This window comes from Rissa tridactyla, chromosome 1 (assembly GCF_028500815.1).
Source record: "Rissa tridactyla isolate bRisTri1 chromosome 1, bRisTri1.patW.cur.20221130, whole genome shotgun sequence".
NCBI lineage: Eukaryota > Metazoa > Chordata > Aves > Charadriiformes > Laridae > Rissa > Rissa tridactyla.
In genome coordinates, this window is record NC_071466.1 from 143,189,754 (window position 1) to 143,317,272 (window position 127,519).

The window sequence follows — 127,519 nt, forward strand, 5'->3', positions numbered from 1 at the left end:
CAGAATGGTAGGGGCTGGAAAGGACCTCTGGAGATCATCTAGTCCAACCCCCCTGCCAGAGCAGTTTCACCTACAGCAGGTTGCACAGGAATGCGTCCAGGCGGGTTTTGAACACCTTCAGAGAAGGAGACTCCACCACCCCTCTGGGCAGCTTGTTCCAGTGCTCTGCCACCCTCAAAGTAAAGAAGTTTTTCCTCATGTTGAGATGGAATTTCCTGTGTTCCAGCTTGTGCCTGTTACCTCTTGTCCTGTTGCTGGGCACCACTGAAAAGAGTCTGATGCCATCCTCTTGACACCCACCCTTTAGATATTTATAAGCATTGATGAGGTCCCCTTTCAGTCTTCTCTTTTCCAGGCTGAACAGACCCAGGTCTTTCAGCCTTTCCTCATAAGAGAGGTGCTCCATTCCCTTCATCATCTTTGTAGACTTCCACTGGACTCTCTCCTGTAGGTCTTCGTCCTTCTTGAACTGGGGAGCCCAGAACTGGACACAGTACTCCCGATGTGGCCTCACCAGGGCAGAGTAGAGGGGGAGGATGACCTCCCTCGACCTGCTGGCCACTCTCTTTTTAATGCACCCCAGGAGACCATTGGCTTTCTTGGCCACAAGGGCACATTGCTGGGTCATGGTCAACTTGTTGTCCACCAGACTTCCATGTCTCTTTCTACAGAGCTGCTTTCCAGCAGGTCAGCCCCTAACCTGTACTGGTGCATGGGGTTATTCGTCCCCAGGTGCAGCACCCTACACTTGCCCTTGTTGAACTTCACTACGTTCCTCTTCGCCCATCTCTCCAGCCTGTCCAGGTCTCTCTGTATGGCGGCACAGCCTTCTGGTGTGTCAGCCACCCCTCCCTGTTTTGTATCATCAGCAAACTTGCAGAGGGTACACTCTGTCCTGTCATCCAGGTCGTTGATGAATGTATTGAACAAGACTGGACCCAGTACTGACCCCTGGGGAACACCGCTAGTTACAGGCCTCCAACTGGACTATGCACCGCTGATCACAACCCTCTGAGCTCTGCTGTTCAGCCAGTTCTCAATCCACCTCACTGTCCACTCATCTAAACCACACTTCCTAAGCTTACGTATGAGGATGTTATGGGAGACTGTGTCAAAAGCCTTGCTGAAGTCAAGGTAGGCAACGTCCGCTGCTCTCCCCTCGTGTACTCAGCCCGTCGCTCCATCATAGAAGGCTATCAGATTGGTCAAACGTGATTTCCCCTTGGTGAATCCATGTTGACCACTCCTGATAACCTTCTTTTCCTCTACATGCTTGGAGATGACATCCAGGATGAGCTGTTCCATCACCTTTCCAGGGATGAAGGTGGGGCTGACCGGCCTGCAGTTTCCTGGGTCCTCCTTCTTGCCCTTTTTGAAGACTGGAGTGACATTGGCTTTCCTCCAGCCCTCAGGCACCTCTCCTGTTCTCCATGACCTTTCAGAGATGATGGAGAGCGTCTTTGCAATAACATCTGCCAGCTCCCTCACCACTCATGGGTGCATCCCATCAGGACCCATGGACTTGTGGATATCCAGTTTACTTAATTGATCTCTAACCTGATCCTCCTCAATCAAGGGAGAGTCTTGCTTACTGCAGGCTCTCACTCTTACCTCCAGGGTCTGGGATTCCTGAGGGCCGGCCTTAGCAGTAAAGTCTGAAGCAAAGAAGGCATTCAGTAACTCCGCCTTCTCTGCCTCTTCCATCACCAGGGATTCTACCGCAGTCAGCAGCAGGCCCACATTTTCCCTAGTCTTCCTTTTACTACTGATGTATTTGAAGAAGCCCTTCTTATTGTCCTTGACATCCCTTGCCAGATTTAATTGCAAGTGGGCCCTAGCCTTCCTCATTGCATCCCTGCATGCTCTGACAACGTTCCTGTACTCTTCCCAAGTGACCGGTCCCTGTTTCCACATTCTGTAAAATTCCTTCTTCCACCTGAGTTTTTTTCAGAACCTCCTTGGTCATCCACGCAGGTTTCCTGCCACCTTTGTCTGATTTCTTGCTCCTAGGGATGCACCAATCTTGAGCTTGGAGGAAGTGGTACTTAAATATTAACCAGCTCTCTTGTATCCCCCTTCCTTCTAGAGCCTTAGCCCATGGGATTCCTCCCAAGTACTCCCTCCAAAGACCCAAGTAGGTCTTTGGAGACGCCAAAGTTAGCTTTCCTGAAATCCAGGGTTGTAATTCTACTTTTTGCCCTGCTTCTTCGATGCAGGATCCTGAACTCCACCATTTCATGGTCACTGCAGCCAAGGCTACCCCCAACCTTCACATCCCCAACTAGTTCTTCTTGGTTTGTTAGCACAAGGTCCAGCAGCGCATCTCTCCTTGTTGGTTCCTCCAACACCTGTGTCAAGAAGTTATCGCCAGTGCTGGGCAGAATTGTCCTGGACTGTGTGTGCCTGGCTGTGTTGTCTTTCCAGCAAAAGTCAGGGTAATTGAAGCCCTCCATGAGAACCAGGGTCTGTGATTGTGAGGCTATTTCCGGCTGTCTGTAGAAGGCCTCATCGACTTCCTCTTCCTGATTCGTTGGTCTGTAGTAAACACCCACAACAGTGTCTCCCATATTAGCCTGCCCCTTAATTATTACCCATAAGCTCTCAACACATTCTTCGTCCACCCCTAGGCAGAGCTCAATACACTCCAGTTGCTCTCGCGAATAGAGAGCAACTCCACCACCATGCCCCCGCTGGCCTGTCTTTCCAAAAAAGCACGTCGCCATCCGTGACAGCATTCCAGTCATGAGCTATCCCACCATGTCTCTGTAATTGCAATGAGATCATGGCCCTGGGACCGCACACAGATCTCCAGTTCTCCCTGTTTATTCCCCATGCTGCATGCATCGGTGTACAGCCATTCCTGAGAGGTAGTCGAGCGTGCGGGTGTCCCTAGAGGGGAGCAAGAGGATCCACCACAGCCATTCACACCCCTGAGGTGGTTAACCTTCTGGATCTCACCTTAGGAGTCAGCTAAGGAACATTCGTCACTGCTCTGGTTGGCTGCTAGAAGGCACTAGCTACTGGATTCACAGTACAGTGAGAGATTCTCAAGTGGCGTTTTAAAAAGTTCCCAGCCATCATGCTGGAGAGCAGAACTGAATTGCACCACTATGTCCAAAAATGAGAAGGCATTGTACTTGTTATTGCTTTAAAATTTACTTGCTTTTGCGCATATGGGAAGGGAGCTGCCTTCGGCTGGTCAGTATGGAGAACGCAGAGGGTCCAAAACCGTCAGAATGAAAAAGTGCTCATGGCTTTAAATCTAATTGGGATGGATCTAAGCAGTTTAACGATTTATTCGTGACATGTAATTAACTGACAAACCATGACCTGTATATCGAGGATCAGTATCAGCAGTCCAACAGATAAAGCACAATACCAGACACAAAACATTAATAAACACCTACAAATTTCTAAACACCTTTATGTAACTGATCCCCAAAAGCTCTAACTCCCAGATAGACACACATTCATGTGATTACTTGTGCAACACACGCTCACCACAGGCAGTGCAGGCTGCAAGAACACATCCCCTTTTCTGGTAGCAGGCGTTCCCCTATTCTCACACGCTTCCTGCTGGAGATGGAGGGTTCATGTGTAGCCACTTCCTACAGTCTGCTAACCCGCAGGCCGGTGGGAAAGCACAAGGTCACGTATGCACACTGCAGTTGTGGGTCTGTGCATGTTGGACCCCTTACTGCGAGGAACGCAGGCTAGCCACAGTATCCAACAGGAAGGATGCTCTGTTACAGACAGAGGTTGCAAAATTGCAAAGCAACTTCAAGCCAGGTTTTGACTGACACTTCCTTCCCACTTCTCCCTCTTCTCTCTGATAAAAATGTCCTGCTTCTTCTAAACGTTGTTTTCAGACTGACTCTGTCTCAAAAGCCTTTAATTCTCTGGTTACTGTTAAGCTGGTGGTCATGTTCTTCTTCAACAATAGCGGGTTTGGGGTAAATGCCCTCTCAGGTATTTTCGGGTATTCAATTCACACAACTGTTTACAGTCACATTCCTATTTTATCAGTTGTTGCTATCCAGGCCGTTTGACCAAGACGAAGGTCTGTGCAAGTACCCTCACATGCATTCACTTTGGTGTCTGCAGAGGGTCTAAAGCAGAGGGACAGCAAACAGCTTTCTTTTCAGCATTACAAACCAAGCCGCTCTTCCCAGCAAATCAATAGCTGACCGCACAACATTCAGGTGACTGACAGCCCTACCCCACTCCGGGATAAAGGGTCTCAAAGTGCTGACGGTAGCCAAACTCTGCTCTGGCCTGCACAGAAACTCTTGGTGCCAGGCAGCTGGGACCAATGACGGAAGAGGTTTCCTCCTCAGCGGAAGGCTCTGGAGCCATCACAAATATCTTGCATTTCCAAAATGGCAGGAACTTATTTCTCTTTCCTGCTCCATAAACACCAGCAGCATGCTTGGGGAGAGCATGTATCAATGACCTCAGTCTTCCTGTACGTCTTTCCACAGTTCTATCAGTAGAGATTCTCATCTGGTTTTTGCCTGCTGCACAGGTGACCTTCGGTTATTTCAATTCACCAATATATGTGTCAGATCGTTGTGCCGGGAGAACAGGGTGGCGCCCGGCAGTGCAGAATTGCTAGGGACTCCTGCCCCTGCATTACTGGAGACAGTGGTACTTGATTGTAGCAAGTGCATTCCTAGAAGAAGCACTGGAGAACCTTGAATCTACTTTCACAGACCTCTGCAGTATCAACAAGCATGGCATGGGTACAGACAAAATCAACAGGACATGAACTAAGGAAAATATTGCACTTAGTGTCTTGCAGGTCTAAGGTTGCAGGAGAAGACACAGAATACAATTTCCCTCAGTGGTACTCGGGATCTGAGAAGCTGAAAGTCGGAAGCTGGAAGATAAAACCTCATTATCTTTTCTGCAAAATTATACCCCACAAGAACTTAGTTGCAGCTCCTAATTAAGAGGTGGAAACGCAGCAAACCACATGTTGTGAGTGCCGAAGGTGCCTGGTTTTAGAAGCAACCAGCAACCTGCAGCAGGATGGAGAAGGAATGAGAGGGTTCCAAGCACCAACAAAGAACAGCAAGCGTGCTCATGTTCAGAAATGAACTTGTTGGATCTAGCTAACTCGTTCTCAGGGGTTGATGGCAGCTCCTCCACCAACTTGAATCCCCTGGGCAGTCCTGCTTTCCAGTTTTCTTGAATTCAGAATGATTTGAAAGGAAAGGTTTACCTGCAAGAGTCAAATAAAGGCAAGCAGTCTAGAAGGGAATGCTGACAAAGTGAAAGGCAAAAACACAGGGGAAGTGCTACCAGCTGTGACAATACCAGAAGAGAGAATTAATCCCACAGGAAGTTCTTCCCTATGTGCCTGTTTGTTTTGCACTTTCAAGGACGGAGGGCCAGGCCCATAGTCCTGAGCCCCAGCAGTACGCGTGAGAGTGCAGCTAACAGGGGCAGCCGACAGGCTTAGCAGTGTGTGCGGCAGTTTCTGAGCTTTGTTTTCAGCAAGAAAGTACAAGCAATCCAGGAGGTTTCTGGAGTGCCTTGATGACTACTTCCAGACACGGGTTGTGGAAGACCTGATGAGGAGACACAGCTTGTGGAAGACCTGATGAGGAGATGTGCTCTGCTGAATCTCACACTTACAAGTGAGGAAGAACTGGTTTGGGATGTAACGGCAGGCTTGGCTGCGGTAACTATGCGATGTTGGAGTTCAGGATCTTTTGAGGAGGGAGCAGGGCAAAACCCAGTATCACAGCCAGAGACTTCAGGAGAGCAGACACTGGCCAGCTTGAGGACCTGCCCGTAACACTTGCATGGGAAGTCTACTGCTTACCTGATTTTCTTCTGTATCTGTCACCACCACGGGGGAGCACAACCTTACGCTGGTGTCCCTGCTTTCATTCCAGGACACCCGTTCAGCCAATAGGTAGTAGCAGCATTTTTGAAAGCATCTCCGGCCCACTGTGCAGCACGTCTAGCCTTGCACTGGGCAGTGACAGGCGGCCACAGAATGAATGCTACCAAGAATACAGAAAGGGAGTATGGCCTGTTTTCTAGAGAGTCACCAAAGGCACGAGGAGAATGCTGGATTGTTCTCTGCAGGTTGTTACTCAGGCAGATGACCATACCGCTAACCATGTGTCCGAATAAGCTACAGGAAGAAGCCAAGCTCATTGCAAAGCCATTGTCTTTGAGAGTCTGCAATAGTCAAGAGAAGTTTCCTGTGCCTTGAAAAGGCAAATGGAGCATCTTTTAGAGCTTCTTTCGTATGAGGAGAGTCTGAGAGAGTTAGAACTGTTCAGCCTGGAGAAGGGAAGGTTGGTGCTCGCCAACCGCCTGACCATATCTCTTCCATTCCGTATTCCCACTCAGCAGAGTGAAGATGCAGGCTTCAGCATTCACACCCATCCCCAAAATCCTCCGTATTCTTGTCAGGTTACTTCTGGTCTATCGGTTTTACTCAGGATGAGGTTTCCTACATCAGACAGTTGATGCTGCAGCTTCAGAAATTTGAAGACAAGGGCTGTCACTCATGTGGAAGATTGTTCCAGGTCTGGTCTACTTCTGCATTCCGGTGGATTACAATACACATCGTTCACATCAGTCAGTTCCCCAGACCTCCAGAACCAGAGACATGTTACTCTCCAGCATGGCCTTGTCAAGCGTTGCAGGGAAAGGTCAGGTCCAGGACCTGGGGGTCCAGGGCTCAGATGGACATGGAGGTGGGCTTGTCCAGATGCTGATTCATCCAGGAACCCCAGGATGAATCGCCCCAGTCCTCCTACTCTGCTAATTCCACTGGCATCAGTCCTACATGGAAACCTGCCTTCTTCCTACAGCCAAGACAAGAGGGCCGTGTTCAGACCTGGCAGACGGTGCTGCTCATCTCAACCTACCCCAGGCTCTCCACACCCATCAGAGGGAACTGCCAGTCTCTGTGATTCAAGGGCTGTGAACCTTCAGCTAGCTTTACCAACACAGGCTTAACCTTCTCTCTGTTGGTTTGGCTCTTTACTGGAGGAGGGAAGAAAGGAAATCTGCTCCTTGTTATTCTTGCATGCTAAGAATTACCCCAGAGTGAGGGCTAAAGGGGAGCCCTGCACGGCCAAAGCCAGAAACTAGAGGGACCATTGCTAATGAGCCCAGACAAGGAAGTACCCTCCAGGCAAACCCAAGCCAAGGACCCTAGGATGCGGTTGAGAGGAGCTGTGCCACTACAGAGGATGCTTCCTAGCTTGCAGATGAAGAGGCCCTCGCTTGCAGGGCCAGGAGAGGGTACTGTCACACGTCACCCTTCTTGAAATGACGGCATGTAAACCCACGAAGGACTTGGATCTATAAGAGCTCATCTTCTGCATGTTTCAGGACGAAAGCCTCACCCCAGACTCCGTGCAAGAACAACTCTCAAGGAAGGTGGAGAGCCATTCTGTGAAGTGACAGAGTGACTGGGAAATGGTCACATCACCAAGGTGGACTGCCACTGGGTTTCTTTTGCTCCCTATCTAATTTTACAGGCTCTGTTAAAAGGGAGGCAAAGCGTGTGATATTTCATTCCACTAATGCAAACAAAACCCCAACCCTGCGAGGAGGAAAAAGTCAATAACCAGACAAAGAACAGGAATAGCTGTGAAAACTTGAAAAGGGACAAGCCGAGAGGCCAAGAAACAAGCTGGGATGATAAGTGATCTCGAAAGAGTAGAAATTAACTAAAAAGAGAGAAGATCAAATCCTTGGAAGACAGAGACCATTGCACCATGGAGGAGAAATCCAACAGGGAAATAAACCTTGGGACAAGCCATAATTTCACCTTAGTTCTTGATTTCTTTCCAGCTTTATTATCTCTTCACGTGTCTCTATTTTTAAAGTGATTTTTTTCCCTGTTCCTATTCTTCTTCTAATGATCTTAAGTAAAAAACTTTGCATAGCTGTAACAAGCGTAAGTCTGGAAGAGAGAACCTTTCAGAGACAAAGAAACAGAGGAAGAAACAAATGGGAAGCAGTTGTTTTGTTTCACAGACATGAAGACAGCACTCGTCATTGGCGCTTAGACCAAGAGAAAGTGCCATCACCCAGGAGAACAGGCAGACATGAAGTTAGATAAGAAGACAGGTCAGACTGCAGCGATCAGGCACAGGATGCGGCCAGACAAGCGTACTGACCAGCAACATGTTTACGTTGGCTGGTCCCTCTTATCCCCTTTTCCCCTTCTTTTCCCACACTCCTTCCTCTCCAAAACACCTTGGTCCTTCCCTTCCACGACATTTGGTTCTTCACCTCCCCATCCCATAAAAAGTCTCACACAATCCCAAAATGCTCTTCCCAGCATCTCCTAATGAGTCACATACCCCTGTAGGCAGCAAAAGCCCTCAGTCTGCCAGGTGGTGTGGGGAGTCTCCCCCATTGAGTCATCTTGATGGGTTTCACACCTGGTGCGTGGACTGACAGTTCTTCTGTGACAGCCTTGGGAGGAACCAGAGGAGCGTGCTCTGTTTCTCTGATTTGCTTACAGGGGTTCCCCTACCTGCCATCATTTTTCTGTGCTCCTCTGTGTTTTTTGGGAGAAGATCCTCTAACCACAGAACCAAAACCAGTCCTCAGATGTGGTGGATTCAAGGCTGGCTAATTTTAGGCACAGGTACCAAAAGCCCAGCGCCTTTGGAAGCAGGAGGCTACTCGTCAGAAAGGCATCTTGCTAGTTATCTTTAACAGGGGCCACAGAGGAAATCGCATGTTATACCAGGGGAGCTGCAGCTAGTGCAAGAGTTAGGATGTCGGTGGGCAAGACAATAAGTGAGAAAACTGAAACCTGCTGGTGCCTGTGACCTACAGGATCTCAAGCGCAAAGTGGCCGGTGTGATAATCATCACCACTCTGTGGCAGATACCGCGGGTGTCTGGTATCCTTAGGTGAATCAAGCCAAGAAGAGACTCGGGGACAAACCCTGGGACAAGTGTCTGCCCTGCAGGGGTGAGCTTGGCCCTCATGGCCTCCATAAACAGAGGAAAGAAAACGCCTTGTTCAACAGCAGGTCTCCAGGGGAGGCATATTAAGCCCAGGGCTAGACGTATGACACAGGGGGAAAGAGGTGAATTGTGCTCTTCTGCCCACAGCTAGAGCATTGGGCTTAGCCAGAGTCAAACAGGAATAGGGGGAGTCCGAGGCAAAGCAAGAAAAACAGCAAAAAGAAATCTGTTAAGTAGGACCTGTGAGGGGAGATGAGGCTTGGCACTGGGAAAAAGCAGTTGGAAGAGGGGAGGAGAGAAGCATCTTAGCCACAGGGACGCTGTGAAGAACACAGCGGTCGTGTTCCCACCAGGGGACACAGGAGGGAGGACGTTAACTCAAAGAGCTGGACAGAAGGATTACGTTCTACATGGGAGATACACCGCTACCCTGTGAAGCGGGAGAGGACTGGAGCACCGGGAAGGGGAAAGGTGGCTATCTCCAGCACTGCACTTCTCCCTTTCCCTGATACCACCGCAAGTGTCTGCCAACCACCACTTTCTGACAGCTGTCTCTGACACTGCTTCGCGTCGCCTTGCATTATTGACGGTATCCCGTGGAATTAAGTCAGCTCCCTGCAAGTGTCAATACTACACCGGTGAAAATACCCTCGTCAACAAGTGGGGATGGCTAGTTTCCGAAAAAAGGACTCCAGACTCTTCCCACCTGAGATTTCATGCTTGAACAACATCAGGCAGTTATAAACGCCAGGAACCTCAGCACTGAAAATGGAGCAGGCGCACAGGTGTCCAAGCCAGCTGCCGGGCAGACCTGGGCGGCCGAGGGGCAGCTACTGGGAAGACCAGAAGTCTTGACCTGCTACCAGAGAGACCTTTGTCTCTTTGTTTCTGGCATGAGAGAGACAACAGGGAAGAGGAAGACATGGGGATGTAGGGGCCAGCTGTGGGCTGACTGAATGACTAAGCCTCGCGACCGCAGGAGCCCATATGGCATATGTGTAAACGTATATTTTTTTCTGCTAGCAGGCTTTCATCCTGCTAGCAGCCAGAGGGGGGAACAGGATGAGGCTGCTCTGCTCGTGCTGTTTGTGTTTGTGTCAGTGCTCTCTGTCTGTGTTGACCTGTGTGGCTGCTTATGTGCACCTATTCTTTTTCTCCCATATGTATCTGTATCTGTCCCTATTGTACGTACACGCTCAGTCTCACTACCGGCTGGAGCTGGGGACCTGGAGGGGCAGCAGCCTTGCCTCTGCTGGGCTGTGCGATTGAGCAGCTGCTGCCGCCACCCACTGCCGTTCACAGAACTCCTCCTGTTGATCGGCTTAGGAAGCCAAATCTCCTGGTCACCGTGGCTCCAGTACAAATTCTCCTCTCTCTTTGGGACCCAGAGAGAGGATTCACTTCCATAGGTAGGACAGGGTCACACCGCCAGGAGATGCGCACCATTGCCGTGTGGGGAGCGGGCACTGTGTGGTTGGGAAAGCGTAGGCAGATGGTGTTTCCTGAAGCAAACAGAAGCGGGGGCACAGGGGCCAGGAAGCGGGAACGGGTGGAGCAAAGGTGCGATCCATGGGGGCATGTGGTCTGCAGCAGAACATGAAGGCAATTCACTAGGCAATGCGCTTCTGGTAGGCGCCTCCTGTGCAGCAGCAGCCCTGCCCCTTCCTGCCTCTTCTGCAGCATGGTCAGGTGTGCCCTGACAGGGACCACCAAGGCGTGGACTTCCCAGGAAGGCTGCTACATCAGGTGAGCCTGGGATCAGCTCTGTGTTGAGGGGAGTTGTTCTTCCTCAAAGTGGCACTGGGGGCCCCAGTCGTTTCGCCGCTGGCAACAGCTCCACACGCTTGGTCAACCTTGTGCAGTTCAGACTCCTGGCACAAGCTCCCGTTACCCTCCCGGGCAAGACTTTCAACCGTGGAAACAAATACCCATCATACCCCTAGAGCTGGTTCCCTGTGCCCAGTCCCCTCCAGAGCTTTGGCTGTGTGCAACAGGATTGTGTAGCTGCCTTGTCTCTGAGGTGGATGCAGCCTATGTTGCAGGAGTTGCGTAAGGCTCTATCCTGGCATAGCAACGTCTTCTGACCCTGCTAACACAAACATCTGCAAGCTAGAGACAGAAAGAGAGAAAAAGGGAGACATGCACACATGCACAGCACAGAGGCTTTTCCATTGGTCTAATATTGTATTTTCTCTTGTATAGGAAATCAGTATTTGTTCAGCAAAACCAGTGCAACTAGAGGACATTCCCTGTGAGCCCCAAGAAAAAGCAGATGCCTCTGCCCAAGGAGACAAAGGAAATGGCAGCTCTGAACATCTGTCTTCCATTCCCGTTTCTTCTTTCTGGAGAACTCAACCTCTTTTCACACGGTGGCTGCCAGACCCACTCAGAGAGAAGAGCACACAAGAGCCCAGGACCTGCTTTGATGACCCTGAGCCTTCATGTGTTCCCTGAGCCTTCATGTGTTCCCTGAGCCAATACATGCACTGGGGATGCTGGACACGGGGTAATATCACTTCCATTCACATCGTCCCACCCAGCAGAGTGAAAATGCAGGATTCAGGGCCCTCCTCCCCTCCCGACACAGCCCTCAGCTGTTTCCAGCTCACTGCTCATCTCCCAGTTGAACTCAGGATGAGGGTCGCGCCATCAGTTAGTGCTGCAGCTTCACAAATCCGATAATGACTCTCGCATCGGATATCATTCCAGTTATATATATCTGAACTCGTATGGATTACAGTGCAGTTCTCATAATCGATGTTAGTAGGTTCCCCTTTCCGCCAGAACCTGAGACAGAGACAGGCACGTTACTCCCCAGCATACCCTGTAGAGCACTGCTGGAACAGACCACAGCAGAATGCAAGGCTTGGAGGGGAGAGAGAAAAATTCCAGAGGCAGATTCACGGACAAAAGCAGTACTCTTCCTCCCGCTCTGCTATCCCACTGGCACCAGTCCTATGTGGAAAGCTGCCTTCTTCCTACAGCCAGCACAACAGGGCCCTGCTCAGTCCCAGTCAGGGGAGCGGCTCACCACCACTCACCCCATGCACCTCACACCCCCAAGACACATGTGTCTGCCTCCAGGGCAAACTTGTCCTCCCTGAGGAGACACAGCAAGGACAGCCTTGGTGATCTCTCCCATCTCTTCCACAGCACCCCAGCGCTCGCCAGGCCCGTGCATATACGTGCACCTATACATGGTGAGGGCCGTACGGAGGTGAGGCAAGGCTGGTCATCTCTGAAGGGTTCTTCCTGATGGCGAGAGGCAGCTTCATCTGTGCCTACAGCACTGATGGCCACGTCACCGGTAGTTAACTAACAACCACTAACCAGCATGGACGAGGCGATGTGAACCTGGTGTCCCCACACAGCCCTCTCCTGCTCCATCTGTGTCCTCTCACAGGGAGTTGTCTCACCCCTCTCTCACGCACCAATAGACACCCACACATCTCTCCTACTCCCTTGCACTGCCAGGAGTGGCACCAAACACTCTCCATCCAGGGGTACTCACGCTGCCTCCTCATTGAATGGAGTCTGGTCCACCCACTGCCACTTGCCCACCTCCTGTGCATACAGACCAATGTAGTAATTCGTTCCTTTTGGAAACTGTTGTAGCTCGATAGTGAGGAAACCCTGGAAATCAGGGAGAGTGCAATGTCCATGAGGTGCAGGACTGAGCAGAGGGAGGTGGCAGGAGTTCCTGTGGGGTGGGACTGGTGGCAGAGGGGAGCCGGTGCCGAAGGGGTGCAGAAAGGACATCCCCCCTCCCCTGCAGGAGCAAGGAGGGGATCTGGGTCCCCTCCAGGGCCTGTCACTGTGTGTCTGGCTGCCCTTCCCCTCCCTCCGCCCTGCACCTACCTGCTCTGCTTTGCTGTTGATCACCACCAGCTGGGAGCCCATCCCAGTGCAGTTCTGCACACTCTCAGCCCAGGACATTTCATCAGTCGACAGATAATAGCAGCTTTTTTGAAAGCGTTTCCAGCCATTTGGGCAGCAGATCCAGCCTTGCTCTGTGTAGGGAGAGACTGCAGATGTGAATGCCAATAACGAGAGAGATGGTGACTGTGAGAATCCCTGCTCTCCAGCAATGATGGTCAACCGTTCTCCCCAGGTCACTTCTGCAGGGTAGCAACCACTCTTATAGTTAGCTTCCTGCCCCAACAAGGACGGAGAAGTTAGATGTTGCTGGAGATCATGCTTAGTAACTCCCACACGCTGTTTCAGGGGCTGCTGACCAGTTATAGTCGTGCATCTCGTAACACGATCTCAGGTCTTGGCTTGACAAAATTATTTTGGTGATCTGGTTTGATTTCTTGTAAGCTCTCCTTTAGGCCTTTAGCCCCCGGGAACAGGGACTATTGCTTCTTTCCCTGACTAGAGCTGCAGTTTTATTATTTCTCCCCTGTTAACCTTCCCTGTGCCCCTGTAGACTGTCCCTTTTGTTTTATCGGTGTTCACAACCGCCCTGTCCTCCAGGACAGCTTAACATGGCCCTCTCCACCTAAGCTCTTAGCAGGAAATGCTTTGTCTTCCCACCTCTCTCCTCTGGAGTCCGCCTCTCCAGAGTCTGGTCCCGCTGCTGCTTGCTGTCAGAGCAGAGCACAGCATTCATTGTCCCCGTCCCAAAGATCTCCTGCATGCCTGCCAGCACTACTGACCTTTGCCTTGTAGCACCTCCAAGATGCACTGAAGCTCCGAGAATTTCTGCTGCAGGGCTGTGGGCTGGTCACCACTGTGAAAGAAGGGAGCGACTAGAAAGGGAGAGGAGAGGCAGCAGGATTACCCCTTCCTCACAGGTCCCACACACCATCTCTGGGCTTCACTCGTTTCCCCATTTCCCCACCAAGCACTGTCGCAGCATCGCCTCTCCTTGGGCTGTCTCTTTCCGTTTCGTAAGTGGTAACTGCCACCTTCTCAGTAAAGGGAACAGTCATTTCTGCTCCCAGCACCCCACAGCTGCCCACAAGGACTCCTCTGCCCACTGACTGACAAGATCTAGCCAGGATGACCTCCCCAACAAAGCTAGAGAAGCCTGCAATCCACTCAAGGAGTGCTTGGAGGCTGGAGCCAGCCTGTGGTTTGTCAGCAGAGTCTCCCCCGGCACTGAGCAGCTGACCTCAGGCGCCCTCGGGTGCTCTGGACCTGAAGGTGTGCAGTTAGTGTATCCCTGCTCCATGACTCTGAGAAAACTAGCCCAAATAAGGGGTATGGCTGCCATTCACAGGCAGAAAGAGACCATCTTCCATGTCAGAGAGCAGAAGGACCACTGGGAGGACATCACACTGAGGACATCTTCCTTCCACCCTCCCTTCAGGTATTTATAAAAATTGGTAAGGTCCCCCCAAGCCTTCTCTTCTCCAAGCTGAACAGTCCCAGCTCTCTCAGCCTCTCCTCAAAGTGCCTTCATCATCTTTGTGGCCCTTTGTTGGACTCTCTCCACTATGTCCATGTCTCTCTTGTACAGAGGAGCCTATCACTGGACATAGTACTCCAGGTGTGGTCTTCTACAGGCCAGTTAAATTATGGCTATTCTAGAATTAGTCATGTGGCCGCGTGGCCAATGCAAAGGATCTTGAGCATGTGGAGATTGAAGCAGCGCAGCGCAGCGCAGCACAGCACAGCACAGCGCAGCGCAGCAAGGGGGAGCCATGAGGCACTGCTAAATGAAGCCAGAGTGAATGATACTCTGATTAGGAGAGCTCCAGAAGTTTTCCCTTATTGACCATCTCGATTTGGATTTTTATTCCTCAGTCTTTCTCCCACCATCAGGAGGACAGGAAACATATTCTTTCTTCAATGGCAGCTTAGCTTTCTGTTTCCAAGTGTCAGTCACTGAGAGAAATCCCAAGCAGGAGTCTCATGGAATGACTGCAAGCAGATGGACAACTCACATGCCAACTCACTACCCACTGTGAAGAGGCAACAGCCTTTTCTCTTAACAGCTTATCACGGCAAGGGTGGCTCGGACCAGTCCCAGCTGGACCCTCAGGAAGGACAGCTCCAGGGACCATGCTATTCCCCTGGATGGTGCCGAGTCAGCTGGAATGAGATGGGGTCAGTAGGCCTTCCAAGTCCTGAGGCCACACAATGGAGTAGCAGAGCATTTGAGCAGCAAAGATTCTTTCTCACTTACAGACTAGGGCCAGCTGCCCCCCTGGAAGGCCAAAGCCTGCGTATCTAATGCAGGCCGTTTCCCATCTCACACTAGGGATGTTGTGGGGCAGGGATTCTTCCCATCCTAGTAGGGACCAGCTTAAACGCTTGTGCACAAGGATGAGCAGAGAGGCCGGTTGGCCACATGCAGTTGCCACCACACGAACCAGGAGTGTTTGTACAGCTGTGAACTGCTTAAGGGGGAAGGAGCTGAATCAGCTGTCACATCGTCAAGACAGTTTCCAAAAAGGCAATTGAAACTTCTCTAGTCACGTCTTCCACTCCCACCACTCCCATCTCCCCCAGTCCCTTCCATCTCCAGGAAAAATCAACAAACTCAAGAACCCACCGAGACAGATGGATATGAGACTTGCTTTGAGGACAACGGCAGAAATGAGCAGGACCCAAGAGCAAAGCTGTGGTCTATTTCTCTTCTCTGCTGGGGCTGCAAACAAAAGGCAAGAGCAGGAGTCACACGCTGCCCCAAGACAAGGACAGCATTGACCAGGAGACTCAGCAGCCATCACTGGACTGCTGGCCTCCTGCAGCACGGCATCCGGACACAAAGGTGTGGAGTCCCACACAGCCATTTGTAATCTGTGGGCACCGAAGGGGGCCGCAAGCCGTAACGTCTCTGCGTTACTGGAGCTCCTCTCTTTCCCCTTTTCCTCTGAGCACTTGTCCAACCCTTCACACCCTGGCTCCCTTCTACACCCTCTCTAGGCATTGCTCCTCTCTCTCGTGCTCTTCTTTCCCATGGTGGTAACAGCCCACGTCAGTTGCAGAGGGAGGGTCCCTTGCAGTCATGATAACCACCAGCCCTGGTTCCAACTAGGTGGGATGTGGGACTTGGACACTGCTCACCTAGCATTGCTCAGAAGCTCAAGAAAGTGGACACCTGTCCAGTCTCCCACAGCCTGTTCCCACAGCCTCATCCCTCCTTGTTCCCACCCTGCCTAGCCACGACAGTAAAGGCAATCCCCACCATCACCTGCAGTCTCAGTACTGGGGTTCCCTCCGGGGGTCATCGTCTCTGATGAACGGTTCCTTTTCTCTCTGCAGAGTCCCAGGAACAGAGGGTGCCGCCGGTACCCAGCTCGTATTGCAGAGAGAACTACACACAGCTGTTCTTCCCTCAGTACGGAAGTTCAATGACTTCTGACGCAATGTGGTGTCAGAGGCTTAGAACACAAAAAGAACAAACACCCTCTAGAGTAGAGATGCATACGATCACTTCATCTTCTGTGCCATTTCTCAGGCCACGGTCATGATAAAGCAAGCACTGAAAGCCATGAACCTCAAGCAGCAGCATTCTCATAGAAAGAGAGAGATAAGACGAGATAAGTGTGGGTTACTTTAGACTGGGGAGGTGTGGGGGGGCAGGGGAGGAAGGGGGACAGTTTTTCTTCTCTCTTGTTTTTTATTTAACGATCTACATACACTTTGTTACTGTCACTTTCTGGGAATTCTTCCGGATATTTCGTTTCCCAAAGCATCTCCAACACTCACCTCTAAAGCCTCCCTTAAAAATGTGCACAATAAACAACAATGTTCTGGCAGCAGTGAATTGCTTGGTTTTTATTGCACCAGCCCCACACATCTGTTCCTTCTGTATCAGCATTTTGTGGACAGTAACAAAAGAGATTCCCAAGTACAGGTGGAACATGGGAAGTTTAGGACTACAATGAACAAACGAGAAGATGTCTCCATCTGTGACATGCTAATCTTGGAGCAAGCATTGAATCCACCTCCTGTTCCACCTCTGGCTGACATATTACAGGACTGGAATTTTCCTGCCACTCATCTGCTTTCTCTCAGTAATGTAGTAAAATTTCTTCAGGCACCACTGAGCTGGGTTGCTCACTGTCAGGCTTCTGGGTCAATTCTTGTGTCTAGCTTTTCTGTTCCTTGATCTTGGAGAGAGTGGTTGCCTTCCTTCTTCAGTCCCCTAGCAGGAAAGAAGGGCAGACGTTATCCCATTTCTTGGGTGATTCTGAAACTAGATTCCAGCTTTGCCCAGCAGTCTTATTGTGTCTGGAAACACCACCACCTTGGCACCAAGTTTCATTTCCAAAAGGAAAACTGTCTCAAGGGAAAACCTCACCTAGGACTTCCCTATCTGCATGTGGAGAAATGGGGTGGTATTCCTCTACCTGCCTAGCAGGAAAGAACTCCTCCATCCAATCTCGGTAGGGAAAGTTACCGTTGGGCATCGGCAGACGGTGACTGGTGACTCCTCATAGCAAGGAGGGGAGGAGCTCCTGTGAGCTGGGGTCTCCGGGATTTAGAGGTGAGAGAGAAGGTAGCTGTTTGTAGTTGGTGGGCAGTTTCAGGCCTATGCTGGCAAACTCCAACCCAATTGTTCATGTATTCACCACCGCTCAGAGGCACTACAGCAGTGCAGTATACCCCGGGAAGAAGTTTGCAGCTCTTAGGAGAGCCCAGCAGAGACAGAGCACTGCAAGTCTTCTCAGCCTTGGCTACTGCAAGCACAGCAAGCATTACGCTCCAGACCCTGCACTGGCTTTCCTAAAAGAAGCAACTGACTTGTAGGCCTTGGATACCCCATACCTAGAGGATCTGAAAGATCAGATAAAGCTGTGGGCTCATGGCCATGATCAACGATGCATTGCTGCAACAGGAAACAGCTCTCTCAGGAGCCCGTCCCAGGCTGTCAGACAGATTCTCTGAGTCATCGTGAATGTTCTGCCCAGAGCGAAAGGCACAATTCATTACCTTCCTTTCCCCTTTTAATGTAAAGAAGCAGTGAGGAGTACCTAGCCATGCCTGAACACACCAATGGGTGTTACTGTTTTAAAATAAAACACCATACTCCTCAGACTCCATCCCAGGGGAGAAGCCAGGGAAACAGGGGCAGATCAGATGTCTGTTACGCTGATAATGCCAAGTTGGGGAAACCTGAAGGTATTCCTTAGCTCCAGGCCAGCATCTGAGAGCACAGGCAGATCCCTAAGTATATCTCCTGGAAGGGGTTCCATGCAGTTACTGCTGTTGGAGACATCTGAGGTAGGTTTCTTCCTCATTTCTGGAGTTTATCCCTCCAATGAATTCATAATCTCGGAACCTCTCCCAGGCTTTAATTTTTCAAGGCTTAAACAAACCATGTTTAACAAAACCGATCTTATGGATGGTTCCTCACTCCCCCCTCCCCATTATCTTCTGCATTTATTTCAGTTTCAGTATATGTTAAGCTATTCGGTGGCCCACGAATATGCCCAGATTTTTTCCTCTCTGCCATTATCCATTGATAAGCTCTTAGCTTAGAAAAGAAACCCTTGATGATGAATTCAAAATGGTTCCGCACTTTAAAATTTCACCCCATTTCCCGTACTTTACTCTTCAGTGACATCTGATTATTTTCAGATATAATTCAGACACTCTGAACCAACAATGCCCGTATATTTGTGGTATCAACAAGATTTATTAGCATGAGATCACGGCTAAATGAAATTAGTGCCTAGTACAATTCCTCATGATCTGCTGGTACGTTATGAAGGAAACACTTTCAACATCTTGGATATAATCGCCGAATCCTGGATATGTCAACAGAATGTTATCACATTGTGTATAAACACCATATGTGTATAAACAGATAGGAATCGTCAAAAAGCCTTTATTAAAGACACCACAAAACATGAGAGGCAAAAAGAGGTTGTACAGAAACATAAAATATCAGTGTCAAAGGTACCCAATTTGGAAGAATAGCCTCTACTGTAGAAAAGCGAGCAAGGTCAATTTTCTGTGATATTAAAACTAGCTTTGTGGAGATTTCTCAGATGTCAGGGCTGAGGAGATAATCATGCACCGTTAGGTTTTAATTCCTGAGAACGAAATTGTAAAGTCTTTAGCTCTATCTCAGCTTAGCATCCCCAAAACTTCAGAACAGAATAGTTGTAGGACTTTGTCAGAAGAAAAAAAGGGTGCATTTGAATATTTCGCTTCAAAGTATAGAATAAAGATTTTCACGTTCAGGATGGCTGAAGGATTTGGGCATCTTTCTAGATAGCATGTGCTATTGGATGTACACATAAATGATCTGCAGTATTATTAATGCAGGTCACTTCATTCACTTTGGATTATTTATAGGTTTGACGTATGTTTATCTGGGCACCGTGAAAAGAAATGCTTGATCCTTCTACCCCTTACTTCCCGGCTCTTTTGCTGAAGAAGATGCTCAGCTACGGCCCATGAGATCTGGAGTTGTTGCAGAAAGCGTCTCACTGCTGTCCCTTGACGTGCATGTCGTGGTCTTAACAGCAAGGTCAAGAACTCTGTAACATTTACTCTATGTCGTGGTTTTGGCCAAACTGGCCAATCAGAATGACAGATGGCCCTCCCCCTACTCTCTCCTCAGAGAGGAGAGGAAGAGATAAGGAGATTTACGAGTTTTGAAAAAGAACTAAACTACTTTAATGAAAATAATAATAAATAAGAAAATAGTAAATAATAATAGAATAATAAAAATTAAAGGAAAAAAAAAAGTATACAATATATACAAAACCGTATCCAGCTCCCAGGATGACGATCGTGTCACCAGCAGACACAGGGAAAGTCCCAGACTGGAGTCAGCGACAGACAGGAGCTGAATTCTGGAAGCAGAGTCAGGAGTGCTCGGATCGAGATCAAAGGCACACAAACAGACAGGGTCCTCCTCAGACGTCGGCCATTGAAGAAAAAACGAGACAGAGCCCCCTTGCCCCTTTGATCCCTCAGCTTTTATACTGAGTGTGATGCAGATGGGATGGAATACCCTGTTGGTCAGTTTTGGGTCACCTGTCCCGTCTGCTCCTCCCTGCAGGTGGGACCCCTCTATGCTTCTCTGCTTCCGACCCTCTGACGTGGCAAACAGCGAAGTTGGCTGACCTTGGATGTTATGACAATAAGTATAAGCAAGAGCCTCTGTGCGTACCACGCCTTGGTATAATCAGGTCTTATCACTCTGAGAGCGAGCATTTTCTGAACAATATGCTGTTAATTTCAGACTTCAGTCAGTTAGACGAGGCCCAGCTAAAAAGTAAAATTACAAATCAGAAAATTGGTTCTTTTTTACCTCAAACCAGGACAAAGTTACAGATGAAAATCAACAGCAGTTTCAATTCTAATTCTAATAAATTAGTTTTCTGCAGCTTACACCTTTGTGCTGAACCCTTCCCCATCTGACCATCAGCTAATGCTGAAGCTGTTTTGAAAAGTTTGAATTCTTAGTTATTTATGAGAGAACTGAGAAAATGCAAGGAAATTCCAAACTAAACTATCAAGATAATCCTGCCCCACCCTCACGTCATAAAAGTTAGTTCAGTTGGATAAACTTGATATCAAGGTGACCTTTCTGGTAACATTTTATTTAAAAAAAAACACAACAAACATTGGAAATTATGACTATTTCTGAAAAGGATGCAGGAGAGTCCCCCAAAGTGACTTGTGATTTTATATGTCCAACTAGAAAAATTCCATAACAGTGTGGGATTTTTTCTTTCCAGAGTAGCTCTCCTCAGGGAAGACAAAACACACAGTTCCATGCAATGACATCTTCAGGTGAAATGTCTTTGCACCTGAATTTGCATCTGAATTTGACGAAGAGCAGTAGTGGTACTTCACATCGACCAACAAGTTAATGCCTCCTCTGGAAGCATTTATGGACCATGTACCCGCACTGCTCCCTTATTGCATAACCAAAAATTCATTCATCATCTGACCAAAACTGTACCCAACAGAACATCAAATAATCAATATGCCACCATCCATCATAAGACCACGGTATTTCCGATTACATGCTAAGTGTGCAATGCCAGAAGAAAGCTGGGGCAGGAAGGAAGCAGAGAGAATTAGGCTATTATATTTATAGATTACTCTGGTCATCCTGATTCCATTCCACAGTTTGGGCGCTGCTGAGGAAGGAAATAGAAAAATAGCCCCTACCTTCATTTATTTCATCAACCTGAAACATTACAGTTGGGGATGTCATCATTTCTGGAAGATTTTGGTTGGGAGCCCATATTTGTTTTCGTACATCAGAGAATTTGTCATAGAACTCTGCAGCTATGTTGATCAAAACCATTTGCTCAGAGCTGCCTTTGATTGGGCTGTCAGCACTGACATCAGGAACCCCCTGGGAAAGCACTAGCTCAGCCATCTCCTCCTGAACAGAGCAGATAGCTAGGGAGGTCTGAGCTGGAATCCTTAGGAACGCTCTTGAGTCCTGCGCTAATTTCTTGAGCCAGGAGGAATATGGTGGCTTTAGAACTTCTTTTTTCTTGAGGTTTTGCTGAAATTGGAAGAGTGCCTTGCAGAAGTGGTACTGAGAGAAAATCTCGTTAGAATGTAAGACTGGATGACTTGATGCTAGTATGTTATCTCCTAAGATACCAACTCCAAACTTTTGCATTATTTTGTTCCCACGGAACTCAGCAATGGCATTCTCATCAGCATTCGCTGCAGCCCAGGACCTGCCCTCCAATCAGCAGACCCCCACCCCTTGAAACCTACTCATGAATCTTCTCCACCTCCTCACCACTGTAGGCTTTGCAGCAGTACACACTCAGGTTTTCCTTAAGATCTGTTATCTTGCAAGGAATCTTCTCCTGGCTTAGAAGAGTGAAAAAGTCCTGCAGATCACTGGCAATACCAACTTGTCCTCCCTTCCCAGCATCAAGCCAACCAATGGCATTGAAGATAAAGGTTTTCATTGCTGATGCTTGAAAGAAGTTTTCATGAGTGACTACCACAACACGACCCCTACCATAGTGTGCAGCTGCAAGGAATGCCTGGTGGTAGATGGGAGGGGACACAGACATCTTCTCTCTTGATTTTGGTCACTCCTTTCAAAAGAACTTCTGAATGTTTTTGGCATCCAATCCATGTCTGGAAAACCAAAAGAAATCCTCGGCATCCACATGTTGAAAGCCATACTTATCTTTGCCCCGTTAGTAGTGATACAGTCATGACTTCCTATAAACACTCCTTGTTTCAAGAAGATACCAAGACAAATATATTAATATCTATCAAAAGAGACTTGAAAGTTAACCCAATAGATATCACTGAAGTGGCAGCAATGTCAAAATTACAGGGTTCAGCAGCTTTCCTTAAGCATGGTAGAAATTGTATTCCAGGCAAGAATGGTGCTGTGTGCTCGTGCCTCATGTTGGACTTTTCTGCAATGGGCTAAGATGTCGCCACCCACAGATGGTGGCTCTATACTTCACAAGAAGAAGTTATTGTTCTCAGGGCACAGAATCCAGAAGAGATCAGGCAATCACTTCCTAGTCCTTTTCAGTGCAAAGGTAGACATGTACCTCAAAACATTTTTGGCAACGGCTTCAACTAATCCAAGTGATTTTGCTTTCAGGAAGTCTAGGGGCTCTGACACTTTCTTCTAACAGTCCAGCTTTAAGATGGTGACCTCCAGTCATGGAGAAAATGGAAACCGGGTAGTAAAATGTTAAAACTGTAATAGTTGTTTGCAAAGTTGCACAGTCATCTATCCTCTTGCTTGTCTCTTTACCACAAGCTTCAGTCTAAAGTTTAGCCTTTGTTGCCTACCTGCCATCCTGGGATACAAGGATAATTTTTTTTCCATCATAGTGGTGGTTAAACACTGAACAGGTGCCAAGACAGGTTGTAGGAATCTCTGTCCTTGGAGATATTCAGTACTTGACTAGACAAAGCCCTGAGCAACCTTCTCTAGTGGGCCCTGCTTTGAGCAGACATTGGAGCAACTGACCTCCCTTCCAACCTCAACTGTTCCATGATTCAGACTTCCATCAGCATGTTCCAAATGTACTGGCAGCGCAGCGCACCTGAAAAATTACTGTGAAGACAACGGCTTACTGCCTCAGCAGAGCCGCCTCTGGAGCAAGGCCAGAACTGAGTCTTGTTATCATGACATCGTCTATTATCCTTGTCTGAACATAACTCTGTGACAGAGATGAAGCCGTATATTCTTCCGTATGTAGTGCTATAAGGTCCAATTATAGAGCTTCAGATTCACACCTTATTTGTGATAAATTCCCTGAAGAATTATCATCACTTTCAGGGACTTGTGACAAGAAAGTGCCTTAACTCTAGTAGTCTGAGGTCACCCACCTAGTGAATGAGGGAAAGGCACTGGATGTAGTTTTTCTGTATTTTAGTAAGGCTTTTTATACTATTCCTCACAGCATCCTTCTGGACAAGTTGTCCAACTGTAAGATAAGCAGGTACATGGTGCGCTGTGTGAAGAACTGGCTGAAGGCCAGGGCTCAAAAGGTTGTAGTGAATGGGGCTACATCTGGTTGGTGGCCAGATGTTTTTATCAATGATCTGGATGCAGGAGTTGAACGCACCAGTAGCAAGTTTGCTGTTGATACTGAACTGGAAGGTGCTGTTGACACTCTGCAGGGACAAGAAGCCTTGCAGAGAGATCTAGATAGATTGGAGCAGTGAGCAATCATCCATAGCATGAAATTGAACAAGAAAAACGCCAGATTCTGCAGCCAGGACAGAGTAATGCAAGACACAAGTATAAACTGGGACAGGAGTGTCTGGAGAGCAGCGCTGCAGAAAGGGACCTGGGGGTGCTGGTCAACAGCAGGCTCACTAGGAGTCAGCAGTGTGTCCTGGCAGCCAAGAGAGCAAACTGCACCCTGGGGTGCATCAAACACAGCATAACCAGCCGGTCAAAAGAGGCGATTATCCTGCTGTATACAGTGTTGGTGCAGCCTCACCTTGAGTCTGCAGTTCTGGGCCTCACAGTTTAAAAAGGATGTTCAGGCCCTTGAATGCACCCAGAGGAGGGCAACAAAGGTGGTGAAAGAGCAGGAAAGCATGTGCTATGAGGAGCAGCTGAGGACTCTGAGATTGTCTAGTTTGTAGAAAAGGAGGCTGAGGTGTGACCTCATTGCTCCCTACAGCTTCCTGAAGAGGGGAAGTGGAGAGGGAGGTGCTGATCTTTTCTCCCTGGTATTCCTGGTATCCACGTGGGAATGGTTCAAAGCTGCATCAGAGGAGGTTTAGACTGGACATTTCTTTACTGAGAGGGTGGTCAAACACCAGAACAGGCTGCATAGAGAGGTGGTCAATGCCCCATCCCTGTCAGTATTTAGGAGGCATTTGGGCAATGACTTTAATACTTTGCTGTGACTTTTGGTCAGCCCTGAATTGGTCAGGCAGTTGGACTAGATGATCCCTTCCAACTGGAATTTATGCTATGCTATGCTATGCTATGCTATTCTATGCTGTGCTATGCTATGCTATGCTATGCTATTCTATCGCATTCTTTTCTATTCTTTTCTATTCTATTCTATTCTATTCTATTCTATTCTATTCTATTCTATTCTATTCGCCAGCACTGGGCAGGAAAGGATCACCTATGCTACTGAGTCTATTTGCCTCCACCAGGAGGCATCTGCACAATATACAATCTAGTGGAGAATGCACGGCTATTTCGTGGATCCTGTGATGACAATGTCCAAACCTCATGGATCCACACAGTATCTGCCCCGTGTTTCCCAGGGACTTTGAAGCGCACTCTGAAGTGCAGCAACACGCTATAACAAAGCTAAGAACTGTGTTAAAAATGCTTTAATATTTACACTGTGCCACAGGAGATTAGCGGGAAAGACAAAGGTCATCTTTTCTCTCCAAGGGCCTGCATCAGGAAGGATTTAAATACCTCAGGAAGTGGCCTCATAGCCGTGCTATTGACATAGTGGGGAAAAAAATGGCTAGATGTGCCGTAGCGCAGCAGATCAGACCCAACCAAAAGTTTTTTCCTGAACAGTCATCTGTTGAACATTTTAACATGGAGCACATGAGCCAAGCTTCCTGGTAGTTTCTCAATAACAGGTAGAAGCACCTTCAGCTCCTGCACATCCATCTCTCTTCATGGTCACTTCTTTTGGGGGACAGGGAGAAGAGATCTTTTTCATTCTAGCGGGCCAATAGCAGAAAACCCAAGGCAGTATAAATACTGTATACAATCTAAAGATAGCGCAAACAAATATTTAAATACTCACTGGGTGATCAGAGGCATCCTTGGCATTTCTTTGGACACTGAGAAAGTGCCAGTCTCTCCCTCGCTGCCTGTAATGTACACACCAGCCACGCTGGTCACCCGGTTCCCAGGAAATTCAAACAGAACCTTCTCCTTGCCGTGTTGACTCGCCCAGTGCCAGGCCTGGCCGCCAATGAGCAGCCCTCCACCCCTCTTTACAAAGCCGACCAAGTCTTTTGCCTGTGTGCTGTCATAGGCATCCATACAGTACACCCCCAGGGAGGAGCTGAGCTCTGCCCCAGCCTGTACTTTGGTGCCAGCCCCGAGCAGCAGCTGGGAGAGGGAGTCCAAATGAGGATGGACTCCAACCAGGGCCTCGGGGGAAGGCTTGAGCCACTCCGCAGCATTTCTAAGGAACTGGGAAAACTTGGAGTCCTTCAAGATTCCCTCATGGGAAACAACCACCATCCGGCCCTTCCCATAACAAGATGCTGCAGTTAGCACTTGCCCATTGGTGCTCACCAGCACTGGGAAAGCTTCATCTCCAATGAGCAACAGCTTACACGGATGATAATTTGTTGTGAACTCAAATGAATTTAAATCTCTCACCAGGGAGGCATAGGCTGCTTTGGAATCCATCTGATATACCTCTTGTTAAAGAGTACTGAAAGAGAAGGAAATGGAAGCAATTTTTAGATTAGAAGCTACATTTGAAATGTTTAACAGATACGAGCTATTGACATACGTACCAGCTATGCTGGTCTACAGTCTCAGGAGGAACCTGTATCCACGTGTGATGCACAAATATATAGCCCAGCAGTAAGTGAGCCAGGAAAACATGACAGGAATGAGGAAACTTTACACAGCCACTAGTCACACAATAACCCCAACAGACATGTTAGGAAATGTACCTTGAAGACATAATTCCAGTTAATCCTTTCTGTATTCGTCTGCCTATGAGTGTCTGAATTGGTGTGAAACTGTTTTACAACACTAACACGCCTGGAGCTGTAGAAGAACAATCCAAATGGTTTTTTAATTGGATAATGTGTAGACTTCAGATTACTAGGTCTAGCCACAAGCTATTACGTTTCCACGGCTCGATTTTAAGAGGAAGTCTCATGCCTCAGGGAGACAAAGGCCTTCAGTTATCTCTATAAGCGTAGGGCTTAGTGTTCATCCCACCGACAGAGGTGGAATCGGTGGTGCTCAGGCCATTGTACAGCTGCTGTCAGAGTGGAATTTATTATTAGTCTCATTACTGCCTTGACAGGGTAATTCCAATACGGCAAAGATATTGATCCAGAACATATTTTGAACGCGTTGTCAAAATAGTCACCATGTATAGTTTTCTGCTGGCAGTTTCAGCTGAATCCACTAAAAGGTCTTAGTGGCCAATCTCACCTGGGGCCTTCACCCACTTGCCCTGTTTATGGGCCTGGGGGCTTCATTTTGGCTCAGCCCTGGGCCTTCAGATATTGTTGGTGTGCCTGTCTCTAGGCCTGTCTCTGGCCCTGCCTCCTGGGTGGCTCTCACAAATTCATTGTAGGTAGCTTTTCTCCAGGATGGGCCCCGCAGGGGTACGTTGTAGCTTGTCTCCTGTCCTGCCTCTGACCCTCTCTCCTTTTGCTCCTGACTGGACTCCCTGGATGGACACCGGCCCTGGCTCATCCTTTGCCTTGCCTGGGACTGTTGAAGGACTCGGCCACCAGCAGCCAGCTCTGCCTGCAGCATTCAGACCCCATGGGGCCGTGCCCAGTCCATGAGGGCACTGCCTGTGCTGCCGTCACCCTCAGCTCCAAGCTCACTTTCTCTTAGGAGCAGCTGGCCCTTGCTGAGGGACACTTCTCACACCGAGAAGCCAAAGCCTGGCAGAGCCATGGAGCGGCCCTGGCCTCCTCGCTCTCCTCAGCACACAGCGCTGGGGCACACAGCAAAGGGCAGGTGGCAGACTGTAGCTCATTCGAGGGACAGGGACGAGGCCTGACCTAGGCCTGAAAGTCACAAGATAGTGATTTTTCATCTTGAGCTAGCTCTGACTAAACTATTTTATCTTTCAAACCTCTTTCATTTGCTTAATCAGACTGTAGCCTGTAGGGAAAGGTACCATTTTTTCCTGCGTGTTTGCACAGCGCCGAGCACAACAAGGCTCTCACCCTCGCAGGACCCTGGTGGCCTAAAAAGCATAATGATAGCAAACGGCTGTCATCTCCTAGGCTGAACCTCTTTGATTAGGTAAATGCTTTTGCTCTCTTGACTATTCAGTCGGGTGACTTTGGTGAACACTGACATAGCTATTGCTTTTTTTGTTAAGGTCAAGGTAACCTTTTTTTGTACTTTCTATGTAAAACAGAGGCCCTGCATGAACTGCCAAACCAAAGAACACATGAATCATGTCAAACCAGATCTGTTAATTCCTCATTGAGATCACCCACTTAAGGTTTTTTCCTTCCCTCTGTTTGCTGGGATCAAACGAGATGCTGCTGAGCCTTGGTGTTCTCAGAGCAGGAAAAGGCAGAAACCAGCCGCTGAGGGCAGAGCAGCGTTGCACTCACATGCTTTTTAGTGCATGCTGGGTGAGAAAGGCCCCACCTCAGTACTGTCAACAGACTTGGAATAAGAAGTGTCTTTGGCACTGAGGTTGGCCAAGCTATCCAGAATAGAAGGGTCAGAGAAAAAGGGCATGGTAGAGGCCATAAATATCAGAGGTGGCTTGCTGTGGAGACTCTTATCTCCCTCCCTGTCACTGATCACCTCCTTATTTTCCGTGTGCCTTAGCAGAGTTTCCAGGAGGATCTGCTCCATGATCTTGCCAGGCAGAAAAGTGAGACTGACTGGCCTGTAGTTCCCTGGGTCTTTCTTTTTTCCCTTTTTGAAAATGAGGGTTATGTTTCCCCTTTTCTAGTCAGTGGGAACTTCACCAGACTGCCACGACTTTTCCAAGTGGCTTAGCAACTTCATCTGCCAGTTTCCTCAGGACCCGTGGGTGGATTTCATCAGGTCCCAATTCTGCCTGGGTTTATTTACAGCCAACTTCACGAGGCCATATCCCTAACTAGTACCGAATATTGTGCACCTGCCGAGCCCTTTTGGTGATATCCAACACTGCTCTGCTGTACATCTTGGTCATCCTGTTTATCTTTGGGCCTTCCACTGCTAATGGGTCATCTCAACCACACGTCAGCTTCTTACTTGAAGGCTGGAGCATAGCCATAGTCTGTCTACATCAGTGCGCACACCAGTTCTGCACCTAAGCTCACAGAATTGCATTCTGTGCTCCTGACTATGGATCACAGGCTCACCAGACTTTGCATTTCAGTTTCACTTATGTAGAGGTTCTTGGCATTTGTGGGAAAAGAGTGATTTATCCAGTCCCATTGAATTCCACACTCCAAGCGATTCTCAAAGAAATAATCAAGGTAGCCAGTGTACTGGGCTCAAAGGCAGTGATACCGAACAACCTTAGGACTCGGAGGAAGAAATAGGTCCAAAGACGCAAGTAGCTGAAGTACATGTTAGTCAGATGAAGGAACGACATAATGGGAGAGCCCAGTCTGATGTTCTATCAGCTTTTTACCTCCTGGGCTCTTATTTCACCACCTCCTTTCACCTCACCTAGTGGCCGTGCAGGACAAAGTCAAGACTTCTGGTTTGCAAGCACTCGTGCTCTCAGCCAGACGCCAATATTCTTTTGTATTTTTCCCTTACCAAGGGCTTTTCAGTATAAATAATTACCAGCTGTTCTTCCTAGTTGTCCAGGCACATAGCCTATCTAAATTATTGGCAATGCAGGAGATAATCCAGTGCCACACAGTGGGGACAATTTTTACTGTAGAGGCAAATGCAGAAAGTAACAGCTATTGATTAATTTCTGTAGCCCGGGGTTTCAGTAACATCCCCTGCTTTCACCCCTTTATAAGGTAGGTCCAAAAAGGGAAGACAGGCAAACACTGCACACAAGAAAGATAATATCAGATACTGCAGGATGCAATTCATTTAATCCACTACTGAAAAGAAGTCTTGTGTAAATTGTGGATTTTTTTTTTCATGAAAGCCCACAGATTTTAAGCAATGCAAACTATCAATAGACGTTGGGTGACGCGACATACCTATTGATAGGCATTTACCAGACGCCAGTCTCTACACTCCGCAGAATTCTGTTTATTTTGGAATAGATGCTCACTGTTATGAAAGGCAATTTAAGCCAAAAAACAATGCTCTCATTTGGCATGATGATTGCAGGGTAAGTAAGGAAGTTCCCTCAGAACAGGCTAAACATCTGCCATCCCCTGTGGCCATTCTGCAATGAACTCTTGTCAGTGTGCATGTTTCCATCTCGCCCTTCACAGGCTTTAGCCAAGCTACTCCTTGCACTCGTTAACTCCCACAGAGCTCTGTGCTATGGCAACTACTGATGAGCAGCCTCCAACGTGCTCACAACAGTTTAAAGCTGGCTCTGGCTTGCATACGCTCCAGTTCTACTGGTAGATCTCGACATAACCTGTACGACAGAGCCAGCGCCTTTGTCAGAGCCTGCACATCCAACGCAGCGCTTTGCCTCTGAAACACTCCCACAAGGGACCTTTTCTTCAGTGCATCAGTGATCAGAACACTTTCTTCTCAGTTGTATGATTTTTTTTCTGAAATCGCAGTCATAATAAAGTTCCACTTTCAAGGTTCTACATCTGCATGGTTGAATCTGCATTATCATGGCGCAGAACAAGGAATAATTAATGAAAATAACCCAGGTCTCTACATTTCCCTACAGGGTGTTAAATGCCAAGTATGCCTGATCTGAAAACATCCACATATCTTGAATTAAGTCACGGTATACTTTATGGAAAGAAGCCACCAGTATCTTAATAATGAATGATCATAGTTTATACTTCAATGGCTATTTCCGATCCAATAAAGTACATGTCTACACATATAATAAAATCTCTGTCTCTTACATACATTATACCTCATGGTGAAGTCACTTATTTTCACTTCTCTCTCCTAACTTACTAAAACAATTTCATGTTTCATACTAGGGCAGACAAATTTAAAGTAAAATAATGAATGCATAGTTTATAACTGAACAATATCAACTTGGGAAAGCGTATGCACATATATGCAACAAATTCCATTTCTAATTATATTTATACCTGGTTGTCTTTATACATCTACATACATACAAAAATTTATAGGAATGTTAAACCAATGTTATTTAAGTTGCAAAAAGTAAGACTGCCAGATTTAAGGGTGCCATTCCAATGTAGTGCTGCCTGATTGCCCCTCTCTGCTATCTCCTGAATGAGTTTTATCTTGGGAAGAAAAAAGCACGTCAGATGACAGAATTTAAAACTATGGTTGCGCATATATAGGAAGTCTGATAATTCCTACATTAAGCAAAGAGCTTTTGGTGGAAAAAGGGGGATCTGAGGTAATACATGCAATGGAAATAACTTATTACAAAAATAAACGTGTAATGCTGCAATATATTTCAATTGCATCATAATGTTTTATATTCTATGGTTCCCACGTAGCAGTCTTTTTATGCTAAATGTATTTTTTTTAAATAAAATAGAGAAGGCACACAGCCCCACACAGCAGTGCCTTTGAGCGTTTGATTGATAAAAAGAGACTGTATTTAACGAAACAATTCAGGAGGAAATACAGAGTATATTAAAAAGGTCAGAAGCAAATGATGGTGGATAGTGAGCAGAGCGAACAGACGAAGCAAAACTCCATGTAACTGCAGTACAGAGAACAGCAAAGGGCAGGATGAGAAAGGGGAACTGCATTTTGTAACTGGATGACTGAATCGGTTCAGCTTCCGTTCTGACCCAAAGACTACTTAATGGTCTCTGTATAGCAGACCTCCATGGATTTCAGAGGCTTTAGAATTAGGCACTGTGTTATTGCTCTTGTTTAGTTCAAACATATGAACGAACCAAACAAATGGTAGGGTCTAAAAATAATGCTTACATCTTCAACAGTGTTTCTTTGGGCTTAACGGAAGGCTGGCCACCTGCAGGAGAGCTGTAACTCGCAAACAGAAAATGCCTATGGACTTTATTAAAAGTTGTTGATAAGGTTTTTTTAAAGGCAACTCTGTAAGTCTCTTACTGGCTCCTCCCTTTCCTGTCCTGCATTTGTACCACAGGGCAAGTGGCACCAAAGGTGAGAACTTCTCTAACGGGGAACCGCTGCGCGATGCGGTGTTTACACCAAAAAAAACTGTTTCAAAAAATATTGTGCAAAAGGAACTGTATTTTCTCAAATAAAAGAGCCATTCCTGTATTCCAGAAGAGTTTTATTTAGGGAATACTGGGGCCCATTCAAACTTCAGTTCATTCATATAGCTTGCGCTCTCCACAGTTCCACCTGACTGCCCAAAATCTCTTCACCTGCAACAGGCTTCTTTTCTTTCTTCTGTAGCCTTAGGCTGTCAACTACTAAATTACTCAGCAAGTTTTTTTATCCCACTCCTAATCCCACAGAACTCTCTGGACCCCTAATACCCCAGTGCTCTGCAATGGAAATCCAACCTCTGCTTGCTCTGACAGTAACCAACTCATATTGCATGTTTTCAAGTGCCGCTTTCAGCCATTCATCCTCTCCAGCCATCATTCCCCATTCTCATGAACATTCAGCTGTCCTATTATTGGCACGGTTATACTATGCAAAATTGAGTGGGAAGAGACTTCAAGTCCGCGAGACAGGCGCACGTAGCACTGAACACCCGAGGAAAGTGATCAAAAAAATCATATATGTCACTGCCATACTGCAGAGTTCACTTGCTTTCATGCTAAGGTGACAATTCATCTTACCAACCTTAGAGAAAAAGAGAGACCTGCAAGGGGCAAACCCCCTTCGCTGTCTTAGGGGATGAATTGCTTTCTGCAGATGCCTGCAGAAGGTCCTGCCTCGTCCCTAAAGGAAGCCTTGGGTGAGCAACTCAGATTGAGAAGGCGAACTTTTGGAGGCCTAAACCAGGGCAGACGAATCCCATTTTAGCTATGCTTCATTTATGGGTTACTTCCTGCAGCTGCTGCTGGAGAATCAAAGGCTAAAATAATCAATACAAATAGCACAACTTTCTCTGGTTGTCTAGCCAAATTTTGAGAAATCAAAATGAGCAGAACCTGTTATTAAATTAGTGGCTCATTCAATGCCACTGAGTTGTTTACTACCAACAAAAGAAAAAGCCATGTTTGAAAATAATTTGCTGCTAGCCAGTAAGCAGTTAACACAGAAGTAGTTAATAAAATTGACAGAATCATTGAAATTCTATTTCACGTTTGCTCTTGGAGTGGTATTGTGCCTCTGTGTGTTTCTCCAACCATCACAGCAAATCTGACACTTCACCTACTGGTGAAATCACCATTAGCTTGATAATAAAAGGACAGTCATTTTCAGACCTTTGTTGGGCTTCCAGCTCCCTACTAGCGGAAGGGAGTGTATAGCAGTAGCAGGCAACTTTCCACTCAAAGCAAAAATGTAAAAATGTAAAAATGAGGCCAGTACTTCTACATGTAACTTGAAAACCTCACCAGTGAACCCATTCATCCTTATTTTATCAAAGCTCGAAAATCCTGTTTCTGGTTTCATTTCTGCTAAGGTCAATGTGGCCTACTAATCTATTTTACTTTTTTTCCACTTCAGCTCCTGCTCAGATCAGTCTCAGGTGTGTCCTGGGATTTTCCCAGACTGCATGCTGCTCTGTGACTGATGCTTAAACTACATTTTCACAGAAATTATTAAATGTTTCATGTTATTTTGCAGTCTGTCTCTGTGACAGGCTTGAGATGTGGGCCTATGCCAGCATCATGAAGGTCAAGAAGGCCAAGGTCCTGCTCCCAGGTCGGGGCAATCCAAAGCACAAATGCAGGCTGGGTGGAGAATAGATTGAGAACAGCCCTGATGAGAAGGACTTGGGGGTGTTGATGGATGAGAAGCTCAACATGAGCCGGCAAGGTGTGCACGCAGCCCAGAAAGCTAACCACATCCTGGGCTGCATCAAAAGAAGCACGGCCAGCACGTTGAGGGAGACGATTCTGCCCCTCTACTCCACTCTGGTGAGACCCCACCTGCAGTACTGTGTCCAGCTCTGGGGCCCCCAACATAAGGAGGACATGGAGCTGTTGGAACGAGCCCAGAGGAGGGCCACAAAGATGATGAGAGGGCTGGAGCACCTCTCCTGTGAAGACAAGCTGAGAGAGTTGGTGTTGTTCAGCCTGGAGAAGAGAAGGCTCCAGGGAGACCTTATAGCAGCCTTCCAGTGCCTAATGGGGGCCTACAGGAAGGATGGGGAGGGACTCTTTATCAGGGAGTGTAGTGATAGGATGAGGGCTAACAATTTTAAACTGAAAGAGCGTAGATTTAGATGAGCTATCAGGACGAAACTTTTCACTGTGAGGGTGGTGAGACACTGGAACAGTTTTCCCAGGGAAGTTGTGGATGCCCCATCCCTGGAAGTGTTCAAGGCCAGGTTGGATGGGGCATTGAGCAGCCTGGTCTAGTGGGAGGTGTCCCTGCCCATGGCAGGGGGTTGGAACTAGGTGATCTTTAAGAGCCCTTCCAATCCTAAACCATTCTATGATTCTATGATAACATTTTCTTGGTTTATTGCTACAATCTCAGTTTGGCCTTTCTGCCAAGCTTTTCTCTGATTTATGCTACGTTGCTTTCTTTTTAAATTTTATGGAGGAGAACAGACATCATTCTGAGGGTGAAATTAATTTGAGTTAGTACAATTTTGAATCGCTTTACTATGTATGCCTAAATATTTCAGGCTGCATTTAGAGCTGGTGTAAATAAATTGTAGCTTCTCCACTGGAATCCCTATGGTTGAACTAATCCATCCTAGCCCAGAATCCAACCCATCACCTTTTTCTTTTGTCTTTTTTTCACTGAAGTATTTCGAGATCCATTTTGTTGTGCATTCATGAAAAAGAAGTAGATCCTGACATACTTGGGTAACAGATCTGAAAATATTTTAAGCACTTTTTTAATACACCTGAACTCAACTCTTATTCATTAAACTCATTAGGCGTGAAATTTGCTTCTGTAGATCAGGTCTAAATCTTTATAGCATGTAAATTTTCTTCTGAATCTTCAAACCAGGACAAAAACAGTACGAAACACTGTCTAAGCTATGATTAGCCTCTGCATTTATTTTATTGGAAGAACAACCCATACGAGTAGTAAATAAGAATGGAAAGACAATTTAAAAGACAATGCAAAATATTAGGCCAATGAATCACAGGGAAATCAGAACCTTATCTGAGCCAGAACAAGGATGAAAAGCTGCTGTAACAAACCTTTGGGTCACTTCTATTTAGGCTTTTTTTTGTGGGCATAGAGACATGCAAGTAGGACCACACACACAACCTGCAAGTCCACAACAATTGTTTTATTTATTGCTGATACACAAGGAATGGATTGGGACTGGTATGCTATTAGGCTAAGCATTAACATGGTTGCCAGCCCTGTGGAATCACCAGTGTGGTGTGCTAGCCAAGCAATTATGTATGAGGTGGGAGAAAGATTTAACTTCTTTTGCTCCTTGGAAAAGCCTGGTCCTCTGCCTTGATGAACTGCTGTCTTCCTCCTGTCTGCTGCCTCATGCTGTCATGCCAGTGCCTATTTTTTTAACCTTTGATGAGTCCACGAGTTAAACCACTACTGACTACAATCAAGTCACCTCCTCTTTGTTTCCATTCTCCAATCTTGCATGGCGTGTATCATGCTGTCAGGCTATAGTAAGAGAGTCAGCTACGATTTACATAATTGACTGACTTACATAAAGCTGGGCATTGGGTCACAGAGTCATACAATGTAGGAAGACATCTACAGCATTTCACTATTAGCTATGTATTATATAAGCTGTATATAAGCATTATAAGGTCATTTTCATGAGGGTAGGTCTGGAAGTTCTGCATAGTTAGAGTGGTTAAAGATTAGGGATTTTAGGGTAATCAAAACCATAGTGAAAATCTCACGTTAGTGAAATTATAACTGAAGAATACAACACTGTGGAGGCTACTATTTGCTTTACAGACCCATATTCTATTGGTATTGTCCTTGAGATCACTCCAGTGACTGCTCCACCCTGAAAATTTCCATTTCATCAGAGAAAAGTTCTGCAGGAACTAAATCTACTCAGAATTACATTCCTCCTGAAGTGAAGAACACAGAACAAAGCTCATTATTTAACCCTTCAGAAGATGGCTTAGATGATTGCTGAGCTGCACACAAGTTTCTGCTGAATTTCTGTTGGGGTTGACCTCTGTTGACAGCGGGAAGCTAAAGAATTTAGTGTAAAGCTAAAAGCCTGTGAGCTATCATACATGACACAAGGAGAAAAAGATAGCCCATAGCTAGCCTGAGAATCAAAGTTTCGATATTTTTCCTTCATGGTCTATAGGATCTCATTGGGTCCTCTTCCCAGCTGGGTAAAGAGGACAGTTCCACAGACAGCTCTTTCTTGATAGGCCAACCCCAGGCTGTAAAAAAAGGAGCCAGGTTCTTATTCACCTTCTGAGAAAACTTCTGTGCCCACAAGTTCATCTTAGAAGCGTTGTCTTTTGGGATGGTGGAGATTTTCTGGTAGTCAAAGAAGAGTTGGGTGAAGGGGTCCCAACCAAACCCTTCCTGCAACTGATGGAGAAGAATACAGTGTAAAAACAAGGAACTTCTCGTTTCACTGACATTATTCCTGTGTTACAAGCAGTAAAAAATTCCATAGGTTTCTGCAGCGTCTTTTAGAATAAATGTAAAGTTAGATGAAGGCATCCAACTTTCAGGCTGCAGAGCATAATTTACAGCACTAGAGTACAGAAAAATACACCTTCCCATTACACCGGCCCACCAAAAGAAACGGAGATGAAAGATGCATTAGGAACAGCCAGAAATATCAGCCATCAACTATACAAGCTGCTTGTTTGGGCAGAAGAAAGCTTCTTGTGCAGTGAAAAAGCATCAGAGAGGACACTGACAGAGAACCTGGAAGGCAGCAGCCCAGGAGATCAAGGAGTAATCAGAAAACAGGAAGGAGAGACCATGAATAGGGCATGCTTTTGCTAGGAATAAGAACAAAAGGGATTCCAATAGAAAAACTGCTGTTGCATGAGAAAAGAATTTAAAGGAAAGAGGGAGGGGAAGCCTATGTTGTTGCTCAAGATGAAGTTAATATGAAAAGCGACTTGGAACAACAGCATGGCAGGATGCAGAATGTCTACCCTATGTCCACAGTTCCTTACCAAGCCATGACCTACATCTCACTTTCTGATACTAAATAGATTGACACTAAATTGCATTCCAGAAATCCTCCATCATGCTGGAGGAGCTAAGCAGGAGCCAGCACTTCTACATTAAGCAGAACAAACAGGCAGGTTATCTACCGCTGATAATCCCCTATCGATACGGAAATTCCGGGTTTGGGGACTAGCTATGGACTAGGCGTTATGTTTTTGTGAGAAAGCTGGAGAGCCATGAGGAGGCTGACTGGAAGGTGGGAGATGAAACGGCCAGGTCAAAAACAGGATGCAAACTTATACTGGACGAGGCTCCACACTGTTACGTTATGTCTGAACTGAAGAATGCATCCCAGACAATTCACAACTCCTTGTCACATGTCCACAGTGAAAACTGTCTGTTCCTCCCCCGCTGCCAGTTTTCTATGGGAAGAAAACACAGGTACTTGTGGGGGTGAACTGTTGGACATCCTGGACAACTCAGGGAACCAGTGCTTTGGAGCATGCCGCAAGTGCTTCTTCTTCCTTGTCTAGATAGACCCTGGGAGGTCTCTGACTTTACTCCAAAGCAAGCGGTGAGAAGGTGAAGACAGAACAGTAGAGACAGGAGTTTTGTTGTTCCATTTAAATCTGTAAATCTGTTGGGTCAATTAGCTAATTTTCTAATTGTTTTATACTCTTCTTTGCAAGATCTGTGTTACAGGCTTTAGTGACCACTCTGGAGAGGTAATCCAGGCTGAACTCTGAGAGATGGTATGCTCCGTCAGCCAACGGCAAGACAAGAGGACACTGTGCTGCCACGCAAGTGTAAGAACCATACTGGAGCTGGACCTAAAAAGGCCTGAAGATCAATGCTGAAGCCTTCCTGGATTGAAGGAATGTGAAAAGCATCTAAATGGCAGCCAAATGTGAGGCTCAATGGAACACAGAAACCATTCCATAGAAAAAAAAAATATAGCTGCTATAGGGGCAGTATATAGACAGAACTGCAATTGTTCTTTCATGTCACATTTATCCCAGCAGTCCTGTCAGGAGCCAGATAGGAGACAGCAGATCCCAGCCTATAGGGTGTGGGTGAGGCAGCATGGCAGTGGCCAAACTGGTAAGTTAGTATGGGGAAAATTTTCATTTCCCCTTTTGAAACTGTTCCGCTCTGTATAACTATTTTGGTATTCGTTGCACCAGAGAAAACAGATGTTGACTTTTCAGCTTGATGATTCGGGCACTCCTCTGGGATGTGAAAAAATCACGATCAGTCTCCTCCAATAAACATTTTGTTGTTCACATAAGATGTGAGAGCTCCTAGACAAGGGGGCTGAGAGATACTCACAACAGTCAGTAGCTTAAGCCATCATAATGGACATTCACCTTAAAGTCCCCAGTGGAAATCATGTTGAGTGCTCTCTCCATTAGACTACTAGTTGCTACAGGGAAGAAAGGGAAAGGGGGAAGTGACAGATCAGGCTGCCCAGAGAGGTGGTGGAGTCTCCATCTCTGGAGACGTTCAAAACCCGCCTGGACGCGTTCCTGTGCAACCTGCTCTAGGTGACCCTGCTCTGGCACGGGGGTTGGACTAGATGATCTCCAGAGGTCCCTTCCAACCCCTATCACTCTGTGATTCTGTGAAGGAAAAAGTCTCTCTCACATCTCTCACATGCTTCCAAAAAGAATGCAGTTTAATCTAGGACATGGTTCATGCTTTAGAGTCTCAACAATGGTGAGGGATCAAGCTACATGTGCAAGAGGATAAGCTGAACCCATCCCCTTGCCACTTGATGGACTACACTGGCTCCACTCAGTGCATTGGCCGATACAAACACCCTGCTCTTTTTAATATTATGTAAAGAGGAGCCTAGTCATGTATCTCACCAGGATACTGCTAGAAGCCTGGCTCTTCTAGACACTTTACAATGCCAAGAGGTTTTTTTGGCCAACTAGCCCAATGTCCCACAGAAAATCTGCAGCAGGTTAAAGAGCTGTGCCCAAATTTGATCATCCTTTTCCCATGCTGTATAACAAGAAGCAGTTCCTGCTTCTCTCCTAGGGAAAAATATTAATATATTGAACTAAGCTCTCTCCTGAGCAGCTAAGTCCCAGTCTGGCAAAGGAAGGTTTGCAGGAGACATCAGCAACAGATGCTCTATCTGTATAGATAGAGTGCTTTCCGGACCCAAGATGAACCCAGATTGTAAGCAAACACTTGAAAGGCATGACAGCTCCAGTCACCAAGCTGCAGGCATCCTTCTGATACAGGCTTCACTGACTGCACTAAGAATACACCCACTTTTCCCAGTTACCTGCAGGTATGTCTCCAGAGCAGTCCAGACTTCCCAATCCTTTAGTTTAGCGCCTTTCTTCAGATACTCTCTTATCCTTGCCTCCCGACGCTGTGACCTGAGCGCCTGATGCGCTTTATGCCTGGGAATCCCCAGCACGTTCTCGTGAACATAAACAGACCAGAGGTTGCAGGTGGCCTCTGTGGTATGAGGGGGAAACTCCCACGCTTTCTGCTGTTGATTGTGTCCCAGTTCATGAACAGGACCCCAAAGACCAGTAGTTTGCATGTGCTTCATGTCTAACATCTCCTTCACTGAATCCAGGTGGCCCATGATGGGGTAGCCAGCATGCATCCAGCCTGCAGGAAAGACAGGTACCAACACGTAAGTGCTCACTCCAGTGCCTGTTAGACATAAATGACTATATTTTTTTTTTCATTTCTCTAGTGCCTTTCCTCCATCTCACAAACCACACTGTATAAATGACAAATCTTTCCCTTTGTGAGATAAGGAAATACTACAATTTTCACCCTAACAAATAGTCAAATAAGTAATGTAAAGGTAGTACCGAACTATCAGTTAAGCACAGTTTCCCCTGCTTTCCCTTGGAAGTGGTGGAATCACCATCCTGGAGGTATTTAAAAGACGTGGTGCTTAGGGACACGGTTTAGTGGTGTGTTTTGGCAGCGTTAGGTTAGGTTGGGCTTGATGATCTTAAAGGTCCCTTCCAACCTAGACAATTCAATGATTGTATACACATACGCTCATGGTTGGACTGAGGCTGAGAATTCAGGATGAGGGAAAAAGCCTGACCATTGCCCAGAATACACCTGAACTCTTACAAACTGAGCACAGATAACGCCAACCCAACCATGTAGTAATGTGATTCAGCATCCTGGCAGAGCTTGAGTGGATACTGCAGGTCTGCACTCCAGTAGTCAGCAGTGTGGATGAGACACACGGAAGTCACAGTTTGTCATCCCAAGTGATGCAAAGCTTGTCAGGCTTAAGCCTGTTCTAAACCTCACAGGATAGCTATACTATAAACAACTTCCCAGCATCATGCTAGGCAAGAATCCTGCACTGCAAGGGATTTTACTCATGTCTCCTTGGTGTCCCAGATTTATCCTTCTTCTGGAAGATTCACAAAGCTTCATAGAAGAGTCACCTCCCCAAACTCAAACAACTACTGTAGGAGGAGATAAGTAGCACTTTACGCTCACTATATAGAGAGCCTACACAGCCGTATTTGACTGAATACTAAGCTTATAGACTACCCAAGTTGCAGAACATGAATGGCAACGCCCCTTCCACAAGAACTAATTAAGATCTTGAGCTCCCTCTTTTTTAATAAGAGGGATGCATGCATTTAGCAGCCACTGGCACCCAAAACATTCAGGTCCAGAAATGTGAGTGAAACCATTTAGTCCACACAAAACTGAAGGGAAATTTGTGTCTGCAGACTATGATCTTTTCAACTGGCATTTGCTCAGGATAACAGAACTTAACACTCCCAAGATGCGCAACAAATTCTTTCCATGTGGCCTAGCAAAGGCTTAGAACATCAGGGTTCACGCCAAGTGCTTGTCTCATTGTGGGATGATGAAGTTAAGCAGTCTATTTTGAAGAACAATTGAACAAAACTTGTATCGCAAAGTTCCACATTTACCACCTAATTTGACTCTAGATCAAATGCACTCAGTTCACAACTTGAACAGCTGGGGTGGGGGAGCATCAGCTGCAAAACTATTAACTTAAGGGCTTTGACGGTGATATTGGTTCAGCTTCTCCATTGCCATCATCTCAGGCACGTCTTTTTGGGCTAAGTTTTGCCCACAATAACCTTTGTGCAGCCCGTCTCCAGCAGGTAGGCACACATAGGTTTAAAATGTGTGTGAGACGTGTGAGATGTGTGAGAACAGTCCTGTGGCTGAGGCAGGGAAAAAACAGAAATCACGTCGCCATCTGCCAGCTGTACTGACTCTGCAGTGCATTCAAGAGGGAGAATGAGTAACTACATGTGAATCAAAGCCACTGCAGTCAGCAGCTCTGCCTCTTAACATGCCCAGGCAGAACAGCTAAGTGAGACAACACCAGTTTTGAGAGCAGGGAGGCATCTGAAAGGGTCAATATGTTTTTTTAAGCCCCAGCTCACCATGCTTCCATCCTGACAGAATAGCTCACACTTACACAAGGGTCACAGTCATCTGACACCTTAGGTATGTTTCTAGTCTGGTTTTAGCAAAATACCCCTGAAGGAACAGACACTTCTGCTAGAGGCCACTTTGCCTCTTAGCCCCTTGAGAAGGCCATATGGCAATGTACCTACCAAATGAGATCTGGACATCTGTTACAATCCTCTCTGGCCTTGGAAATTTTGTTGGTATGGCTGCCAATTTGCTTATTGCCACCATGATCTCATTCCACAGGGTCAGCAGTGGCTCTGGGTTCTCCATGTGGCGGATGCTGTCAGATGGCACTGTCAGGATGAGATTGTCAACAGCAAGTTCTGCCCAGGGAGCAGGGTAGTGCCGGATACAGGTCTTCCACTGGCTTTCACAGGTCTCCCCTACATTGACAACAGAGAAGATCAGTTAAACACAGCTCTGACTTTTCAGCACAGTTCTAAATGTCAAGCTGGGAAACCACAAGTTGGGAAATTATCTTGGAAAACAGTATGTGTTAGTTGTGTGACTGGGGATGGTGGCTGTTAATTAGTTAATTCTCATCCTGTGCTTGGGAAATCTCCTCAGGTTCTTTTATGGATGGGAAACAGAAAGGATTGGCATATACCAGAGCAGTAACGTAGCAAGAACAGATCCCTGTTTCCCATCTGAGAACAAGAAGCATCAGGCTTCTCCAGCATCCCTTGATGATCTCATTTCTTCTTCTCCATCAGATATTTGCTATTTCATGTAACAACCCTGGTTTTGTTTAGTTTGCCAGAAGAGCAAGAAGAAATTGTATACAGAAAGAAAAGAGAAACTGATGGAAAACACGGGAAATTCATCAGAGATTTACTGCAGGGACTGGAGATGGCCATAGAGGGGCACAGTAAAGCAGGCAGAGCACAATGCAAGATTTGCTGTGGCAGAGGTCAGGCGGTCTCCCTCCAACACAACGAATTCCATCGGAAATGACAACTCCAACCTCAAGAAATGTCAGTTTGGACAAATCCTGCCCATTTTGTGACAGCTCCCTTACCTACCTCCTGCTATGTAGCAGGCACAGAGTGATTAAGTGGCTTACCCAGAATCCCAGAGGACAACAAAGCAAGGAAACTAAATCTGGGATATTCCTAAAATATTCCAAGTATTCCTAAACACAAGTATTTCTAAGACATACCTTTCAGTCACAGAGAGAGCAGCATCTGTGAGCAGCACTAAGGAGAAAGGCACCAAGGTAAACAAACCTACCAAGCTTGAAGAAAGGAGCTCTGACTGCCCCTTCTACCGTGATGGGCACTTTCCCCAGGATGCTGTTTGCTGGTACTACGATGTAAATGAGGCCACCCCAGAGGCAGGAAATAGACTGTTTCTGGCAGGCAATATCACAGGTGCGTATTACCACTGGGGCCCGCTTCAGCTCTGTGGCATGAGAGAGATCATCCGTGTGACACCCAATCTGCACCTGGAAAACAGAAGGGTAGGAACAGCTGGTCAAAGGGCTCTGAGTGCGACCTGGCAGACCAACCACAACACTTCGAGTCATCTGCTGGCAGCACTGTCCTTCCAGGGCACGCACACAGAAGCGGCCTTCTGACTCCAACCTCGTTCAAGCTTTCTGCCTGTAGTGACCAGAAACAGCAAATACAATGAAAAAAGCTGGTGAAGTTCAGTGTTATCCCTGTCTCAGACAGTGTTAGAGCAATACTCCCATTACTGCTGGGTCAACTACATTCTTCACTAGCAGTTCAGGGTACTGCAGGACTTCTTTCACTGCACTGTACTTGCATTGATCATTCCTTCACCAGCGTCAGTCACATCCTGTAACATAGGAGGTGGAGAGATGTGATTACTGCTGGCTTCTTTAATTGTATCTCGTCCTTGGTCCTCATACAGTAGCATGTGACGGCAGGTGACAGCAGGATCAGACAGAAACACCTGAGTAAACTTTGCATTTCAGCTGCAGGGAGCTCTCTGCAAAACATATCCAAGCAGGTGAGCATTTATCTGCTTCATACTTTGCAGAGAACAGGATGACAAGCAACTCGTTTATACCTGATCTGGATACATCTACATAAGCAACAGTGACAGCGCTGTGAAAGTACCCTATGAGACATCTAGAGAGCCAGAACTAAGTCTGGTGCATGGAAGGGCTCAAGTACTCATCTTGGGCATGAAAATCACCTTGATCAGTTCTCTTTGCACGATAAGAAAACAAATACAGCTGCCTTCAGGCAGCAGCCATACTCAATTATCCTGCCAGCACACAGAATAAGAAGAATGCAACAGAAGAGTGGGAAACGTGAAAAATTATGACAATGCACTGAAAGTGCCACAGGGTGGCAGCAGTAGGAAAGGATTAAAAAGGCAGCAAAACCGATGAGAAAAGCCTTTTTGCAAGCTATTTTTGAGTGCTCGCCTGGCAAATACATCGGTGTAAACAGAAGCTTACCTTCAGACCAGCACTGACCACCAGGCAAGGGAATGTTATAACTGCTGTGTGCCCTTCAGGGAGGTAGAGTCCTGTACTCCTCCAGGCTGTCTTACCTAAAGGTAGGAGAACACGGTTCTCAAGAGTCGAGCCCTTCTTTGGCCTGACTTTATGGATTCTGAAGATTTTAAGCTGCAACCGCAGAATATTCCATCCTTTTCTTTTCCCTTGCTCTACAGTCACAGAACTGTTTCACGTTTTACCCAACCTGTCAGAAATAGTTTTAAAGCAATAGGGTAGAAGTGTGAACAAGATCATCACACCATTAGCAAGCAAGCCCACCCAAATTTGAACTTCTGAAAATGCCAAGCTTAAATGTGTTTACTAGTATCTTTTAAAAATAATACGAAGAAAAGAAACCAAACCCCCAACACCTCCTCCTCTCCTCAGATCCTCTTACCCTAAAGCCCTCATAAGAGGTGCATACTGAGGTGGTATTAAACACCGTTGAAGTTGTAATGGTCATAAAACATTTCCTAAATAACTGACTGACATTGACATCACATTTTTCCTTACTGACTGGTCCAGCACATGCTGCGGCCTGCATGAATTCCCGTTTCTAGCTAACTGAAGTTATAAGAAAGCCTAAAAGGACTGTCTTATGCTAAATGTAACTGTAAGATGGGGTACTCCACCATACCACTACAATTCAGCATGTTTCTAGGCAGTCTTCCCATGGAAATGTAAGTCTCCTCTGCCTAGATCTCTGCAAAACCTTGTGATACACAGTGCAAAACTGATCCATCTCTACTGTACTGATGAGGCAAAATCTACTCCCTAGTTCTGACATAAAGTCTACTCAAGCATATTTCAACACAAACACAAAAAGTCCTAAAAAACTGTCATAAACAACCTCTCCCATCCTCCAAGAAAGGAGGACCAGTTTTGTCAAGCACAACCTAACCCAAGGAAAAATGCAAATTAGACCATATCACTATGTTTCACCAGTTCATCTCAGTTTTGCTGAATTTGCACCAAAGTTAGTTTTGAAAGGGTGCTCAGGGTTTGACAGCATTTTTTTTTGTTTGTTTATGTGAAATGACACAAAGTCTGAGTATTTTTGGTCAAACAAAATACTGTGTTCCGTCCAATGCATTCAGTTCAGCCAGCGCTAACGATTTTCCCCTTTTGTCCTGACTCATTAGTGTTAAAACAACTTTTCTCTCTGCATATCCTCTGCACTCAGACACTGCGACTCCAGAACAATCTCCTTCATCTCATTAGAACAGTTTGCAAGCAACTCCTTTCAATGATATTCCAATACAAAAAAAAAAATATATAAAGATTAATCTGTTCAGGGGATAATACCTTACTAGATGAATTTTACCTAGAGTTTAAACATATCAGTTGTGAGCAGGAATCTCAGCAAGGTTGTATAGGTTTTTTTAAGCTTAGACAAATCATTCAGGGTGTAATTACCAAATACCTTGGCGTCAGTGATGGTGTCAGCCCAAGAGGTTCCCACCATGCTTCCAGCCTCTTGTTTTCACCCCCAAAACCAGACTTTCACTCCATCAGTTATGCTAACACAAGTTGTGAAACCATGCTATAACTCAGGATGAAATCATCTAGATAAAAAATAAACCTTTTGTTCCTAATGCCTACGTCTTCGTAGGATGGCCTCACAGACAGCTAGCACAACTATGGTGAGAACAACCTGCAGTGCAGAGCCTGGATTTTCTCAAGGAGGCTTTCTCGCCCAAGCCGTTGTGCTGTGCAAGTACCCTGCGATGACTCTGTCAGGTGGTTCTTCTCCCTCGAGTGCCTGTGCACGAACAGCGAGGAAGCAGGACTTGCACAGGGTGTGTCAGAGAATGGAAATCGGGGCTGGCAACAAAAGGAGCCTGTCTGCCACGACACAGACGTGAGCCTCCTCACAAGTCCACAGTGAAATTGCACATCTGTCCTCATGTTCAGACATATACAGGAACGTGCACACTGAGGATGGGTGCCCCACTGATCCCAACAACAGGATGCATCAAGAGGAAGGGAGATACACTCCTCACCTGGGTTTGTGCCATCAATTTCCACAGTGATGGGGAGGGCACAGACCCCAGCAGCAGATTTCTGCACTAGAGCTGCACTGTCCGTCATGGTGAGAGACAGCTCGGTTGCCATGCAGAGAAGCACTGCCTCTTTGGAGTTGCTCTTGACAGGGCAGTGCCTGCTGACGTGTGGGATCCCACTTCTCTGGAGCACTTTGGTCAGGATGCGGTGGAGCGAGGCATATGCAGGGCAGTCGTGGGCTGGGATGTGCAGAAAAGCAGCGCAGTCTTGTGCTAGCCTTTGCAGCCAGTCCTTCAAGGGGGCCTGGAGCTCCTCATGCTTGTCTACGTGGCTGTTGAAAAGAGCGAGCGCCTTGCGGAAGTGGTAGTGCTCCCCAGACCCCACGGCTGGGTGCTTAGCTGCCTGGCCGCTCTGCCCCAGGATGCTCAGCCCAAAGCGGTTGAGGATTTTGTTGCCAGGATAATTTGCCACAGCAGCTTTGCCATGGTTCTGGGAAGCCCAGTACCAGGCCTGGCCTCCAACCAGTAGGCCACCTCCCTCTGCCACAAAAGCATGAAGCTTCTCTGCCTCTCTGTCGCTGTAAGAAGAGCAGCAGTACACGCTGATGTCACCTGTCAGCTGTGACACCTGTGACTTCACCTCTCCCTGAGAGAGGAGGCTACACAGTTTCTTTAGGCTGGCATCCACGCCCACCAGCCCGTTTCTCCCAGCATCCAGCCAGCGGACAGCATTGAGCACGAATCTGGCTAGCTTTGGGGAGAACAGCTGGCTCTCGTGGGTTGCCACCACAACACGACCTTGGCCATAGCGCGCTGCAGCTAAGAGGCAGCGGTGCGAGCTGTCCAGGCAGAGCGGGAAGGAGAGTACACCGTGCACCAGCAAGATGGAAGGTATGCCCCCCGTCACCAAATCCAGCTCCGACACACCACGCAGGAGAAACTCAGCATCAAGGCCGAGGTTGGCCTGGTGCCTGCAAAAACAGAAGAGGCCCAGGTTAGCCCTCATCTTAGAATCCTTTCCACAAAAGGCCACCTTGTCCATCCCTGCCTCTTCTTCCTCCCTCAACCTAGTAAGTCATGTTGCCAGTTCTTACAGTTAAAAAAATAAATCCATCAATACCTCATTTTTTCCTCCTTTTAAAGCCTCAGATTTTGCAGCCAAGTAAATCTGTAAGAATCTCAGAACTCATTTAAAAAAAAAGAGAGAAAGAAGAGGTCAAAAGGAAGTTTCTAGCCCTCTGACTTTGAAGAGCAGCTTGAAAATCTAAATGCATTGCAGAAACTCAAGAATCAGAAGACCTTTCATATTTTTTTAAACTGCAAATGATGTGTGAATCGGCACATCTCTTACAACAGAAACTTTCTCCATTTACCCCACCCTAGCCATTACTAGTTAGGGCAAGCCCAAGAGATTTCTGTCTTCTCCCAGACTCTGCCACCACTGAGACCTGAAGAAAGCACAGCTAGGCCAAATGGGCCAGATGGACAGGCACACAGCTAGGCAAATAACAAGTTACTAGAAAATGAATCAGGGCCTTAACACATAGTCCTCACATCAGATTATACTGTGCAGAAAAACATGTTGAATTACTCTCATTTGATTTGTTTACACTTTCTCCTGGTTCTGCGAAACACAGTTTTCTCCCAACACCTGGAAATAATCTGTTGTTACACGGCCATTGCAGCCAACTCAATAAGAATAAATGATGCTGCCATTCTGCATGCCCATAGAACAGGAATTAAATCTGCAGCTCTCCTTTGGTTATTAATTTACTGAGACCCTTTGTCACACAGAGTATACGCCCAGGCATACGGCACAGCACCTGCCTTAGAGTGCAGTCTGATTCTCTGTGGGTTAAACAAAGGCCAGCAGGAAGGCCCAGATGCACAGAGCTGTTGTGTTGCACGGAAATTACATATTTCTCTGGGGCTCTGGATCCAATCAAAACCACCCTAAACAAGGTGTAATTCACCATCAGTTACCATTTAAAGTCTTGTTAACTGCTATGTAATTTTTCTCTTCTGAATTGTCCACTTCTCTTCCTCTTCCATGCTCTGTGCATGAGGCAGTGGGAACATGCCCACGCACTGCAAGTGGGAACAAGAACTGATCAGCAAATTTTAATGAAGTAACTTCGTTTGTTATCTGTGTCCGAAGCGCTTTGCTGAATTCAACAGCAGAGCTTTCTAGTACCTTTTTTGGGAAACAAACTGAGCATCCAGAGAGTATAAAATCCAATTATTTTGTCTGAAAATAACAAAAATTTAGTATTACATATGCACAAGGAAAGAAAAGGCTGTGAAGGAAAGACTTGCACGGAATTTTATTGTAATTGTTGCAGCCTGCATTGCAGTGAAATGAAGCTGCCACACAGAGGAAGCACAGCAGCACTCATGCTCCTTGGAGAACCTGCTGCACCTTGTGTAACTCAGCAGAAAGTGGGTGAAGCACAGCATGGCACACCTGCCCGCAAGGGGAGGTGGGGGAAGACAGCAGAGCAACGCCAAGGACTCTGATGCCTGCTCTGCTGCACAGTACGAGTTATAGCAGCCTTGACTTTTACACCTACTGCTCCAGTATCCAAGGGGCCAGGCTGGAATCCCAAATGAACCGGGGGCACCAAGATTTCCTGTCCACAGCCCATGTCAGAAGCTGAGAAGGGAGGTGTCACCCAGCCCACCCCCTCAGCTCTGCACCTGCCCCTGGGTTTCACCTGCAGAAGGCAAATTTCTGCAAGGAACTGGTTAAACAGGTTTGGCAGCTGCCAGCCAGAGCCTTGCCCAGAGGGCTGGCCTGGCGCTCCATCTCCAACCTGGTTTTGAACTGTGGGACAGTTGCCCTGAACATACACGTCTGGGGAGAGGGAGTAACTCTTTTTACTCCTCCTGTCCCTGCCCCCATCTTGCTGTGTGTGCACACTTAGTCAGACAGACTGCTATAGAAGATGGCTCCCCTTGTTTCTTTCCCCTTGAATGAATTCCCCAGGCCTGGTCCAGCTGCCCTGGAAGCAGTCAAAGACACCATTCTTTCCAATTGCAAACAGCAGGAAGGTCCCCCTTAAATTGGAAGACAACAGTTGCATCCCATCCTGGCTATTAAAGAACCATCATTCACCATCATCCTTATCTCTCACCTCAAGAATCTTCTATAAACACCTCACCTGCTTAACCTGAACAGTTGTTTAAATAGAGAGTAGTTCAGATACTCACGGGACAATTAAGGGGATCTTGGAAATTTTCTTGGCAACTTTGAAGATGCCTTTCTCCACAGTGTTTCCTGTGAAGTACACACCAGCCACGCTGGTCACCCGGTTCCCAGGAAATTCAAACAGAACCTTCTCCTTGCCGTGTTGACTCGCCCAGTGCCAGGCCTGGCCGCCAATGAGCAGCCCTCCACCCCTCTTTACAAAGCCGACCAAGTCTTTTGCCTGTGTGCTGTCATAGGCATCCATACAGTACACCCCCAGGGAGGAGCTGAGCTCTGCCCCAGCCTGTACTTTGGTGCCAGCCCCGAGCAGCAGCTGGGAGAGGGAGTCCAAATGAGGATGGACTCCAACCAGGGCCTCGGGGGAAGGCTTGAGCCACTCCACAGCATTTCTGAGGAACTGGGAAAACTTGGAGTCCTTCAAGATTCCCTCATGGGAAACAACCACCATCCGGCCCTTCCCATACTGTGAAACGGCGATCAAAACCTGCTTCTTAGAGCTCACAAGCACAGGGTAGGCATCCTCTCCGACAAGTAGCAGCTCACAAGGAACAAAACTGCCAGTGAAGTCCCATGGTCCAACACCATCCACTAACAGCTCGTAGGTGGCAGAAGGTTTCATCTTCAGGTCACTCTTATCTGGTGGAAAGAAGACCAACATTCATTGGAGTATGGTTCAGCAATAAAACTGTAACAATTCTGTGGGGTCCCTTCTGGGTTGTCTAGTAAGAACTCCAAACAAACAGGAAATATTTACTGGAAGGGGCTTTGTGGACACAAGTTTTGGGATTTTTTTTTCTTGCTTGGCTCTGTTATCACACTATTTAAACACATTTAAACAGATGTGACAAATATATGAAGATGATGGAGGAAAAGAAAGTGACTGTTTCAACAAATTCGGCTATGCACCATAGAGGAGAACCGGGAAATAAAGGTACTCATTTTCCCACTAGCAATTTATTTGGAGAGGGAAAGTACAGAGAGTCCAGGAAAGAAAATCAGAAGACCTTATCAACATAACACACGGCATAATTCAAACATGCAGTTCACATTTTTCTTCCTAACTGGATACATACAGAACTACACACAGTTACTGCAAGAAGATATTCTGAAGTTGTACTTTTCTATCTCCATTTAGGCACTATAAGCCCTTGCTTAGTATTAAGAGGTGCTGCGAGCGGGAGGAGAGTCAGCAGAAATGGTGAGGACAACCAGCTCCCCTGAAATAACTGTCATTTTAAATCACATAGTACCTAGGAGAGCAGGTCTGGGCACAGGAGATTCATGCCCTAGTTCCCTGCTCCAACTGCCTCGTGATCTCAAGGAAATAATTTCCCTTTTCCGTAGCTTTGTTTCACCTATTTTCCCATCTATGAAGTAAGGAAAGTGGTACTGACCTCATTTGCCAAGACTTCTGATGTCTATGGGTGACGCGTGCTCTATTTAGGCTCCCCCAGCTTGAAAGTTTGGCAAAATTATCTTCTGCTGAGCTGGGGCTGCTGTGACAGTGCAAACAGGAAGGCTCTGAGGTAGAGAGTATGCCCCGGTCCCACCCAGTTCCTGCCATTCAGGATTCACAAGGCTGACTTGGAGCATAACGCCTACGGCAACGGAAGGCGCTGCTCTGGGGCAGGCCTGGCCCTTTCCCTGGCAGCATCCCGTGCAGCGTTCTCTGGTCTTTGCGTGCATTTCATATTTGGCTACCCTGAGAGCAAATCCTTGGCATGCAAACACAGGAAAATTGAGAAACCCTGGAGAAGTAGCATTCTTGATTTGTATTTATTTGTCACAAGCTCCAGGGTGCTCAGAAACAGCAACCTGATCGAGAATGATAGTTTCATTCCCATTGCTTATCCTCTGGATGTGCCTTGAAGCTCCCGTTTTTGACCCGAACCCTTGGGAGATCCACTGTTGTTTTACATATGCTTCCAGAGTTGAAGTTGCTGATTAACGTAGGATAAAAACTACATTGCCCAGTAATTTAGTGCTTGTTTGCTGACTTAGTCTGAATCTCAGCTTTGTTTCCCTGGGTTTGAATAAGCCCTACATTTAAAGGCAAATACAAGATCTAAGTGGTTTAGGTGGTTTGCCAGGAATCACGCCAGAGAGCAGTAACACAGCTTGGGAAAATACTGAAGTTTTTTTCTGGTGGCTTCTGTGGATTTGATACTAATGTACCTATGTACTGATACACTGACCATGGTGTAGGGGAGGGGAAAATCAGGTGGATAGTTTCAGCAACTTGTACTCTACCTGAGGATTACCCTACAGGACTAGGTTTGAAGTAAATTCAGTAAAAAAAACCCCTGACTTTTTAGCCCCCACCCTTCTTCTTATCACAGAATTTGGAAGCTAACATCCTAGATTCTGGTTCCACAGAAAGATGGGTGCTGTCTGGCACTCATCCAGAAAAGGAAGTGGCTGTCTTGGGAAGGATTTTAACTCTCTTAACGGAATGCAATTATCACCATATAACAGAAATCCCAATTTCTATGTAATCACAATTTCTCCTTTACCATTGTATTAACAATTTCAGTATGGAGAGAAGGAAGGAAGTATACTCATTAGACCCAGAGCAGACGTAACTACAGGCAAACTCCTCTTTCTAGAGAGAGAAGGGAGAAGACACAGCAGGGAAAGAAAACACCGATGTCTAACAAGAACTGCAGGAAGGTGCAGAAGACTGAGCTGTATGTCCGTTGCACCAAGCAGGAGGAAACAGCAACTAGCTCTGGGCACACACAGACGTAAAAGGAAGATCTTGGCTCCTAGCTGCCTCCCTTCTTAATGCAGAAGTGCAAATTCTCCATGGCAGTGTCTGGAAAAAGTCTCAGACTCTCAATTTCTTGTCTTTCCTCCTGCCCCTTCCACCTCCCACCTCCAGACAGTTCCCACGCCCTGCAGAGTTGAGAATATTGAGAGTAGATATTGGAACATACATTTACAAATCCTGCTACATGACTAATTCTCTCCTAGCCTTTCTTCTATCTCTGGAAAAGGGACAAAAACATGATAGGAAGGTATTTGGGCTCCATTAAATGCAGATTTAAGATTCCATCATCTGCTGTCCAGAAGCCATCACATTGAGGCAAAAGGGATGTGGATAGGGTAGGAAAAGAAGGAATATCCCTTGGTCCACTCAGGAATATCTCTGGGAAACAGGTGATTTCAGGGGCTTTAAGGGTGAATAAGGGAACATACTTTGTGTGTCAAGTGCTTAGTCACTCTGGGGGGAGTCCTTAAAGGTCCCTGTAAAGCCTGTAAGGATCTCTATGAGTAAAAAGTATGGGGTTGAGCAATATCTCAGACGAGCAGGGCAAAAGGCACCGGACAACCACTGAGGTGGATCAGTTGTTAAGAACACAGGCAGCTTAAGTGAGTGAGCAAGACACAATTCCTAGGGATTTGGCTGCTCTTCCTAAACAGGGGGTCCCTTGGAGTTCCTGGTCTTTCCTCTCTTCCCGATTTACAGTCTAGCTGTCTGCACAGTAACCAAGCACCAAGTATTCTGAGAAGTCTGTAGGCATAAAGAATCGGTGGGCTCTTGCTTAACATGTTTATCAACAAATTGAGCAAGGAGAGGAATGCTGACATGTGGCATTTGCTGAAGAGACAAAAGTACTTATATTCATTCTGTCTGTTCGTTATCAACAAGGTTTTAAACTGAAAGAGGGTAGATTAGATTGGATATAAGGAAGGAATTTTTTTATGATGAGAGTGGTGAGACACTGGAATAGATTACTCACAGCAGCTGTGGATGCCTCATCAGTGAAAGTGTTCAAAGTCAGGTTGGACAGGGCTTTGAGTGACCTGACCTAGTTAAAGATGTCCCAGTGGGGCAGGAGGGTTGGACTAGGTGGTCACTGAAAGTCCCTTCCAACCCGAACCATTCTGACTCTCTGATTCTATGACTCATGCGCTGTGTAGCACAAATGCAAATTTAACATACATAAAAGCTGCAGGTCTATTTCAAAGTGTACTATGGCATATTCTTATAAAGAAAGCCAGTGTCTACACTTCAAGAATAAATGGCTCTAGAGATGGCTTAAGCATACAAGTAAGAGCCTGGTCTGATGTTAGGGCAGTAACATGCTCAGGCTCTGCCCTGTTGGAGGATCAGAAACTTGGTCTTAGCCAGTGTGTGCTCACATATGAACAGCATCCAGGGCAACTGTGAGGCTGGACTACTTGAAAATGGGCTAAAATTTGTGTTAACCTGAAAATGGAGACAATGACTCACTCTCTGGACTGATTATCTCAGGTATGTTCTGCATGCTTCTCCACCTTTTTCAACACCTGTGAAAGCATAAGCACCACGAAGCCACCGATGGGGTAGGCGAAAGCAGAAACCCATGAAATTTAAAGATCAAGCAATGTGCAAGAAGGGTGATGATATGCAGCAATAAATTCAGGTGTAATGGATTGCACGCAAAAGAGAATGTCCACTTAAACTTGGACAACAACCTTTCTTAAAGAACTGCTCAAAACTATGGTAAAAGAAGGCACCTAGTGGAGATCATAGAATTTTTAGAGTTGGAAGGGACCCATAAGGATCATTGAGTCCAACTCCCTGCTCCTCACAGGACTAGCTAAAACTAAACCATATGACTAAGAGCGTTGTCCAGACACTCCCTGAACTCCAACAGACCTGCTGCCATGACCACTTCCCTGGGGAGTGCCTTCCAGTGATCAATCACCCTCTCAATGAAGAACCTTTTCCTAATGTCCAAGCTGAACTTCCTGCGATGCAGATGGAGAAGTGGGATTGAGAAGTGGGAGGCAGGCAAGCAAGAAAGCTTACATGGGAAAGACAAAGTTGGAAAAAAATACATCAAAAAAAGCCTTTTTAATGTCACATAATGAAAGTCAAAGAAACAAAGCTAAATACATCAAAGGGAAATAAAGCCAGAAAAGAAGTAGATTAGGTTGTAAAATTAATGACAACTCTAAAACTACAAATAAAAGCAAGATCTACCAAGAGCAACATCATAAAAAGCTCCAACAGTGCATACCTTCCAAAGGTGGCTGTTGATAAAAGCCCAGTGAGGAAAAAACGTAATCCATACAGATCAACAGAATCAGATTATCAAAGCCACTTTAGGTCAATTACCAAAGGTCGTGACTGTATTTATATGTTTGGGTTTTTTGTTTTGTTTTTTTTTACAATTACAGTTGAGTTATTAGAAAACAGACCGAAACCCGATAAAAACTAAAAAAACAAACCAAACATTTTTAGTAAAAGTGCAGCAGAATCAATCAAGCAATTACCAACTGCAATTACTGTTATTGGTGTTATTTTCATTCAGCACTTCACAACAGTAGATTACAAAATACCACAATTTCCAAGCCTAGTAAAATGCTGCTGTGTTTTAAGGAAAAAAACAGGAACTGCCCATCCTTTCTGGTGGTGTTAACATGCACACATTAGGGTATACTCACTGGCTAACAGGCAAAGAAATAGAAAACCTTAATACCTGTCCAGCAATCTTAATTGCTTTTAAAGATAAGGCAAGGAAAGAACAAAATGAAAGCAGCTGATGACATCTGTCTGGGTATTTTAAAATAATTTTGCATTTGGAAAGATAATTAACATCTTAATTAAAATTAATTTTACTAACTTCCTATGAACTGAAAGCAGGCTGATGGGTTATGATCAATATAGGAATACATTGAATCAGAAGAGACGTCTACACAAAAAAAGTGCTGTTTAGTCTTTTTAAAAATCTCTATCTGTTATCTAAAAAGGACAGCACATATCACATAAATGAAATTAATAAATAATAGAAAGTAATGTGCAGAAGACAGGACAAGAAGTCATAACCTTATTAGAAAATAATTTTTAAAAAACAAGAACTTGCCTAAATGCAAGTCCTATGGCCTGTAGTTTTAGAGAACTGTTGACATCTGTTGGTGAACAAGGAGAAGAGCAGCTCAAAAATCTCCAAGAACTGCAGATACAAGCCCTTTTCCAGTCCTGCGCTGGAGGGTTTGAGTCTCATTTGCATGCCTGCTACGTAACAGCTCAGATCATTTCCCTTTACATGTCGCTAGGCTTTAAATAGTGTAACACCACTGTTTTAATTTGAAAAGGAACAGATAAGAGGCCTAATGCTCTTTGCACGTGGGCCATGCCAATCTACTCTAGTCTGCAGCGATGCGGTAAAGGATAAGGAAAAACAACTTTCTCTCTTCTAAACTAAAAGAACAGTGCAGGACTTGCTTTGCTATATACTGCCGGGGAGCAAGGGAAAGCAGAGATACTGGGACAGATCCCTGAAGCTGAGAATGAAGAACAGGCAGGGTGTAACTCAGGTGCTGGGCAGCAGCCGACATCCTTAATGGCCTTACCACAGACGTGCCACACAAACTGCTTCTTAGTCCGATGAAGGTTTGTGCCCTACTGTGGACTTCAAGGGTAGCACTGCTTATTGCAATAAAAAAATGTGCAATTCACATAAACTGAACATTATTTCCGCCTTATCATGCACCACTGTATTTTATAATGCAACAAGCAGAAGTATTACAAGCAATCCCTGATCTCTTAAATCATATTCTTTTCCAACTCAGTGTTAACACACCAACAGAGGAACATCCAGGGTTTCTCCTGCATTCTGAGACTAACCAAGCAATCGCTCAGAAGAAATGGATGCAAAATAGAAAAAAATAACAAGTTTACTTAGTTCTTCATTACTGCAGCTAGATAGATACTTACAATCGATCCATTTTTGGATCGATTTACGGCCTTGTTTCAAATAACATATGTGCACAAATTGTTGCTCTCACCCATGTCCTGTGAGTTATCCCTCCAGTATTAGTTTCCCTAGGAATGCCCTCACCACACTGGAGCTGCGCTGGGTCAAATCACGTCTTCCCTGGCGGTTGGCATCAGGGGCGTCCCTGCTGATGGCTGGGTTGTTGGCCTGCCTGCCAGCTGGTGACGAGTCCAAGTCAAGACGGAGTGTGTGGCTTCTGTTTTTATTCCTTTCTGACACCCCTGCTCAGCCCTTTCAAGCCAATGAAGTACACACCCAGTACTTGTGAGAAGCTTGGGTTCAGTTCTGTGTTCCAATCACAAATGAATATTCAGGGTTGTTCCCTTTTTGGTTATTCTGTTTGCTGTTATCTCTTATTGTCATCTTTGAGCTTGTACAGACCTGCATTCCTCCCTTCTTATCCCCATTTGTGTGAATCTGCAGCACCAGCTTGATCCACACAACTGGGGAAGGGAACCTCCAGGCCGCAGCCTGTCATGGCAGGGCTTTGGTCAACCTACACAGTGCAGTGATTCGAGCCACCACATATCCATGAAGTCAACCCTTTGACAGCACCACAAAGGTCCTTCCTTCCTGATGGGATAGGCTACCCCGAGTCCTGCCCTTGCCTGTCCAGCACCTGTCAATAAAACTACAGCTGAGCTGTGCTGCCTACAGCATCTTTTACATCCAAACCTTGTTATCTCTACCAAGTTTTTATATAAAGCCATAAATCTAGCATGTTGCAGACCAGCTTCATGTCCTGGGAGGCAGTGCCAGACTCTTGCTGCAACTAATTGCTTTTCAGGACATTTTACTGCCGAGGCTATTCTCTGTTATTTTAGCCAATCACCTCATTTGTCTTTCGCTCTGCCTGAAAGGTATTGACAAAATTTTCATTTTCACCTCTCCTAAGTGTACCCATCAAGTTCTGAAATCTTGCCTTTGTATTCTCCCTGCCTTGCTTAGTTATTGTCTTTACCATATATCTTCTGAAAACAGGCCTGACATGACATTAAGGCTCCTTTCCAATGCTGTGGTACTATAAACATGCCTTAAAAGAGGCTTAAAATGAGGCTTAAAAGACAGACTCTCCTGACCTTCCTTCCACCCATACATACCCTAGCTGAAAACAGGGGAAAGGCTGAAGTATACGAGCTATATAACGCTCCTAAGAGATCTCCACTGAAAGATCTCCTTTCCTTTTTACTACTTATCACTTCCCTAAACTTTGTTCTAGCATGTTTGGGAGCTGTAGCTAATTTGGCACCATTTCTACATGCTGCAACTTTTAAATGCTGGGTTTTGAAGTATACAACATACAGCTGAAAAAGTACCAGTCCCAAACAGAAAGTTCATTGCCAAACATAAGGCAGATGACGATCAAAAACTTATTTTAAACCAACGTATAGCTGGTTTATTATTAGAAAATCTAGGTGAAGAGAGATCAGACCTGATGAACTGGGAGTGCAGACAACTTGTTAGTGCTGACTGCAGTATGTAAATTCAGTACCGTACAGACTCATTCAGAAGTATCTCCCATGTTTTTGCTGTACCTCCCCTAACAAGACCTGTGAGACCTGCTTGACCAGAACCAGGTTCCATCCGCCTGTGTTCCTCAGTGCCAGCGTATCAGGGTCTAGCGTCTACGTACAAAACTAGCTTTGAACCTCTTACACATTTAATCTACAACCAAATAACACATCCATGTTAAATTGCAAATTGACAGCAGCTAGAAGCTTCTAGACCAAATGCACCCAGAAAACACAATTGTTTCTTTCTCTCTCCACCTTCCCCCTACTTGGTCAGTTTAGAAGTGCACTAAAGTGTCTTATTTGCTTGGGGTTGAAAAGCGTGCTGGTTTTCAGATGAAACCTGTAGATTTCACAGCTTATACCCACCTGCTGAAGAAACTACAGGTTCTTTAGGCTCTTCTGTTACAACTTTCCTTTGGCATCAGCGGAGCCATCCTAAGGCCGCTGGAGTCATTGTGCACTGTGCACAAACGCAGCTTTATACTGGCACAGAACACCGCCAGGCTGCATGCAGAGCCAGGACAGATGCAACACGCATACTCAAAGAGTAATCTCACACCCTGCTGCCAAACCCTCTGCACCCTTTCCAGGGATCCTTTCTGAATGTAGACGTCTGCACTGCACTGCACTGCACTGCACGGGCCCACGCCCTGAGATGGCAATGCAGTTTGGAAAGGCAACTCTGGAAACACGGAACGCCAGCCTGTGCACCTCCTTCACCTTCAGTAACCGGCTTTGTTACCGAATGATCAAACACCAGGCTGAACACGCAAAAGCAGGAGGCGCGCAGCAAGCAGCCGCCTCTCCCCGCCGCCGCCGCTCAGGGGCCGTGCGCGGTGCAGCCACCGTTGCGCAGCCCCTGCTCTCTTTAGGGGCCGCGGAGGAGCTGCTGCGGCGGCGCCCAGGGCCCGTCGGGAAAGAACGGAGGAGAGAGAAGAGAGAAAAGTTCAGGAAGGGCCGGGAAGGCGCTGCCCGAGGCGGGCAGCCGGCAAAGCTACGCGGGGCGGGGGGGGGGAATCCGGTGTTAATGGCTTGCAGGGGAAGGTTGAATGCCTGTAACGTTTCTGCTGTAATTATTTATGCCCGAAATGACTGACAAGGTCCTGGTCTGATTTTATATCCTGGGAAGTTGGAAATGATTTTGCCAAAAGTGGCTTACATCCCTTGAGGTTTGTACAGATGCCACGTAAGCCCAGAACCTGGTCTGCTAATTACACTTGCACGAACGCTCTTCGTATTCAGAGGGGGCATCCCTTTCTATTGATGCATCCCCAAATATTCCAGCAGCAGGTCGAGACACCACACGGTGATGTTCACCTCAACGGATTCTGACAGACAAGCCACAGACGTCACGCTCTGTGCCCCAAGCATGTCTTCACCTTTCCCGAGCCGGGGTAACAAACCATTTACAAGCACATGGTTTCTAACGGGATCCCCAGCCCGGCATACCGAGGGGATGTCCCAGTGCCCTGGCCTCGCTGCGGCTCGTTTCTACAAATTTCCCTGTAATCGTTCGCAAGTGCGAGGAGGGCGAAAAGGAAAACAAGCCCATGCACCTGCAAAGGACTGCTGGTGCTGAGCTAGCAGGGGGTTAGTTTTACTCAGGGCAGAGCCAGGCGGGGCACAGCGGCTCTTCCTCGCTGCCGGGCCGGGCTCCCCCCCTGCACCACCTGCGAGAGGTGGGCGCACCTGCCCCCTGCGCTGTGAAAGCGCCCCCTCCTTCCTCCCGTGAATAAACTCTTCTTCCTCCTCCTCGCTCCCCGCCGCCCGCCTCCCTCCCGTCCTGCCGGCGATAGCCTCTCCGCCCCCAGGGGCGACCTGCACTTTCACCCCGGCCCCTGGCACGGGCGGGCGCTTTGCGGCAGCCCGGCTGCCTCTAGAAACTTCTCGGTCCCTCCCTCTCCCCTCCCCTTCCTCCTCCCCGCCGACCAGGGGCCGGCGCTGCGGCGAAGGCAGGAGCGAAGGAGGCGCGCGGCGCCCGCGCTGCTCGGAGCCGGAGGCGCAGCGAGGCGCTAGCCCCAGCCCGGCGGGAGGAGGCCGGTCTCGACCCCCGACCCCGGCAGGCGGCCCTTCCCTGCGCAGCGGTGGCAGCGGCAGGCGGCATGACGGCGGAGGAGATGAAAGCGGACGGGGCTCCCTTGGAGGGAGTGGACATCACCCCCAAGCGGGATGAGGGCGTCCTCAAGGTACCCGGCGGCTGCGGGCGGCCGCTCCCCGTCCCCATTTCCCGCACTGTCTCGGAGACCGGTGGGGAGGGGGGGAGCCGGTCCCTCCTCGCCTGCGAGCGGGCGCTCCCCGGGAGCCCTGCCCCGCCGGGGCCCGCTTTGTCCCCTGAAGGGACAGGCTCGCGCAGCCCCGGCAGTTCAGCATTGGCGGGGAGGGCGGGAGGCCGCCTCAGCCGCGCACGCGCTGCCCGCCCGCGGCGGGGGCTCCCACGCGGCCGGCGGGTCCCCGGTCCCGCCTGCCCGCCCCCAGGCCAGGGCGAGCCGGCGCCTGGGCCACCCGCCCGGGAGCCCTGGAGTGACTGCGGGAGGGAGGGGAGGCGCTTTTCGGCGCGCTCGGGCTTTTCCCCGGTGCTGCGGTGGTCTGTCCGCCCGGGCTGCGGCTGTGCCCGCATGGCTTATCGGGGGGCTGGGGTGGGGGGGGTGTCGGTCGGGGCCCATCTCCCAGCACGTGTTCGGGGGCTGAGGAATTAAAGATGGTGCCTCGGCGGGGCACGTGTGTGTGGCAGGCGGCGGGCGCGGAGCAGCGCTGCCTGTGGGGCTCTCCATCTTGGCAGGAGCCGGGGAGGCCGCCCCTCGGCTCGGCTTCAGGGGGAAGGCTGGCGGTGTGCAGGCTGCTGGTGAGGTGGTTGGGAGAGCTGGCCGCAGGGCTAGCTGCGGCCGGGTTTGCGCCGTGTGTGGAGAGCACCGGTGGCCTGGCTTCTTCCCTTTGTACTGGGAAGGCAGTCGATAAGGGTGGCAGAATTTATACCGTGAGGGGGAGTTGTACTAACTTCCTCTGTCAGATATTTCCTATTTCCACATCTCTAGAAACTTCTTTAGTCTCTGTAAAAAAACTTCTAACAATCATTAGAAGTATGTTTTAATCACTGTAGAAATGCAGAATTATGGTGTTTGGAAGAAGAAAAGCAGCACCGCAGCAAGGACAAAATTCTGTTTTTAAGCTTTAGAGCCTTCTGACTTTAAATTCTGGGTTTGTCATAGAGGCACTATCTCTAGTTCAGGAAAGGTATCAGGGATCAGATTGAAGATGTGTGGTTGGCTTCTGTATGCTGCTTTCCCATGTCTTCTGCTAACATGCTTTGGTGAGAGTTTGTATTTTTTGCACATAGTACAGTTATCAGGTTAGAGTTCTCATCTGCATGGCTGCCTGGGAAGGCCACCTGCGAGTCTCCTGCATCTCAGATCCCTGAGCATGGTAAAAGGCAGTGAGTGTCGGCCTACTCCATGCACTACCCACCCTTTGATGATGGACAAGTAGCAGGTGATTTTATAAAGGAGGGAAGGAGAAAGTGCTGGCAAAAGAACTGAGGTTGTGAAAAACCTCAAAAAAGGTGAGATTATGAATTGGTAAGGCAAAATACTGTAGAGGTCATGAAGTCCAGCCTTCATGGATTTTATTTTTCTAGTAATTGCCAGAGTGCAGAATTCACACATTGAAGTCAAGGGTCTAACGTTGAACTAATCTACACCAAGTTTGTACTGGTATTGTTGCACTGATTCCAGGAGAGGGTTTTTTTATTTGTTCATTAGCTTTGTATCAGAATAGTATACAGAGGGTTTTACCTTGTATTGCGGAATATGCTTGCATTATTTCTAGTCTAAGTATTTAATTTTAGAAATAGAGATACTTGCAATCACAATATGAACAGAAAAATCTGGTTTCTCTATCGGAAAGGGAAACGTAAACTCTATGGAAAATGGGGTTGCCATATTGAGTATACGAAAAAAGTGAAACGAGTCTCTTGAAAATTAAATAAATGCAAAAGAATAATATTGCATAAATACTGAAAATGAGATGTTCATTACTTTCATCTTGGTTAACTTGGTATGACACTAGAAGAATATGGCATTTGGAAAAGTTTAGTACATTTCTGTTAAATGCAGTTATTACTTTTTAATCTATATCTAAGCCTGATGTAGTTTAGTCTGGTTATAAGATTCATGTTATTTTCATATATCTCTGTTCCCTTATTTCTGTGACAGTGGTTGCTTGAATTTTTGCCTGCCTGGGGAGAAAAATCAATAGATTAGTTCTGTAATGCTAATAACTGCTGTAGCACTGAGGTGGTGCAGGGTAAGAGGATGGTGTGCTGTGGGAGGTTAGGCATACCTTTTCACACTGAGCATCCTCTCCCTAGGAAACTGAGCAGGTAGTAGTTTTGGGGTTTTTTTCTCTGTTATACATCCAGTGAGGTGCTTTCAGCTTGTTAAGAGTCTGACAGAAGCTGTCCACACTGTCTCAGCTTTGCCTGGAGACTGCTGGCATTTCTGTTTTATAGTCAGTTGCAGGGATGGTGGGAGGCAAAGTAGGAGATTGACAGTGGTTAGTTACAAGAAGTTGAAATTTGGGAAGGAGGGTCCCGAAGGTGTGCTTCTTTCAGTGAAAAACACAATTGGTATAGAGGCATGGCATTTTTATAGCTTTTTTTTTTTAAAGGAGGGATACCAATCCATTCTTCCGTATAACTGCCCTTGAAGAAATGTTTTATCTTGTATGAACAGTATGTGTGCCAGGTCTCTATAGATGCAAGCAAATAGAGTCTTTCATTGGTTCCCTTTTGCCGAGCTAAAGTAATGCAGAACTTTGGCTAGGAGCTGGATGGTTTCAATCAGTATTGGAGAAAACTCAAATTTGAACTTCAGGAATTCTGTTATGGGCAAGGCTTCATATCCTTGCCTTATGAGATAGGTCAGGTTTATTCCCTTTCTTTATATACGTTTCAAATGAACACCAGAGAGACTGGGTGATCTTGCCTGTTATGTAGTCTAGATGTAGTTGGTACTGGTCTTGCTAGCTAGGCTGGGGAACCTCTTGAGAAGAAAATCAAATCCTTGCAGTTGTATGTTGAAATAGGGGTGCTGGCAACCTGTGTCATGGTTGTGGAGAGACAAAATTAATACAGTATAATAATTCCTAAGTGTTACTGTGTTGGCTGCTAGAACGAACCTGTGTTGGGATAAGATTGTGTTAACCTTTGTTAAACTGTCTGCTTCAAACTTGAATAATCTCGGATTACATGTTAGAATAGACTTTGCATAGGAAGAACCAGATCCTTTTCTTTTATTTAGATGTTTTGCCTAGAACACTGAACTCGGGAGTAATGGTGGAGTGGTGGTGAGGAAAGTACTCGAATAAAGCAAAAAAAATCCTGCCTGATATTTTACCTGATAAAGTTTCAAGAACATTTAAAATCTTGTTGAAGAAAGGTAAATGACATTGCTAACTATAGATACAAAGATCTGTAAGCTGTTGCCAGCTGTTGCCAGTTAAGTTCCTGTATGACAGCAGAGCCAACTTGATGTTCCTGCATTTGCAACACTGCTAATCTGTAGACAGAATAGTCAATCCATTTCCAGGTTAACTGCAGTAAACCTGCAAATCTTTTATCTCCTGAAGATGATAATGTACGCATCTAAGTAAATGGAATTAACGTCCAATAGGCAGACTTCGTTTGCATCATCTTAATGTTCCTTACTGTTTTTCTCAGGTTGTCAAGAGAGAAGGCAGTGGGACAGAGTCTCCGATGATAGGTGATAAAGTGACCGTCCATTACACGGGATGGCTTCTTGATGGCACAAAATTTGACTCCAGTCTGGACAGGAGAGACAAATTTTCATTTGATTTGGGGAAAGGTAATACTTTGTTTGGTATTGATCAGTTTTGGTAATAATTGAGGTGGGATTGCCTGGCATGTGTGGCTCCTTTGCATGTTAAGTTGCTTTTTAAACTCATTTTTGGAGCTTAAGGTTTATTCTCTTAGAATAGCCCAATCAGAATGGCTTTGAGGTTTTTTTGAATGAGAAAACTGTGTAGCTCCTTGATGAATCCTGCTCAAGAATTCACAGGCCTCAGACAAAGCACTCCAGGGGAGCAAGTTTGCCCTGAGGCATAGTGATAAAGGGTAGTTAAATAGAATATGTATTTTGTTGATTTTTTTTTTTGGCAGCAGACTCAAATTCAGGAGTACTTAATTATGACCAGATGCTGGGACAGGGTGCATGGGGGCAGCTGGCAGCTGCAGCATGATGAAACGTACTCCCTTTTTCCCTAAGTTCCCAAATTAACTCAAATATGAATCTTGAAGCAGTGTATCTCTTCGTTATCAAAAGCCTTAATTTTTTTGAATGCAAAAATCCAAACATCCTTGTTCCAGCAAATCTTATTACACAATCAGGTTTTTTCCCTGGCAGCTCCTTACCTCCTGCTTTTTTATTTGGGGTGGAAATTCTGCAGTGTACTGAAAACTGAGATGATATGAAGTGTGCCTATTAATACAAGACTTAATAGGCTACTTGATTGAGTTAAAAGAAGCAGCAAGTAGGAGAGCTTGAGTAAGAGATAGGATTTTATTACTTGAGGCTCCAGCTTCTGATCACTTTTGGCTTTAGAATGAATACTACTACTCCTGCGTTCCTCCCCCTTTCTGTTAAAAGTGCATGTAACCTTTAGTTACCACTTGTGCTGCTGCACTTTGCCAAATGATAAAGTACAGAGAGAAAAGGCTGTTGTGTTGGATTGTTTTCAAAATACAAGCAGGCAATCTCTCACCCAAAGACCTTCCTCTTCGAGGAGTTTATTGTTATTTCCTCACGCTTGAGATTGTGCCAAGCGCTTCAGCCTGTGTCTGTGTTCAGATGACTTGTGTTCTCTATAGGCGAGGAAGTAAGAGGAGAAGAATCACTACACGTAGAGTGAAGAAATTTAGCCAAATTTATGTCCCCAGGTAACTTTATAATTTGATTAGGGTTAAAACTGACGTACATAAATGAGAGTGAGCACAAGTCATTCGGTATTTCTGCTGTCTTATACTAACAGCAATGATGCTCAGTTTCACAGCTGATGGTGTCTTTCCTGTGTGCCTAGCAATCATGTGATTGAAATTTTACTTGCAGGTGAGGTGATCAAAGCATGGGACATTGCTGTGGCAACTATGAAGGTTGGTGAAATCTGTCGGATTACTTGTAAACCAGAATATGCCTATGGCTCAGCTGGGAGCCCTCCAAAGATACCTCCCAATGCTACACTGGTTTTTGAAGTAAGTGAGAGACAGTCACTAAAACTGTATGCTTGAAAAACAAACAAAAATTATATTTCTCTGTAGAAAATGTGTGATGCAATATCCTTTCAAAACTGGAATGTTAGTTTTTCTAAAGAGAAAAATATGGTCAATTAGGGTAGTGTGGGCAAAGCAGAGTTCTGTTTTGGCTGCTACTAATCTGCATCCAGGTTCAGACATGGCTCAGGTTCCCTTATTTTGGAGTCATTAAAATACTTAAATGTTTTCCAGTGTTCATTGTTTTAATTTTACAGTTATGTAATGATTCACTATAGAAGAGTGCAGGTTTGGGAGGCGGGGCAGCGTGTGGAGGACTGTCTCAGTGGCGTACTCTGAAGTAGTTGAAAAAGTGAAATCTTTAATCCATAGTAGTCAAAGTAATGATACTTACATTAAACATTATGAAGTTTTGAACAACAGAAAGAGTAATTCATGTCCTTGGTAATATGGTTTTTTTGTACTTTTAAATTTATTCTTTTTTTTGCAACATTAACACGATCTTTTATGAGCTATTTGGGGGAGAAAAGAGATAATTACCCCATATAAACTGCTAGAATATAAAGTATATTTGAACAGCCGTGCAACTATGATCTGTTTTCTGCAAGGCTGAGCATTTTAATAAGCCTTAAAAGCACCATAAGAACAGTTTGGATAGGTTGCTCTTGTCAATTACCAAAGTCTGTGTGGATCCAGGCTACACTGGTCAATCTTACCATTGTAGAAAGTCGTTTGAACATGCTTGGTCTCTGTGACAGATTCAGCACTCTTGAGATTGGTGTCTGGGTAATGCTAGTTTTTCAATTCACGTGGACAGTTGGTCTGCTCAGAAGTGAACTGCATGTCTTGGTAAGCATGGGGGCAAGTAGTGTGGGTATTTCTTAACCTCCTCAGTAGAGGACAGAATTTGTTACCTAGTGATCTTTAAGGTATCTTTCCCCACCTTCCAAAAGGGTGTGGAAATAGCAGCTGTCTCTTGTGTATTATTTCAGTAGTGAGAGTTGGTTGCTCAGAATGCTGAGACTCGTGTTTGATTTTTCCATAGAGGATGATACTAAAGCTGTTCTGGAGCATGCTTTGACAACAGTGTAAACAGTGTTTTGGGAGGATATATTTTTCTCATTGTTAAAACAGTTCAATTCCAATAAATACTTTAAAATTAATTGCACCTAAAAGAAGGCACATAGACTCTGTTTGTGTGATTTTTAAAATTACTTTGTTCTAAAATACTTAATCAATGGAATGGACTCCTACTTTTGGGGGCAGAAGGGAAGTTTTTAAGCTCTGATGATTGCTCTAAGATTCCAATTTATCTAATTTATCAATTAGATTTCAATTGAATTCTAATAGAATTCAATTTCTCTTGAATAGAATTTCTCTCTAATAGAATTTCAATAGAATTCTAATCAATCAATTATCAAATTTATCTAATATCTGAGAAAGGTAAAAACAGCTGATGATGTAGGGACTGAAAGCCTGCTAGATTTTAATGGAAACAATAAGCATCTGTTAAGAAGGGTATATGGAACATAGTTGGATTTTGTGTTTGTATTACACTTGGATAGTGTATTTGCATTTCTTTTTTCCATGAACTTGTGAGTAATAGCATTAAAGATGTATTTTGTGCAGAAGGATTCAAAAAATACTGCTAGCAGGTGGTATCCCAGGCCACTAAGGAATGAGAACTTAGTTATTTTGAGTACACCCAAATTAATGCCATTATTTCTGCAATTGACTGTTGAAAAATAATATCTTGTAAAGCTGTTCTTAAACAGCATTTTTTAATATATAAATCTGAGGATGCTCATGGCTGATTTATATTGGATCAAACTACACAGGGTGGAATGCTATGTGCTTTGCACAAATGCAAGCGATACCAAGGCAGGATCGAAGGCAAGATAAAAATGCTAACACACTTACTGTGTTCTGACCTGATGATTCAAATGCAAACTCTTAACTTTTTTTTTTTCCTACCCATCTGCCTTTTTCTGCTCACTTCATTTTGGTTGAGGGAAAGGAAAAAACAAAAGTGTAGCAATTATGAGGATGTTCAGCTTCTTTGCTTTTTACTTGACCATACGTGCTGTCTTAAAGCTCAAGACCTTCTACCTTGGCAGCATATTAAAGCATTCTTAAGGGCTTAGCAATAGTACACAGGATGCTACATTGAGTCCTGCAAAAAGAGATAATACCTAACCTTTTGATAAACAAAAGCACTAACTACAAGATGGGATTTGTTTCATCAGAGTACTACTGAGTCTACCTGATACAGTCATCCAAATGCTCTGCTTCCCACTAGGTTTTTCTTAATGGTGCCAGTCTGACCTCTCTGTCTTGTAGGTACTGTTTAGATAAAAGTATTATTTCATTCATGACCATTTATATACCCTAATGCCTGCCTGAGCAGTAATGTTAGAGGAGAAAAAGGAGAAAGAAAGAAAGAAAAGCACTGAAGCTGCCTATGATGGTTTTGTGCTTCCGTAACAAAATGGCCTGCAGATGACTGGCTACAACAAATAAGCAGTGCCAGGTGTGTCCTGAAATAAGGGAGTGGGGCAAAACTTAGAAAGTTTTCCTAAGTTTTATTAGGTAGGAGTGATTTCTGACTATATGACTCTCAGGCACTTAAAATCTCTTAATGTTTCCACTTTCTTTAGTGTTGCTATTTAAAACATTGTCAGCATGGTTCCTTTGCAAGTGCCGTCACCATACCAAAATTTTTTATGAGTTGCCTTAAAAAGGACCCTCTAAAACACAAAAGCACCGTCTAAAATCATGAAAGATTTTGTAGTTGTGTCACCACCACATCAGCGTTTGGTTATGGCCTGAAATAATGGGTGTCTTATGGTTTGGGTTGTTTTTTTTTCTTCCTCACGATTGCTTTTGCTGAGCAATATGGATAGATAGATCCTTCCATAGAATACTGTTGTTCAGGTAAAAAAGGAAAAAGAAAAAAAAAAAAGGGGGGGGGCGGGAACCTGTATGGTCATCAGTGGGATGTTCTGGAGGGACTTAGCTTGTTTCAGACAGACTGAAGAGAAAGATCAGAATATTGTTATTAAGTAGCCATCAAAATACAAAGTGGAAGTACTCTCTGTGCTGGTGAATATTCAGTTCCTCTTGCACTCTGGGTATTGTAAGTCCAGTGTAATGAACCTCCATAGCGTTAGCCCTGAACCTTTTTTTTTTTTTTTTAAAAGGTACTTAGTCTAAACAATGCTGATTATCATGACTTGCTCTTTTTTGCTGTTTTTACTATTGTTTTACTCAGAGGATAGCAAAAGATTTATTTTTCTTAATTTCATAGCAGCAACAACAAATTGCTTTTGTGACTAGACTGTTTTTCCATCTTGTCAAAGTAGTCCCACTTCAAACTATGATTTGCAATAGAGACTTGGGAGGGCATGTGAAGATTCAAGCCAGATAGTTATCTCTTACATTAATACAAGCTCTTAAAAATGCTGAACAACTTGTTGCATCAACAAGTTCAGATTTAAGGTGGGCCAGATCATGGTTTTATCATTCTAATTGACATATTTTTTCTGAAATGATCCCACAATACACAATGATAAGGCAACATTAGAGGGGAAAATGTTACAAGTAAAAAGAGAGCACTTAACTCTTTTCAGGCATGCAAGGGAAAATGACACAGAAATTTTGAAACTATTGTCCCATGGCACAAGAATAGCACAAGATACTCTTGAATTTGTTTTAATATTGCAGGACAAGCATTTGGAGTCAGTTTGTGTTCCAATCCAAGTACTTTAAAGTTCATCTGAATTTGACCATAGATGGGATTAAGGGTATAATCAGGATTTAAGGATTGCATCTTTATAATTTTCCTGCTTCTTTTGTCCTTGCATTACTTACAAAGCTCCCCAGCCCTTGCATGCAGTGACACTATTGTTGATTCTACTTGATTGTAGAGTAAGAGGATGTGACAACTGCTGATCAGTGTGGTAGCACTGCAAAGTGGCAGCTGAGAGCAAATTCTTCCTGGCTTAATGTGTTCAAAGTTATTTTCCCTCATATTAAAAAAAAAAAAACAACAAACAAACAAGACCTCAAGGCCAAAACTACTGTCCATACTTCTGCCTGCAGACATTAGCAAAAATACAGTAGAATCTTTTTTTGCAGTAGTCCCTAAGCTTTATTCAGAAGCCAGGTTCACAGTCCTTTCAATTAAAGGATCCAATTTGTATTGGCAGACCAAGATTGCTGGAGTAAAAAACTGTAAAGGCCTGAATATAATCTGAAACTCTTCAGTAGGTTTCCATATAGTATCTACTGAGTACCGCATCTTCATAGCCTTAGCTATGTAAAATACCTTGCAGGGTATCAACTAGGATAGTGGCTTCCTGAACAGCTATAGTTTCAGATATCTTTGGAGAACAAATTCTGTGAGTTACTGAATTGATGTGATGAGAATAAATGCAAGGCTTTTCTTCCCTCCATAGATAGAACTTTTTGAGTTCAAGGGTGAGGATCTCACTGATGATGAAGATGGTGGCATCATCCGAAGAATCCGTAAAAAAGGAGAAGGCTACTCCAAGCCCAACGAGGGTGCGCTTGTAGAGAGTAAGTATGTTACGCAAATAGTAAATGGGTTTACCATGTGAGAGGGCAGAACCTTTTTTCCAACCTACAGCTCCTTGCCCTGAGAGGAGTATCTGTCTTCTCTTTTCCTTTATCAGGTAACTTAACCTTGAGTTAGCTTTCATTCTCTTATTTCTAGCAAGGTTTATGTTTTCCAGCAGCAACTGTGTTCTCCAGAGATACTGAATCTGATAAAGTACTTTTCTGATGAAAAATGTTGGATGAGTCTAGTAAAGTATTTCCACAAGAGCGAAAGCAGTTCTGGCGCTTGTTGGAGTGGAAAAAAATACTTATATATAGATGAACCAAAAAAAAAAAAGGGTGTTTATTAAGTTTAGCAGCAGAAGTTCTATTTGCTGCCAGTGGCCACCATGCATAGGCAGCTGTTAAAAGAGAAAAGACTGTTCAGTTGGAGACTTTGGCTCTCCCTGTATTACCTGTGCTACCTGCCCCTTGCCACACGTGGATATATTCTGATTTTTCTCTTGGTTGGTCTGTGTTTTTGTTACCAGTCCAGTTTGAAGGCCGATATGGAGATCGCGTTTTTGACAGGCGAGAATTGCGATTTGAGATTGGAGAAGGTGACAACTATGATCTTCCTCATGGTCTGGAGAAAGCAATTCAAAAAATGGAGAAATTGGAGGAATCTGTGTTCTATCTCAAACCCAAGTATGCTGTTTCTGATCTTTTGATACTTGAAGGGCTTACACTAAGCATCTGGCAAGAATGACGTGTTTTGTTATAATGCCTTTCGCGTTTCTTTCAGTGCCGTAGCAAAAACTTTATCAGCCCCAAAAGTTTGATGTGTGAGAAGCATGAAGCTAAGATCATTTTGCCACTAGGTTTTGAAGTAGTAGCATTCCAAAAGAAATGTACTTAAGACCCCGTAGTGTTAATTTTGATGAATGTTAAAAAAAAAATATTGTTGTTGTCTTTAACTTAAATTTTTGTCGTCCCTCTTAATGAAACAGTACTTACTGTGCATATAAAGATACCTAAAAAACAGCCTCAGAATAGAAAGAGGTAGCTGGTCCTTAGGTAACATGGTTAGTAAAGAGTATCAGAAATCCTTTGTCAGTAGAAAATGTTCACTGGTATTCTGAAAGCCTTTTGGAAAAAGACCTTCAAGATCCCTGTGAGATAGAAGGCAGAGTTATATCCAAACCTTGGACCACTATAAGAACTCTCTGAAACAAAGAACAGCTAACTGAGATGTATGATTGCCCGACATTGTAACCTTAAACAGTCTTGGATGTAAGCAGAATTTTTTCTTTATAGTGAGAACACATCCAAAACAAATGGAGTTTGCACTGATTGTTTCCATCAAACTTTAATCCATTTCAGTTTTTATTTTAAATTTTTTTTAAACTGGAACCGAACCTGATGGTAGAAGAAAAGCAGAGCAATCTGATCTTGAGGGTTTTCCTACTGATACCCAGCTTCTTACTGGAGTTGCAGTGCAGCCTTTCTATAGGCATTTACTGTTATCAGCTGATTGGCAGTATGTGAAGTGTACAGCTGTTCATTTAATCTCTGTATTTATTGTTGTCTTTGGTTTTCTGAGAACAGTACTAACACGCAGGTACTCTGAAGGAAACATCCAGTCTCAGACCATGAATATAAAGCAAGATGTGTATAACTTGAAAGTATTCTTTTTTTCCTTGATGGAGAGATAACTCGCTTTTCTTTCATTTAAGCTTAAAAAAACCAAAAAAGAATAGGAACTACTAACCTAGAGATTAACAAAATTAAACCCGGGTTTCTTCAGCTTTCTTCTGCCGTGTGCTTGCTAATTTTGGACTAGTGCCTAGAATTCTTCAAGCCCTTTATGTCTTGTTATAATGCTCTATAGGCATCCCAGATTTGCATAGCGTTTTTGCCTCCAGCTTCCTATGCAGTAAATATGGCTGGCTGGATAGTTTTGGAACTCCTTGTTTCTTTTCCTTCTTTCCATTCCCCCTGTCTTACAGTTACGGTTTTGGAAGTGCTGGGAAAGAGAAATTTCAGATCCCTCCAGATGCAGAGCTCCAGTATGAAGTGAAACTCAAAAGCTTTGAAAAGGTAGGAATGAGAGATGAAGTCCCAAAGAGATTGGGAGGTGGGGGAAGGGGTGTGAGTGCAGCTTAAACAAGGACGATGGAATCCCTGAACGTTGATCTGAAATAGGGAAGCCACTCTTGTCAGAGATGATAAGACACCACGAGCTCTTGGCTGAAATTATCCTTGTTCTTACTGCATCCCTGTCTGTTGCCATCAGCGTTTCTCCTGCACTAGCCCAGTTTCCAGCAGCAGTGCAGAACTCTGTTTTGCCAAACCTATCTCTACCATACTGTTAGTGGGAAGCAGCATAGCCACTTGATTTCTCCAGAAGCTATATTGTTGACTTGAACTGTTCCTGTTTCGGTAGGCTAAGGAGTCTTGGGAAATGAACACAGATGAGAAGCTGGAACAAAGCTGCATTGTGAAGGAGAGAGGCACTCAGTACTTCAAGGTAAACTGCAGTCTCCAAGTAATAATAGCATTTCTTAGTCCATGTCATGAGCTAATAATGATGATTACAGCTTCTGTCATTTCAGAGTAGTGTTCATGCTATTCTCTGTGATGTTTTACAGGGAGAACGGGAGGGAAAGGTGTCTTAAAAATAAAAGTAAAAAATGTAAAAAAGCCTCAGAGCTGCAATATCCAAAGAACTAACTCTGCAGGGAGTTAGTTCTCTCTGACAGAGCTCTGTGCTGCACCTAGAGATAACTTCATGGCATACATTGAATAGTAGCAAACTTACAGTATTTAAGTTCCTGCTGTGGGATAGTGCTGTGAATGAACAACATTCATTTAGGTATAGGTGTGTGGCAAAGCTGTTTCAAACTATTTGAGCAGCTAAAGGCAGGCTTTCCCATTATCTTCATGACACAGCAATAGTGCTGTTTTGAAAACGCCCCATGTTCCTTCTTTTGAGTATAAGGTGGGAGTTGAGAGTGAAGTATCAATGCTGGCCTATACCCTTAGCTTTAGTGGGGGAATCAGTAGGTATTCCTAAAGATTTTCTGATCCTGTGCAGGAATGGCTTTCAGAAGTAGTATATTTTTGATGATAGAAGTTATTTTCTGATTACTCTGAATTATTTTTTTCAGATCTATTGCTCAAGGTAAGCAGGAGGGGCAAGAGGGAGGCAAAAGTTACTGTGGTGAGCTATGTGATAATTGAATTGCCTTGTTTACAGGAGGGGAAATACAAACGGGCAGCATTACAGTATAAGAAGATTGTTTCATGGCTGGAGCACGAATCGGGACTCTCTGATGAGGAGGATACAAAAGCCAAAAGCTTGAGGCTTGCTGCCCACCTTAATCTAGCTATGTGCCATCTCAAGCTGAAGGAGTACTCCCAGGCTTTGGAGAACTGCAACAAGGTAATAAGAGTTTGTTTATTCTTAAGCTGCACAAGCAGTCTGACAGTTTATCTCTTGCTTTAACAAACTGAGGGATACCAGGCTATGTGGTGTTTGGCCTTTCTTATCAACTGGCAGAAGAGGTTATTTTCATAATTATTGTCCTTTGAATATCTTTTACTAACCGGCTGCTACATTGAGAGTATTCAAGTGTTTAGAAATTAGAAACACTGAGATGTGGTGAAGGTAGTCGTGTTGGCAAAGGTCCTTCAAAGAGCTGGAATAGAGGCAGGACTAAATGTTAGTCTTGTTGGTTCTCTGTCAAATAGCCTGCTATATTCAGTCGTCTTCGTACTTACTTCTGCTGTATTAAACTTACCTTCATTAGTAAGCCCTGACAGGACTCATGAATCTACATCAGAAGGTAGAGTTTCTAGCGTTCTTTGGTATTCTGACTGCATATTGTATTTAAGAAAGAAAAATTATTTTTGAATGTGGCTTTGTTTCGATTTTTTAATGCAGGCACTTGAACTGGATAGCAACAATGAAAAAGGTCTGTTCCGGCGTGGAGAAGCGCACTTGGCTGTCAATGACTTTGAGTTGGCCCGGGGAGATTTTCAGAAAGTGATACAAATTTATCCAAGTAACAAAGCTGCCAAAGTGCAACTGGTAACTTGTCAGCAAAAAATACGGGAGCAGCATGAGAAAGAGAAAAAGATGTATGCCAACATGTTCCAAAGGCTTGCAGACAAAGACTTAAAGGTAAGTAATGCTACTCCAGAAGAATACAAGAGGTCATATCACATATTAGACAAGGAGTACTGTTTTAAGTATTCAGCTTACTTTTTAGTACAGATGAATATAGTGGAAGAACATTCAAGTAGCTTCCTCTGGGGTAAAATAACTGGAAATAACCACCAGTCAAAATCATTAGGCCATCTTGTTTGAACAAGGCAACTAGCAGTACCAAGCATGACACAGAATGCTTTTACTTATTTCAACTGATTTTACCACGGACCAATGTTAATCAGAAGGGAACTGAAGTGATGAGAGGCAAACATGGTGATGTTCAAGAACTGAATAAAGTGCCTATTCTCCTTGAACTGATCTTTTAAAAACAGTCTGTTCTGGTGCTTGTGTGGCCCATCTACTGAGACCTTATGTCTATCGCACACACGGTGCTGAGGACCGTCTTGCTTCTCACAGAGACATTAAGATGTGTTCTCCATCTTGAATGTCACAGATTGATTATGAAGTGTCAGAATTTGGACTGTCAGAAGATTCATTCTTCTACTGTATGAATAGTTTTCCTACTAAGCTTGCACTAGAATTTTAGTAAATACTAGTTCAGTTAACAATAGCAATATTTGAATCCAAGTTACAACAAGGTTGTATCAGTTAGCAGGAAACGTTCAAAGTTACTGGTCAGAATCGCATACCCTAAGAAAATGTTCTGTTTGTGTCCCTTATATCTGATGGTCCATAAGGACTAAGTAAACCTGTAACTTCCAAGACAAATGTGTGATTTACATCAAACTCAAATTTTCTCAGTAACATTAAGGAGTGCAGAAGCTTGCATCTTGTGAGGTTATTTTCACAGATCTTTGTGTCCACCATCCCAAAATATGCACAGAGAGTCTAAAAAATTGTTGGATATTGGTATGTCACTTTCCATGGTTAACTGTGTCAGTGAGTCTGCCCGCTGTCCTCAGATGTGTGTATCCTGACAACTCAGACATCTCAGACTGTCAGTTGACAGTTCCTTATGTGAAATGCTTCACAAATCTTTCTCTTCCCCTCCCCTAATCTTTCAAAATTAGATAGATCTGAAATCAGTTGATCTCCCAGAGACAATGGGAGATGTATGCCATTCTGCATCTCTTACTCTGCTGAAGTAGTCCTATAGTAGGCATGAGGTAATTGTGTCTAACTGGACGATTGGGTGGGCAAGCTGCTCTGTTTGTGGTTTTTTGTTTGTGGGTTTTGTTGGTTTTTTTCCTCTTAAGAGTAGCAGTAGTTCTGTGGATTTGGTTCTGCTTCTCATGGAGGAGTGTAAACAAACACATAAACACATACATTCCCCACTGATTCTGCAAGGGAAGTGTCATTATCCATGTAGTTATGTATCTGGCTAAAGCAGCCTGATGTCAACACTCTGTGTGTTGGAACTTGGAAGAAAGTATTCTGTCCTTTTAGCCATTGTCACATATAGCCATGCAGGATCTCAATTTTTGGTAGGCTTTAATGAAAAATCTCAGGAAGATAAAGATACAGCAATTAAACTAGAATTATTTCACTGTTGGGCATCTTCACTTTTGAAACCGCAGGTTTTAATTGCCAGCTATTGGGCTCTGCTGTGCCTTTCGGCTAGCATAGCTGCTGGGAATCTGGCTTCCTCTACTAGGTGTGGGACACAGCAAGATCTGCTGTTCAGAGAGGAAGAGTGATTGCTGAAACAAGCTATATCCACTAAAAGTACTGAAGGGCTGCCTTTGTGCTTTTCAAAATGTACGGACTCGCAGTCTTTGCATCGCAGGCCGTTTGGGATACGGCAAAGACATGGCACTTCGTTCCAGTTTGCCCATCTATGTTGGATAGAACTGGCTTATAGAGTCATAGAATCATTTAGGTTAGAAAAGATCGAGTCTAGCTGTTAACCTGACACCACCAAGTTCACCACTAAACCATGTCCCTAAATGCCACATCTGTATGTCTTTTAAATACCTCCAGGGATGGTGACTCAACCACTTCCCTGGGCAGCCTGTTCCAGTGCTTGATAACCCTTGTGGTGAAGAAATATTTCCTAATAGCCGATCTAAACCTCCCCTGATGCAACTTGAGGCTATTTCTTCTTGTCCTGTCACTTGTTACTTGGGAGGAGGGATCAGCACTGACCTCACTACAGCCTCCTTTCAGGTAGCTGTGGAGAGCGATAAGGTCTCCCCTCAGCCTCCTTTTCTCCAGGCTAAACCCATTCCCTCAGCCACTTCTCACAGGACTTGTTCTGTAGACCCTTCACCAGCTTCATTGCTCTTCTCTGGATGTGCTCCAGCACCTCAATGTCTTTTTTGCAGTGAGGGGCTCAAAACTGAACACAGTATTTGAGGTGTGCCCTCACCGGTGCCAAATACAAAGGGACAATCACTTCTCCAGTCCTCCTGGCCACACTGTTTCTTATACAGGCCAGGATGCTATTGGCCTGGTTCTTTCTTCTGAACAGTTAGATGATCTTGGGAATGTGCATGTGTTTACACGTTGGTTTTTTTTTTTTCTCGGAGACAGATGGTCTACTTCAAATGGATGAGGTTTTATATGAAAAGGGATCGATGGAACTGTAAACAAAAGACGCTTACTCTCCAGATCAGTCCTGGGGACTTTTCTTGCAGGAAAACATGTTTTCCTGTTAATTAATTTATGTTGCTTTACTCTAGCTCCAACGGTTTCTCTATTAGTGGTGATGGGAGAAGTTCAAGTGTTCTGGAGAAGAGGGTTTGTTTACAGAATGTCTTCTGACTTGCTAAGAAGGCAGCTTGGACTATGGTTCTGAAATTTGTGACATCTGCATATCTTATGGTCTGTTGAAGTTCGACAGCCACTCTTGCATCAGTAGTTCTTTTCATGAATTTGAATAGGTCACATACGTGAAGTGGGAATTCTTAAAAGTTGAGGATGTTTATCACCTTATCTTAAGCCCTGGATTGCTAGCTAACAGATTTTCTATGGAGAGACTTTGCTCACAGAAGACTTCTAAGCATGAAAGGTTGACCTTTGATGCCTGGATATTTTTTGCCTGTGGTTTCTTATTGCAGCTAAGTTGATGTAACATTTTAGTTTAAGGATTCTGCCCCTTTTTCCCCTCCTGTTGCCCTCTCCCAACAGTGCACGCTTATGTCCTTGCTTGTTCTTGTCTGGTTCTCATCTAACCTCATAATAGAACAGATGGTTCAGGGTGCTAGGCTGACAGGTGGAATAGCAATTTCTTTGCGCTGTCTTTTGAGATCAGCAGGACAAGACGCTTCTACTTCCCTTTACTGTTTTTGACAATTATTGTAAGGTCAGGATGGTTATGTCCTGGTTATGTCCTATTGGAAAAACTGACCTCTGGCCCTTACCACATGGCACTCTGCCTTCCACGCCTTTTTATGTGGACTGGAAGATAAAGCAAGGAGACGATTTTTAGACCAGCCACCTTGTCAGATTAGATATTCTTCCAGCTAAGCTCTTACAGAGGACATACAAGTGACTGTTGTCAAGTTGAAGCCACTTTTCATGAAACTAGTTGTCCAGCAAAGATATTTCTTTGTATCTTGACTCCAGGTGTACCTCATACAAGTTTGGGGGTGGGAGCAGGATATGGGAGTTGCTGAAATTGAATCATGTTGAAATTGAAGCAGGACGAAAGCAGTTCCATGCAGAAGCTTCCTAAATGAATTTCAGTTTGTGGGAGAACACTTCCTTGAAGTATGTGGCAAGCATATGCACACCACGTTACAAATAATAACCACCTAACACCAGTATTTCTTCTCAGCCTCCTCTAAACTGCTTCTGGTTTATTAGATGCAGAAAAAATGCAAAGAAAACTTGGTTTCTCTTGGCTGAAGGTCCTAATATCTTCAGTCTTGCAGGGAGGCCTGGTATCCTAGGGATAAGAATCAAATAATGTGTGTGGTATTGTTAGCAAACGCTAGCCATTTTGTATAACAAAGGAATATATTTTCTTTGTCTCTCTATTTAGTCAGCTGCTGCTCTTCAAACCAGCCACAATGAAGATGAAGAAATGAAAGATGAGCAGAATGGAGTTGGAGATAAATCCGAAGTTGACACAGAAGCATAAAAACAAACCCTATTCCATTAGTTTTGTAAATGAAAGAATTTCCAGTGAATTAGACCTTTATTTTTTTACGTGGTTGAACAGTGGCTTCGGGGGAGCAGAGGCTGAAGCCACCATGCTGCAGTCAGTTACAGCTTTGTATGTCTGTTGGAGAAGCTAAGTGGCAGCATAAATCTGGTTTAATCCTAGGGACTTTATTTATTCATTCAGCCTCTGTTACTGTTTGGGTTCTGTCTGGATTTACTCTGCTTGGTTTATCTGCATTTTGCCATTGGTGTTTGTCTTCTTCTGGTTCCAGCTCACTTTAATCCCAGGTTCTGCTTCCTAAATTTATTTCCTTTATTTCTTTCAAGTAATCAGCCTTTTCCAGGAGTCCGTGAGACTTGAGAACAAATTGGCGCTCCCAGTTCTTTTGCCTTGGCATTGTCCCCTTTCTTCCCCGTTGAGTGTTGTAACCTTTGTTGTATGCCTCCTCTTTGCAAATTGCTGAAGACTGTGAAGTCACAGCTAAAGTAATAAAGCTCCAATTAAACTCAAGTAAACAGAACTTTTCGTGGGTTTTTATTGGAATTTGCACAGAACTAAGAGAATTTACTATCCTTAGGTAAATCAGCATTTTCTCATCCACGTAGCTATACAGTAGCCACAGTATCTGATTATTTTTCTGTGTTGTTCATTCGTTGCCATAGAAAGTTCCTCCAATAATCAATAAAGTATTTACCCATATATTTGGAAAAGGAAAAAATATGTTGCTGAAAATTGTACAAAAAGCAAGTCTGTAACCAACGCATAAAGCTTATTTTCTGTTCACATTGTTACCTTCACCTTCCACAAAGTAAAACTGGACCAGAAGAAAACCCATTTATTTATACCTGAAAGTGACTGGCTTTGAAGAGAAAATAAGTTTAAATGGTGTAACGCCGTACAAATACTTCTAATGCCTAATGAACTACAAACTCCTGAGTGATTCTAATGTCTGCTTATCCCCATCTCACAAGAAAGCTATTACTTGATATTCTGCTTCTTTCTGCAGTATGTTGTGTGTCTTGTTTGGGGGTGGGTCTGCTTTTGGGTTTGGTGTGGCATTTTTGTTGGGATGGGGTTTTTTGTTTGTCTGCAGGCATGGAACATAGTACTCAAATCTACCTTCTCTGTTTATCCTGTTGTGTAGCGTTAAGCTCGGCATCTCCGCTGTCTATTCTGAGACCCTCTTGCAGCAGGGACACTTTGCCTGCTCTGCAGGAGGAAGGTAGATAATCTATTCCTTTCAGATACAAATATGCATTTTTTGCAGTGAGAAAGGTGTCGTGTCTTTCCACGGTGTGGGAGGGGCTGGAACTCTGTGTATGTTGCAAAGAGTATCCCTGTTCTAACATGAATGACACCTAAAATCTTAGCTTGAATTCCCAGTATCTCTTGCTGAGAGAGAAGTAATGTATAAATAAAGCACTTATTCTTAGGGTTGTTATGGTCTGGGAGGCTGCCAGTACCTGCCCCTGCAGGAGCGCCAGTTTGGACGTGGCAGCTGTATAATTGAACTGTCACCAAAGCAGTAAGGCCTGCTTGATGTGCTGTCCTGTCCCCAGGCCCAGGACAACCTGTTTGGAGTCCAACCCACCTGCTGCTGGGTAGGAGCTGTGAGCTGCCCCACTCTCCACGTGGTGTAGTGATAACCCTGAGTTTCAGTGGGGTGGGGGAGGCACAGAGGAAGAGGCAGGATAAAAGTGCTTGGTAGGTTGTTGCATTTAAGGAAATGCTGGCTTGATTTGCTTAGGAAAATCTTAAGTGTTGCCAGGTAACGCAGGGACTTTTTATGAGTTCACACTCTCTACGTAGTGTCAGCCCTGTGCATACGAAAACTGTTTCGCCTTGTACTAAAGCACGACTACCTTTAAGGGGAATGTAATAACCTACAACAATGTGTGAAGAATGTCTGTCAACTGAAGGTACAAGAGGGGATTTCCAGACACACAAGAACGGTATGGGGGAGCAGGAATGTCAAGCAAGAGTTCTTTTTCTCCAGCAAGGAAATAGCTTGATTTGTTGGGAATCATTACTGGAAACAAAAGCCACCGTGGCTGAAACTGTTGTTGCTATGAAAGTAAGAGTAGGGCCAAGTTCAAATGATAAATTTCTAATTCTTGAAAGTGTACCATTTTGCCTTCATTGTTACTACATAACAAACTGAAATATTTAAGAATGTAAATCTACTAAGGACTCTAAACATGCCCTATTGGGGCAGCTGAAAGGAGGTTCTGTGCTGTCTTTAAAAATGGGTCTAGTTGCCAGCAGAAGATGGCATGCTAGTGTTTATAAGTGGTCATGCATGTAAACTTCAAATATAAACTATTCATTATGTCCTTACAGAAAAATACGTAAAATAAACAATTACAGTACTTTGTAAACCACACACATCTGTCTCTCTCAATTTATAAACCCTTCCTCCTGTGTGGTGGTCTCATAATAGTACAGTATCTTTGAAGTGAGAGAAGTGTCCCCGTTCCCTGTCATCTCTGAAAGCGGAAACAACTGGTCTTCGCTCAACCCGTCCCAGAGGCGGGAGGGAACGGCTCGGTGCTGTCTCATGCACGGCCGTGCCCTCGGATCGTTACAGGGGCAATTAACGGGCTCGTCTGCAGAAGGCGACGGGAGGCGGTTTCGCTGTCGGGACGAGCTGCACCGCGTAAAACCCGTTCCCGTTTGGCAAGCGGCGGGCGGAGCGCCGGCACTGCGGCGCCGCCCGACACCGGATAACGGGGACGACCGCCGGGCACTCGCTCAGCCGGAGGGGGGCGCGGCACGCCGCGGGGGCGGCAGGGCGGGCGCGGGCCCGGCTGCCCGGAGAGCAACGGCAAAGGCGGAGCGCGAGGCGGGGTTCGCCCTTCCCCTGGCCCCGCGGGGCCGGGCTCCGGGGCGCTTCCGCGCGGAACGGCGGGAAACCGGGGGCGGGGGAAGGGCCGCGCCGAGGGGGAGCTGACCGGAGCGCCCCGCCCCGACGTGATCCCGTCCCTGCGCCTGCGCGCCCCGACCGCGTTTGTACCTGCGGAGCCACCGTCGCTCCCCGGCGTCCCAGCCTGGCGGCCGGCCCGGCAGCCGGCGGCGGGAGCTCCGCCTCTGCGGGCGGCGGGATGCGGTCCGTCAGCTACGTGCAGTGCGTGGCGCTCGACTTCGGCGGCAGTCTCTTTCCGCACGCCATCTGCCTGGGGGACGCCGACAACGACGCGGTACGGAGGCCGGGGGTGGCTGCTGCGGGCCCGGGCGGGCGGCGCGGGGCCAGGGCGGGGCGGGGTGGGGCGAGGCGAGCTCCGCCCTCGCGTGGTGGCGGCGCCTCCGGGGCAGGGGCAGGGGGAGGCGGAGGCGCGGGCCCGGTTTGGGCGGGCAGCTGGAGGGAGTCCAACAGCGGGCCGTCGCGCTGCGCGGGGCGAAGGAGCCGGGCTTGGCCGGCCTGGGGAGCACCCCGGGGCTGCCCGTAGCCGCTGTCGGAGGTCAGCAGCGGCAGGGCAATGGGCGACAGTCGCAGGTTGTAGCGAAGGAAGCTAAAATGGAGCTGGGGTCAGCACCGAGAGGATGGCGCGGTGCCAGAGCAGGCTCCTGGAGGAGGTGATGGGGCTCCCACCCTTGCGGGACTGGGAGCTTGGCGGGCGCTTGAGCAAGGTCAGAGGCGCGAGGGCCAGAGGATGGGTTGCGTGGCCCCCAGACGTCCCTTGGGAACTGAACGCTTTAGTGGTCCTGGGCTGCAGCTGGTCGGTGCTTCCATCACCATTAGATGCGCTAAGCACCCCTGGCACGGGCCCTGGATGATGTATAGGTACTATAAAGGTTAACTTTTGGTCCCAAAGAGAGCGAGCCAGTCTCCTGCCACACTGGTGGGGATGTAGCGCTGTGGGGAAACGCCTTGCTTGGGCACAGTGGATCAGAAACAAGGTAGAGAGCCGCATTTTAATGTCTCTTCATCTCTACAATGGGTGGATGTGCATCGGGAACGTTGCTGTCAGCCCCACAAATGGCCGTTTCTGATGGTCCGATTTGTCTGTAACTAGGAAGAGGTTAGCTTAACAAGGTATAGGTAAACTGCCCCTTCTCCTCAACAGTCAAATTTTATTACAGCCCTATCCTGAAAAATGTCGTGGCTAGCAGTACAGTGGATGATAAAACGCATTTTCTCATAAGACGTTGTGTTATGTGGGGTAACCTGTGCAGGGAGTTATGAAACACACACAATTTAAATACACAGAAGCGTGATGCAGAAGATGGGACAGTAGGAGTAGGCTCGCCAGGCAGTGTGGTTGGCGATTTTTAGCAATCGTCTTTAAAGAAATAATCACCGTTTTGAAAGACTTTTACCCCTTTATCAGCGAGATTGAGCATCCTGCGTAAATCTGTTATAAGTGTTCTTGCAGCCTCTTTCTGGATTGCCCATTGCCATCAGCTTCCTCGGGTGACTCAAGAAATGTGAAGTTGATCTAGATTGAAGGATGGCTGATGGGGTGGTGGTGATGATGATGATCAGCAGAGCAGGACGTTAAAACAGTCAGTGACAAAACCCTGAAACGACGGCTAGAGAAGTGGTGGATAATAGGATGTTGCTCTAAGGAGCCCCTCTCCAGCTCTTTTATCTGTGAGAGTAGAATTAAGTTGGTTTGTTTTGTTTTTTTTCCCCCTCTATTGATTTGAGGCTGTCTCTTTAACTCTTGTCTTGCTTTGCTGCTTCTTTCCACAGAGTGATTTTTAGATATGAACTCTGTAATTATGGCTGTGTGGGAATAAATACTGTTACTGCAATTGTGAATTTCTTCTTATTAAGCCAATTCTCTTCTACAGCTGAATGAGCTAGTGGTGGGAGACACCAATGGGAAGCTCTGTGTTTACAAGAACGATGACAGCAAACCGTGGGCTGTGCGATCTTGCCAAGGAATGGTCAGTTCTTGACAAAATTTTTAAATGCTTAGGCCTTTAGGTGTATGTGCAGCCAGCTGTCCTTGACCACTGCCTAGGAATACGTAGGCCAGAGGGGAATGGCAGCCAGAACTGCTTATGATGCCCTTTATGTAGTTATGCAAGACCCTGCTTTTGCCCACAGCTAGTCCCATGGGCAAGAAGTGATGAGCAAAGTACTGAACAAACACAGGAACTGGGCCTTTGTCCCACCTTGACCCTGCTTATGTGCATTGTGGATTTTGCCCCAGGGCTCTGGGCAATTGTATGACAGATGTGTTTCTGTCTCTACTCTCTTTGTCCTTGAAAAGGCTGTTTAGAGTTCAAGAGATGGTTTATGAGAGAGGAGGGGGTAGGCTTATCCCAGAGTGCTGTCTTGTGTTGCCTTCTCTCACGTATGGCCCTTCTTTTCTTTTGCAGCTCACATGTGTTGGCGTGGGAGATGTATGCAATAAAGGAAAGGTGAGAGCAGCCAAACTCTTCCCAGCTGTGTCTGTAGGGCACGTGGGAGGTGCTTATGAGATTAGGGTCATGTTATATCCTGAGAGTGGAGGAGGACAGGTAGCAGATGCTTTCTCTCCAGGATCTGCCCTTGCTCATAGAATTTTAGCACTGTTGTTTTAAAACTGTTCTTCTGTTTACATGTAACCTGTATCTGTGGGCCATATGCAGGTTTTAGTGAGCAAGGAAACCCGTCCTGTCTTCAGAAAGCACTATTGATTTGCACGTTCCCCTCTGTGAGTGTCACAGGGCTTTGGTGGTTTGAGGGTTACTCCTTTTCCTCCATGGCTTTTACCCTGCTCTGTGCTATTCCCTGCTGTGGGCCATGGCCCTTCTGCCACTTGGCTGTGTAGCATTTAAGGCCATCTAATCAAGACTGAGCCACAGAATAGTCCAGGCTCCCAAGCAAATTCCACTGGGTCTAATATGACTTGTTTTGCTGGATTGCTATTTCTGGGGGTTAAACCAGGTTAACTGAGTCCAAAAGTCCCTGTTTAGGCAACTTGCCTAAAATACTGTAGCTATGTGTGCTCCAGTGAGGAGCAGAGCTGAAGTGAGCATTGAGGAAGCCACACGTTGTTTGGGGATTGCATGCACGCATCAACTTGATATTCTCGTCTGACAAGGATGAACAAGAAGTTTGGACCCTGTAGTACCTGAGTAGTTTGTATGCTGGCCAAAAATCTTCTCCTGTTCCCTCTGTAGCTGTCTGATCTTGATGGATCTACCCTCATATCTTCCCTCACCCTGCTGTGGGACAGCTTCTGCAGTTTCTAAAATAGAAAAAATCAAATGTTTTTTCTCTTCCCTCTTAGACTCTCGTAGTGGCAGTGAGTGCAGAAGGCTGGTTTCATCTTTTTGACCTGACTTCTCCAAAACACCCAGATGCTTCAGGCCACCATGAGTCGGCAGCAGCAGAAGAGCAGAAGCCAGTGTTCAAACAGCACATTCCTGCCAACACCAAAGTCATGCTGATCAGTGACATTGGTGAGCCGGGAAGCTGGTGTGTGGGAGTGCAGGGTGAGGGAGTTTGTGGGTATGAGGTGGTGGAGGAGAGACAGAAAGTGCGTGGGACTCACTATCTTGCTTAAACAGGTGCTCTAACAAGCAAACCACAGCGAAGTCATGGAGGAGAGAAGCAAGAACTTCAGGAATTTTCCTGAAGTGCAAGTTCTCATTACAGGATTGGGATCCTCAGGGATGCTACCTGATGGAAACCAGGGGATGGGTTTTCTGCATGCTGGAGGTATTGGGGCTGTGAAAGCCTGAGAGAGCCCATCTATCTCCTTGTATTCCCTGCAGATGGAGATGGGAAGTGTGAGTTGGTGGTGGGTTACACTGACAGGGTGGTACGTGCCTTTCGCTGGGAGGACTTGTCGGAGAATCCAGACCATGTTTCTGGACAGTTGCTCCTGTTGAAGAAATGGCTGCTAGAAGGTCAGGTAAGGAAACAAGGTGTTCAGAGCAGAAGTTGCCATAACAGTCTTCAAGAGGTGGTTCTCCCAGGGGAAGATGCACAAAGTCTCAGTCCTGTGAAAAAAGCAGTTGTTATGTTGATGGCTTGAAAGGAGATTTGCCAGTGGTTGTTCTACAGAGCAGCTGCTGGGTTGGTCTGGGAAACAGTCAGTTGCTCTCACCCAACCAGAGAGAGTTAGTGGAAAATACTAGTGTGTTCTTAAGTGGCTTTTGGTAGGGAGACATAACCTTTTACTGCAACTTGGACGTTTTGCTTCTAGCTGAATTTGTTCAGCTCTATGAGAAGATCTGCCATATTTTAAGTTCAGGTACAAGGGGTGCAGTGAACCCTTCTGAGGTGTTTAAAGTTCTCGGTCTGACCGTCCACGTTTTTTCTCTGCCGATACAGGTGGACAGCCTGTCTGTGAACCCAGGTCCTGATGGCTCTCCGGAGTTGATGGTGTCTCAGCCAGGCTGCGGTTATGCCATTCTGCTGTGCACCTGGGACACTGAGCAGCAGGCCACGACAGAGGGAAGAGACAGCTCTGCCCCAAGCAGGTGAAGAGCATTACTCCACGAGATAGATGAGGAGATTCCGCTGTAGATGCCGTCGCAAGGGGGCACCACCACACCGCCTTTCTGAGGGGGGAGGGAGGGAGTTGTTTTCATTTGTCCTTGCTTCAGTAACCACCTGTTGGGAGTTCATGACTTAAGCCCACCTGCATCCAAGCTTTCATGAACACTCTTCATACCTCTATCATGAAGATGAATACTGCTTTCATTGTGTCCTGCTCTGTTCTCCTTGGGTTGGGCAAGGAAAGTGGCAAAACCAGCTCACAGAGGGGGGCAGTACTGGAGGCTAAGGCAGGGAAATGGGTGACCTAGATCTCCAGGGAAAGAGGAGTAGGCAATCTGGTGACCTATCTAATTGTGGGAAGGGTAGCAACTGAAAGGTTGGGCCTTAGTTCTTTACGGTTTTCTGATGCGTCAAATCGTTCTGGTTTTTCTTTAGTTGTTTTGGTTTTTTTTTTAAATATTAGTGAATTCCTTTCATATCTGAGGTGGCATGCATTCTTTGCCTTGGTCTTTACCGTTAAAGGGCTAACCGATGCATGAACTCTATCAGTCTCTGGATTTGCAGAGCTTTGGAGTACACTGCTCTCGAGATCGTTCTGGCACAGTCCCAGGCATGGTTCTCTAACCTTTCCCTGATGTCTGTCTCTGTTTTCCCTAGCGAGGCACCTATTAGAGATGTTATTCTACACCAAACATCTGGACGGATTCACAACAAGAATGTTTCTACTCATCTAATTGGCAGCATTGGCCGAGGTGAGAGATTAGGAGCTTGAGGTCTCTGGCTCAACAGTGGCCCCTAATAGTTTTTCAATACATCAGTCCAGCGTGAAATCAGATTTCCCATGGTTGAAAAATAACAGTGGGAGGCAGCTGCAAGAACAGAGGGAACTCAGCTTCTGTTAGCCAGCTCCCAAAGAAAAGACAGCTGGAAATTTGCATTTGAACTTTTTATAGCCTTTGTCCTTCCCTAGGTAGCCCTTACTCTTCATCTAGGACAACAGTTTCTCTGCAGCCTCCAGTGGCCTGCATTTAGTCAACCTGAATGGCTGACATGCCTTGCTCCTACAAATATCCTTGATCTCTGCTTTTGCATGGCTGCAGCTTATGCTCTCTTCTTATTCCCTAGATGCATATATTCCTTTCCACAGCCTCATCTTTATTCTTGTTTTTGTGCTTTTCAGCATTCGGTTCCTGATACCTGGCAGCTATATCCTTCCCTTCCTTCACCTATGCAGTCCCAACCCTTCCAGAGCTGCTTCCGTATTTCGTTTATATCACTGTCCTCTGTCTTCTTCTAAGGTATTCTGTTCAGATGTTGTGTCCAGAGTTTTCTCACACACTGACACTGCTTCCCTTGTCTAACTGCTTTGTGCTCTGACCTCTGCCTGGTGCACCTGCTGATCCGTGTTTTGGTACCTGTGGAAAATAAGCAGCTTTCATTCCCTCTTGGAATGTGTGGGCATAATACAAGAAGGCAGAAAATTCTCAATGCAGATCACTTTTTCTAGTCCGTAGCTGTCTGGAATCCAGCTGCATTTGCTCCGTTCAAGTATTACCACCTGCAGTGCTGTCTGAGAATACTTTAGGCTGTACAATGTAGTTAGAGCTGTGGGAGAAGAGCAATCCACTGAAACCACTCCTCTTCCCCTTCCCCAGAGTGCCCTTTCTCCCCAGTTCCTAAGCTTGTAATGCTTTCAGCATCTTGGATGCTGCTGTGAGCAACGTGGCCAACAGAGCATGAAATCTAATATTTCACTGCATCACAAACCCTTGCATCTAATGAGAGGTGTCTGTGAAAAATGAAGGCACACAGAACAAGGGATGAAGAGAAGGTTGTGAAAAGCTCACTGATGCTGGACCATCAGTAATGAAACAGCTGAAGAGTGCTGTGCTGGCCAGTTTGTAAGGGGGACACAGCAGATCTTTTTGGATCAGAGCCTGTCTGGATGAATGTCAGCTAGGGGCAATAGAGCACTTGAGCAACTATTTACTTTAAGCTGATCTGCAGAAATAGGGTGGTCTGTGACCTAGGAGTGCGCAGGGTGTTGTAGCTTGGAGCTGTCTATGGACGGTGGAGGTAGGCTTGCAGTATTAGGTCATTCTGGTGAAACTGCCTATTTCTTTTCAGCTCTGGTGGCTTGTCCCTGACTGCCAGGTTTCCTGAGTTCCTGCAGACCTTAGGGAGCGAGTGGGTCTCTTCCATTGTCACTGAAAGGATTAAATGCAGCTGTAGTTGAGTACAGCTCCAGTCCTCCCCTGCCAAATGTGATATCACTTTCAAAACTTGTTTGTCTTTTCTGATTGGTAGCTAGGTAGAGAGTCTACTGAAGGGCTGAAGCAGCCTCGTGGTCAGGGGAGTCTCCTCTTCACATTTAAGTAGTCACATTTGTCAGTGCTTCTGTCCTGCACACAACTGTGCTATACAGGCTTTGGAGAGGATACTGCTTGCTGGAAGTTCACAACTGTATAAGCGTAGCCCAGGAAATCTACGCGCTCAGGGCTGAGTGCGTAGATGAGCATGAAGGCACTTGTCTAATTTGCTCATAAGGCAAGGGCTCTCTAAGCATCTGACCAGTGTTTGCTGGGAGAGGATCACAGCTTTTGTACAGTTTTGCTACAGTGAAAACACTATAGCTGGTAGTGTGATCTCCACAGACTCATTCAGGAGTTGCCATGGAGGTGCTTTTGTATTAACATGACTGACGCTTTGTCCTTCTGGCGGGACCTCTATTTTTTTACCCTGCGCCTTCCCAGAACAGCTGAAGGCCATGTTCCTATCCTTGAAAGAAACGGTGAGGGTACAGTTGTAATACTCTTGTTTGGCTTCAGCTGTTCTTCACTTTGTCCCTTGTGATGGTCCTGACTATGCTTGTGCATTTCTGGAGCATGGAGGGGATGTGATGCATGGAGTGGGCAGTCCACAAAAATCGGAACTGCCATGTGCGTGCAAGTGCATACATGGTACAGACTCCTAGGAACAGACAGCAGAGACAGACGTGCCTGCACATCAGTGCAAACCAAAGGTCTTGGGTTCTGAGATGCAGTGCCCTACAAATAAAAGCCAGTAAGAAGTATGATTGGTTGTAAGAATCTGCAGATATCTGCTAAGCCAAGTGTCAAGGTTGGGCAAAAAAGGAGGCAGGATGGATCAGCTCATTTTAGATCCTTTTTTTTTCAGGAGAGGGAGGGGATGATACTCATAAAACGGCATCAACTCCTGTAATTTTCTTCTGCACTTACAGGCTGCTCCAGTGAGAATAGTGGCTCGGGTCTCTTTGCCCTCTGTACTCTGGATGGTAAGTCCTACCACTGTCCTGGAAGAAAGGCCTGTAGGGCGACCAAGGCCTGTCACTGATTCAAAGGGAGGAAAAAAGTGCTTTTGGTTTTGAAAGAAGGGGGAGCCAGGCTTCAGAAATGCTTTCTGGGTCAGGCAAGAGACTTGACGCAGACTCCTTTTGCCGACATATGTTATATGAAGGCATGAAAGCTAAGACAGGAGCTAAGGTAAGAGTTGTCACTGTGAGCAAGTCCTCCATAAACTAGGTGTATCATAACATGCCTGTCTCTGAGGATATGATGAAACACATTGAAGCTGAGCCTGTGTTTCTATTCCTTACTCAATTGGGTCTGATATTGCGCAGGCTTGCTCTCTCCAGGAAATCTGGTATCTTTTCTATCTGTTACTAACAGCTGCCTTTCTCTCCCTTGCTACAGTCTATTCATCTGTGGCTTTCAAAGCATTTTACAAACGCTAATTACTTTCATGGCCTATGGGGGTAGAAGTATTAAAGCTGTGCTGAAGCAAGCGGCTGGGAAAACGAAGAGGCTAGGTCGTTGGCCCAAAGGAGATTGAGGTGGAGAAAGAGACTAGAACTTTCATCTGCTGACTCCTGAGTTGCCTGCTTACTCAACAGTCAGACAACTGAGATGCCTATTCAGCAAGTGCCGTTCATGTAGGCAGGAGCCTCTAAACCACAGCAGAGATGTGTCCTTGTACTTGAAGGGACTTGGGTTGTTTTGAAAAGCAGTAAAGGAAATGGATGCTGGAACTTGAGTATTGCTAGAGAGGAGCTGGCCTTACGCAGGCCTGGAGCCAGGTGGTTCTGCTGTGCCCCTGACCGAGAAGTGATAGGACAGGCTGCAATAGGACTAAATCTAATGAGCTGAATGCAGGGTTTCTGTCCAAAAACCAACAGTGTGGAGACGAGATGCTGTACATCTCTTTTCCCAGATGGGCAGCCTGGCCTGTTTGGGCCAGGTGTCCACCTGCCCAGTGATGTCCTGCTAGGGAGTTTCAGATTATTCTTTGGGCCTGAACCTCTGAAGCTTCTGCATCTGGTAAGGCTTCCTGCTTCACTGTATTTCGCTCAGCCTTACCGAGGCTGAAGGGCACTGTGAGGATAGATTCATGTTCCACTCCCTCATAGCCCTGCCCCTCCCGCCCCCAGTCCTATCACAGTATCTCTGTGTGATAGAAAAATGGTATGTGAGGTAAGCGTCCAATATGGTTGTAGCAGACAAGAGGCCATGCCCACGCTATTAGCCAGCCAGCTCTCAGCTGATACCCGTCAACATGCTGTCCTGAGATCGCACGATCTCTGGGACGTGGTGAGAAGCTTCTAGTTTACTCACTGTCTCGTGTGAGATCTATTGAGGTACTGCACTTTGGGACCTTGTTTTGGTCAGTTTTCTTCTGGTCTTAAAGCACAATCCAATTAGCAGGGCTGGCATTTTTCCTTTCTGTTTCCAGTTAGTGATGACGAGATAATGGACTGCTGTCCTTCCCAGAACTGAGACTCTGTTATCTATTATCAACTGCAGCCTGTACCCTGGGCCCAACCCTCTGCCTGCAGATCCTAAGTGTTGAAGGAGTGTACAGGGCCCGGTGTTAGCAAACATCTTGCTCCCTCATAATATTTTCAAGACAAACTTTATTTTTTTCATTTTTCCTTTCAGGGACACTGAAGCTCATGGAGGGAGCAGACAAACTGCTCTGGTCCGTGCAGGTTGATCACCAGCTGTTTGCTCTGGAAAAGCTGGATGTTACGGTGAGTGTCTGTGAATAGGGCTGAGAGGGATGAAGACAAAAAAACTCAACATGGCTTTGTGTATATGACTTTAGGAAGGGCAGAGGGAGTATGACTCAGCTGAAGAAGGTTGGGATTTTCTAAAGATGACACACAGAGTGCTCTGACTGTGCTGGTGCATTCTGCACTCATGTCAGTCTGTCCGCCTGCAAGAGGTTGAGCCGTGTCGGCCTGCTTGACCTAGTGAGCCCAGCACCCTGCTATGAACTTTTCATCCCCAAGCTGTTCTTTTATCTTATTGCAAAGTTGAATGCTTTTGCCCACTGCTAGTACCCCAGTTGTCTACAACCTCTTAATGATATGTAAGGATTACAATAGGGAGAGATGGTCTCCAAGCACAAAAAAACTGGACAAGTGTGAACTGTCTGGATGAGACATCCAAAAGTGACATCTTGTTCAGGCATTAGTGTTCTGTCTCTGAACAAGCAGGAAAGGTTCCTGAATGCCTCTGGGAATAGTTGATGTGCGTGCTAATATGCGATCTTATGGTTCCTGCAGGGCAATGGGCATGAGGAGGTGATTGCCTGTGCATGGGATGGTCAGACATACATCATCGACCACAATCGGACTGTTGCCAGATTTCAAGCAGATGAGAATGTCAGTGCGTTCTGTGCAGGTGGGAATCCTGACTCCAAAGCCAGCCCTAGCAGCGTTTCTCCCTCAAAGCTACTACTGCCTTCTGGGAGACACTGAATCTTTTGTCCATCTGCAGTGAGGAATAGTTTCCCTGTGTGTATACTGCAGAATGCCCAGCTAGTCTTACCTCTGGTGGCATCTGTGAAAAGTAGGGGCAAGAGGAGGTGCTGCTGACATTTGTCTGTGGTGGTTTGGGGTTTTTTGGGGGGAGTGCTACAGTGGTCTCTTGTCTTCTCCACTGCTTTGTTAATTTGTAGACTTCTAAGCTGTTATCAAGTGGAGATGAGGAGCCCCACAGAACCAGCCTAAGCCTTGGCTTTGCTCAGTCCCCTCTCTTCAGACCTGCAAGAAGCAGCTTGCAAATCCCCAAGCTCTGTGCATTAATAGTAGTTTAGAGACACATTCTTGGATTGTCTTAAAGGGACTTCATATACGCAAGTCTATATCTATGCCCCTCTCTCCAGGTGCTTGCTGCTAACAGCTTTTGTACTCATCATAAGAAGTTCCCTATTTGCTTTCTCTGTACTTTTGCAAGTAGTCAGATCTCCACACTTTTGGTTTCTGTAGGCCTCTATGCATGCAAAGGAGGAAGCAACAGCCCCTGCCTGGTTTATGTCAGCTTCAATCAGAAGATCTACATCTACTGGGACGTGCAGCTGGAGAGAATGGAGTCCACCAACCTGTTGAAAATCCTGGATTGTGACCCAGAGTTTGGAAGTCTCCTGCAGCAGCTGGGTGTGGGTGAGTGCAGAAAGGGTGATGGCTGTACAGGCAAAAAGAGATGATGTGCTGCTGGCAGGTGACGTGCTGGGAACTAGAGTTCCAGGTACTTCTTCAGGAAGAGGGGCTTTTATACTGCTTGTTGAGAATCCCTAACAACTGTCTTCCTCTCTTTTCTGTAGAAAGAAGCGACGTTTCTGCTGTCAAAGATCTGATTCACAAAACACTGTATTTTCCTGAAAAACAGCAGCAGCAGAGCAGCCCTTTGCAGTGTCAGGACCCTGCTGGAACAGACTCCCCTGCACACTACACTGTCATCCAGGATTCCTTATAACAAGTCACGTGAAGGTTGACACCTTTTGTATCGGCATAAATTCTTCTCCGACTGGAATCGGATGTCTCATGAAGATGAGACTGTTCTTCTCCCATCTCTCTCAAAGCTTCCAGACAGCAAACGATGTACAGGCCGGGTTCTGTGGAGGGATGTGCTTGGCTGTAGACTTGAGTGAAGGTGGTGGGTTGATTTGCTTTTAGCTGAGGAAGCTACCAGAACAGCAAGAGTCCAGGGTCCTGCTCATTTGCCTTCCATTGACAGTTTCCGTGTTCTCTGCTAGCTAAAACGTTTTATGGGTGACTGTGAAGGAGCACTGAGGACATAGATGGAGAAAATAGCTGAGCTCAGTCTCTGTTTTGGCCTATTCTTACAACTGGTCTAGTGATTACTTCTGAGTTCTTAGCAGGATCCCAGTGCAGGAACTGCAGATGGAGGAACTGAGGTAAGGGCCTTCTCTCCCATTTAAGTGTGTTTTGAAGGTAGACTTTTGTTTGCCTTTGCTCTGCTGCTGCTCTTCTACCAAGCAGTTTCTCACAAACCACCTGCTGTTCTGAGGAGCTGGAGACATGTGTGAGAAGAACCATAACTGGTACTAATAAGGTGTTGAGAGGTAACAGCTCCAGCGAACCCCATTGTACTCGAGAGCATTGCTTGTCTCCGTCCTCTTGGGCAGGGTGATCCCAGGGATGGCTGTGACTTATCAAAGAAAGCAGCTGTGAACTGGGCAATAAGAGGAATCTGTCTTAACCATGGATCTGTAGTGCTGTGAGAGCTTGGCCATTCCACAATAAGCAGTGGGAATGCAACACTTCCCTCTTGCCCTGCTATTTTGAGTCCTGCACGACTGAAAAAGGTGGACTGGAGGTAATGTTCCACTTGCTGGTATGCAAAGTCTGGAAAAGGCTATTGCTCTCCCAGGCTGCTTACATGGAAAGGCCCAGGCAGGAACCTTTCCACATGCTGCTGATGTTCTGCTTTTCCTCATCTCAGCTTGCCCATTACTTAACTCAGCTTATTAGGATAGGAGCAGCAGGCTCACCTGCCGTTTTGCGTCTATTATCTTCTCTCAGTTGTGTGATGTTTTATTGGACATGCGTAATGGATGGAGCTGTCCCTTCATCCTTACGGCAGCCTGAGTTGTAGCAAATATAATTTAGTGATCTCTTTTTAGCCAATGGTAACGCTTAAAGATCCTGCAGGCTGTTGAAAACCTGCTGTTACACACTCTGCAAAACATCCAAGGGCAGCCCTTACTGGGAGAAGGAACTTTGTATAGAAGAAAGGAGCATCTTGCCCTTGGATCAAAAGGACTCTTGTTGAAGTAGACCTATGTGGTAGGAGGGCAGGATCTTCACATAAACAGCCCTCGCTTTTCTTTGCAATTTCCATCCATAGGTTAATATAAGCTTTATAGAGGACAGTTTCTGTCCTCTGTGTTTGATAGCTGTGAAAGTTGACACATGGAGCAGTGAAATGGTATGACCTGTTCTGTACCAGCTAGCTTGCTTCTCAGACCACTTTAATAACCTCACTGAGAAGCATTTTTAAGTGTTCCTCTGTCATATTAAGTGCTTGTGTACAACTGGACCCTTCAGGCAAGAGCTCTCAAGTCATATTAGTGCTTTACTAACAGTGGTGTTCAGAGCAGCAGGGCTTGAGTTTGTCGTTGTGGAGAGCTGACAGTACCATCGACTGATGGGCTAAAGCAAGGAGTTGTCTTGAAGCTTGTCAGCTTTGGCCTGTAACCTCAAGAAATCGTCAGCTCTCAATGATGCTGAGGTGTACAGCCACCCATCCCAGTGGGAAATCACCACTGCTTCTGGTAAATTGGTCAGTGTGACCGCTTGGGCTCTCAGGAGTCTCATAGTCCTTTCTTAATGAGGATGAGTCTTGTTGAGGCTGTTAACTAGATCACAGTATATTGTTTCTTGCTACTTCCAGGTTTCTGTTTGCCAAAATCTAAAGCTGCTCTTTACAATCACCAAAACAAGTAAGGATGCTCCCTTCTCTCCCTTGAGGTGAAGCAGTAGCTACTCTTACCTCCTCCCCTTGGGGCCCAGCTGAGTTGGGGAGACGCAGATGTCCCTACAGGTGAAGTGAACAGTTTGGTTTCGCTTTATTCTGAGATATTTTCCGCCTAGCCCTGTTGATTTTTAATCCTGCACTTAAAAATTGGTGGAACTGACACGAAGAGGGACCACAGTGGAGGAGGACTCTGCAGAGCAGTTTCCAGAAGCGTACAACAGAAATAGCATTGTAGTGATGTCCCTGAAGAGGCCTGTGTCTTGGCGTATGCTGTTCTTCCATCCTGAACACAGACTGCTGTTCTTTCTCTACTTAAGGTTGTGTATTTTCTTGTCCTGTGCCCCCCCCCACCCCCACTTAATTCTGTGGCTTCTGTCTCACCCCCCCAGGGACAGAAACAGGATGGTAACAAGCAACAGAAAATAGTAATGCCTGAGGTTTTCAGTCATGGCTCACACAACCTGCCATGTGTACTGCTGCACAGATGATGGGCTCTTCTGTTGTGTGTGCTTTGACAAGAACAGATGGACTCCTACCACAACTTGTGCCTGCCATGGCTCCACTCAACATTGTTTGGCTTTGGTTTGGCTTCTGCACAGAAGTAATCTCTCTTTTGATCCTCTGCTGGATCCCCAGAGGTTTCTGCAGCAGTTGCCTGGAGCATTTTATTTGCCTGAGAGTTGGGCCAGGCTGAGCTGAGCTGGTAGCTGAGTCTTGCAGGCTATTGCAGCACTGCTATGTTGTAATTCCTTCTTGAGGCCTGACAGGATTGCCTACACGCGTTAACAGAGAACAACTCAATGCTGTCTGTCCATGCCAAATATAAACCTTTATTAGCAACACAAGCGCAAGGGGGATACACATGGTTGCATGACTGAAACTGTTTTATGCAAAACAAATTTTGCTGTACAGGTCAAATGTTTTCCAAGGGAGGAAGGTCAAATTGATCCAGTGTTGGACTGTTAATTGTTGAGAAGAAACAAGAAAGGGTTAATGCAGGAGAGATGACATTTTCCTAAGAACCATCTTTAAAAGAAAATGGGGCAAAACTAACGTAAATGTTGGACAGGGCAACCTGTGCAAACTAGCCCTCGTCTCTTGCTAGCCCGAGGGTAACATTGCTGCTGCGTGCTCTGCAAGCGCAGGTGTGCTCCATTGTGGAAAGCAGAGGTGAGTATACACATCATGAGCTACAGATCATCCGTTCCCCAAAACTCGTCAGCTCTTAAAACCATTTGAGGGGTTCCCCTGTCAGTTTTATATTGGTTACAGCACATAATAACTTGCAGATGTGTTTTGTTCCTGTGCCCCTTGTGCACAAAGGAAAATCAAAACTGCCCACAGATTAATTAATTGGAACTTAACGTGTTGTTCCTCGGCCAAAACATGAGTTTCCTTCTTTTTTGATGCCCTGAACTCCTAAGTGACAATTAGTAGACTGGCTACAGTCAATACTTCCCCAAGTCAGTGCTTCAGGCTGCTTCCACTGGCAATAATTTTCTGTGAAGTATACATCGAAATAAGAGAAGGAGCCATGGGCTCTGTCTTTGGACTGATGGAGTTACATTATAGTTTCATTGTAACTCACTGTCTGTCTGTCCTTGCCAGCCAACACAAGCTGCAGAGTTGGAAATTAGCAGTTGTTCCTTCCTACGCAGCAGAAAAGGTTGCTTGCTGCGCCTTACTCAGTAGCAGATTGGCATATCCACTGGTGCCAGGAAGCTCTTTGACAGGGCAGGAATCGCGAGACACGTTTGTATGTCCCAGTGCCAGCACACAGCAAGTGAGGAGTCCAACAGCATTTGCAGACAGTGGGAGCATTTGCAGATAAATGATTTATGGCTTTGGTTGCGACATTCAATTCACTAGCAAGAAAATAAAGGGAAGGGGTTGTTTTATTTTCCTGAGACGTAATAAACCCGCTGGCTGTCCCTGCTCTCATTTTTATGATCTCTTTGCTGAATGCAGTTATTTCTATAATTCTTCATGCATATCCTGGCATTTGCAAAGGAGGACTGAGTGCAAACATATGTAGGTGACTCAGTGGTCTTCAGTTCCATAACTCACATACTAGTAGTGAAAGAAGGAGCAGGCCCCTGGGAATATGGATGGCTGGAGCTCCTGTTCTGGTCAAAACCAAGTGACCCCAAGCTCCTGGAAATGGTCCTGACTGTGGCTTTGGCAAAGTCCACGTTCTAGGGATAGGTGTCCACTCTACTGGAAAGCAGCCCTGGTAGGAGCTGACCACCAACGTGGTTCAGAGAGATTATCCATAAAATAATAACATTCCACTGTATTGAAGGGATGGGCCTCATCATGTGGAAGCCAGTGTTGGACTTGTAGAGGATGTGTCTATGTCCTGCTCTGAGGTGGCAGATTGTACTAAATTTCTACTTTACACATGAAAGCATTACCTTTTTTTGATCTCCAGTGGAAAAGATCTTTAGATGGTTTCTTCTTCCGCCTTGTCCTCCAAAAGACTGGAATTGGGAGTAGGGAAGTGTATGTGTATAATAGACTTTTCCAAAAGAAACTACAATTGAGACAGTCTTCAGCCTTGCCAACTCACTTAAAAGTTACTTACTGGGTTCCTTAACATAGGAGGACTTTTAAAAGTTACCATGTTTGTAGATGGAGTTAAGTTTGCTTCTTTGAGATGTTGCAACTCCTATTTTATAATCACATCTTTTAAAGCTAAGATTTCTGTCTTTAACAATAGAAGCTGGGATTCCCATGTAATGACACAAAGATGCTGGTCTTTGAAGAAAACACCAATTTGGGCAAGAATTCAGAATACACTTGTTAAGGTCAGTAAACAACATGTCTTTTAATGACAAGGAACTTTGGGAGATGGAAACCTACAAGGAGTTTTGTTTGAGATGAGGAAACCAGGTACTGACACTGTAGGATTAGACTGTGATTTAGGGAATGAGTTGAAGTGAGGTGTCAGACGTGGCGTTATGACCTGCAGTTCTCATTTAATTGTATAAATTACTTATATTTTTTTTTCCCTGTAAGCTCTACTTGCAACTAAACTTGCTGGGGAGCTTCCAGAATAACTGTTGGCAACAGCTTCCTCAGTGTCTGAGTGGAAGAGACCTTCACTCTGTGGACTTGCATGTTCAACTGACATAGACAAGAGGAAAGCGAAAAACATGTTTCTGCTCTGGAGCTGATTTCACAGATGAAGAGAAAAGCTCTCACACGGTAATTTAGTGCTTGCTTGGAAACACTCTGTGACTGATAAGTGGCACAGTCTACGTTTATATATGCCAGTGTATATACAATTAATGTAGTTGTTAAGAACAGAGAGGAAAGGCTGGCAAGATAGTGGCACAATGTAAGACAGTATTAGCAACCAGGGTACAGGCAAGTGTTAAGAAGGCAAGAATTCATTTTGGAAGAAGCAAATTTGTCACTTACCAGTGTGGAAGAATGAATGCTTTGCCTGGGGGAAGGAGCATGCAAAGAAGGATTCATTATGCAGAGGAGAGAGGGACAGATAGGGCTGGTGATTTCCACCTATTGTAACACATTAATTCGCAGAGGAACCTGAGCTATTGGGGATTTGAGAAATGAGGCATGTGAATCACAGAGAAGCTTCAGGAGGACCGGAGGATGTTCTGAAGATGAGCAGAAGCAGAGTTATCCTGAGACTAACATCTATGAGCAGCACCTGTGAATTTCAACAGCAGCTAGTGTGCCAGTATCTGCAGGGCTGTAAAGTGACAGGCACTAGTCACAATAGAACTGTCAACTCCAAGTCATGCCAATTTTATGTAGGATCCCATCCAGCACCCTTTAAATCATTGGAGAGATTCCTCTTGCCTTCAGTCTGAGTTTGGGAAGACTCATACTCACCTACACCCTCACCAGAGCCCAGTTCCAAAAAATGCACGCCCACCACCTAGGGCTCCCACACAGAAGTGGCCAGGAGTGAAAGCTGTTAGTGGCCCTCACCTTCCTTTGGTAGCCACTTGTGGGCACCAACAAAGCCTGGCAAAAGCTGTCAGACACTCTGGAAGGCAGCAGAGACATGCCTGGGCGTCAGCAAAGCCTGGCAAAAGCCCTGGGGTGCTCTGGAAGGGAGCAGGGCCCTTTGCAGACCTCACAAAACCTGGCTAAAGCTTTGGGGCACTCTGGAGAGAAGCAGGGCCCCTGGCAGGCAAAAGCAAAGCCTGGCAAAAGCCCTGGGGTGCTCTGAAGGGAAGCAGAGCCTCTTGTGGGCACTGGCAAAAGGAATAGGGTAAGGGTTAGGGTTTGAGCCATTAGGGTAAGGAGTTAGAGATAGGGTTAGGGATGGGGTCGGGGTTGGGAGTTAGGGGTCTGAGTTAGCATTAGTTTTAGGATTAGGGCTAGATTTTTGGGATTAGGGTTAGGGGGTTAGAGTTAGGGGCTAAAATTTAGCATTTTAGGTTTAGGGGTTAGAGTTAGGGGTTATGGATTAGGTTAGGAGTTAGGGATAGGGTTGGAGTTAGGGGTAGGGTTAGTGTTAGGGGTAGGGTTAAGGTTAGGTTTACTGTTTAGGGGTGTTAGGGGTTAGTGGTGGGGTTAGGGTTAGTGTTAGGAGTTAATGTTAGATTTAGGATTAGTTTCTGGAATTTGGTTTGGGTCGTTCGATGTAGGGGGTTAGGGACAAGGAGTTAGGATTAGTGGTTATGGTCAGAGATAGGGATTAGGATTAGCATTAACGTTTAGTGTTAGGGTTAGGTTTAGTCTAGGGTTGGGGTTTGGAGTTAGGTTTAGGTGCTATGTTAAGGGTTAGGATTAGGGGTGAGGGATATGGTTAGGGTTGGTTTAAGGGTTTGAGATAGGGTTATGGTTGGGGGGTTGGGTAAGGATTAAGGGTTTTGGGTAGTGTTAGAGAGTTAGGATGAGGGGTTACGTTTAGGTTTAAGAGTTATGGTTGAGGCTTAGGGTAAGGGTTAGGATTTCGGGTTAGCATTTAGGGCTAAGGGTTAGGGTTTACTGGTTAGGCTTGGGGTAGAGTTAAACGTTTAGTTTTGGGTTTAGGATTAGTGATAGAGTTAGCATTAGGGTTAGGGGGTTAGCGATAGGGTTAGCGTTAGGGTTTAAGTTTAGGAGTTAGAGTTATCGTTAGGTTTAGGGTTTGGGATTAACGTTATAGTTACAAGGTTAGAGTTTGGGGGTTAGGGAGTTAGGTGGTTATATTTATGGTTAACTTTCAGGGTTAGGGGTTAGGGTCAGGGTTAGGTCTTAGGTTTCATGTTAAGGTTTAGGATTAGTGTTAGGGTTATGTTTAGGGATAGAGTTTGGGTTAGGGGTTAGAGTTTGGGGTTAAGGTTGGAGATTAGGGTTTGGTTTTGGGGTTAGGATTTATAGTTAGCATTATGTTTAGGATTTGGTTTACAGTTTTGTGTTAGGGTTAAGTGGTCAAAGGATTAGGGGTTAGATTTAGGGGGTTATGTTTAGGGTTAGGACTTAGATTTAGGGACTACAGTTTAGGATTAGGGGTTAGGGTTAGCATTAAGGTTTTAGGGATTAGGGTTTTCTTTTAGGGGTTGAGTTCAGGATTAGGATTTAGGGTTAGTTTTGAGGGTTAGATTTAGTGTCAGGGTTAGGGTTTAGGGTTTGGGTTAAGGCTAGAGTTAACTTTGATGTTTAGTGTTAGGGTTTGAGGGGTTTTTTTTAAATAGATCATAAATCTTAATGAATAATAAGAGGTGTAATGGACATGGTATCTGTCAGCTTCGGCTGATTATTTGCCATCGTTCCACATACTATTTTTAGATGGCAACATGAGTTGGAAGCTGGGTGAGTTGCTGCACATAGGAACAGGCATTTCATCTGTCGCAAACAAGATTTTTCAGCAGGTACTATGTAGATTCCAGCTGACACAGGATGATGGTTTAGTACAGGTTGGAACTGTCACTTAAATCCCCTGGGTTTGAGAATCCAGTCAGCCATGCAAGTGATACGAATTTAGGAGGACTTACTGGTACTTTGGAAGACAGGCTCATTGAGTATTCATGGGTTCTAACATAAATGAGTGAGCTGTTGGTGGCGTTCAGGAGATAAATGGAAAGCAGTTCCTGCAGCCAGATGTAATCAGATGCACAAGTAGAAGAATGGTAAAGAAGACAAGGAACAGATCAGAAGCTGCAAGATACGATGACTAAGAATAAAAGTCACTAGCCTGATGTGGGTCATAGGAGGAGCAGATGCTAGTCACACCAATTAACACTGGTAAGTGCATCACAAATCATAGCAGCTGGGCTGTAACTCTGCTGTCCGCAGCATGCGTTAGACTACAGAATACAGCATCTGATTTAGGAAAGAACTAACAGAAAAAAAAGCAAAAATGCATACACAAGTTCTTTGAGGAGCACAACAGAAACAACGAGCAGTTTGATAAAAAGGGAAGAGAGACAGTGGTGTTTAATCCAGGAAGACCAGCAAAATGGGGATGTCGTGACATTCTAAGGATGGACAAAGGGACATCATGCAGACTTTGGATAGTGAATTAGTAGTCACAAGGCATGGAACAAGACCTGATCTGGTGCATCTTTCCTAGAGCGAGTTAATAATAGACCATATATCTATCATACAGCTATGGTCTGTTAAAAAATTAAAAAAATTTAAATTAAAAAAAAATTTAAAAACCCCAACAGTTAAGTGACTTAATAATCACCCTGGTTATCCCAGATGAGTTCACAGTTCTCTGACCTGAGCTGATACTGCAAGGAAGTGTAGTTCGTTTCATGCAGGAGTAGCAAAGTTGATGGGCTGTGAGATGCCGGGACTTGAGGCTGATGATGTGTCTGTGTCCATTCACTAGATTTCCAGTTGAAAGAAAGGAGCTGACAGAGCAGAAGACTCTAGGTGCTGTAATTCATTGCAGCTTTTAAACTGGGTGGCAGTATCTCTGATGTTGCAGCAGAGGTGATAGGAATGTAGCTCTAGCAGCTGGAGTGCAGAGAGTAGAGGCCTGGTCAGAAGAGCAGTGTGTGCAAGTCTGGTTACTACGTGTAACACCAAGAGATGATAAGCATTGCCATTCATATAATATAGCTTAGTAGCCAAGGATGCAGTGGCAAAGCCCAAGCCCCTGCACTCTGTCCTCTGTACTCTAGGCATCTATGCTCAGCATTTCTGCAAATGTTTCTTAGAATTAAGAACTCTGAAAGTGTTCTTGCTGCGGGGTTTTTCCAAGAAAATACTTCTGTTCTTGTCTGAGCCAGCAAAAAGTAACAAAATCTAGCTTCCCAGAGTACAGGTGAGGGGACTGGCCACAGAGCCCTTCCCACAAAGAAAGGGGAGTGGAGTCCACTCACATTGAGGCAAAGAGAAGGGAAACTTTCATGGCAATCTTTGGAGGCTTTTGGAGAAAGCTCTGTCCTTCTGTCCACAGAATGCATGGAGATTGTTCACGGAGACTCTTTTGTCTCATGAACGGAGGGTATTGTAAAAATAAGTCATTAAAAGGGTAGAGTGATTTTAGTACGAAGCAGAAATTGGAGTGACGAGGGACAGACAGAAGAACAAAATGGCCACTTGGCACATGGGGACACGCAAGAGGGTCCACTGAAAGGAGGGATATCTCTCAAGATGAGGCACTCCCGGCAACAGCAGCTTCCAGCACCCGTTTGCCTTTTTCTCACTCCCCAGTGAATGCCTCAGCCTAGAACTGAACAAGGTTAGGGGCATGTGAGTCTCACCCTCATCTGTCTCATAGCAGCAAGTCTCCTCAGCCCCAGACGTGGGGAATGCAGCCAGTCACTGACCAGGCTCTTCAGAAGCATGTAGAAAAGGCAGCTCTTGACTCAGTGCTTTAAATCTCAGGACTCCTTCCTCCAAGTCGATGCAACACTAAAGAAGGGGAGAACCAGTTACTTGCTGGACATTTCAGACAGCAGATCTCATGATGTCTATGACTGGGGAAAACCTGTATAACCATCAAGCAACCCCACTTTGGGTTTGTAGAGACCTTGCAGTTCCCCTCCCTGTCCCCCATGCTGCCTCCTTGCCCCTATTCCCTTCAATGGATTCTTCTTCAAACCCTTCACAGGGCAGTTCCCCTCCCTTCCTCCTACCACTCCCTCTGAGGTCATGTCCTCGCATCATTCAGGCATTCAGCCCAATGCTTTTCCTGCTGTAGGAGTCTGACTTGTGGCTACAAATATTCCATAGGCAGGGGCAAGCTTGCTGCAGCCATATTCTGAGCCATCCAGGAGCCAGGCTCAGCAGAGCACTAACCCTGAGCTGAGCTGACAAAAGGAGAGGACTCTTCCCACCTGTGTCCAGCTAGAGTTGGACACTGAATGTGATCATACAGCCTCATTTGGCTCAAAGCAAGGGCAGAGCTTGTTCACATCTGCCTTCAAAAGTCAGCACAGATACAACTCATGGCACGGTGTGCCTTGCCTTTTCTAGTATCCTCTTCAGTTTTCTCTTCCTGTTTGCAACTAGCATGGTCAGGAATACAAAGACTGGGAGATGTGATAGTATCCTATGGAGTGATTCCTTTCTTAAAGCCTTTAAGAAGGACTGGAAAGGAATCAGTGGCTCAGAGCGTACTGCAGCCAGTCAGGCAGATGTGCAACAAGCATTGCAAGTGGCACCCTGTAAGACTTGGCAGTAAGCATTTGATGCTTCCAGCAACCGAATCTTGGAGAACTTATTGAGAGGAGCTATTCCTTACCTTGAGAGACAATAGAGTCTGGAGACCAATGCAAAACTCCAGCATTTCATCATCTGAGAAGAGAGAACAGACTGATAGATATATAGAGATATATATACACACACTATATATACTGCACCTCTAAAAAAAGTGTGTCGCTCCTGTAAAATGATGTGGAGTACGAGAGTATCTGGTTCATAAAGTTTTATGTTTATGGTCTCTTCAGTATAAAGTAAATAAAAGGGAAAGTGATGAATTAAACACACAAACATTAACAAGCAGGTGATAACAGTGACAGTAAGAAAGACCAGTGCTCTTCTGTCACTGAGCGATGAGCCGTTAAAGGAGCTACTTAGACACAGCCCTGAAGAGGGTCAAAATGAATTTTGTAGCTGATAAGAGGAGGGAACCACTATTATTTTCAGATAATTGAGGAGGTTTCTGGTATTGTTTGAAACTCACTGTGAGATACCAGGAGAGGCTTGTGGGAACATATAAAACTTACTGTGGGCTGTGTAGGGGAAGGACCAAAGGCAGGAGAAAGCCAGCAGCAGGGTGGAGAACAAGCATGGAAAAATGGATGGGAGGGGAGATAAGGGGGCCAGTCACATGCAGGCAGGCTGTTGGTCAGTTCACTTTTCTGTCCAAACCCTGCACATGATGGCTGCAATCTATCCAATCTTCTTATTAAATAATTTCATTAAGTAATTTTTTTTCTGTGTAACCTCTCTATCCTACGTGTGACTGCTGCAAGTCTTAAGTGTCGGCAAGCGTCGAAGACACCATGGGTTAAAGGGCAAATAGCTCTAGATGTCCACAACTGAAAGGACTGGCATGTGAGAGAGGTGCCAGTTAACTGAAGGGACCACAGGCCATAGGGCTCATAGGTTTGTGTCAACAACTGGAGAAGGGGATGTAGCTCACAGGTGCCAGCAACTAGAGACACCAGTGTGCAAGAGACGTCTGCGTGCCAGTAACTGGGGAAGGGAGCACAGGCCGTAAGGCCCACACGCCTCGGTGTCAGCAGCTGGAGGGGCTCCAATGTGTGCTGCAAGCTCTTAGTTTCAGTAACTGGAGAAGGAGTATGGGTCACAGAGCTTGCAGGTCTAGGTGCCAGCAACTGGAGAGATGAGCATGGAGGAGAGCTCTGGGTACCAGCTCTGACCAGGGTCACAGGGGCCTTAAGTTTGTAAGCCAGCAACCGAAGAGGACAAGGCAGGTGTGTGAGAGGTCTAAATGCCACTAGAAAAACTTGGGTGAGTTTCTATTTCCCCAGTGAATTTAATCCTATATGCTTGTGGGTTTGTATACATAATTAGCTAGCAAACTTCAATCTGGTCTAGCCAGTGAGTAGGAGGAAACCTGCGTCTGGAAAGACTCAAGGTCTGTGTCAGTGTCTAGGTAAGGGGCTCAGGGTCCAGACATGGATATAAGACAGGCCTAGAAGCTGTGCTGTTATTTGAAGGCTCTGTGAATACAAGCGTGCTTGTGAATCTAGAGACTGAGGATGTATAAACTTCTGCTAGTGAACTTCAGTCCTGGTCAGACAGAGAGGAGGATCAGGACTGGGCTATCTGTGCTGGTGTTTATGTAAGTGCTGGTAAAGGCACTGCTCTATGCGAGGCAGTCTGTGTGGCTGGCCTTGTCTGTGTCCTCTCTGTATGAGCTCTCTGAAATATATGTTCAGCCTTGCTACTGTCTGAACCTGCCACTAAGAACATGCATTGGACTGGGCGAGAGCGACCTCCTGGGTCTTAGAGTCATCCACCTGGATTTCAGTGGCAGGGAAGGAGGAGTCCCCAAGTCCTGGAGGATTTGGCAGCCACCAGTAACATCATTAACATTCCCCATGTCTCCTGGCTGCCTGCTTGCCCTGTAACCAGTGGCTGTATTTTACAATTTATTGATAACCACACATGCAAGAGCACTGTACGCAGAGGGAGATGTAGGGCACAGATGTAGCAGTTCTGCTCCTTCAGGTGGCCATTTTTACATCCCAGCAAAATGGATAGGTGCTACTGGGCTAAATTCACCTATGCTGTTACTAATACAGTCTCTCCATGAAAGGCAGGAACAAGCAGAGAAGAAACCAGGGAAGAAGAGTGAGCTGGAGTGTGGAAAGGGAGGAAGGTCTTTCTAGATGACTGGGAAAGTGGGAAGAATGAACATGAAAGAGGGAACAAGGGAGGCCTTGGAAGATGAATAGTAATCATCAAAGATGAGGAGACAGATAAAGGCGAGAGGATAAAGCTGGAAGATTAATAGGGAGAAAGAACAGGGGGAAAAAAGATGACTAAGTTGTTTTCAGCATATGCACAGCTTGATGTAAATGCAGAACATGCAGCCTTTCTGCTGTTTTCTCGGTTTGCTCCAGTGTCTGCTCACTTGACCTTGTCTCCTATGGCTCCTTCCTTCAAAGGGTCCTGCCTCAGAACACAGAGGGACACTCAGCACTCTGGGGCTACCAGGTTCTTTCAGTGCGCTTCCTGCAGCAGAGGCAGATAAGTACACAGAGAAACACTGGGAAATAAGCTGTACCCTCTGTCAGTTTCTCTGATAACTTCCATCCAGGCAGAGACACAAGTGCCCATTCAATAGGAGAACATAGAGCACCAGAGGACTAATCAAGCAGTCTGGATAATTTTAAGAAAGGTCCATTTTAGAAGGAAATGAGAATTTTCCACATCCTATGTTAAGACCAAAAACCACCTCATTTCTCCCCACGTTCAATGCCTTTTGTCTTCTCTGTACTCTTCCTATGCCCTTTGCCTTTGGTTACATTGAGGGTATTCACAATGCATAATGATCTTGGCCAGCAGTGGAGGTGACCGCATCACCAGCCTCCCACCACATTACACTTTTCCCAGAGATCCTTTTAAATGGTCTTGGCAGTGCAAGAGGGACACAGGAAAACTGAGGGAGAGGAGGGGCTGGCACTCTCACCTACAACCAGTGCTGAACACAGCACTGTCTCCTGGCCAAATTGCAACTCCATGTGTTCTACTCGGCCAACAACGCTGGGGATGGGAAGAGAGAGGTCTCCACAGTCCATGGCAGACATTTCTTCCAGCCTGTGAGACACAAGAGGTGTTATTGCCTCAAGTGGAGGAAGAGGAAGAAAAACAGGACTTCTCACTGATGACAGTACTTCTTGATCTCATTGGGAACAGGCCCAGAAGAGGAGGAATCTCTTTCATATAGCATGTCTGGAGGCAGATTTCACAAGCAAAACCATAAGGTTCTGTCCATTTGGGTTCCTCACCGCTGGGGCTAACCATCAGCTAGGCAGCTTTGCCCTGCAATACACACAGACAGAATGACACAGCTCTGCCTTCTGGTGTGGGGTGTGCACACAACTTTGCCAGTGCTCCTGATGCCTTGCCCTGTAGGCCACCCTCTGCATCTTCTCCTAAACAGCCATGTGCACATGCAAAGCTGTTAGTAATTATCCTTGGGGCTGGGAATCAAGAGTGCCTATGTTCTTGTCATAGGTTTTCTTTTAGCCACCGCTCCTTTTCTACTGTGCAAAGACTTACCCCAGATGGTTTAAACAGCTCTTGGAGATGAGATTTGGTAGACAGCCAGTGTTAACAGTTGCTTTCAATACCTGACCTTGGCACTAGAAAAAACAACAACAGATAGTTACCGTGGGCTAAAAATTGGCATACCCACTCCCTCATCCTACAGCGTGACAATCCCTTAGACCTTCCTTAGCAACACCACCAAAGATGTGGTGTTTTGGGCAGTAGTCATAAGGCAGGAGACCCATCCAAGACAATGGTGGTCTCCCCAGCGCTTTGCCAAAGGCTTCCTTTTTGAATTTTTCTTCTTTAATTTGTATTTGATTGCACAGACACCTATCTGTTATTAGTGACTTTAACTTGGCAGTATTCCAGTCAAAGTTGCCAAACTAGTGAATTTGTTCAGAAAACCCACATGGACGTTATTAGAAGAGCAATAATTGATATGACAAAAGCTTCTAAAGGAATATAAGCATGTGGTACAGCCTTTGTAGTTTTTCTCTGTCCATTTCTTTTGATGTCACAGGGAACAATGTTCCATGACTATATTTCTATTCTCAGTTGAACAGCTTCCAGAGGGAGAAGTCTGTGGGAGAAACCGGAGCACCCAGGAGAAGCAACCCTGAGAAGAGCTTGAATTTAAGGCAGTTCCCAAGATAACTGACACATCCAAGTCACTCTTGAATCCAAGAAACAACGTAATCAAGAGGGTTTTTTGTAAGCCCCCCTATTTTGTGTGGGGCTTACGTTAAGTTCCCAGACAGCTCTTTAAGGAAATATGACATGAACACGACAACTACAATATTCAAGCTGGTGTCATCTAGCAAGGAAGAAGCTGGATGCCCTGCAGTCCTCTGCATGATCTTACTGGAACAACCCCCAGTGCCTTGCCTACTTCATTTCTTCACCCCTTTGTACTTGAAAGGGAACAGGAGATGTGGTTGCCATCTCTTTTCTGTCCCTTCTGCGCACGGGTCCTTAATGGTGGGCCAGCGGTCTTGAAGTAACAGCAGGTTTCATATATGGTAGAGATCTGAAAAAATAGGGTTGTCAAGGACACCAGTAAGAGTTATGTTCAGAAAAGAAAAGGAGGAGCAGCTGTTAGTAAAAGAACTGGAAAAGACGGAGTAACTGCCGTCTACAAAATATTGCTTGCACCTACCTATAGTGCCTAATCGTACCCATTCTTGACAGCCTAGTTCTTCAAGGCTTTGTCTTGCGCCAACACCCAAAAAAAACCCCAAAAAACCAACCACAAAGTTTCTGTCTTGGGAGGCTCGTTTTCCTTCTGCTATGATTTGTATTTTTCCTGTTATTCCTTCTCTTCCATCCATTATGGCACTCAGTGCCATGAGACGCTCAGAAGCAGAAACAGCCCTCCTACAGCTCCTCTACCCTTATGCTCATTTCTGATGAGCTTAAATGCTTTGAACACCTTAAGCAGATCAGCATGACCATCAGGGACTCAGTGCAGCACTGACAGGGTCAAGGAAAATAATTTTCTGCTTCTTAACTAAATCTGTTTATGATTATTACAAGGGTTAATCATCACAGAGAGCTACATCCAGTACTTCCAAGATTTCATTTTCAAAAATGTGCTAATTGTGAGTTAATATAAAGAGAAAGGAGCAAACACCTCCTGTGAGAAATACTGGAATGCTGCAAACAGACACAACACCAACAGTATCTTGAGTGCTAATTGCACTCAAGGCAAACTCAGAGAGCACATGCTGGAAACTTCAAGTCTGTTTTGTCTTGGACCTCTTCCTCTGGTCTGAACTGCATCTGCAGTACAATAGTGTAGAGGATTTCATCATTCCGAACATTTAGATACACCATATTGCTAGAATGGCCATTTAGTTGAGAAATTCTCAGGCACTGCAAGACCACTGGAGCTAGATATCTCAACCTATTTTACAGAGTTTACCAAGAATCATGTAAGACTCATATACATATATATGATGTACATTTAAGTAACATCAGTGGTTTTAGAAGGATGAGCATTCACCATGTGTGGCCCCATCCAGGAACACGGAGAGCAGCACTCCAGCAGTATCTACACAGAAAATGTGCACAGATGCCTATTTTCAACAGCTCCTAATTTGGTTATTATACTTTTTCTTCTTTAATGTAAAAAACCCATGTCTTATCCATAAAGAATTCTGTCCAGTTAATATGGGTTCCCGTATTACTGCAAACACTTGTGACTTCTTACAGCACCCAAGTGAGGCATATAATCTAAATACTTCAGGAAAGCCAATTCAGTCCAAGGCTGCTCTTTGGCACACGGTATGGAAATTGCCACAGAACTACAAAGCCACAGGTTGGGAGAACACAAAACTTAACTAACCTGATACCAGCCGGAAGATTCATGAAACAGAGCCAGAGCACAGAGAAACCAACCTCCAGAAGCTCTCTCTGCAGTTCTTTGCATATTTGTACAGGAATATTCCCCCAGCTCGTTGGCAGATGAGCAGTCTCGTTTCGTTGCAGGGCATCTTGAACTGCCATCCCGTGGTAATACAGATCACACATGACAGAGCTGGCAGGAGATCCAGCCGAGCTGCTGCCTATTCCCAGAATGCATGCCCATTCTCTTGCCCTTTGTTCGTGCATGCCTCCTGCCTCTTGGCATAAATCTGCTTTAAGTGGGAGAGCATGCTAGAGCCTCACAGAAGGGGAAGAGCTGCAAAGCACTCTATTTAGAAGCTCCCAACTTTGGCAATACTTCTGCTAGTTCAAGGAGACACATTGCCGCCGTGGCTCCATGCTGCCTGGCATGTCAAGTTTAAACATTCAGGACTGGGAGTAGTGCCTTACCGATAGAGGTCGCCAAGGCCAACTGGAGAGCTCCCACCTTACTTGATAACAACAGCTGCTTGTGGCAAAAGCTGGTATTACAAAGTCCAGGCTTCTAGAGCAAAAACAGTCTGGAAACTGACCAAACCCAGAGGACAGTCACTTATCCCTGCCCATGGCAGCAGGATTGAAGCTAGATGATCTTTAAGATCCCTTCCAACGCAAACCATTCTGTGATTCTACGACAAAATGCATCCCTTTCTGCTTTTATTGCTCTGTAATGTCTGTGCTGTCTGGTTCTCACTAACACATCAGCCCTGCCTGGAAGGATTGTGGCCAGAATATGCAAGGCCACAAGGCATGAGGAAAGATAAAGCACAAAATGCAGATATATGTTAAACATCTCCCTCCTCATCCTCTCTACTGTGAATCATAGAAGAGGCTTCCCTGTGCCTCCTCACTGTCTAAGCAGGTATATTAGCCACGAGTGTCAGGTCAGGTATGCTACCACATCTGCCGAGACTGCACCCTGCCAACTGTCCAGCTGAATCAGCTCTTCCTCATTAACAGACATGGAGTCTACTGGGAAAGAGTCAACCGTGCCTGCGGCTCTCAGAGGCCAACTGTTCATTGCCCAGCTACAGAAAATACATTGTATCAGCTCTTCAGAAAGGGAAGACCTCCAGTACGGATAGCAATTGAGAAGGAATCACTTTGGGAGCAGACAGACCTGAGATGCGTGAGCTGTTAGGGGTTGTTGTGATAATAAACCTAAACTGTATCATTAGGCAGATTCTTGAGTTTTGTTTCATAGCAGGCTGGGAAAGTTGCAAGTTAGAGACTTGCTAGGATATAACAGGACAGTGATTATTCTGTCAAAAACAACATTTCGTCTCCTTCAGTTCCAGTAGCCTCACAAAAGCTGTCCACCTTCCAATTATACTGCTAACTACTTGCCCAGAGAACTCACCAGGAGCCTAAGGAGAGTCCTTGGTCCAGCACACCACAGATACAATGCAGACTAGGTAAGGAGTACGCAGGCAGCAGATGAGCACTGCAAACCTTCTTGGAGTAAGAGGACTTTTCATCACATCATTACCCATTCTCATCTCCGCCTCAGAACTTTCATCTGTTACTACCAGTCACCATTAGTCTTCATCTAAAAGTCAATTATGGGGATTTCCACGAAAGAGAAAGAGGGGAGGGTAATCAGCAAGGATCACCATTTATAAAGAGCTTTGTTTTCTGAAGTAATGTCAGTTACAAAGTCAAGAAGCTGCTTCAACCAAAGATGATTAATACCAAGTTGCTTTGGCACAGAGGAAAAGCAGCTTTGAACAGCAGTGGAATCTTTCAGCATCTATTTCCAAGTCAACAAGAGACAAGCCCCACCACAAAAAGTAACAGCTCAATTTTACGATGCAGGTGCCAGTCACACCAAGTGTTCCAAAGTGCTTTGCAAAAACTGCCACAAAAAGGCGCAATTCTGCTCAAGTACATGTGAGCAATCCACCTAAGTGAATAGGAATATGAGTGACTCTGCATTACAACTATTATAGACTGGAACTCTCTGTGATCTCTGAAATTTAAAAAGGCCTTAAACACAGGACAACACAGGACAACCATGACCTGTTAGAGTGAAAACACTTATTGTCTGAATCACAGAATCATAGAATGGTTTAGGTTGGAAGGGACCCTAAAGATTATCTAGTTCCAACCCCTTACCATGGGCAGGGACACCTCCCACTAGACCAGGTTACTCAAAGCCCCATCCAGCCTGGCCTTGAACAAATCCACAACTTCCCTGGACAACCTGTTCCAGTGCATCACCACCCTCATGGCAAAAAATTTCTTCCTAATATCTAATCTAAATCTACCTTCTTCCAGTTTGAAGCCATTACCCCTCGTCCTATCACTACATGCCCTCACAAACAGTCCCTCCCCATCTTTCCTGTAGGCCCCCTTTAGGCACTGGAAGGCTGCTATAAGGTCTCCCTGGAGCCTTCTCTTCTCCAGGCTGAACAACCCCAACTCTCTCAACTTGTCTTCGTAGGAGAGGTGCTCCAGCCCTCGGATCATCTTTGTGGCCCTCCTCTGGACTCGCTCCAACAGGTCCATGTCTTTCCTGTACTGACGACTCCAGAGCTGCATGCAGTTCCCCAGGCGGGGTCTCACCAGAGCAGAGCAGAGAGACAGGATCACCTCCCTCGACGTGCTGGCCCTGCTTCTTTTGATGCAGCCCAGAATACAGTTGGCCTTCTGGGCTACGAGTGCACATTGCTGACTCGTACTGAGCTTCTCATCAACCAAGACCCCCAAGTCCTTCTCCTCAGGGCTGTTCTCAATCCATTCTCTGCCCAGCCTGTATTTGTGCTTGGGATTGCCGTGACCCAGGAGCAGGACCTTTCACATGGCCTGGTTGAACTTCATCACGTTACATGGGCCCACCTCTCAAGCCTGTCCAGGTCCCTCTGCATGGCATCCCTTCCCTCCAGCGTGTTGACCGCACCACACAGCTTGGTGTCATCAGCAAACTTTCTGAGGGTGCACTCAATCCCACTGTCCATGTTGCCGACAAAGATGTTAAACAGCGTTGATCCCAATACCAACCCCTCAGGAACGCCACTCATTACTGGTTTCCACTTGGACATTGAGCCATTGACTGCAACCCTTTGAGTGCAGCCCTCCAGCCAGTTCCTTATCCACCAAGTGATCCATCCACTTAATCTCTCTCTCTCCGATTTAGAGACCAGGATGTCATACGAGACAGTGTCAAACGCTTTGCACAAATCCAGGTGGATGATGTCTGTTGCTCTCCCCTTATCCAGTGGTATCTCAGTGGTTAATTAGACACATTGTTAAATAAAAAGTTTATTTGCAGTCTGATTTATGTATGACTGGATTTTGTTGTCGTCTCTCTCATCAATAGTCACTTGTGGCCTCAAATCCATGGAATACAGTGGAGTGTATTGGTTAATTTTCTCTTGAATAAACTGTAGGGTGCATTCAAATCTTGCTAATAGGTGCATTTTACAGTCCGTTGTTGATTTGTTCAGCTTTCTGCTGAACCCTCTTCAGCTCTTCAGAGTCCTTTCTCTTGTGTGGACCTCGGACAGAATGGGAATCCACCATTTTCAGACTGGTGGATTGCTTTCTTGCCCTATTTTTTATGTTTAATATGAGGGTATTTCGTTATTCTTGGAGTTGTGTTATACCGGGAGTTTGTATTTGACTGATTCAATGGTAATTATTACCAAGTGCTTAGAAGATAAATATTTTGACATTTTTAAGTATAATATATTCAGGTACACAGAAGAGTTGTAATGAAAACAAGAGTGTTAACTCTGTCTATCCATATGTATGCTTTACAACATAGTTTGTAATTCCAAAATTGCAGTGTTTTATTGAAAAATCATATGTCCATTCTGAAAGAACTGGCAGTACACGTAGTGCGCCTTTTTTACAGAAATTAAAATAAACTGCATAAAAATGACGCTTTAATTGCATATACGAACATCTATTAAATAATTTGTGAGTTATCTCATCATTGTCATTAGTCTGATACTCTTAAAATGGTGAGGAAAGACCAAATAAACACATATATAATAAATTTGTCATTCGTATTCCTATTGTAACACTTTAATTTCTGTTTATGATATGAAAACAAGGCGAATTCCGATTTCAGCAGGAATTTGAGGTGGTATCACTTAAAAACAAGACTTTTTGCTTCATGTTGGACTATGTTAATCTGGAAATGGACCAGTGAGGAGGGGTGGATCTGTGAACCCCTTTGTATCTTGCTGTCTTCTCCCACATTCAGACGTGCTGTTGTATCTTTGAGCCGTTGACCACAACCCTTTCAGTGTGGCAATCCAGCCAGTTCCTTATCCACCCGGTGGTCCATCTGTCAAATCCTCGTCTCTCCAATTTAGAGACCAGGATGTTGTGCAGGACACTGTCAAACGCTTTGCACAAGTCCAGGTAGATGAGGTCTGTTGCTCTCCCCTTATCCACCAACGCTGTAACCCTGTCGTAGAAGGTCACCAGATTTGTCAGGCATAACTTGCCTTTGGTGAAGCCATGTTGGCTGTCACTGATCACCTCCTTATTTTCCATGTGCCTTAGCAGAGTTTCCAGGAGGATCTGCTCCATGATCTTGCCAGGCAGAAAAGTGAGACTGATTAAAATGAACTGGCACTCTGAGTGCTATTTCCTGCTGTAGATCTGTTACTTACAGGCGAGGCTTTTTGAAGTTCACAAATGAGAACATGAAAAGCAGCAAGACTAAAAAGAAAGGGTGGAAAGCTTCCTTTCCTTCAATGTAAAAAGATTAAGTATGGCAAACAGTGACTGGCTCTTAAGAAGGGCAGAAAAATTGATAAATGCAGAAGCTACTGAGTTCAGAGTGAGTTAAGTGCAGCATTAGACCTATTTCGTTGACTGTGATGTTCATTAACCCTCCTTCATGAAGGAAAATGTAATGTATGTAGAAGCTGGGGTACATTAGAATCGTAAAAGGGGAACAAGTATTGGAGTCTGACACTGAATTAGCTACTGCCCTGGGATATGATACCTATGCATGCCTATCCTTGTTCAATGTAAATACCTGGCAAAAAAACCCCACTCTTTATCATTGAGTTTCCTCTTTTTTGTGGTTTAAGCCCAGCTAGCAGCTAGAACCACACAGCCACTCACTCACTCCCCCCAGTTGCACTCTTTGCAGTTATGCAATACCGCACATCATAGGAAAGCTGGCCTCCAAAGGAAGGAGATGTGATTAAGGTAATTTATCTTCAAATATGGACAACTAGAATGCATGTGGCAGAAAGACTTTGCTCTCTCTGTTGGAAGAACCATATCACATGCGGGAAATCTGCTCTCTCTGGCTCCAGCTGGCTTTGCAATTAATAAATTAGCATGGCCCTTGGGAGTGGGGCAGCTGGAACTTATTGTGCACTCGCCATCACTGTAAAATCAACAGCACTGTGTTGTTGCCTTACCTGGCACTGTATTAGCAGGGGCGAAGACTCTTTTCTCCTGTCCTCTCCCCTTTCCATCTTTTCATCCTGGTCTTTTGCCAGCGGAGATCGAACCCGTGCAGACTGAACCCTGGTCTCACCCCGCAGCTTGTTCAGATTGCCTTCCAAGAGGCGCCGCTGAACCACGCTATGTGGCTGCTGTGTCCATCACAAAGAAAGAGAAATCCCAGCTAAGTGTGGAGCTAAGGACAAGGACATTTGCTAGCCCAGGGAAGCAGACTGCAAATATTTGACCCAACTGATGATTCTGATGAAAGACAGGCTTATCCCAAAAAACTTTCTTTAAATCCCAAGATTTTTTCTGTAGCCACTAAGGTGATGACAAAGTGTTGGGCTGTCTGTGACAGGCAGGTCTCTGGGATATATCTGTTCCTTCAGCTAAACATACACTCTGCAGTCTCATACCTGTTCAGGAACTGCAATATACTACCTGGCGGGTGTGTGCTGACATCCACCTTCTAATGTGCGAGGGGATGTGGGATTCAGTATGTGTGTGATGTATGTGTGGGTAGAAAGGCAGGACTCCAGAAATTTTAGGTGTACAAGCAATTATTTGTAGAGAAGCAGGAAGCTTCCCCTGCATAGGAAATTAAAACTAGCTTCTAATGTTTTCTGGAGTCTGTGTCTCTGCTCCCCTCCATCAGAAATGATACTATTTTGACACCCTTAGTTGGAGGAGCATCTATGAAGCCCTGTGTTGTTCACACCTAGAAGGGAGTGCCATCAGCCAGATCAATGGCTGAAGGAACTTTATTCCTATCTATCTCATGTATCTTGGTCATATCTCATGTATCGTGTATTCCTATCTCCTTCCTATCTCCTTTCTTCTGGGTGGAAGACAGGGAAGTGCACCAAAAGAGAAGAGAAATTGTGAAAACCTTCTTGTCCCAACATTGCATACACACACAGGAAAGTGTTGCTTTGGAAGGAAAGCTCCCTATTGTCATCAGCTTGATACTCTAGTATTTGCCCAATGTTGATCCAGTGCACTCAGTCCCTGCAAAGCTACTGAATCAACAACGGGCAGCATCAGTGAAGTAAGCCTGCTGGAGGTAGCTTTGTCCTTCCTCCACGTACTTGGCCCCGTGGCCCTTCTCCAGGAGAACAGCTGCTCAGAGCTGAGAATAGCGTTCTCAGTAACAACTGCCTGTGTGAAGAAAGGCAATGAATCTAAACGAGTTAATGTGCTACAGCATAAACCGCTGCTTTTAACTTTCTCCAAAAAAAATTAATAAATCAGATTCTAGATGGTACAGCAGTTTGATGTAGGATCTTATCAATGCGATCCGATTTAGATCAGACCTGCCAATGAGTTGGGCTGTATTAACCCTACAGGGGGCGTGTGCTTTGAACCAGCTTTATGCTTGGTCAGAGGGCTAAGGCCAAGGAAGCCTGTAAATTGCAACTCGAAGCACGCTGACATCTCAGTTTTGCCCAATGGTTGGAGCGGGAGAACTGTTATTGCCTCTTTGGTTGCACTCAGCATTGCTCTTTGCAAGGTGCCGAGTCCCTCATGCCTCTGTTTCCCCATCACTCAAGGGGTAAGAGTCAGATAATTCACATGCTGCATGACAGACACTTCAGTAGTTGAAGAAGTGAGGTAAAAATATCTCTCTGTTCCTCATCTTTTCCCAGCCTACGGTGCAGGCCCACAGGACAGCTGGCCATTGTACTTCACTCCCTAAATACTCTGAGCACAGTGCCAGTTTTGGCTGCTAGCTAACATCTGGGCCATGGGAAAAGGGCAAGGAACCTACAGCAGGTCTCCAAATTCCCATCCTCCTTCCTGTTTCGTCTCACAATCTGTCATGCGAAGGACCTTTCCGCCTCCCTGCAACCTTTCCCATAGAAAGAGCAGGCCCTTTGCAGCTGCCACCTCTGTCCCCTTGTCATTCAGGCTGGGAGGAAGCCAAGCACTGATGGAGCAGCACTGGTGGAGTAGCTGAGCTTTGGGACTGTGGCGGCATCTGATTCAAGAGCAGATGCCTAGGGCCCTCCCTGTCTTCTGTCTCACCAGTGAGAAAAGTGGAGACCGTTGTCTCACTTAGGCTGGTAAGAAACAATGAGATGAAGGGGGTGGTGAGGGAGGACCTGAAGGAATTGTGGCCAGCAGCTGTAAGGGAGGCCTTCTCAGAACTCTTAGAAGGGTCATAGCTGGTAACCAGCACAACACATCAGGTTCAGGCTCTCCGGTGTCAAATCTCAAGGCTTTGCTATGATTAGTGAAGGGGTATGAGCTGGGCATCTTGATTTTTGGGAGGGGAGAAGCCAGCTATTCAGACCTTCTTGGTACTGTCAGAATATTTTAGCCGAGGCAGCTACTTTTTTTTTTCCATTTAAAAAACCCCAAACACTAAAATGTCATGCTCGTAGTTGTTATAAAGCTGGAAATGTGAGGTCTCTACTGAAATGTATAATTACTCATTGTTGGAAATGTGACGGGAGCATCAAATCCCAGACACTGCTGGATGCATTGCATAAGCTGAATGCACACCCAGAATACACAGAAGAGAGTGGCAAAAAGTATCAGCCTGACTTTGACTGTATAAGAAAACATGTCGTTTTTTTGAAATGACATGGGGCCCTGCTCTAATTTTAGGACATGCGGGACCGACGCAGCTGGAATCTCCGGCACTGTCAGTGGAGACAAGTGTTGGGGAATTAATGAAACTCTTCTCCCACTGTAAGTGCTATAGGACTCTGGGGTGTTTTGCACTCTTTCCAAGATCAACCTGTCCAGCGCTTTCTGCTGCTGCTTTGTTTTCAGCCCTGTGTTCCTGTTCTCCAGGAAGGAGACAGATCAATTCAGGAAACATAGATGGAGCTTTTCATGGGGCTGGAGGAGTGCCTGAAAGTGTACTTTGGACTCTAATTTGCAGCCCCCAAAGCATCACAGTGATATCACAGTGGCCCACCAACTTGCAGGGGCTGCTGAATTGCTCTTGGAAATCTAAGGCCTGGTTCTTCTCTTGCTCCAAGGTAAACCAGAAATGGAGGTACCACAGCTACTGCATTGACCCCAGGTATGGCACCGCATGTGCAAATTTTGCTCAGGTGCCACAATTTGTTTTGTGCCTTCTAACACCAGTGCAAAATTTTCAAGGCAGAAAAGATGTTATGCTTTATCCACTGCTCCCTAGCTCCATGGTAAAAATGTTTCAGTAATTCTGTTATAGACCAAACATGAACTATGTAGTAGTTTTAAGTGACTGAACACCTTCTGTATGCGTAGAAGTCTCCAGCCTAGAATGGTTAATTTGACCAGGAGAACTGCTCATGGCAAGCGATTTGGACAAGGCCTGTCTCACTAGAGCAAGCATTTGGGTCTTCAGGGTGACAACCTCTGGAGGCAAAGACTGCCACGCGTCTGGGTGTGCAGGACTCTCACAGGGGCCTCTGGCTGGCACCGCAGTTGTCATTTTGGGACATGCTGTGACAGGAGTCAATTCCAAAGCAAAGCAGGTAGACATGTTTCTATCTGCCTTTGTGGCTGGGCTCAGCAAACATGTACTAAAAGACTCAGAAGTGGCTCCTCCCCGTTCCCTGCCGAAAGCTGTACAAGAAATAGCCCAGGGGTACGTTTGGCTATTGCTTCCTGAGGAGATTTTTCAGCTGCAACACTGCGGGGCATGAAGGGCCAGTGCTAGCCTGCCCATGCTGCCAGCCTGAACAGGGCCCTCCAGGCTCCGGTGTGGCCAGACCTCCTTCCCCGCAGGGAGGAGAGGCCCCTGTTCCTTGCTAACGTGACACTTGTGTGGCTCCCCTCTTGTACTTCAGCCAGCGACTGTGGCCAGGGCCAGAGGGATGCTCAGGACTAGTCCCTGCTGAAAGCCGTGTGTACGGTTGCAAAAGGCTGGCAGAGCAGGAGGTGACCACTCAGGGTGACTTTGAGGAGCCATCCTTGACCCTGCTGAGCCAGGGACTCTCAGCAGCAGACAAGGCAGCTGCGGGGAGGGTGGTGGGAGCAGGAGGGTGCGCCAGCACGGGAGCGTGGCACTGACCCCTCGACTGTGCGCGGGGTTTCAGCACGGCTTCCATTCAGGCCCGGTGCCTGAGACCCTGCCTGTCCTGCACACGTGTGCCCCTGTGCGCAGAAGCACCTCACTGCTGGCAGCCATGGGGCTTGCCACGGGAGCCGGGAAGGGACTGGAGGCAACACACATACACAAATATCCGTGGTGCTGCCGCGATGGTCTGAGGATACAGAGGGAAGCAGGGCCTGCAGGGAGGGGCATGATCTTCTATGACACCCACTGGCACAGCTGGAATAAGTGGTTGTGTCCACATCACTGCCCAGACCCAGGCCCTCTTTTAGGGCCTTTTGCCTCTTTAGACCTCCACATCCTTGAGCAGTTAAACTCCACAGTGGAGAGAAGTTAGACAGCAAAACTGCCAGAGCAAGGGGGACATGTGTGCCATTAAGCCAGCAAGAGATCCCATGGGAAACTGCTCCCTGCCTTGGGGAAGTCCCTCCAGACCACAGGCTGACCAAGCTCCTGGAACAGATCCCCTCCCTGATGCTTCCTGCTCCACGTCTCCTCAAGGAGATGCCCACAGGCCTCATGCCCTTGCGTCCTCCTCAGAGGTGTTATCCCCAGGTGCTGGCCGCTGCAGCTGCCTGCACACCTGGCTAGCATTCCTGTCCTGTTCTTGTCCCTCCAGAAATCCAAAGAGCGGGGGGACAGAAAATAATGCAAAAAGCTGGCAAGGTCAAACCTTGGAGTTTCATGAACTGGGCTTTCTTCCCTGCTGAGTCCAGGAAGGAGTCTGCTTTGGAGCTGGATCATGCAGGAATACATGGGGGCTTTCAGAGATGTCCCACATGGAAACATACATGTCAAATGAACATATTTATGTACCGAGTGAGTGGAAAGTTGGATCCTGGGGAGTCCTTCCAGTCCATGTCTGCCTGCCTCTGGGAGGAGTTTTGTCCCTGTGGGGATGCATGGGGAGATGAATACAAAAAATGAGCAATTCCTTCTTTCCCCTCCCCCGACCTGTTCCTAGATGATGCTGAAGGGAAGTTTCATCTTTGCTGAACCTATGACCCTTTCACAAAGCCTGGCAGCAGTTCCCAATTGGGATAAAGTCTATTAGGAGGACCCCCTTCCAGATAGGGTCCCATTGGACTCACCAGATCCTTGGAGGTGCCGAGCCTTGTCAAGCCGTCCAGGGGCAGCAGGTCAGCAGAGTCCTTGTGCACAAACTGTGTGGCCTGTTTAAGGCGCCTCTTCTGTTGCAGAATAGCTTTGTTCCTCAGCTCCACCTCACACTCCTGTCGCTCCAGGTCAGGAGTACCCTCGCTCTGCTTTTCCTCACGGTCTCCTTGCCCCAGTGGCAGGGGGCAGCTCTTCCTTGTGCTCATGGTGAAGATTCAGACAGAACAGGTCTTTCTTGATATGCTGGCGTGGTCCCAGCACTCGTCTCCTGGTGTTTGCCCTCTTGAGGCTGACTCAGTCTCTGAGCAACTTTCCCTTCCCCACAGCTCTCCTTGTCTCCCTTTCTCTGCTTTTCCTCCTGCTCTCTTAGTTATAACTCACCCATCTCTGAAGTGTTTCTCTGCCTTTTCCTCCCTCTGCCCTCTCCACTCCGCCGGTGTCCCTCTGCTCCCCACCTCTTCCTCTCACTCTCTTCTCCTGCCCTGACTGCAGCTCTGCCTCCTCCAGTCGGTGGGTCCCTGTCGTAACAGAAAAAGCCCCGCGTCAGAAACCAATTTCCATAAATTACAGCAGAGCCTGCAAGATGCTCCAGCTGGAAAAATCCAGCAGCAGAAGGATGGCCCGGCTGATGGGGGCTGGACTTACCTCCCTCGGGCTGTGCCCGCGCACGCGCGTGTGTGTGTGAGTGTGTGTGTGTGTGTGTACACTGCCTGTTCCCCCCAGTACGCTGAAGAGACAGTATATCTCTCCGTGGCAGGCTGTGCAGTTCAGTGTCTCTGCTGGGGGGGCTCTGACACATCTCAGTGAAGCTGTAAATACTGGCAACAACACGATTCAGTCTAGGAGATGATGCAGTGCCTTGGTAAATGGGAGAGAGCATCCGTCTCAAGGTTCCTGGCGCGCATGCACAGTCTCATTTCTGCAGAGACTGTCACACATTTGGAACAGGCTGCACTGGAGGATTTTACTGTGTAGCTTGAACGAAATGCTGAAGGCCTGATTTCTGCTTCCAGCCAGGGCAAACGTATTGGGCCTGACTCTGCCCTGATTTTCACCCCTCTTCATCTAGAGGTGAAGTTGCAGAAGGCTACAATCACTGGCTTGTCAATATGAGTGGATTCACTCCCCGTTTTCGCTAAGAGTATGCTGACATTGCTGCAGCGTGAGATGTCTAGACGCGGGCAGACATCCCTCCTCTCAGGGGAGAGAGGACATGGCAGACCTCGCTTTCGCAACTTGCTGCCTACACATAGTCCTGCTCAAAACTGTAAGTTTCAACTTGAACTGAAGCTGCTTTATTTTGATTCCTTTTCACTGGTGAATACGCTGCCCCAGTCAACAACGGTTCTGACCTCACGTACAGAGGAGCAAACCGAGTTTACTCAGCTGTGAAGCTGTGAACTGTGAAAGCTGTTACCTTTCTGTGAATGTCAGCTGGGGGTGAAACGGTTTTCATGTACAACATAGAAGGAATAACAGCAACAGACTATGAAAGTTAGAGCAAAAGGAGGCTTTCTGTTGCTGCCTTTTGTTGCTTTTTCTTTTTTTTTCCAGCTTAGTAGTACGTAACATTCCAACATTACTGATACCAATTATTTCTATGTTCTAGATTGTATATAAAAATATAACACTGAGTTTGCAATATTAGGAAGTAAATCCAATGGTCTATGTACAAAGATGAGTCCAGTCAGCCACTGTGAGACCTCAGTGTGGTCACAGAAACTACAAAAATGTTGGCCTCAGTGCAAAGCAAACCGTGTTGTTTACCTTTTAATCCCTGCTAATCATCCCAGTGCTAGCACGTCTCTTGGGATCTTTGGTCCTCAAATGTTAGAAGGGAGGCTGGTAATTTTTAGAGTCATTCCAAAATTTGAAGAGGTTAACCTTTTTGTTCCCAGTAGGCTAACTGCCACAAGGTATCGCGGTTCCCACAGCACCAACTTGCAGAACCAGATCTGGCAGGAATGGGAGTAGAAATATATTCTAACTGCTTTAGAATACAAGGCCAAGCTCCAACACCATAATGCAGTCAAAGTCCCATCAAGAGCTCCGCAGAGCTGTTTTTAGCTGTCCTTGTCTCGCTGCAAGCTCAATTAAGAAGAGAGTTTAAGTAATGGATATTCACAGGGAAGCTGTGTTCCATCCGTCTTGTTTTCTTGCCTCTAGGTTGTCATGATTCCTGATTTACACATGCTTTTGACCTCTTGGGTTCTCACCGAGCATCTTCTGAGTCTTTTTATCAAGTCCTTTAACCATTCCCATAAACCAGGAATGAATCACGCACCTCTACTCTCACACAGGGCCCTGTTTTGCCTTCTGCAGACTGTGAATACCTCAGCAGGCCAGCCTTGACAAGGCAGCTCTGCTTCTGCTGGCAGCAACGGTGGGGCCAATTTTCTTAAATCCTCAGAAGAGACTTAAAACTATAAAGTAGAACAGAACATCTTGGGACTAGATCCCTTGCAGTCCCTGCCTTGAAACCTATGGGCAGAGTTACACAATTTCTGATGAGGTCATCTCCCACCTTGGATGTGCGTGTGGGCATGAAGACGAGAGAGCACTCGAAGTTCCCAGACCCAGTTCCTCCTTGCAGCTAGCCACCCTTTATTGTTTGTTCTCACCTTGCACTTTGGAAAAGCCCAATCAAAATTGGTTTGCCTTGCAGCGGTGCTGGAGCTTCAGTAGTCCTGCTTTAGGGTCTGACCAGCTAATCCTGGCCCCTAACTCACAAAATATTTCTCTCCTAGTGCCTCAAAGGGGAAAATTCTTCAAGTCTTAAAGCTTTTTCCCTTTCTTCATCCCTTCTATCCCAAAGAGCAGGTCACTTACCTCTTTATATCCTGAGCTGTATTGGTTCCCAGATCTGGCAAAAACCCCTAGCATTTTGATGGAGGTGGAGTCGCCTTCTCCCTTCAGAGTCATGCTGGGTTCTAGGTCACTGTTTTTTCTATTCAGCTATTACTTTTTCCATCCTGTTCTTCTTAAACAGAGCCCATTTACTCATTGCTTAGGTGCTTGCAGGTTTTGGGTTTTTTGCTGAATGGACAATCTTAAAGGTTTTCTAATGGAGAGCCAGACCCCAGTGCAGCAAATTTAAGTTTATTCCCCGTAGCTGTGCTTTTCCCAGTCATCTTTTGTAGGCCCTGGAAAATAGTGTATCACTCACCAACAGCCTGTGTTAGACAAATAAAACTGATTTAGATAAAAGCATTTATACACAATCCCATACATACTAAGAAATTATTTTCCTTCTTAGATCCAGTCATATACAATAATCATAACCCATTGTCCCTCACTGTTCTCACCATTCATACAGAAATTCTTACAGGATGTGTAACAGTGCTATTCAGACAATGGAAGAACCACTTCACCTGCACAGAAGACAAAAGCCCTTCTCCCTGCTCCTGCTAGTGCCTTGGCCTTCTAGCTCGAGCAGTTACAAGTCAGTGAGAGCTCTGGGGCAAAAGATTCCCGTTTCTAACCACAAAGCTACAGCCCTGTATCGGTGTTCGTAGCTGTTGGTGCCTGGTGTTGATCCCCTCCAAGTCTGAGAAATGCTGAAGAATTCAGCACCAGTGCCCATATTTCTGAGTAAAGGCACTGAAAAGCAGCATTTCCCAGTAGTCGGTTTGCCCAGCCAAGAAACATGATAGGGTCAATATTCCAGACAGCTATTCCTTTGTTGAAGAAATTGTTGAATTGAATAATTTCAATTGAATTCCCTTGTTGAAGAAAGACTAAGGGATTTGGGTCTCTTCAGTCTGGAAAAAAGACGGCTGAGGGGGGACCTTATCAACGCTTATAAATACTTAAAGGGTGGGTGTCAGGAGGATGGGGCCAGGATCTTTTCAGTGGTGCCCGGGGACAGGACAAGAGGTAACAGGCACAAACTTGAACATAGGAAGTTCCACCTAAACATGAGGAGGAACTTCTTTACTTTGAGGGTGGCAGAGCACTGGCACAGGCTGCCCAGAGAGGTGGTGGAGTCTCCAACTCTGGAGACATTCAGAACCCGCCTGGACGCGTTCCTGTGCAACCTGCTCTAGGTGACCCTGCTCTGGCAGGGGGGTTGGACTAGATGATCTCCAGAGGTCCCTTCCAACCCTATGATTCTATGATTCTATGAAATTTATGAACAGTACCTGGAGTAGTGAAGGGGAGGAATGGAGTCTTCTGCTGAAAGAAGTAACTCCCAGGTTAAAGAACATGATACAAAGTAAAGACTTTATCTCCCTCTGCCAGGAGTATTAGGGAGCATCCCAGCTATTTGAGGAGCTGCTCTGTTGAAGGCTTTCACTGGTTTGACTTGAAATTCACAAGCTGAGATTCTTTCACCCCAGATTTTCCTTGTATCTCACTTCTGCTTTACCTAACTAATCATTCCTCTTCAAAATATTCTCCTACTACTTTTGCAACTTCTAGTATTTGTTCCTTTCTCAGAGAGTTCTCTTCAGCTTTGAATGTTTCTCTCTTTCAATAGTTTGAAAACTATTATTTTGTCATCTTGTAGAGCAAACACAGTGCAGGTGGGAGTGTGGGTTGTAGATAAAGAGCTTTACGTTTCTTTTGTGTCAAGCTGGGCTGTTACAGAGGTCAACGATAGCCCCCACATAATGTAACCAGCCCAGGGGTTGTTTCTACGTTACACCAGTTTCCAAGGCACTGTCTCAGTTTGGCAGAGCAAGCTTCAAGTGGCTGTAAAAGTGCCCCTCGGTGTAGCAGCTATGTCAAGACCAAGGGATTCCTTGGGGTGGCCCAGCACAGGACCACCGTGAGACAACTTTCTGCTCATCCTCTTGCATTCTCACAGTCTGTGCTCAGCTTGTGGATGCGCAGGTGGTGCAGGGGAGGGATGAGAGGACAAACCTCACTCAGGCAAACTGTGCATGCTTCTCTCTCCTCTTCCATCTCTGAAACAAATTCTTTGAAAAAAAAAAGCTTCCTCTACTTCAAATTCCCTCCAGTTTGTCCATTTGGATGATAAAATATATTCCTATTCTTCAAATAATAAGTAACAGGTTACATTATTTGTATCTGCGAACATGTCTGGCAAGTTTCCTTGAGGCAAATGTCATCTCAGATGTACATTTTATGTTTTTAGCTCAGCTGCTGGACGGCAAAGTGTGTCCTGCCAGTGAGGTCACTCAGAAAGTAGAATAGTTTGCTTAATTACGTAATTTAGGGTCGAGTCTCTCCAGTCGTCTGCCATAGGGGCCAGATTTATGACAACACAGTGGCAAACTTGGAACAATGTTGTCCAATATGAATTCCCCCTGCTGTACAAATATTGCCTGTAATGATTTGTGTCCTGTCTGTATTGATTTCACTGCTTCAGCTAAGCCGTGTACAAAGGGGCCTTTTCTGTTTGGTTAGAACAGTTAGCATTGCCACAGAACAGCTGCTGATCAGGCAGCAGGCAATACAAAATTCCCCCTTTCATTACATGGCTGCATTAATTACACTTGATGACTTCGGCTTTGTTTTCACAAGGGGGAAGAATATCCACTTTTATTACAGAGTGCTAATGCACGTACCAATGGTAACTATCTTACTCATGCTAGAGCCTCTCTGTGCTCACGAAGGGGTTTAAAGTAGAGAATAATTTCTGGCAGGAGTACGCTTACCAATAGAAGTGTGCAAGAGTCCGAGATGAAGGATAGTTGTGTATTTAAGGCCAATAGCACAGTACTTGGAAATGTGCAGTCTCAAAGATGACTCCTACGTGTGTCTCTGGGTATTTGCTTTCATTACACTGTGCCTCCACTTCCTACCCGTAGGGAAAACAGAATTACTATTATCCACTTAGCTTGAGGCTAAGAATGCATTTGTCCCTAGTGCAGACACTTTTTTTTAAGTCCCTATATCCTGCCATAATAATAATGAAAATTTTACACCATTAAGACTCCTTTCAGAGGATGTCCCTAGAGCTGAATACTCAAACAGTAAAACCCAACACTGTTAGAGTGGCCTCGAAAAGCTCGATTTGGTATGCATACGTGTGGCTTTATTACTAAAAGCACTTATAGAACCTTGGCAACATGCTTTGAGTGGCTGTCTATGGGCTTCTGTCAAAACATTTTATTTTTTCATATAAAACAACAACAACAGAAGCAAAGAAATAGGACAACCACCTATACACTTTTTGTCTGTGCCTAGCTGGCTGTAGAATCAGAGCAGATCTTGTCTTGCTCAAAAGGAAGCCCAGAGGTAGTCTTCAGAAGGTAAAGAATCTCTCCATTGTCTATCCTTGCCTCCAATCTCCTTTCCTTTGGGGACAGGTTTTGCTTTTAGAGTCCTCCAACAGATGCTGCAGAAAACTTTCCTGTTAGCACTTAGTAGGTGTACTGTGTTGTTCCCTGACATGTTTGTTTGTAAATGGCTTGCTTTGTGTCTTGAAGCAACTGAGGTTAGTCAAACTTGCTGAAATCAACTCTCATCACTTTAATCAGGTAAAAATATGTGTATGTGTATATATGTGTGTATATATATATATAAAAAAACAGGTATGTGTATATATATACTGTCGGTGTACACAGTCTAAGCCATGTATATTTGTGCCTGTAGAATGTTTCTGGTCGCTGCAAGGTGATGCTTTGTGACCACCTTGACTGGAGCAGTTCTATTACAGCAGGGCTACTCAGATGCTCGCAGTCAGTTCTTGGGGGAGTCAGCCACTCTAAAGGGTGTTGTAGCCCGCCTATGCTCTCTTGTTCAGCCAGACTTTAATTTAGAAATACGGCAATTCAAGCTTCAGTGCTTACTGGCTAAATCTTTGAAGACGTTTGGATGTTGTGGCTGGTTCTTCAGGAACAACCCCTCAGTCCTGCTTAGTGGATCAGCACCTTTTCCACATTGTGTTTTCTCCTTGTTGGTAGGTGCAAGCTCCTGAGATCAGACCATTCTGTGGCATTAATGTCATTATTTGCAAATACTTGGAAAAGCATATTGACGCTGAAAGCATCTTCAGTGACCCCACAAGTTGCAAGCAATATGCTTTATCGTGTCGGTTCTGCTGCATTCCTGACCTTTCTCCCCCTCCTATCATTGGATGCTAAATACATCAAACACTGTTAATTGCCCAAAATGTTAAAGCTACATTGTGATTTGAATTCATAAAGGAATGACAAGGGTATCAAGTGGCCTTTGAAGCAGAAAAAGAGAATGATTAAGATGTGTAGAAAATGAGAGGAGGGGCTGAGAGGGAACGGGTGAAGATCTAGAAAGAGCAAGCATATGTGCACCAAAATGATCTAGCGGGTAGAGTAGTGATTTGGAGGCTGAGGGTCATCCTGGTCTGCATGTAAAGACTTGGGGTTGTGGAGATACGTGCTCTCCTGGGAGACCATTTCCGACAAACTTTGCAAACATGAAAGTCCTATTCAGAGGCCTGGCAGGACTCTTGATGGCCTGACATGTGGAGCACCATGGTTTTTCCCAGCATCTGAGTCCTAACCTGTAACATGCCCCCTGTCACAAGAGGGAGAAGTGAAGAAGACAGATGCTGCATATGGAGCAAAGATGAAATAGGGTGTGGTCATGGGGAACCTGAGAAAGAGAGAGAACTGTGTCTCAACGGAGAGACAGCAGTAGAAGAGGTGATGTATGAGCGCTTCCAGCCTACAAGATGTAGCCCTAAGAGGATGACGGAATTCTTGACAACCAATATGCTTACTAAAGTTTCGTGTACTGTTGACTTGACAATGCCTGAAGCAATTCCTCCTCTAGTTACCTCTGTGTGTAACAACAGCTAATCAGGCAAAGCTTTAACTGTCCCAAAAAAAAGCTTTTCTGAAGTGGAAAATGCCTGTTGATAATTCAAGACAGATTATACCGCAAGAGTCATATGACTACCCCTAAGTTGAGTGTTTCACAGTTTATCAATATGCATACATTATCCAGAATAGAAATTACAGGGAACATTCCATGATCCAAAATGACTTTGTGCGTAGATAAACATGTAATCTTAGAATTCAGAATAAATAAATAATAATAAAAAGTAATCTAAACATGTTACTCCAAGAATCATTAAATACTTCTTGGTTTTAATTAGGGTACATTTGAAAAAAGGAAGCAAACATAGAAGATAAATAATTCTGATGATATATCTTCTACACAAACAGTTTAGCAGTGTGCTCTATATGACTTCCCACAGATTTTGAGGTGTGGAATAGAATCCGCTTTGCATAATCTTTTGCTTGGATTGGTAAACTGTGAATCAAGGTATTTAACATCTTCAGTTTTCCAAGAAAATTTGTAACTGAAACTGAGGGACAAATGTGCCATTCGAACTGCATCAGCCATTCAGATTCGTGACCTTTATGTTCTAAAACCCTGTTTGTATCAAAGCGAGAAACCAGTCTGTGACGACTACTGAAGCCGGACACTTTCTTCTTAAACTCAGGCAGCTAATACTTTGTTACACCCTGAATATCTTTTTATCCAGTTGTAGTTCACCTCTGCTGGGAAAATGTGACGGGGGGGAGGGGGGCTATTTCTGCTTACATTTTCAAGGCTGACATTTTGGTCTCAGAATCCATAATGCATTTTAAAGAGGAAGTCAGGTATTTTACTAAAAAAGATATTTCCAACTTTGTTTAGAGATAGATGGCCCTCTGGTAGAAATGAAGGCCTGACACCCTCACAAAAAGATTGCTGGGTTGTAAAACAGGGTGTCTTCCTTCACTGGCTAGATGGTGTTAAACAGCCTGCCCTGTTATCAGAACTCAAGGACAGTCTTGGGATGCTCCTGCACATTACTCAGGAAGACCTGGGAATTTCTATATCATGATGCAATTACCTACATGCTTCCACCTGTCTGAGTCCCCTGTATACAGTGCCCCAAACTCCCTGAACTTCAGTGTATGCTCTACTCCTATACAGAGTGTTGTTGCTGTGCCTTATTATGGTACCCTGTTGTCTTCTGGTCCGTGTCTGGCGTGGTCTCCTAGTATTTTTTCACCGTCTCCTCACAGAACCCAACTGCTCTTCCTCAAGCTAAGTCTCAACCCCGTCTCCTGATAATGGGGATGAGGACTGGGGCAAGACCAGGCCCAACAGTCCTTTAGTGCAGGTTCAGCTGGGTTGAGCTGAACACAGGGTGATTGCAAGCTGGTTCTTGCTGTTTGGGGGCTGCGTCTTTCCAAAGGGAGCGACAGTTCAGAGTGTTCTGGTTTTGGACAAGTGTACTTCTCTGTCTTTCTTCAACTCAGATAATTTCTGTATA

The 127,519-nt window shown here is 45.8% G+C and overlaps 6 protein-coding genes across 20 annotated transcripts; 2 read left to right on the forward strand and 4 right to left on the reverse strand.

The window, feature by feature from the left end:
• Nucleotides 1–11,177: 11,177 nt before the first annotated feature.
• Nucleotides 11,178–16,237, reverse strand: LOC128904101 (C-type lectin domain family 6 member A-like). Of its 2 annotated transcripts, XM_054187967.1 has the most exons (6): nucleotides 16,105–16,237; nucleotides 15,463–15,558; nucleotides 13,619–13,711; nucleotides 12,819–12,970; nucleotides 12,472–12,593; nucleotides 11,178–11,747 (listed from the first exon to the last, which is right to left on the reverse strand). In XM_054187967.1, exons 1-6 carry the CDS (start codon nucleotides 16,139–16,141, stop codon nucleotides 11,573–11,575), a joined length of 675 nt encoding a protein of 224 aa, XP_054043942.1. In that variant the 5' UTR covers nucleotides 16,142–16,237; the 3' UTR covers nucleotides 11,178–11,572. The 2 variants fall into 2 exon arrangements, with proteins under 2 accessions (XP_054043942.1, XP_054043943.1); XM_054187968.1 differs by lacking the exons at nucleotides 13,619–13,711; nucleotides 15,463–15,558; nucleotides 16,105–16,237 and adding an exon at nucleotides 13,497–13,606 and having other exon boundaries at nucleotides 12,819–13,112.
• Nucleotides 16,238–19,516: 3,279 nt separating this feature from the next.
• On the reverse strand, nucleotides 19,517–38,721 carry LOC128904430 (TRPM8 channel-associated factor 2-like). 2 transcript variants are annotated; one of them, XM_054188758.1, is made up of 3 exons: nucleotides 38,645–38,721; nucleotides 25,127–25,768; nucleotides 19,517–20,141 (listed from the first exon to the last, which is right to left on the reverse strand). In XM_054188758.1, exons 2-3 carry the CDS (start codon nucleotides 25,741–25,743, stop codon nucleotides 20,123–20,125), a joined length of 636 nt encoding a protein of 211 aa, XP_054044733.1. In that variant the 5' UTR covers nucleotides 25,744–25,768; nucleotides 38,645–38,721; the 3' UTR covers nucleotides 19,517–20,122. The 2 variants fall into 2 exon arrangements, with proteins under 2 accessions (XP_054044733.1, XP_054044734.1); XM_054188759.1 differs by lacking the exon at nucleotides 38,645–38,721 and adding an exon at nucleotides 35,629–35,740.
• Nucleotides 33,780–80,046, reverse strand: LOC128904425 (TRPM8 channel-associated factor 2-like). Of its 5 annotated transcripts, none has more exons than XM_054188747.1 (8): nucleotides 79,909–80,046; nucleotides 48,996–49,129; nucleotides 45,286–46,256; nucleotides 43,241–43,335; nucleotides 42,040–42,253; nucleotides 40,953–41,192; nucleotides 38,645–38,982; nucleotides 33,780–35,751 (listed from the first exon to the last, which is right to left on the reverse strand). In XM_054188747.1, the coding sequence occupies exons 2-8, from the start codon at nucleotides 49,076–49,078 to the stop codon at nucleotides 35,506–35,508; spliced, it is 2,187 nt and encodes a 728-aa protein (XP_054044722.1). In that variant the 5' UTR covers nucleotides 49,079–49,129; nucleotides 79,909–80,046; the 3' UTR covers nucleotides 33,780–35,505. The 5 variants fall into 5 exon arrangements, with proteins under 5 accessions (XP_054044722.1, XP_054044720.1, XP_054044721.1 ...); XM_054188745.1 differs by having other exon boundaries at nucleotides 48,496–49,129; nucleotides 79,909–80,040; XM_054188746.1 differs by lacking the exon at nucleotides 79,909–80,046 and adding an exon at nucleotides 49,888–50,011.
• On the forward strand, nucleotides 58,698–79,278 carry FKBP4 (FKBP prolyl isomerase 4). The gene is made up of 10 exons (XM_054188751.1): nucleotides 58,698–58,963; nucleotides 62,491–62,635; nucleotides 63,896–64,038; nucleotides 68,514–68,634; nucleotides 69,165–69,321; nucleotides 70,623–70,713; nucleotides 71,060–71,143; nucleotides 71,873–72,058; nucleotides 72,560–72,799; nucleotides 76,773–79,278. Exons 1-10 carry the CDS (start codon nucleotides 58,880–58,882, stop codon nucleotides 76,869–76,871), a joined length of 1,350 nt encoding a protein of 449 aa, XP_054044726.1. The 5' UTR covers nucleotides 58,698–58,879; the 3' UTR covers nucleotides 76,872–79,278.
• On the forward strand, nucleotides 79,673–111,711 carry ITFG2 (integrin alpha FG-GAP repeat containing 2). 5 transcript variants are annotated; one of them, XR_008464499.1, is made up of 13 exons: nucleotides 79,675–80,092; nucleotides 81,690–81,785; nucleotides 82,224–82,265; nucleotides 83,120–83,291; nucleotides 83,607–83,746; nucleotides 84,169–84,317; nucleotides 84,994–85,088; nucleotides 87,578–87,631; nucleotides 89,292–89,383; nucleotides 89,921–90,038; nucleotides 90,626–90,799; nucleotides 90,961–91,554; nucleotides 105,861–111,711. XR_008464499.1 is itself a non-coding variant. In XM_054188748.1 (12 exons), exons 1-12 carry the CDS (start codon nucleotides 79,997–79,999, stop codon nucleotides 91,110–91,112), a joined length of 1,380 nt encoding a protein of 459 aa, XP_054044723.1. In that variant the 5' UTR covers nucleotides 79,675–79,996; the 3' UTR covers nucleotides 91,113–92,530. The 5 variants fall into 5 exon arrangements, 3 of the variants coding, with proteins under 3 accessions (XP_054044725.1, XP_054044724.1, XP_054044723.1); XR_008464498.1 differs by lacking the exon at nucleotides 105,861–111,711 and adding an exon at nucleotides 96,156–99,752; XM_054188748.1 differs by lacking the exon at nucleotides 105,861–111,711 and having other exon boundaries at nucleotides 90,961–92,530.
• NRIP2 (nuclear receptor interacting protein 2) lies at nucleotides 94,910–118,879 on the reverse strand. 5 transcript variants are annotated; one of them, XM_054188755.1, is made up of 8 exons: nucleotides 118,272–118,879; nucleotides 113,099–113,275; nucleotides 105,315–105,397; nucleotides 104,722–104,849; nucleotides 101,800–101,852; nucleotides 100,817–100,967; nucleotides 99,825–100,086; nucleotides 94,943–95,002 (listed from the first exon to the last, which is right to left on the reverse strand). In XM_054188755.1, exons 1-6 carry the CDS (start codon nucleotides 118,500–118,502, stop codon nucleotides 100,875–100,877), a joined length of 765 nt encoding a protein of 254 aa, XP_054044730.1. In that variant the 5' UTR covers nucleotides 118,503–118,879; the 3' UTR covers nucleotides 94,943–95,002; nucleotides 99,825–100,086; nucleotides 100,817–100,874. The 5 variants fall into 5 exon arrangements, with proteins under 5 accessions (XP_054044731.1, XP_054044730.1, XP_054044729.1 ...); XM_054188756.1 differs by lacking the exon at nucleotides 99,825–100,086 and having other exon boundaries at nucleotides 94,910–95,002; XM_054188754.1 differs by lacking the exon at nucleotides 94,943–95,002 and having other exon boundaries at nucleotides 99,900–100,064.
• Nucleotides 118,880–127,519: the final 8,640 nt, after the last annotated feature.

Coding starts and splice junctions, on each gene's coding strand:
- LOC128904101 (XM_054187967.1), bottom strand. CDS start 16,141: ATGACCCCCGGAGGGAACCCCAGTACTGAGACTGCAG. Junction 15,559..16,104: donor CCCCAGTACTGAGACTGCAG/GTGATGGTGGGG, acceptor TTTTGTTTGCAG/CCCCAGCAGAGAAGAGAAAT. Junction 12,971..13,618: donor GGAGGTGCTACAAGGCAAAG/GTCAGTAGTGCT, acceptor CTCCCTACACAG/AGCAAGGCTGGATCTGCTGC.
- LOC128904430 (XM_054188758.1), bottom strand. CDS start 25,743: ATGGATTCCAAAGCAGCCTATGCCTCCCTGGTGAGAGATTTAAATTCA.
- LOC128904425 (XM_054188743.1), bottom strand. CDS start 49,151: ATGTTGGTCTTCTTTCCACCAGATAAGAGTGACCTGAAGATGAAACCT. Junction 43,336..45,285: donor AATTGATGGCACAAACCCAG/GTGAGGAGTGTA, acceptor TCCTACCTTTAG/GTAAGACAGCCTGGAGGAGT. Junction 41,193..42,039: donor AGCTCCTTTCTTCAAGCTTG/GTAGGTTTGTTT, acceptor TTGTCAATGTAG/GGGAGACCTGTGAAAGCCAG.
- FKBP4 (XM_054188751.1), top strand. CDS start 58,880: ATGACGGCGGAGGAGATGAAAGCGGACGGGGCTCCCTTGGAGGGAGTG. Junction 70,714..71,059: donor AACTCAAAAGCTTTGAAAAG/GTAGGAATGAGA, acceptor CTGTTTCGGTAG/GCTAAGGAGTCTTGGGAAAT. Junction 72,059..72,559: donor CTTTGGAGAACTGCAACAAG/GTAATAAGAGTT, acceptor TTTTTAATGCAG/GCACTTGAACTGGATAGCAA.
- ITFG2 (XM_054188748.1), top strand. CDS start 79,997: ATGCGGTCCGTCAGCTACGTGCAGTGCGTGGCGCTCGACTTCGGCGGC. Junction 84,318..84,993: donor GACAGCTCTGCCCCAAGCAG/GTGAAGAGCATT, acceptor TGTTTTCCCTAG/CGAGGCACCTATTAGAGATG. Junction 85,089..87,577: donor AATTGGCAGCATTGGCCGAG/GTGAGAGATTAG, acceptor CTGCACTTACAG/GCTGCTCCAGTGAGAATAGT.
- NRIP2 (XM_054188752.1), bottom strand. CDS start 118,502: ATGAGCACAAGGAAGAGCTGCCCCCTGCCACTGGGGCAAGGAGACCGT. Junction 104,850..105,314: donor AGCTGTTTAAACCATCTGGG/GTAAGTCTTTGC, acceptor TGTGTCTCACAG/GCTGGAAGAAATGTCTGCCA. Junction 100,968..101,799: donor AGACTCTATTGTCTCTCAAG/GTAAGGAATAGC, acceptor CCCCTTCTTTAG/TGTTGCATCGACTTGGAGGA.